General features: G+C 40.4%; 1 protein-coding gene across 2 annotated transcripts; it reads right to left on the reverse strand.

The window, feature by feature from the left end:
* Window positions 1-3,602: 3,602 nt before the first annotated feature.
* On the reverse strand, window positions 3,603-74,115 carry LOC125895517 (BMP/retinoic acid-inducible neural-specific protein 3-like). Of its 2 annotated transcripts, none has more exons than XM_049587417.1 (8): window positions 73,544-74,115; window positions 72,923-73,230; window positions 47,974-48,164; window positions 42,850-43,034; window positions 21,342-21,447; window positions 20,669-20,905; window positions 13,992-14,214; window positions 3,603-5,407 (listed from the first exon to the last, which is right to left on the reverse strand). In XM_049587417.1, exons 2-8 carry the CDS (start codon window positions 73,174-73,176, stop codon window positions 4,291-4,293), a joined length of 2,313 nt encoding a protein of 770 aa, XP_049443374.1. In that variant the 5' UTR covers window positions 73,177-73,230; window positions 73,544-74,115; the 3' UTR covers window positions 3,603-4,290. The 2 variants fall into 2 exon arrangements, with proteins under 2 accessions (XP_049443374.1, XP_049443375.1); XM_049587418.1 differs by having other exon boundaries at window positions 72,923-73,233.
* Between the last annotated feature and the right edge of the window lie 70,064 nt (window positions 74,116-144,179).

The following is a 144,179-nucleotide window of genomic DNA, read 5'->3' on the forward strand; positions in this document are numbered from 1 at the left end:
TTTTGTTTGACCTCATGGCTTCGTTTTTGCTCTGATATGCATGTATGCGTCAGCTGTGAGACCCTACATAGACTGTGCCCTTTCTAATTTTAATGTCCTATAAATTAAGTTTACCATGGGTGGACTCCAGTCAAGGTTGAGTTACATCTCAGAGGTGATCATGAGAAATGGGGGACACCAGAGGTAATTATCATGGGAAAGAATCTGATGCTTATACTTGATACTTCAATTATTTCCTTTTCAATAAATTTGCAGAAATGTCTAAACTCCTGTTTTGACTTTGTCATTTTGGGGAACTTTCCTTGTTACTCTGTGCTGACAGTAATTAGCCACAATACTTGTTATTGCTGTTCCATTACACACCACAAAATTGGTAATTACATAGCTCCTCAAAATTCAGACTTATCATGTATCTTATCATGTCTTTAACCTGGGGTCCCCTGTTGTCTGTGACCACTATTTTCCCAAGGCTCTGCCTGAAACACGGAGAATCACTCATGCAGCAACATTTCACCTTTCACATATCCGGCCACAAGCTTCATTTGTTCTTTGTAGCCTGCAGCTGTCCACCATTAAAATCCAGTTTTGGCTGTTTAGCCAGTGTAAGGCTACAGCCAACCTCTGCAGCTGAGGAGGGGTGTATTTCCTGGAGCTGTTGTTGTAGGTGTTTCAGACCGGATGTTTGAGGACATGTTTTATTTGGAAAGAGTTAAGAACCACCACCTGGAGCAACAGTGTTCTTGTCATCTTTCCTCTCAACAAAATCAAAGTAATAGGAATATCTCCAGCTGCTCAAGGTAAGTGTTTCTGTCCTCCAAACTAACTTAGCTTGCTGCTTTGTGATGTGCACAACACAAGGATTACGAACATGAATCCACTGATGTGATTGTTGTATTTCAAGTCAGTAGTGGGGTGATGACAAAATTAATGTTGGAATGAGTTGTTAGGTTTTGAGTACCAGTAATATCATTACTGAAATTTTATTGTGATTAGTTCTACTTCTCGTTACTGGAGAAAGTAATGTTACTGCCCAACACTGATACTGAGTATAGATTGATGAGGGGAAAATATGAATTTAATCAATTTTAGTATAAGGCTGTAATATATTAAAATGTGCAAAAAGTGATGGTGTCTGAGTACTTTCTTAAAGGGAAATTTCGGTTTATTTCAACCTGTCTCCTATTGTCCTAAATTTGGTTCAAGTGACTAGTGACATAAAAATAATAGTTAGCATGTTAGCCGTTAGCCTAGATACAGCCGGGGGTGCATTAGTAGCGTCAGACCTGTTAAAACGTAAGTGAACGGGCAACCTTCAAGTGCAAAGTTAGTCCACTAAACAAGCTTTTTCTCCACAAAGACCGCCTCATGTAGTTAGGATAAATGTCAAAGAACATATAGAAAACAACATGTAAACGTGTTGTCTTACCTTACCGGTGTGCTGCCATGTTTGTTTATCCCTCTAGCTCCGCTTTCCAAAGCGCGGCCGAAATATTGCAAGAACAAGCAGCGATCTCATAGCGTGCCTGAACAAGCAGCAACAGTTGGAAGTATACACTGACGAAGAGCTTTGTGAAATTGAAGAACGGAGGAGGAGAGAGAGAGAGAGGCGCAACAGGTAGAGGACGAGAGAGGAGGAATGGCTGCTGCAAGGCTGCGTAGCTCTGGAGATTGGTGGTGTACCTGTGAATGCTGTGCCCCAATGCCCACAGAAGAGGAATGCCTCTGTTGCAAGGAATGGGACCGGTTGAAGCCTTATTTTCAAGGTCTGGATGTGACCGAGGACGAGACACCTCCACCTGGAGTAACATTAGTATCTAGCTGGGCTGTATCTAGAGCTGGCGAGATATATTTCAGCTGCGCTTTGGAAAGCAGAGTGAGAGGGATAAACAAACATGGCAGCACACCGGAAAGGTAAGACAACACATTTACATGTCGTTTTCTGTATGTTCTCTGACATTTATCCTAACGATATGAGGCGGTCTTTGTGGAAAAAGCTTGTTTAGTGGACTAACTTTGCACTTGAAGGGATGCCCATTCACTTACGTTTTAACAGGTCTGACGCTACTATTCGCCCCGGCTGTATCTAGGCTAACGGCTAACATGTTAACTATTATTTTTCGTCACTAGTCACTTGAAACAACTATTATTTTTCGTCACTAGTCACTTGAAACAAATTTAGGACGATAGGAGACAGGCTGAAATAAACCAAATTTCCCTTTAAGTATCAGATACAGCATCTTAATATTATTATATTAATACTTGTACTCAGTACTCAGATTGGGATCAGGACCAAAAAAAACTTGATTGGGGAGCCCAGTCTCACCCTGAAGTTGTCGAAATCTGGTCAGAAACAGATAAAAAAGTGTCCTATAACGTTGGCATGATAGGCAGCTGGTTGCTGTTATAGTTTAACAACACTCAGCTGTGTTGGGGGAAATGCGATGGGACAAGGATGAAAGTTAAGGCAGCGAAAGTCCAACTGAGGTGGGCGCAAGGGGTGGCGGATGTCCAACAAACACATGAGAGAGTGATGTTCTAAAGCCAAACCTTGTTCTTTTTTCCTAAACCTAACCATGTGCTTTTGTTGCCTAAACGCAACCATGTGTGTTTGTTGTTGCCGATGTAATGTGTTTATTTTGAAACAGACTGTATGTAAACGTTTTCCTGTGAAAACGGGAGTGTATTTTGAAAGAAAACAATGCATGTACCATGGCAGAACTTGACCCGGTGCCGCAGAACATCAACAACCAACGCACCCAGGGTACCTTGCATGTCGCATGTCGACGTGCAAAGTCCATGACCAAACGTCAAGATGCGACAAGATTGGAGTGAGAATGTGTTGGATTGGCAAGTCATTACTAATTCATTTTGCCAATATGAAGTACGTTTTTAAAGTTGAATTATTTCCTTTTCTTGTACACTTTATCACACGCAGGGGTTTGATTCTTTATTGTGAGGGAAATAAAAACATCAAAACTATTATTACATTAACATATATCATCATAATTCTGGAAAGGCAGTCATTTGTACTGGACAATGACTTCATAGGATTTACCTTGAAACTGTGTTAAGCTCGCAGCTAACAGTGAATCAACCTGTGCTGTTGCAGGTGTATCCTCGTGGAGTTAGTGCTCCGACAACAGATCCAGATAAATCTGAAATCAGCTTCGAATAACTGAAAATCCCAGGCTTGTGACAAATCCTGTTATCCACGAACAGGCCCCAGGGATTTTCACGGCAGACATTTGACATGCCACAGCAGGAAGAGCGCAGGTGTTATTAATAACCCTAATAAAGGGCAGCAATCAAGCTCCAGGGCCTCTCTGTATTCTGCATGCTGTCTCACTGTAACGCCCAAATGTAATGGACTCTCTTTATTAATGGCATTATCTACACCCGCTGTGAAAATTCTGTGTGTCATAAGTATCTCCTGCATGAAAAATACACCGTCTAATAGACCACACATAAAAATGTTTTTATTTAGTGTATTAACAAATTGTATTATACATTTTATAGACAGTGTTTTTTTTCTTTACTTTTGTTTCACAAACAACAGCATTATAAAAATAAAAGCACATATAACATATATTGTGATCATGGTGTCATTTTTTCTCGGCAAATCTGAAGTAATACAGCGTCTATTTACTCAATTTGTTTATTCAGTTTTTTTTGTTCTTTTCCTACAAAAATGTGTAGTACAGTTTAAAAAAAGGAGTGAGCTTACTGTTCAATGGAGAGCTAAAAACAATGAAGTGCCCATCATGTGCCAGGTTAAAAAGGAAGGCCATGATTATAAAACAAATGTTTATTTTTGCACCCGTGAAATAAATGTGATGAGAAAAATACAAACGAAAAGTCATGCTGGTGTTGAAATGGTTATATCTGTGAGATGATTACATTGCTTGGGTAATACTTCATCAGCAAAAGCTTTTGTTTACGTATGTGAGCGATTTCAAATTTGTGCAACCTACAAATGTCAGCACACTGGCAACATATCAGTGGTGGTAGAGTTTTAAATTTATATTATTAACTGTCAAAGTTATTATTTTCATCAGGAGAGAAAAAAAGAGCTATGAGGCAAGTTTGGTGAAATCCTCCATAATTCTACAATGTTGTACAAATTTATACGAAAAGCTGACATGAGAATCTCAAATGCACTCTTGAGATCCATGACGACAATGGAAATGTCCCCCAAATGTCCCTTGCTCGGCTCCAGAATTGCTCTTAACCATCATCAGGCCTGTGTGATAACTGCTGTGCCATCTGTGCACCTGGCCGCCCGCCCACTTATTAGCTACATAATTTGGTTGTTTCATATTCCATCGAGTTGGGCTGCTTGGCACTGAAAGTCTGCAGCGCTGCCTGGATCCTGGCAACGTCCGTGGTGGACAGTTTGAGCCGGTGCCGCAGCAGACAGGAGAAGAGGTCCAGAGGCTGAGCTCCAGGCGGGGAGAGCCTGTTGACCCGATCCCGGATCTCCAGCAGCTGCAGCAGGGCAGAGTCCTGCGATCCCTGAGTATATGGGTAGTCAAGCTGTAAAATCAAGTCCTGGATCGCTTCCGGGTCAAAGTGCATACTGTAGCCATACACCTGGATGCTGTTTATCTTCATGTAGCCTAGGTTTCGCCCCGGTTCCAGGTACTCCAAGGGTTCATAATATACAGTTCCATTCCCATTAGTTGAGGGCCCTCTGATTCGGCTCCTTAGGTAAAAGTGGACTGTCTCAAAAAATGTTTTCCACTTGTTGCCCAAAGTTAAAGTCCAGTTATAACAATCATAAGGAAGGTCTAATTTAGTCCTTTCCCAGTCAGGGTAGTTGTTCTGATCAATGGGCATGATCCAGCTCTCTGAGTGGCTGCCCCCAAACGGATTGATATAGACAGATAGCAGGGGGTCCAGAGTGCTGTTCTTGGTAAGGCAGATCTGAAGAGACATCCCCAGGAGCATGTGGACATGGTTTGACTTGTATTTATTACTTTTCAGCGTCAGCAGCATCCTCTTCCTCCACGATGGGTCGAACCAATTATTCAGCCTGACGTCGTTGCTGACAAAGATCCCGTGGATGCTGATGCGGTTGTCACGTTTCTGCAGGAGGTAGCGCAGCTCCAGGTCCTGCAGGTCTGTCTCGAAGCCAATATAGTGGTCAGTGGAGTCCGGCACTTCGTTGCGGCACACACCCTGGCTCAGCATGTAACCCTGGTTACAGGTGGCACAGCGGGAGCGGTTCTCGTAAGAGCAGGAGGCGCAGGAGGTGCCCTCGCCCACCGTGCAGGGGATCACGCCCTGGCAAGGGGGGTGCTCGTAGGGGCACGAGCAGCTCTTGGTCTCCTCCAAGTAGGAGCCGATGTGGTTGTTTTCACTGCAGTACATGATGGAGAGGATGTAGTTCAGCCAGTAGCTGAGGGGCCTGCAACAGAAACAGAGCAGCATGTAAGATTTACTGTAGATATGAATAATAAATTTAAGTATTTATGAAAAAAGAATCCGTCTTCCTCAGAAACCTGTAAGCTAAAGAAATGACTGTCATGTGGACATGGGCGGATTATGAGACAGTGGGCCCCTGGAAACAGATATGCAAATGGCCCCACCACCTTTCCTTCAGAGCAAGACACAGACTTTGAGGTTTTGCATCTCTTTGCTGCATCTTGTGTGCATCTTTGTGCAATTACATCTTTTTGAGGTTAGTGTCTCTGTGATAATTTTGTTTCTCCTTGTGGTAATTTTGCATCTCTTTATGGGTCTTTTTTTTGTCCTTTCATGGTTATTTTGAGTCTCTTCCTAATTGGTACATCTTAATGTAAGTGACATTTTGCAGGTGAAGGCCAGGGGTGCCCTGACACTTTGGGTCCCTGGGCCTGTGCCTGGTGGGCCTGTTCAGGATACCATCCATGCATGAAGGGAATGACCGCACTAAAGTTATTTTGAGTTATGTGACAAAGTCTGTAGGTGCCTGAAAATTGTAGACAAAAAACATTTGTATATTCGGGAACAAAATAACAAATATAGTGCAGTAGTTTTATCCGGTCTTTAAAGATGAAGTTAAATTTCCAATGAAATAAAGTGTTGTGTTATAATAATAGAAAAACATTTTTGAGTATTCCTGTCACTATTTCTCTTTTCTCCCGTATGATATGAACATGCAGTGTTGTTAATGACACTTCCTGCCCTCAGTTGACCAACTAAACCCTCCCATTATATTAAACCACACTTGATTGTTAGCTTGTGGCTTGTAACGACTTGCAAAGTAATATCATGGGTTTGTGGTGCATGTTTCAATGTTAATGGCAAAAAAAACATGGCTGAGGTCTAACATCTCCATTGTCAGCTTTCTGATCTAACAACGTGGGCGAGGGAAGGATAGGTGAAGGCCAACAGTCCTTCGGTGTTCTGTATTGCTTCATATTCTCAAGAGACTCATGCCCAGTGAGCAAGGCCCACGTTTAAGTGTTACATTCAAATCCTATTGGTAAAATATTTCTAGAAATGATACTATCCATACACTGTATTTGGTTTTAGTCTGAAATAACTCCCACATTGGCAGAATATAATGTAGTGTTTTATGTAAAACCCCCGCTGATGAAGTTTAACATTATGAATACCTGCACAGACTATCTGATATTAAAACATTAGGGTATGTATGTATTTTTGATAGACAATTCACTCTAAAGTAATGTTTTAGAGTCAGCGACTAGGACTATATGAGTAACAACCAGCATTACTCTATCTCTAAGACACAAGCTGTAATGGTAAATCAAAATTCCTGAGATTGTTTATGAAAAAAAGGAGCAGATGGACGCACAACAAGAATATAATGTCCTAAATCAGTCTTTCGCTTTCTTTGTTCCACATCTGTCACATTTCTGAATCCCTTTTCGTTCTCTAGCAGAGTTAGCAGTTTTGTTATTGTCGTCATGTGCAGCTTCTAAATTAATTTATGACCAAACAGTGGTGCATGTATAAGTCATTTACATTCCAAAAACATATCTTGGAGGCAAAATTCAACACTTGTCCCAACAGTGTTTTGACTAAATAATAGCTGGGCTGCAAAGTGTGTGCTGCACTGTGAATTTTAACTTTAAGGATGAACATCTGATCAATGTCATTGAAAGCCAACCAAGTTTCTCTCCACAACTTTACCGACCAAGTTTAGAGCAAATATACGATGTGTATTTCAGCATTTCAAAGTAAAGGTCGACCTCTGTTCATTCCCTGGAGAAACATTTCTCATTTCTACACAGCTGGAAATAGCAGTGTTTGGTGCTGACTTTTCCTTACCCAGTGTTTGATGAGACAAATGATGATGATAAATGTTGAATGCATGTGGGCACACACAGCACTGTTACCAAAGTAGAACAGATGAAAGTAATCTGCAGTAATTTTAAAACAAAGCCCTCTCTCCAACTTTATTAATAAACATTTTGATACTTTGGACATGGAGCTGTCTTATTTGAAGACTGCTTCATATTAAGTGCAGGATAGATATTTTTGATAATGTCACCTAATAGAAGTATGTCAGACTTAACATATTAAAATGCAATTTAGTTTGACGAAACATTGTAAACTTACATAGTTTTAGAGTCTAAGTGAAGCTCCTGGGAGTATTGCACAGAAATGGCAAAATTAGCATGATAATGTCATAGTACTGTATGCTATATGATGATGAAGGTAAAATTGTGAACATGCAGGTACCATTTTCATCCTCAACAAGTCCCCCAACCAACAACATAGGTTGTTTGTTTCTACTCTTTAATACAGTGGTTCTCAGATTGTGAGACCCCTCTGGTGAAATAAAGGTAAATAACTATAATTTATTTGGGCAAAACAAACAAGAGTTTGCTGATGCTATCATGCTTACCTTTATTTCACTAAAAATAAACAATTCATGATGATTTTTTATTGGTTTATCCCCCAATTATTGTCAAACATTAATTCAAATTGTGGGGTTGGGGGACATGAACTATTTTCAGCTTCTGAAGGTGGCCATGACAGAGAAAGAAGCTCTAGTACTACCCACGGGAGCATTTCATATTAGCACCCTTACCGGTGGCAGGTGGCAGGTGACAGGTGGCAGGAGAACAACCCCATGCCTAAATGTAAGGGTTAAACAGTTTGTGAAACTGTCTTGGTTTGTATCAGTTTAGCCACCAAAACTACTTGGTTAGGTTTAGGAAAAGATGATGATAAGATAATAACGTGTATTTGTTTGGGGGTTGACATACGTAAGTCACATTATGTACATCATGTTACATACATCACATTACTTAATGACATCACATAACTTAAATGCATTACTATATATAAGTACTCCATGTTATGCAAGTATGTCACATTCCACAAGTGTGTCACATATGTCACATCATGCCACATCACGTGCATCATGTTTTGTACATCACATTATGTATGTCATGTTGTGTATGTCACATTACTTAAGTACTTCATGTTTCACGTTACGTACATTATGTTAGGTATGTTGTGTTGCATACGTCACATTACTTAAGTACTTCACCTTATATACTTCACGTTACGTACATCACATGACGTATGACATGTGATGTATGTCACATTACATAAGTACTTCACGTTTTATACTTCACATTATATACTTAAGTTAAACCAACTTAATGCTGAGTCTTTTTACACAGGACACGTACAGGGTCAAAGTTCTGCATTTGTTTGACCAATTCGTACGCCAAAACCCCTTCCCTATATGGACTTTGCCCTCTGTCAAACTACATCACACTACTTCTATTTATTTCCCATCATAATTACATACAACATATGGTGTCCTTCACTGGGGGAGGCAAATTTCCATTTTCAGTGCAGTTGCATGTTCTTAAATAATAAAGTATTGTCTTTATTGTCAGGAATGTATGCTGCATGTATAAAGGGGAACTGCCCATTGGTTCAACAGCCCATTGGTCAGACATCCCATTGTTCCGACCATATTAAACTCATTGTTCCGAAGTCCGTTCCAAAATCATCATGATGCCCTGTGGTTAAGGTCTGGTTAGGTTTAGGCACAAAAACCACTTGGTTAGGGTCAGGAAAAGATCATGGTGTGGGTTAAAATGAAAAAGAAAGTGACAAACACATAAGCTGTGAGCCTGCTCCGCCTCAAGCCTTTCCCAGCTGACCCAGAGCCGGTCGCGGTGCACCATATGCCCACCGCGAGCCGTTCAGCACCGCGGACAGTCAGACTAATGGGATGTCGAACCAATGGGCCGTCGAACCAATGACATGGACCCGTATAAAGCTGTGTGAAAATAGAAGAAAATGCTAGATATACATTTGTTACACATAATTGAGTATACATACTATATTTGTGTGTGTGTATGTGTGTGTGTGTGTGGCAAGTACAAGTACAGGGCTAATTACACTATCCAAATGTGATGAAGAAATAGAGCCAACTATGACAGGTTTATTTTGGGGTTTTCTTTTATGATGAGCATCATGTGGCGCCAAAGTCTGTAGAAACACAGGCGCTTTGAACCAGCAGGCTACTTTAATACAATATTCCAGCATCACAGTCAGTGTAGTCATTGTGTGTAGCAGAGTGTGATGCGCAGGAAAAATGGAAGGAGCAAAAGACATTTTCCCAAATCATCAATTTAAAATCTGACGACATATTTTCAGAAGACAGCTGATACAACGTGTTAACAGTCTTTACAGTATCAAGCTTCTCATCAGTTAGAGTCAGTTGTGCATATCTCACCTCCAGAGCGGAGGCTGTGCACAGCAAGAGAGAGGAAGCTGTCCCGCCATCATAAAGCGCATTGTGTCAGCAGGACATGTAAACTGTCATGGAGACGCAGTGTGCAGCGCGGGCCAAAGAGAAGCTGGGTGTTCACTCTGCAATCTGTTCACTGTCTGTCAGCTCATTTCACACTGATCAATGCCACACACAAACTTTCTCCTTCTGCCACAGATTCACTTTTCACTCGTGCACAAAACTTTTCCTCCACAGAAGATGCACTACATTTTTTCCATTAAAAGTGATATTTATTTACTTGGCGAACCACAAAAAACAACAGTTGTTTTGTGCAGCTCTGTCGCTGATATTCTGACACCTTGTATTCGCAGCTCAAAACCAAAAAAAGCACACTGTCCTTATCTTCAAAGACTGTACTAGAGAGCTGCAATAGGCACTCTAAAATGGATTTGTGACGTAAGTTACAAAGCATATCATATTTTTATGTTTGCTTTTTCTCCATCTGACAAAGACCATGATGCGTTAGTACATGAATAATGGCTGCAGAGATAGATGAATATATCTTTTATAAAAAGGAAAAAACAAATCCTCCATGAATTAGGTCATTACACACAAGGCAATATGAAGAGCAGCTGTGGAATAGAGGAAATCATTGTATTTTTTGGAAAATTATGCATTTTTATGCAGCTTAACAAAGTATGACGTGTATTTACTGTCTTTTTTTGCATATCTTTCATGCTCATTTACAAAATATATCCCACAATTAAAAGACTTTAATATAGAGGAAAATGTGACATTTCAATTGAGGAGGGGACTGCATCTTTTTTCCACTAACTGCTTGGCTTTGAACTCTGTTAATATGAAATGCCAGACTTCCTTAGATCTTTTAAGAGCACCAGGTTAAATCACAGCAGGGTCCAAAATATCCAGTTTAAGTATTTACTTTTAACACTCACACGCTATATCTCATTACTGCATTTACTGCTCTCCAAAAATTTGCCCCAGATACTGTCCAGCTGAAGTGTTGAGAAATACTGAATATTAGATTCAGTGCAGATGGTGCTGCACATGTGGAAGAGACTTATTTATGGACTCATCTCCATATGTCCTACAAGTCACTAACTACTTCATCCTCTGATTTCATCATCATCAGTTAGTCTGTAGGTAAGCAACCCAAACACCAGAACAAATGTTGGCATTGTACATTTCTTCAAACCATGGATATATTAAATTAGTGTATTTTATATGTAATGGATATGCTGAGGCTTTATATCTTTTTACATTTCTATTTTCAAGTTTTTGGTCACAACGTGTCCTGGAGTATATGAAAAATACCCGCTTTGGTTGCTACGAACACAGCAGCCGTCTGGCCGAGGTGTCACATCATCCATCATCTCCTCGTCCTGATAAGAAACTCAGCTTGTATGTACATGTAATCTAAACTACATTATACGTACGAAACATACAATTGGAACATATTGGTGCATTGCAGAAATCTAGCCTTCTAAGCCAACTTCTTCCTTTGGCAACTGGGCTGAATTAAGTATATGTGCCGACGCTCCTGCCATTCTGCCATTTGTCTTTTTGCCTCCTACTGGCATAACTCCTTCAAAATAAAAGCACTAGCCTTTATAAAGCCCTTTTTTTTTCAGCATTGGCAGTATGAAAACAAGATCTACTTTTGTTTATACAGAATGCGCCTTTTTCGGGGCAATGGGGGCGTGAGCAAGTAACAAAACATGTACCACAGCGTGTGACGTAACCAGTGACGTGGGAGGGAAGCCGCGGCTGGTCAGTCCTTCGGCAATTCTCTCGTAAGTCGACCCATCCTTCACAGTTCCTGTCATCTGCCAGTTAATGGCCTCTTCATTTGCGAGAGCAAGGAAGGCGCGCAATTCCTTGTCTCCCCAGTTGCTCATCTTTACAGTGTCTGTCAGGTTTGTGTTTCCCTCTTGCTACTAGCTGCTCGCTAATTCCTGCTATCAGCTGTTTCCTGTTTATCCACCGCAAGCTCCTCCCACAAGTCTTCAACAGACCCTCCCATTGCGGAAACCAGCTTAAAGGGTTCCGCCAATATGACTACCCTACGAGGCGGAAAATTGGGCGCCTCGGATCAACTCGCCTTTCCACCTCTGTGTATAAACGCTCGCAGCTGGCCAGCAAATCGGCCCAACATTCGCGGAAAATCTGGCAGTGTAAAAGGGGCTTAATATAAGTGGGACAAATAATAACACAGCCTTAAGAAAATACTTTTCTCAACAAATAAGGAACACAACAGATTATTAAAGTATGCCGAACCATACCAAAAGTCACTTACGATATGTTAGGACAGTGGTCACAGGTCAGTTCTGAATGGACCGCAACTAATTTGAGAATGTGTCAAGTTTGTAAAAAAAAAAAAAACACTTTATTTTGAAGTACAGTGAATTTTTGGGGCAAAGCTTTTATTTCAAAGCTCCATTGCACCAGAGTGCTGTAGAGTGAATGACTAACAGACAGCTACTTGACAGAGACAGCAAATTAATTTGACGACATGGCCAAATACAAGTATGATGCTGAAGATATTAAACTGTATGGACCTTGAACTAATGACTGTGGTGAAACTGGTTGAACTAAGTTGGGAACCACTGTGTTGGGAAATGTCAGTTAAATGGCCTGATGTAAGCTCAACAAAGAGATCTGCAACTGAGTTGAGTTATGGATATCTGGGAGATTAGTAAATCTTTTAAAACCCCTTTGACTAGATTCATTCTGTAAACAGACAATATCACAGCCTACTAAATGACTATTACTGTCTCATTCAATCATATTGTGCTGGACTGGAGCTGCTGAGAGCCATTAAGAGTCGGGAGAAAAAGGCAGGGGGCACCTGCAGGAAACCAAAAGGTAAAGCTGTGTGAAAGATGACAGGGTGTTGCATTGCTGCATAAAAAGCCTCGTGTTGCAATGCTGAGAGGAGAGCTCGACTAAAGTAACGCTGTAATGCTTCTTTTCATTTGCATTTCTCTCTCTGTCTCTCACTGCGCCTGGTTACATTCTCACACTGTGTGTGTCCGATACAACAGTGGCACAGATTTTACACCTGCTTTTCCCAGACATTAAATTTCAGCTGCAGTTTCATCTGTAGCAGTGGTCAGGCTACGATGATAAATCAGGTGCAACCGCTATGTGTATTACCATTCCTGTATCCTATTTGCACCTTTAAATACATATTGCATGACATCACACTCACAATTTTAAACTCTGCTGCTTTCTGTGTTTTTAGTGGTGGTAAAAAACCTTGGTGCAGTCTATTAGTAAATAAGAACAAATGTAATTTGGCTCTTTAGAGCCTAAAAAAGGGGCTTTAAAAATCCCATAAAATTGTGGAGCAACTCACTGCCTTTTGTGCTCTATGTTAAAACTTTAGCATCGGCTATAAAGGCAATGCAAAAGCAGGAAATGAGACGATGTAGCAGTTCTGAGGCAGTAATACATTTTCAGCATGTGTGTACGGTCTGATAACATTTTGTAATCAGTAAAATGTTGAAAATGGATCATGTTCCCTTAGTTAACAGCAGGTGAAGGTGGTGGGCGATGAGAGACTGTATAGCTGCTGCTAAAAATCACATTGCAGGGGATGATTATTTCGTCTCTCACCTGAAATAGCTCCTGAAATAAAGCTGGCTGCATTAGCTATACTGACTAAATCACATTTCTTTCTCATAAGCCTTGAGTCTGTGGACTATATCTTATTTTTTTTCTTTTGGATAAAAAAAAAAAAAAAAATACAAATATAGATTGGATGATCTACTGAGGAGACACAGAAAACTTTTTTGTCTATGATTTATTCACAGGTTAGTTAACCAAAAGGAAAATCTCCTAAAGTTAGCATATTCCTTTAAAACACTGCAAACTTTAATTTCACAGGAGGATGACTTTGATTTCCTGGATGTAAAGGAGACCTTGGCTGGGAGTACAGCCAAGTCATCAGGTGTAACACTATAGCTCACTTCAGTAGGACCTCAGTTGAATATCAAAGTGCTAATATGTTGTGTGTATGATTAGCATAATGCCTAGTTGAGGGGATAACAAAGCGCTGCGCACGGAGTGGGCTGCAGAAAATAAATGAGCACTGCCGTTCCCAGCTTGCTTGAAAGGACTTGTGATGTGGCTGCAGGCTTTGGAATTTTTGCTTATTTTCACACATGCACAGCCACACACACACACACACACACACACACACACGCATCCACATCCGTATTAACAAAAAAGTCAGCAGGAATACTTATCAGCTTCTCACCTCTCCCTCAGCATAATAATTTTGGGCTGACTTCGACACCTCTTGCTGAGGGTGAAGAGCTTGTTGACGATGCGCCGTGCTTTGCTCAGGAACTGTTGGGTGCTGAGCTCCAGCTGTTTGTAGCGCTGGTGAACGCTCGGCTCCATCTTCCAAAAGTATTGGATGGCCGACGTGTTCAGGGCGTAGAACGTGGGAAGCCTTCGAACGAAGTTCTGAAATTCATCTGGAGGGCATGGAGAGAGGCAAGACGACAGTTGAACACTTTTCTAACACAGGCCAAACTAACTCTCTCACTTCCTTCCAACTATGTTTGACTAATTTAGTCAGACCAAACGAGAGAATCACTTTGCAGAGGCCACACAGACTCTATAGAGCTGCAGGGCAGACTGGAAGTGATATTGTTTGACGCATATGCTAATGGAAAAAGGCAGAGCTAAATACAAGGTTGGGGTAGTTTTTTTTTTTTATCCCATTAATGAACAGCCAACAGCTTTTCCAGGGCCAACACTGCAGGTCTGTCTGTGAAAAAATTATATGGACAGGGAGCACAGATGATAATTTACGATGTCAGCCCCTTTGAGCTGCTGTCTGCTGCACACACAGTACACAGCAAACACATTACATTTACTAGGCATTCAATACCAATATCATCCTCATTGTAATCATGATTGGTTGTATGGAAAATTGATGCAGAGCACAACACTGATGAGAAAATGACTTCACTGTTTGCAATTAGTTACCGTTATCTTGATAATACAGCATCTGATTAGAAAACCAATTAAGTGTCAATGGCTTCCCTGGTGATTATGCAAGGTGTATTACATGTTCCTGTGAAATTAATAAGTTGATTAAACAGCTTGTAATAAAATATATTAAAAGGGTATTTGGGGGTGCTTTCTATGGCCTACATTTTAAAATGAGAGACATTCTCCTGAGGAGGAAAGAAACCAAATGGTGCAGCTTGAATGTTTGTTCATTTGTTTCCAAGTGCTCAGTTAAGACGTTGCGTTTTGACATATGCATTTGTATTACAATTATATAGGGAGTTTAATGGCTAATATTTTTCCTATTGTCAACACATCACCCCCCAAAAGACCCAAACGAAAAATGCACTGGCACTTCTCTGGAAATGTTTCATCCACTGTCTGTTGCACTCAGCCTCCTGAGCCCATTAGTTTCTACTACAGATGTAAATCATTTAAAAAAAATGAATATGTGATGTATGTATGTGCGTTGACTTCTATTTAAATAAGCTTCCATAACAGGGCCATCGCCAAGGGGGGGCATTGGGGTGCAATGCCAAGTCATGGCACATCACAAGCCCCATTTATTCTGTGCTCCATAAAACTTTTTTTTTTTTTTTTTTTAAATATATATAAATCAAATGGTTTCTTGCAAAAAACCCCAGCAGTGTGTGTTTTTTGCTAATTCATAAAATACCTAAAATAGCCTATCTGAAAAATCAAAAACATATTTACATTGATGCAAAAATTAACACCACCACCATTACAAAAGAAAGATAACAAAAAAGCTAATTACTTGTGAGTAGTGTGTCACCAGATATTCAGGAATCATGGTGTTAAAAAATTAAAGATTTGTCTAAATATTGCTTTCACAAAGTGCCTCATCAGGAAGATAATTATTTTGAATAGATAAGACTAACGTTGTTAAATGTAGGTGTTAAATATGTGATAATCGCAAATGGACTTGGTGTGTGTGCACAGTATGCTGAGGCAAAAATATTGATTCATTAAGTACAGTGCAGGAAACAGTAACTAAACCTGTTCACAGTCTTGAGTTTCACAGGGAAGCTGGGACATTCAAGTTACTGCTGAGCCAAACCATTATTTTATCACCAAGACAACGATAGCTCATCCCTAGAAACCCACTCTCTGCCCACCATTATTATCTTGTCAGCCACTGAACCCAGGAAGGTAGCAGTGCTCCTCCCTTTGTATGATTTTAAAAATAGAAGACGCTGTCAGATTGTGAGGAGCACGATTACAGACACATTCCAGGCAGTATTACAAATAAATTGGGGTTGGAGGGTAATGATGTGTATCAAGAGAATTATCTGGCAGATTCTTCTTAAATTGCTAAATTATGAGGTTACAATTAGGAAATGGTGTGTTGTAGTTTTAAGATTAATTTTAAGCAAATTCATGTTACAACAAATGCAAAATATTGAAATGTATTTCAACAAAGACCTCGTGGATCCTTAGGGCAGAACAGGCTTGGTAGTCACACTTTTTTACCTTCATTTGAACCATTAAAATTGATTCTCTTTCAGTGTGTAATGGAAGCCTAAAATGTCAGATAGGAATGGGGTGACCTTCCTCTCCTAGGCGCATTCTGTTCAAAAGATATGGACTATCAAATTTGTCTTGTGTACTTGTTACATCCATCCCCATCATGGTTTGGTTGTCACACACAATGGGGTTTGTTGTCCCTATTTTAATGGGGGAAAATAAAAAGTGGAGGCAATCTTAAAGTTTTAATCGAGATGCAACAACCTAACCAGGGGTATATTCCAGACAGCCTGTTTTGTGATAACTCTGAGATGAGGGTTACTGTGGTAACTGACTCTGTGAACCTAACCAGCTCACTGGCAGGTTTTCTTCATCAAACCATGAGTTTCTCTCTGTCTCCTCCTTCTGATAAAGCCCGACACACTGTTTCATTTCCTCATTGATTCAGTCTCTATCAAACTGTGTAACGAAGCACATTAATTGGCGGAGGTTTACTGTGTGTCGCGATCTAAATCCTGGTTGGACATTTTCTTTTGGACAGCGATTCTTGGCCTCATTCAAATATTACGCAGCATCAAGTCACCCTCAGCTCGGAATCAAACCTCTGCATGTCCTTTTTTCTTACACTGAGGTCAGCTGTCAGTTTGTTAAAGCAGTATCATTAAAATGTTTGTTACACATAATGTGTCCCTGTAGTTTAAACTGTGAAAATCAGTATGAAGCTTTAGACACGTAGGATCAATCAATAACTATCCCCATAATTTATGATACGATCGTTTGCACAAATGGAACATTATTCAGGTAATATTTGAGATTATTTGTTAATATTTCTGAGTGAGCAGGATCATGCTGCCGCTGTAGAATGTGGGGCTTTTTTTTTTAGTAACAGACTGTGTATAAATTCTGAACCTTGTTTGTCTAATTTAACATGTTTAAATTTAATACCTTTGTTGCCATGTAGCTTAAATACACTGAATGCTCTACTGCTGCCTATTACTGTGCTCAAGTGTAAATCGCTAACCACATTATCCAGTCCAATTACAGCTATGTCTCTGGGCCTATGTCCTTGAATTATATTTTTTAAAATACAGATTTTTAAATTGAAATGTAGACTGCGACTGAAATGATGAATGAACTGAAACACCATATGACACCTTATTGTGCCAATTTATTGACACTTCTTACTGCTCTGACTGTAATTGTGCACAGTCTGCATATTGGCCAACAAATTTATCGTAACACCAGCAGAGCTCGTGATTCCAGTTGTTAATATCTCTATGTCCGCTGGTTCAAAATGGAGGCTGTGCCTTTTATGTAACTGTTGCCATGGTGAATCATAGTATTAGAGCTCCATTTACCGCACACAAGCTTAATTCAGACTGAACTCAGAGTTGATTGATCAGCTGTTCTGGAATCAAAATCTCAGAGTTCAGGGTTAGGCTCAGAGTGACAAGCATCTGCAACTGTGATTTTTTTGCTAGCATCTAAGCTAACAGCCATACATTGTAGCCTAGCTAAGGAAAAAAACATCTACGCTACACCTCTCCCTTCATACTTCTTAATGGTAATAATTGTTTTTTTATAAACCCATTGTATAAATGTTTAGAAGACATACACAAAGGAGTTGGATATTTACATTTTGTGTCTTACTCATGAAATGACCCTGTAGGTGACCTCTGACCCCAATTATGAAAATTTCAGTATTGACATTTTCAACAGTGCCCTTTAGGGAGTGAGCTGTAATGATTGTGACAACCAACCCATGTGACAACCAACCCCGTTCTCCCCTTCCTATTGAACCCCCCTGGCTTTATTGCACCCTGCAGTTAATGGATCATAGTCCTTTGTCTGTTTCAATATACTATTATGCATATGAATCTATTATTTGTCTCACTGAAACTCAGCATCCTCAAGCAACTGTTTAAAGCAGTGAATAAACTTACTGCATCCTTTAAGAATTAAAATACTGATCCAGCCTCAGAATATTTAGTTTCCTAATTAAAGCATCACTCAGTGGAAAGTCGAAACAAGTCATGTCTGCAATCAGCTGACTGTAGAACAGTCCAAGACATGATTATCAATCTCCCCGCTGCTGATGTTAGTTGTTCTCCATTACATCAAATATACAAGTGGATCCCTGGGGGTTTCAAGGGAACTTACTTATTTTTCATTATTTAATACAACGCTGCAAGAGCAGTTCTCAGGGCACCTTGCTGCTAAAGTTATTGCCAGCTGTGTGCTAATCAAGTTGCCTTTAGTACAGAAGCATGTAGCTGGTAATAACACATTCAGCCAGCAAGGTGCACAAAGAACAGCTTAAGGCAGGGTTGGGAATGACTGAAACAGCTAGATGCCCTCAGGGCCTGTGGATGCAGCTCACGGTTTCAATCATGACGGGAGCACAGAAACAGAGCTATGGTGGAGTAAAATACATGATACACCGGGAGAGTGCAACACTTAAAGCATGCACCAGACAGCATGCATATTCATTAAGAAAATCAGCCTGTGAGGAGCTTGCACGAATGCTTTTTTCACACCCATTTAAGAGAAGGCTGCGATCACAATGGTTCACTGCCTGTTTCTGCCATGACACCAAGCTGACATTACATAAGGTTAACCGATTAAATGGCCACAACTGAGCTGTGAAGTATTACATCACAGGTTACATCACAGGCCGCACTTTACATCAACTGTAGTTTGTTTCTGGGGACTGACAGCTTCCCCTACGGTACTGCAAAACCTTCATTTGACTGAATCCCTGCTGACCTCGACACATTACTGTAAATGCTACCCTTTCATTTTCTGGACATTTGGATTTGCACCATGCAATTTGTGAACACAGACCGCCTCAAAAGGCAGCAAAAGGTAGTTGTCTGAATGCCAGAAAGGAGGGTTAGGTATGTTGACAGTGTACACTGTGAGATGACAGATTTGTCAACTGGTAGAGATTTTTCAATGCTGTTCCTACTGAGTCAGCTATGCCTTTAATATCTCTGGCTGTATCAGGCCGCTGAGGGGAATGTTGCCAATCAATAGGAAGGACTGCTTTATGGCAGTATTGGATTTACAGGATCTGTTCATCAATGTGATGAAGTACCTTAATTTGCACATCATCATCAACATTTAATTTAGCAGATTGTCCATCAAACATTTTATCTACAAACAGTTACTCAAGTGAAACTGCAGAAATGTTACATTATCGCATTATTTATCCTCTTGAGACCTGCATTTTCTGTATGCATTTTTAATTTCTCCTAGCTATTTCAGATTAGTAGGACCTGATAAGTATATAAAAACAAAGAGTTGTCTTTGAACAGTAAGTAGTTTGGGGGAAAAAAATATTATGTCCTTGTATGTGAACAATGGGTTTATTTGTAATAGTCACAGATGTGTAAAAAAGTATAAAACAGTTTATTCCAGTGCCTTAACATGGGTGTGCAAAGCAAAATTGCAAACGATGCAACATATTTAAAAGCCTTGTGATTTTTTTGTTTCCAACTAGGAATGTCCTTTTTGTCTGTCACACTTAATTGACCTGTGTGAAATGTTGCGAAAAAACTATTATAAATTCCCAGTGTCCTCAAACAAGATAATAATAAAGTCCCAGTGTCCTCAGATGAGTGCTCCCTAATTAACAGCGTCTTAGCTTGTAAGAATAATCAAAATTGGTTTGTGTGCCATATCAAACCACAAATTTTACTAAGCATAAATTAGAAAGTTTCAACCATACAATTTGATCCAGTTTTGCACCTTGTCCACTTTTGTGACAGGATCAGCTGTAGACCGACTTGGCAGAGTTGCCTGCCATCTTGTTTTTACATGGATTAGTGTTTTGTGCTTTTGCTACCACTAAATGGCACAAGAATTGTCCACGGATGAAGACAATGGGGCTATATTATGCAAAATTAAATATAAGGTGCACCGAACCCAAAATGAAATGTCCTCATATGAGGATGCAGAGTCGCTGCAGGATAAATATATTACCTTACTATGTTGTGTAACATCAGCTGCAACATAGTCATAACTAATAATTGTTTTGCAACGGTGTTTCACTCACAACCTACCAAAGAGAGGTTTAAAATATGTAAAGGTGCTTTAACATTTCATTGTCTTCTTTTTTGTAAAAAAAATGATGGCTATCACTACACCTAACAGCGGGACTTTGGGAAAAGCCATCACATCTAAGTCATTCTGGTTAATAGGCATGAGATTCTCTTCACTGTTGTTTTCAGATAATTTTGTGAGATACTGCTTTAAAAATTGCTCCTCTGTGTGCTGTTGAAAATTCATCACATAGATTGGATGTAATTGCTCCTTGTTTTCATGGCCTTTCGGTCTTTATTTTCTTTGCCTATCGGCTCTTCTATCAATACGTTCTAATTTGCTGTCAGTGGGAGGGTCGCAGCCACTGAAAAGGAAGATACTGACCTGACTCCTCAAAGTCTTGATTGGCCATGTTCCAGGAATCTCGGATTTTCAGCAAACTAGCTTCCATAGCCTTGAGATCCACCTCGGGGCAATTACACTGTGGGTAGTCCACAGCACACTGGCACCAGCAGTCATTGTCCCGGCACACAAACTGGCCCTCCTCATTACACCCAATGTAGCTTAGAGCCGCCTGCACAAACCTGGCCCTTAGGTACTCTGGCAGTATGGCCTGAAGGCCTGAGGCAAGGACACAAACAGGACAAAAACATGGAAATGTCACATGGATGAATGAAGAGGAAGCTGTAAGTGCTTTCGGTTTTGCAGAAAATGTGTTTAGATGGCCGTTGTGCGTTAGATCTGTAAATCACTGAAGGCCAGCACTCATTTCCTCTGTTTCTTTGCCACGCTTGACATATGCTTGGAGTCACATGCAATATGCTGAGATTCACTTAAAGTTTTATTTTTACTGCACAGTTCTGCTACTTTTGTTCTGAATCATTACTGTCTGGGATTCACTTCAGAACTCTGCAAGCATGCATGGCAAGAAAAGCGAAAGAGTGATTGAAGCTAAATTCGTTCTGACACTCTCACGCTGCAGTTATAAGCTTGCCAGAGAACAGACACTGTGACAATTCCATCAGAAATTGGGGGAGTTCAATTATGGATGGCCAACCTTGCAAATGAATCTTGTTTTCAGGGCTCTGAACCAAAACGGAGCTGACAGAGTCGAGGTTGTCATAGTTACTGCATCCGAGAGGGCCCGTCCTTGTTTCGGTCACCTAAAGGGAGGAAAAGAGAGACACATAATAATAATAATCCAGAGGAGTCCAGGAGAGATAAAAGAAAAGAAAGGAAGAGTAAGAGAGAGCACACAAATTATTGTCATGCAGAATACCATTAACAACAACCTTTCCCCTTACAACCTCCTCCTCTAAGAAATAAAAAATTATATTACACATTATTTAGACCTCCATTGTGCAAATTATATCTAGGTGAATGACTTTGTGAGCTAGTGGGCTGGAAATTGAGTTGCGATAAGGAACCCTGGAGTAAAGCATAATGAGGAAGTTATGGTGTCATCTGTCAATTTCATCTCTACAGTGTGTTTCCCCATTACAATGCCCCTTGACATCCATAACATGTTAAAATCTATATTGTGATGCTACTGTAAGCATGTCCTATTCAATTATATACACACCTGAGGATTCATATAATTGCTCGGTGCACCAGGTAGGCTATGCAATATTGTTACAGGACTACACAGGCTGAAATGTGATGAGAGGATTGACAACAAAACCATCTGTCAGTTGTGGGCATCATTCTTCAACCTTGTCTCAACTGAGTAGTTCACACATTAAGGACTGCTCTCGCCTTTAACACTGCTAGATCCACAATGGCTTATTTTGTATCTGAGTATAATTTGTAGCTTCTTAAAATATAATTGAGGATAGTGATGGTGAGATACAGTTGCATTTATAGTGGTGATGAAACAGTGGAAAACAGAAACAAAACAAGCATCAGAACTGTATTCATAAAAAATATGCCACAATAATACAAATAACTAGCACCAATTAATCAGTTAATGAGAATGTGTGTGTGTGTGTTTGTGGAGAGCTTAGGCACATACAGCGAGCAGCAGCAGCGGCAACTCACCATCCAACACCAGCGCACCATGAGGATGAAAACAGAGGGCTCGGCAGGAACAAAGCATCTGCTGCAGCAAGCGAACAAACCAACTGCGGTCATTTTGACTTGACCGGTGGATTTAACAACAAGCCAACTGGCTGTAGAAACAGTTGACAAGTTTTACGGTCTAAAACCAGTTGCCAGGCAATTTAACCAGCAAAGTTGCAGGTGTCACCATCAGACAGCTCAAGTCAGGCTCAGACTGACCAGTTCACATCGCTGCAACTTGTCTCTGCAACTTTCGAAAATGGTGTCATCTCATTGCAAATCACTGGTCTGAACTGAGCTTCTCTTGGGGGTACTACATTACCCACAATACAGGTAATATCACTTAAGGGAATTTGGCAAATTTCATGCAGCTCACCCTGGAGCAACAAAAAGCTTTATACAATATTGCTCACATATTTAGTCGTACACCTCAAGACCAGTTAACAGACTTTGATGTGTCATTGGCAGACTTTCTCTTTAAACAGTCCAGGCTGCATGTAATACACGATAGCCAGATAATTTATTGGCATCAAGCTAACATGGCTCTCTTCATGTCCTGCCCTGCAAAGGACTGCATTTTTATTCATATAGTGTTTTAAGTCCCCTGCAGTTGTAGGATTGAGTTGTTATTCCCTAATGAGGTTATCTTGAATAAAAATGCTCTATGATTTAAACAAAACAAAAAGTCTAAAGCCATGCTAGCAAGGCTGTGAGACTGTACTTATGTACAGCAGTGCATTGAGCGAAATGCAAACGCCAGCATGCTAACATGCTCACAGTGGCAATGCTAACATGCTAGCAAGCATAATGCTTACCATGTTCATAACTAGTTTAGTGTGTTTGCATGATGAAGCTGATGGAAATTTTGGATGTATTTTGTCTTAAACTAGTCCATACCCATTGAGTGCACAGTTGCCCACGCACGCTTTCACATGGTGTGTGTTTGGGATACAGGTCATAGAAAATTACAGATTAAATAGTCAACTGAACCCATTAAGGAGAGCAATGTATTCAGACAGAGTTTTTGTGAATTTGATAGTACGATGGCTTTATTGAAAGTACAGTAGTACCATTGCCAATAGTGGGATAGTTAGTGGGCTAAACTGTACATTAGTAGTTGAGGTAGCACGTTGAAAGGCAGATAGTTAAAGTGTTTATATCTTGTATTGACTTAAAAGTGGGGCGCACTGGTAGAATGACTGACTGACAGTTTCCGTGATTATGTACAGCATACCATACCATGACATAGTCATACCAAAAATTAGGAAAAGAAACAAAACATTGGGCCACAGGGGGAGCCACAGCGATCGGTCGCATTTTAGCCATTTTAAAGCATTTTTCTGTTGTTATAGCGCCACCCAGTTGCCAATTCGAGTTAAATTTCTCCAGTCACCTTGAGGCGTCCTGTTCTACATATCTACCAAGTTTAGTAAAAATCGATATGGCGGTCAGGCCTAGATAAGAAATTAGCCCTCTAGCGCCCCCATTTTGTTTGATGGGGTCAATAATGGAGGGGTCCCCTCAGATTATGTGTGGTCATACGCCTACAAAGTTGCGTGGTGATCGGTGAAACCCTTGAGATGTTATACACCTTTATGTGATGAGCCACGCCCTCCGCAATATTCATTGCCTTATAGAAGCTCAGTTTTAGTAAGTTTTCCAACTTTTGCCAAGAGGGAACTTTAGATATTGGTCCCTAGATTATGTTCACCGAGTTTCATGCAGATTGGTCAAACTTCCTAGGAAGAGATCAATTTTAAGTGTTTTTCAAAAAATTCAAAATGGTGGAAAATCTATGTAACTGGAAGTTATGGGTTCTTCTTCTTGTTCCTCATGAGGAGAGGCAATTCTGTGCAAAGTTTCATGCCTCTACGACATACGGAGCATGAGATATGCCCATTCAAAGTTTGCAATTTCAGTCGGTTGCTCTAGCGCCCCCCTTTGGCCAATTGATGTAATATTGCTTCATTCGCATCCTCCCACACATGGATTGACCATGTCAGTGAGGAGAAAAACGTGGAACAGACACACAGACAGAGTTCTCGTCATTATATAGCAAGATATATAGATATATATCCAGCAAGAGATAGGGTCCAATAGCTTTTGAGAAATTTCACTCAAAACTACAAATGTGGACCTCATGGTGGCACTGAAGGAAACGTCAAGGTATCACCAAAGTCAATATGAATCATCCTCTTGGGACCATGAATTTCTGCACAACATTTCATGTGGATCCCTCCCAGAGTTGTTATAATATTCTAGTCTGTTGCCATCTTTGTTGCTAGGTTGGCTTAAAAAACCCACACTTATTCTAACTTGGAATAAAAATAAGTGTGAATAACTTTGACTAAACCTGCACTTTTGAAAGTTTGAGGTAAAATATCTTTTTTCCTGACATCTCTGTTTAATGTTAGGCCAACTTTGAGGACCTGTGCTGAAATGTTAGCTTTGTTCGTCGTAACTACAATTGTTATTTATGAAAATCTCCTGCAGAAACACAGCAACAAACAAAAACGTTTGAAAAAAAATCTAAGTTGATACAGCATTGTCAAGTATCTTTACTCTTTAGTGGTAGAAGAATTGGAATATCCTTTCACAAACATCCCTTGCTGCTATCTCTCATAATCAGTCGCTTTTGCTACATTTGAGGTTTATTGTGGTTCTAACTTCCTCACTTTAAACTGAACTAAAACTGGCTGGATTAGGTTAAAAAAGTGTTGCCGGTGGCTGCCAGATCATGATTATGGAACCTTCAAGATCATTTCTAACAAATGTGTCCCTTTATTTTCTAAATCAGAGGCACACATCACAAAGCTCTGTTAGAGGTGTATGATGGGAGCTCACATTGTGTAACAAGTGATTTTTGGCAATTTTGGTGCGCCTGTGGCGGAGTTGAAAACAGCACTACAAAAGGATTATTATTGTCAGTAGGTGTGATTACTTCAATCATGTCACCTTTTTTTTCATTCTCCTCATAATAGTGCAGCTTGCACAATGGCTGCTGACAATGTGATGACGGAGAGAACAGCGTCGTCCCAGAGGAAACTGATGGGAATGCGTGGGAGGTGTAAAGTCTCCATGTGAGAATAAATGACACCCAAAGTAAGCTACTGAGGGCTGGAGGATATCAAATTACTGCAGCTTGAGGGGGAAACCACATTTGGTTAGCATGAGTTTCTCATGTCCCCGGACGACTCTTGTATGAATGTAGGAAACGGTTCAGTGACATGAAGTGAGGCGCCAAACAAGTTGGCAGCAGTTGTTGGTTTGGCGCTGAGAGAGGGTTATCTACCAGCCAGTCTATAGAGGATATGGCCACCTTATTTATCCACACTTCATCCGTCATTATGGCGTCTCTGTACATCTGACAATCTGTCACACAACAGCTATGTGTACATTTATTAATCAGGATTTATATCACATAAGGCCACTTAAATCCACAAACTGCACCGGAAAGATAGTCTTCACGAGTGCTCTGTCACGAGTGGGTGTTTTGGAAGCACCAGCTGGAGGCGGAGAGGGGACTTGGTTTTACACACCTATTCTGAGTCAGGTTAATTACCTCAGAGCGGGTTCAAGCATGTAGGAGTAACAGAAGAAAAAAAAACATCAATTGGAGCACACACAGGCAACTACAGTACAGTATGTCCAGCCTTTTTCCCAGCTCATATTTGAGAGAGTTTATTTGTGGAATGATGTGTACATACAGAAGCCAGTGGACAGTTGCAGTGAGTTGTGTGTGCATGGGTTGTCCGGACTGTCAAAATGCCATTGTTTGTCTGAACAAACAGTCACAGTAAACATCACTGTGTCCTTGTATCTGTGCCGAGGAGCTGTGTGAAATAAATTTGCAATTTGCTTGGTAAATTTGTCAAATAGCACCTGAGCTTTTCACCTGGCCTGTGACAGAGGCTAACAGCACCGTAACTGTGAACACCAGTGTGGTGAAAAGTGAGAGCAAAGCAGTTTTTACAAGCACAAGCAAGTGTCAAATGCTAATGTAACAACAAAAATGACAGCAAAACTAACGGAGTGTAGAACACCAGATAATGTTACTTGTACAGCATCTGTTGCTTGCTTGTATTTACTTATGAACAAGCTGAACAAACCTGTCCCTTTCCTGTTTTTTAATAAAAGTACCTCCTGTGTGCCAGGAGGAAATAATTCTCTGGGACAAATGAAGCTTTTGAAGCTGTTTAGGCAGATAACTGATCCGCAGCTCCACTCAAGCTGAATGTGTTTATTTCTATTACCAGTTGGGCGATCTATTAAAGCTCACGGCTCATTCCTTGCTGGCTTGACTCCAAAACAAATTCTATATTTACATTTTATTCTAAATTAAAATGTTGTGATTCAGTAAGGGGGTTGACTGGATACAGTAATGCAAAGAATAGAAGCCAGAAAGCCAACTATTTTTATGGAGACTGCATCAATTTTCTACGGCCATTAGGCCACACTCTGCTGTCAAGAGGCTGATGCATTAAGATACATTGTAGACAAAGGGGTTTTAACACACAGTAAGTGTGAGCAAGCATGTGTAGCAGACAGATTATACTGATAGCGTTCCTCTTGAACACTGAAAAAGCTGGCCATGAGGCCAGACTCTGTTGTCTTTTAAAACATAGTCACTAGAGGTGTTTTTCTGGAGAAAAAGGCAGGATATTTTTTAAACCATGTTCATTTGAAGGGTCTTGCCTGGACATAGTAGTTTAAAAACTCTCCCGTGCATCGTCAAAATGGTCTGAGTTGTGCTTAAAAATAAGTTTCTGGGGTCCATTTCATACAAACACAACACTCCATGGTTGGAGAGTATTACATTTTAGGAGCTTATGTCTCACTATAATGAGTTGTGTGTGTGGTGGTTTTCATGCAGGCAGCCCCCTCACAATTGAGCCAACATGTTCTCATCTCAGGTTGTCAAATAGCAACAATTTTTTTTGTTCAGTAACAAGGCACTCTTTGGCGTCTTTATGAGATGCACAGCTGTCTCCTGAGTGATACACGTAAGACCTGGTTATAATGTTGTGAAACGATCATGGTCAGGATTAAGCAACAAAACTACTTGGTTAGGTTTAGGAGGAAGATCATGTTTTGGGTTAAATAAAGTATATTACGTGACATAAACTTGTCACTAACATCACGTTATGTGAGTGAAAGACGCACATGAGTTACTTTACATTAACAGTACTGACTTTTGGTTTCACACGGGACATGAACAGCAGTCTCCTGGAGGAAAGTCTGTGTTTGTTTGACCCATCCACCATCCTCCCTTCCCGAACTTTATACTTGCTCTGAGCGTCAAATATTGCTGCTGATGGGTTTACATTGGTGTTTACTTCATAGAAATGCCAAAGGGTGCCTTTGGCATGAATATCACATGCCGAGAGACTTGACAAAGCATCAGTATTTGACAACCTATGAATGAGAACAGGCTTATTGAGCATGAGTGCACTTAAGATCATACAATTTCAAATAAGAGCATGAAAACATTTGGAGAAACACCTCTTTTAACGTTGCTGCTGTAGCTGTATATACACCCAGGTCTAACGAATTGAATTTTTGTTAACAATGGTGACATAAATTGATAAAAACAGAACTCAGAGCAGAAAATGTCTGCTACTATTCATGGCAAAATTTAAAAAAAAAAAGTAATAATGAGAGGAGAGGCTTACATTCACACAAGCAAAGCCAAATTGCGAGTGAAAAAATCTGTAAAAACAGTCAGGCACGGACTCCAATAATTGCACTTCATGTGGAAAGGCAGTTCATTTAAACTGAAAACAGGCTGTCTTAAAATAAAGGTCAGAGACATACTGCATGAATACAATGAAAAATAATTGGTAAAAAGAAGTGAGAAACAAAAGTTATGTCAAAACAGAATACCTTCTGGGACAGGCATAAAAAGATCTCACAACTTTTGCCGCAAGTCTCACAAGGTGCTACCATATCCGAGGCTCAGAGACGTAACGCCAGATTTGTGCTGACAAAACACAGATGCACACACATTAAAAAGACTGTAGAATCGTTCCTCTGCTTTTAAGCTCATGGCTAGATTGTTCACAATCTCAGCTCAATCATCCTTGACAAAAGCCTGATCTGGAGCACGCGTATATATCCAGGCTCCACAGGCAGCAAAGATAAACTGCCAACCTGAAGGGAAATCCATCTCCTTCGCTGTCACTTGCGAATTATTGCCAAACACCATGACGGTGTCTTCTTTTAATATTTTCCCAAAGGTCCAATAAAAGTAGCAACATCTCCTTCCTAGATTAATGACAGCAACTACAGTATCTAGCCAGGAGGAAAAGGAAGACTTTTGCTGCTGTGGGCAGAAAAGTTGTCTCTCTTTTGACATCTACTTCTGACAGCTACAAGGTCAATGAGGAAACTAAATACGGAGAGACATGAGGATGAATAAAAGCTGGGAGCTCTTTATGTACTATATATACACTCTGTCTCTTTCAGTCTCCAACTACAAAACACTTTGCAGAGCTATTGTTTTTAAATTCATGACTGTGTACACTGCCTTTTTAATACAGAGATATCATCATTTCAGGCAGGACAGGCAGACAGAGCTGTGTCTTCTTTATTATTGACGCGTTAACACAATTAATTAAAATCCGAGCAGCCTCCGTGGGGATCCGCAGATTAATTTCTAACACAGACAGATGTCCAACTTAAACGGGAAAATTGACCAAATGCAAATCTAAAGATGGCTTTTCTATGCATAGCAATGAGACCATCTGCAAAAAGAACCCAGCGGAGCAGAGCATGTGTGCACAGTCAGCCTCCTCTATTAGAAATCGACCCCAATAGAGAAAAATCCTTTTTGTATATTTCACTACTTTCAAGACCCCATGAGGCTTTTTTTCTTCCTTTTTTTGCTAAAAGCGAGAAAACATACAAGTGATTCCAAAAATGCGATATGCAAATGACATGGATCAGTTGGTGGGGGAATTATTAATGTGCTATAAATGAGTACAAGATAATTGTGCTGACTGTGTTGGAATAACTAACAGCTGCATTTAATGGAACATTTAATTGCACTTAAAGGCTTTCCTAGAATAAGCAGTTTGTGATGCTTGCACATGCTGTGGACGTGACTTGTTTATTTTATCTCGATGAATTTCACTTTGCCCTCTAGGCTTGCCTTTTGATGTCTTCTCTCTGCCTAAATGCTGCTGTAGAATTAATTCATCCTGAAAATAGACCTTGTGTAACCTACCTGTAGTCTTTAGCTTTTTAGAATGTCTTTAGGGCTGACTGATTTGGCTGAAAATTAATATACCAGAGAAGCTGTGACAATTCAACATCATGGGTCACTGAGTGCTGCATTCTACTTATGCATTATATTAGAGAAACTTTGTGGGCTATTCTGCAGCAGTGCTGGATCCACCATGGTGGCATGGCTGCAAAACAAGAAATTGTTTCTAAAAAAGCAAATGATCATGATTGGCTTTCAATCATCCAAAAGCTAATGCCAATTTCAGTTTTCTATTAAGCTGCAATTTTTTTTGTCCTTTATTATAGTAATTTCCCTCCTGCATTGTATCTGTCTGTCTTCTGCCAATTACCACTGTTCACAGAATCCTTAAACCACCAAGCTTTTAAGGAAAAAAGCTCAGTTCCCATCAGATCAGTGCTGTAAGCTTTACAATCTGCATATAGGCCTCTAAAATATTGCCCTACAGCAAAGAAAAGGGAAAGGTAACAGTCAGCAAGTCAACTACTGATGGGTGACAAATGACTTTAAGAATCACAAAGTATCTTAAGCCTCATTTCCACCGCATGGTTCGGCTCAACTCGACTCACCTCCACTCCCTCTCGGTACCAGAAGCTTTTCATAATTTTCTTTTCCACTGCACATAGTACTCTGTAGATATAAGTGGGATTCTTAGCTGATCATCATAGTGATGCTGTGCAAAACTGCCATGACATTATCTCCAACGCAATCTTTTCATCGCGTTGGTAATGGTTCTAATGATTCTCTTTAACCAATCAGTGGTACTCTAGCTGTAAGTGGCAGCTCAACTAAGGTGATAACATAAAAAGCACCAGGGACTACCCAAACTTTTGCCGATAGAAAAACAAAATGAATGGTTCTAAGTGAGGCAAATCAAGCTGTATTATATCGCACAGTGGAAATGAGCCATAAGTACAGTGTTTGATTACCACAAGCTGCTGTAACATCTTCCGTGCTCCTTGGTTTAGATTCTCAGAGTCTCTAGAACTCTATAAGATGGATGAATACCATCCTGCTTTGGTGGAGAGTGTTGTTTAACACCTAGTTCAGACTAAAGATTAGTGACGAGACAAGTTGAAACCTGCAGCTACTTGCAATGCTCTGTGCTGCTCTGCAACATTGTGAAACTTGCCAGTTTACACCAATGACACTAGCTGAGACAGTGTATCGTCCCCATAGCAATGACTCTTTGTACTTCCATTCCAACTTCTGACTCCTCTGACACAGCGTGAAGACGGAGACAACCTTGTGTGTCAACAGCCGCGGTCATGTATATTAGACAGTCGGGCTCTGTTGTCAGAGAATGCTACAGCAAGCTATCACACCCTCTACTGACAGAACTTAGCCAGCTGACTTAGCTACAAGACAATTGGCTGTTGAAACAGATGAATTGCCGTTCGTTCTAAACCCAGCCACTGGCAACTTGACAAGAGGAGTCAAAGTCAACACCATCAGTCGGCTTGAGTCTATCTGAGACAAGACAGTTCACACTGCTGAAACTTTCCCCTGCAATGTTCTAAAACGGTTCTGTCTCCCCGCGAGACCAATTTACCCTTAAGTAAATTCATTAACATGGTCATTCCTAAAGTCTGCACCTCCTTTGGCCGTCACTTATTTTAGTTTGCCATTCCTAGTGACTAGAACAAGTTGCAAAAGATGCTAAAACACCACACCTTCATTCCTTTACCCTCCTCTTATACCTCAAATTGATAGCTTTTGATCACTCTACCCGTTTTTGAATTTGCTTTTCTGGAACACTACGCATACTGTTGTTGTCTGTGCTGTATATATTGGGATTTTTTCATTTTGCCCAATGTTGTTGTACTGCACCAGCTGTATCTATGTTTTAATTCTTGTATCGACTTGCCTCCTGTTGCTGCCTTTTGGTCCAGATGTCATTGTAAATGAGAATTGGTTCTCAATTTACTCAACTGGTTAAATAAGGGTAAAATGAATAAAAACTAGAGTTACTGCCTTGCAGTTGTATACCTCCACAAACCTGTCAAGTTGCAGTTACAGTTTACGTCCATGTCTGTGTACTTCACACACATCTTCCCCCCATCAGCACAGAAAATCGATACAATCATAACAGTTCCAAGTCAGACACCCAAGATTAGTGTTTCCAATTCAGTATCTGACCAAATGTCTTCCCTTGGGTTCCTGAGTCAGGATGTTGAGTAATCTCCAGAAAAGCACAGTTGAACTTTGGCTTTTTGGATATAACATAGAGATTTTTCATTTTATCCTATTGGATATTTGTGTAAAATATTTTCATAATTAGCTTATGAATTCTTGAGTTGTGGCCAAAAACAAGTTTTGTGAGGTCACAATGACATTGACCTTTGATCACCAAATTCTAATCAGTTCATCTTTGAGTCCAAGTGGACATTTATGCCAATTTTAAGAAATTCCCTCAAGGTGTTATTGAGATACAGTGTTCACAATAATGCAACATACAGGGCCACAGTGAACTTGATCTTTGACCACCAAAACCCACTCAGTTGACCCTGTGGACATTTGTGCCTAATCTGAAAAAAAAAATAAAATAAAATAAAATCCCTCAAGGTGTTTACGTGAATGAGACTGATGAGGTCACAATGACCTTGACCTTTGACCTATGACAAACAAAATCTTATCAGTTAATCATTACATCCAAGTGGAAATTTGTGCCAAATTTAAAGGAATTCCCTAACGGCGTTCTTGAGATATCATAGTCAAGAGAATGGGAGGAACAGACAACTCAAAAATACAATGCCTCCAGCCACAGCTATCCTCGCTGCAGAGCCATAGAAATAAATAAATAAATTATATGTGCATCTAAATTCTCCCATAGATGCTCAACTGAGGTGAGATCCAGTGACTGCAAATGTAATAGCATATAAAGCCATTCACTGAGCTCTCGTGCCCTCTATGGAAGCATCAGCATTTGTTATGTGTCTCCGCTCATATATTCAGGTTTTTCCTTTAATTTGTTACCAGTCTGTATATTCAAGCAGCAAGCAAACATTCCCAAGTGAGCCCTGAAGGCATCCTTTTTAGCTTCGTGTTACACTCTGCTGGTGAAAATTGAGCTCTGCCTGCTGCCAGACACATTGTTCAGTGAAACACTGCTGCTTGGAAAGTTGACATAGTTCCACTCTCAGACACAACAGCGACCCAGCGCACAAGTGTGGTGGCTCGGGACGTGTCGTTTCAACTTTTGGAGCAGGTGAGAGCCAGAGCCAGGATTTGGCATTGTAACTGGATTGCAAACTGCTCAGCTGCTAGTTTTACTCAGTTTCTACAGCAAAGGGAGAGATATTGCTGGCTCTGTTGTTCCCACTACAACACTATCAAGTTCAAATATGCTTTATTTGCTACAAGAACGGGGAATAACAGTGTTATTTGCGAAAAAGCAAGTAAACAACACAGCAAGTAAAGAAAGCAGGATAATGAAAAAAAAGAACACACAAAAATGTTCATTAATCAGTAACATAACATAAAATAATAAAGTGAATTATCTTCTCTCTTGTTTTCGACTAAAGAGGAAGACACCACTATACAATATCTGATTATACTGAGAAGCTGGAACCAAATTGAATAACATGAACATGATAAAAGGAAATGATGCTACAAGTTGGCAATTAAAACCAGTATTATCTAAATCAGATTATGGTTTGTTTTGCACTGTATATAGATGGATGATAGCCTCTGTGTTATTGGTGTGGGGCCTCTGCAGGGCAACGCGGCGCTTAGCCCCGTTAACATGGTCCACTGATGCAGACGGCTCTGAGGCTCATCCATTATTTAAAAATCTAAGGCTTTAATATTATTGCAAGCTAGGTGAGAGCATTTTACTGATGAAGATTCATCACTGCTGCAAATCCCTCATATGAATAATTCCACAAAAACAGCATAAAATGTCACTTAGTGAGCTTGTGTTGTCAGATTGAGCAACAATGGGCATTAAATGACTGCACTTTCTGCTTGCTAGGAGGGGGAAAAAAGTACAAGATAGCATTAATGTTTCATGAAAATCATCGTTCATTTCAAAATCGCCTCATTCCGCCGCACCTTCAAGAACTGTCTTTGGCTTAATCACCACGGCACAGTCAATGTGCAAATCCACATTTGCATCTGAGATAGGTTTCCGCCTGTTTATTCAGTCTTTGAGGATTTCAATGCATGTTTTAAGACCACTTTGTTGCACTGGCTTACACTCTAATGTCAACCAGCGAGGGATAAGCTTATAAACTATAAGCAAGAAATAGGGGGAAGAGGAGGAAAATAGCATCAGAATGAGATTATTGTGTGAGGGAAAAAAAAGCCACTCGAAGCCACAGGGGAGCAGAGGGGAACCTTTGGTAGAAGAAAGTGAAATTTAATACTGTATGTGGTGTTATGTTCACTGAGACTCTCTGAGGGAAGCTAAGCTATGCTGTTTTACAGGAAGTACCAGTCACTTGAAAAGAGGCCAAGAGAGCAAATGTGACTGTGTATTTATTTTTGCTCTCCAGGCTTCACTTCTTTGAACAGGCTGCAGATTAAAGAAAAATAGCTGGAAGAAGTGAAATTCTTAAAAATCTTGACATCGGAAAGTCAGATATGAGACTAAAGCCAGGAGCTATCATCTTTCTATTTATACCATACAATAATCAAGGCTTTCTCACCCTTCACACATCAAGGCAGAAAACCTATGGATGTTGTTAAAGGTTAAAAGGGTTTAAGACACGGTGAGAAGACAAAAAGAAGGACATTTATGTTCCTTTCTGAATAATAAAGATGCCAAAAAAGAGTCCCCATAATGAATTATTCATCCACGCTTGTGATAACGGAGTGCTTTGTTTTTTTTTTTTATTTGGCTTTGTTTATCCCGCCATCAAAACTGCCCCAAACTCAGGGAGCTGTGTTCTCTGCAACCGCTCCTCAGCAGCCATTATCTGATTTCTGAGGCTCCACTCTTACTTGTGTTCTCATCTGTGCCAACAAATGAAGCGTGACGCCGCATGACTGACTGAACACTCGAGGCTCGCACGGCGAATTGGGTCAAACATTCCTTATCACTTCTCCTCCCCGTCAATGATATTCTCCTCCCAACTTTAGTTTAATGAATCTTCAATACAGAGAGCCTGGGCTGCAAATCAAAGGTAAGCGCGTTGATTGATGCAGCGTTTCCTGTGCGATGGCTGCACCTCGATCCCGGGCTAAAAGGACTGCTAAATAAGGCCTGTCTGTCCTCGTCTCATCTCTTCTGTTCAGTCGCATATGACACCTTAACTCATACCACAAAATGTTTGACAAATGATGGAGCCTCTCGAAGGAAATTACTGAAATGGAGGGGGCTGATTTATCACACCATGTAACAGCAGAGACTTTTTTCCCTCACACTCCTATCTCATTTTTTCCCGTCTGTGATTATTTTCCAGTTCTGCTCCACTCAGTCCTCCAGGCCTTAAGGCCAGGCATTTGTACCATTTAAAATATGTTATCTCCTAAAACCAGGGGACCAGTGCTCTTCTTAAAGGCAGCTTTGTTTTGGCATCCGTCTTCATCTGAGTGAGGTAAAAACCCATGTTCTGAATTAGAGGCTGCTGACGTTGTGAATATTTTACATCAGTCACCTGAAAATGCCTCACAAACAAATGTACCCCAGAGGGCCCTTTCTCTATTCATCTCAATCAGAGAGGTTTTTAGCAGCACTTTGGTTCAGTGGCGGCTGCCAAATCAGCTCGACGTCCTCTTGCCAATTCACTTTAGAGAATGTACAGTTTTATCTCTGATGGACTCTATAGCGGGCCATCACTAAGGACAAGTCAATGAAAAATGGGCTGCAGCACAGAAGAAGGAAAGCAATTTAGTGTTTGAGCTGCAGCTACATGGTCAGAATGACGGAAATGGACCCTGGATTTCTGCTTTTTCAGTGGAGTTCTGTCTCAGAGCCTGCTCCTCATTGATGACTGCTTAATGTACTATGTAGGCACAATCTTGGCCTGTAAATGAATAGAAAATTGTGAGCTTGCATCACAGGTCATCACAGAATATTATACTGCACATATTGGAGAAAGACCAACACACTCTCACTCCAAACCAGCCAAATACAGCAGCTTGGTCAGTGGCCCTACGCTTCAAACTATGACACTCTAGATACCCCTCCAGCATCAGACATGTCAGTCTCTGCTTATTTTCAAAATAAATAATTTTTGGTTCACAAGTAATGTACAGTTTCCATTCAAAATAAACTTTTGTAAACTTTAACATAGGTTTCTAAACCAAATCTGCTTGATTAAGATTAGGAAAAGATCATGGTTTGGGTAAACTGACGTAGACTTTTGGTTTTACAAAGGACAGAAACAGCTATCTTCTAGGTCAAAGTCCTGTGTTTGTTTGACCCATCCATCCACCTGACCTCCTTTCCAGCTGAACTTTCTTGCTCTTTATACTGCGTCAGTTGTTCTGAGCATCTAATATTGCCATCAATACATTTACCTGTGTCTCATATATATGCTAAAAGGTGCGTTGTGCATCGTTGTCAGACACCGAGAGGCGTGACCAACCGTCAATATTCACAAGTTGGGAAAGAGAATGTGTTTTAATATGTATGGCCAGTTTTTCTTTCAATTTCACATTTTATTTATGATATAGAATCAAAGCTACCCAATTAATAACTTGACCAAATGTTGCTGATGCAATAGCCCATAGGCAGTATTCACAACTCTTAAGGTCTTTCACATCACATGTTTCAGCAACACGTGTGTTGGACCAAAAACTGCAATTTTTATTTGACCATTGACACACTGTCCAACACTTGTACTCACTATATATCATCAAGATTTCTTTAGTATTTGTTTTTAAAACAAATAATATCATAATAGCACAAAAACAATTAGTTTACAAATTGATTTGTTTTTGACAAAATCATTCAATAAATGATTTTGATTATTTTGTAATGTGGTATGGAGGTCTGAGAAACCAAGCAACTTGAATATATCACAATTAGCTTTTGAAAATTATAGGTGTTTTCACTGGTATCTGGCATATGATAGACCAAATGGTTAATAGAGAAAACTATATTGGGACTGTTTTTTTTTTTCCAGAGGAGGGAGTGGCTGGGGTGTGACTTTGTTTTTTTGTATTTTTTTTGACCCTCTAAGAGCCTCCCTGAATGACTGGTGAAAAACGAACCCTCCCTCTACCATAAATGAGTTATTAGATTTTTAAAACTCTTACCCTTTGGTGTTTAACAATTAAAGGTTAAAAGTTGAAGATTAAATCCTGGAGTTGAAAAAGCCTCATCCTTTCACTCTTGTTCATGCTGTTTAGTGTTTACAAATGGTTTAGTTTTAGTCAAATTCTAAATGAGATGTAAAATATGGTGATTTTGATGGAAGCGTTTGTCGAACATAATGTGTCCAAGCACTGTCAGAAATGTAAAAATATGATGATAATTGCTGTTTTTACAGTCTCTGGCTATGATGAATGGTGTAATTTTGGTGCCTTCAAGGCATGTTTTCTTTTTTAAAAAAAATCTGCAGTAAGAGTATGCTGAGAAAATTATTCTTTTTCTTAAGGTTAACAAACCACTTGAAACCTTATTTGATTTTCCCAAAAAATTAAGCTGAAAGCTTCCACCTCACCATTCTGTATAAAAAGCACAGCGGGGACATCATTGTTCCACCATTAAGCTGGTGGTGGAGGTGGTAATAGAGCCAAGTTGACATCAGTGTAAAATGGTGGAGCCATTAATCTAGATCTACATGGCAATCCACTTCTGCTTTTGGAATGCTGGCATGCTATATAAAATCACACACTGAGGGCAGCATTATGTCCGCAGTGTTTCAGTGTTTCTTTTTGGCAGTTTTGCAAATCTCTGTTTTAAAAGGGATTGAGATGCAGATGAAAGCTAAAAAAAAAAAAAGCATGGAACTTTGAGTTGAGATTATTTCATACATGTCAACATCGAGGTAGAACTTTCATGTTTAAAAGGTATTTTATGGTAAATGTGGCCGTACTCTGTAATATTCTCTGTCATGTCATATAATTTCAGTACTACATGTTGTGAATGCAGTTAATAAATACATACATACTCAAAGATAGGTAAGCAGTCTTTCAAACCAAACATCAGTTTTACCAAATGACACAGCAGTAAATACAAACAAAAGCTCATACTGAAACAATAAATGGCAATCTATTAGACAGGTCAGCTGTGTTTGGCTGTTGTCTATCCAGTCACAAAACTACCACAGCAGAGGCAGCTGAAATCACAGTATACAGCACAAACAGACTGAAAAAGCTGACAGTGTCTCAGATGGGTGTTTTTGCAGCTTGCTGATATTACCTACATTCTGTGACGTTAATCTGTTGTTTACCACAAGCGAGTGTAAACACATTAAAGCCACGTGAGGGAACAGAAAGCAAAGAGAATTCAGTCTGCGGTGCGAAGGGCAAACTCAGCCGATTCAATTCATTCTGCTTGATAACAACTGACAGAGTGATGAATGAACACACCCTGAAGGTATTAAGCAGTAAAAGATGCAGGGTGATATTTACATCATAAGCATATCTTGATATGCATAGCGTGCTGTTCCACATATGAGCTTGTACACACATGAAAGAGTGAGGGGGGAAGTAAGCGGTGTTGCTCATTGAGCATGCATATGTACATGTTTTCTCCAATGTCACATCAAAGCACTAAAAAATGCATACAATGCAAGATTAGCATGGGAAAAATGTATATTTTTAATCAACCAGCTGAATGCCAAGTAGATCATGCAGTAAGTGTGATTTATATTGTATGTTTTTTTAATTAAAAACAATATTTGACTTCAGTTTCTTCAGGTCTAACAGCTACATCTGTGGCTCATAAAGTATATATTTTTCCAGATTAAAGCTGTTCCGTCATAACGGTACATGGGACGCCAACGGCAGGACAGAGATTTCCAAAGTGTGTGACGTAGTAGCCTGGTCCCTTAAGGAAAGATTCAAATCACACTAAAATATTAAATACACTGTTCCACCTGCACAGCAGTCAAAAAAAGCAAGTTTCAGAGCATGCAATGGAAAGATTTGTCACTGTAAATATAGCTCAAAGAAATGCTGATACATCTCAGTACTCAACACAGTCTGAGCTGACCAAAGCAACTAAAATCAGACCGAAGAGTGGAAGCTGCTTGGTTTTCTTTGATAGGGAAAGCTATCTGCAGGGAAGAGATGCCCCAAAACAACATGTGTTTATGTTCAAGTGACAAAGCCCTCTATCAGTCATGTGAATTATGGCTCTTGTCTGTCCAGAACAAAGGATGAAGTAGTCCGCTGAGGGAGGTGGATGGATGGGTCATCGAAACATTGGACGTTAATACAGGAGACTCCTGTTTGTTTGCAGTCAGCTTGGGTTTCTTCAAGCCATAATGGCATTCATTCAATACCTTTAACAAGTGGCAATGTGTAAGCAGAATGATAAAAGTATAATTATTTTGATGAGGTGATTTTTACCCAAATCATGATCATTCCAGAAGCCTAACCAAGTAGATTTGTTCCTAAACCCAACCAAACCTTAACCATAGGGTCAGATGAAAAAAAAAAAAAAAAAAAAAAAGATTGGATTTTGGAAACAATGATTTGTAACAGTAATGCTGTCCTGTCAATAGTAATGAGAAAGAAAATGTATCTTTCTGGAGGGCACAGAGAAGCAACATATTTTGTTGTTTAATGAGGACTTGCTGGCAGGGAAAAACTGTCAAATGCAGCAGTGGTACCAAGTAAGCTCAAGAGACATTTTGAGACAAAACCATCTGTAGCCAACAAAGACAATGAGTGCTTCAGGCAACTGAGAAAGAGACATGAAATACAGAAACAGTGCATGATGTCATATTCTTTAACATTTGAAGTGACATAAAGAAATATTTAATGCTTTTTATCTAGTTAGCATACTGTCTGCGTGGTAAATATGAAGCTAACAGCAGCTGCTTAGCCAAGCTTAGCACACAGATAGAAAACAGGGGAAAGGAGTTAAAGAATGAAAGAAAGATTGTGAACTGCTGCTGTGGGACACGTTTTTGTGAAGTAAATCTATTTAATAATAAAAAAGGGTTTCCTCATGAATGGCATTCTCTTTGGTTAATTTTCCCTTATGGTACTTGGAAATATTTACTGTATGTGGAAGAGTTCTGCCTCTGAAGTACCCTGAGGTAACCTATGAAATGACTGCCCCTGGGTTTTTGGCTAGAACATTAGGTGAGGTCTTAAAGTGCATTCACTATGAAGGGTTCATTAATTAAAAATGGTAAGAGAAGTAGCTCAAGTTCATCATTCCATACAGAGGGTTCGGTCTGCTATACGTCGTTAAAATTATGTTTTAATAATCTGTAGCATGATGGTATTCTGCATATGAAGCAGGCCAGAGCAGCCCACCAAGGGCCTATTGATGGGTCGCCAACTGCATACAGTAATTGGTAGTAAGTGGTAAGTACTTGGCAAGTACTTACCACTGTAGAGGGTGATTTTCTTAATTTGCTCCAATACTTATGCCCAGAGGAGAGCATAAGCGTCATTATTATCTGAAATCATGAGCACATAAACAGCAAGAGGATATATTTTGTTTTTACTGTACAAAAGATTGTGCCACCTACTGTACTGGAAAAAAATATCTTTGTGTCTTGTCCAAGACACATCATGAGCTTCTCTCAGAACAATTAATAAAGCCAAACTAACTGTGTGGATGTTGTAGCATCCATTAAAAGGACAGTGCACCCAAAAATGAAAATTCAGCCATTATCTACTCACTCAAATGCCAAGGGAGGCTCAGGTGAAGTTTTAGAGTCCTCACAACACACTCGCTTGTGCGTGACCGTGAGACATGGGCACCGCCTTCATGTGTGTTCACGTGCTTTCGCTGGACTTGCGTGCAAGTGTGCACATGTGAGCATGGTTCACAGAGAAGCAGTTAGAGCTACAGGCTACAGTGAGGCTAAAAACAGAGTTCAAATGACGTTTTTTCTGTACAACTTTTTATGTCGGGGCTTCAGGACACTTGGATCAATACGGACGAGCAGTATGGAGATATTTTATGGTTTCAATGATGTGTTTTTGGACGTTTTAATCTGGGGCGCCATAAGCCTCTATTAGGTGGAGTTGTGTTGCTACCCCCTCTCCCTTTGGATCTCCACAAGTGTTGTGAGGACTCTAAAACTTCACCTGAGCCTCCCTCAGGCGAGTAGATAGAGAGGGTGAATAGATAATGGCTGAATTTTCATTTTTGGGTGCACTATCCCTTTAAGGCTGCTGGTTTCATGCACAGTCAAACAATGTAAATATCCCATCGTCTATCCCATGTTATCATCAAAGTGTTTTTATTTAAACTTCAGTGTCATATATATAGCTCCCGGGTCACCAGCAAAATGGGAATAGCTTATTTCCACTATTCAGTTCACTATAGAATCAAACTCAATGTGCCTAAGAGTCATATGAGTAACTACTGTCTATTTTACTTCCTCCATGGTTATCTCCTCAACTGTACTGTAGTTAACAGCTTTAGTGTTTTGATCCTAAAGGTCAAGGGTGTAAGATTTGAGATGATTTAGTGGCATCTAGCGGTGAGAATTGCCAATTGTAGCCAGCTGAAACTTCTCCTGGTTAGAATTCCTTTAGTGTTCATTGTTCAGGGGGTCTTCACTGCCAAAAGCCAAAAATGGCATGCACCAAAAAAAAAAAAGAAAAAAGAAAAAAAAAAAATAAGAAATTACACAATTTCTGCTATCAGGCTTCCACCTCACCATCTGTGTTGCCAATCTCTCGTCTGCAAAACGTGTGTAAGCATGGGTCAAAGTTTCTCTCATTAGGTCTGTTTTTGTAGATCACATCTTTTGCGTGGGAAGTGGCGAACCCCTCTCTCAGGCCTTTTTGTGCGTATGCAATGTTTATAAAGGAGACCTTTGGTGATTAAAACCGAAAACAGCACTTAATAAAGCAGTTTCATGTAACAAATCAGCATTTCTCTGATGCTGTTTGGCATGTTGGAGACGGGCTGCTAGCCTAGCTAACGTGTGCTCACATAATTTCTCTGATAACTTAAGATCCAAGTGTTCAGGAGCGGGGTTTTTTTTCCAGGAGCTGATTTATCCGCGGAGGTCTCTTCCTCTTCACAATAAATGAACCTAGTGATTCAAACCGGTAAAAGCACTGAATAAAGCAGCTTCACATTTAAAAAAAAAATCAATGTTTTTTCAATGCTCTCATGGCAGAGGGGGCACAAACTACAGTGGCTCACACAAAGAAGTAAACGGCCTTAGAGACAGTGTTTGGTTTGTCTATTGTAGGCTACTGTAGAAACATTCTGGTGCAACATGGCAATCTCTCCAGATGAGGACCTGCTCACTTTGTAAAAACTGACTGCTCTTTCTAAGGTAGCAAAAGCCCCAAAATTTTTATATTCAAGTGATTATGCACTAAAGAAAACATACCACCACTTTTGCCAATATTCCTCTAAACGAAAAAACGTCAATTTGTGGTGTTGCAACAACGTAGTGCGTTTATGTTTTAAGACACTGTATGCAGTCTGTACATTTCCTGAGAAAACAAAAGTGTAATTTAAAAACAGACGATGCATGTAACAGGCCTAAGGTGTCCCAGAATGTCAACAACTAATGCCCCCAGGGTTCTTTGCACGTCATATGTTGACATGGAAACTCCATAACCAAGTGTCGATATGTGACCTTTAATCATATTTTACAATATAAAAAAATTCAGACCGAGGTCCCTGACCTAATTAATGGGTGCCCGTGACCTAATGCTTATCAGTTTAGGGGTCTTGACACACTCAACAAGGTTGAGAACCATTGACATTTAGGCCAGTAACTCAATAACTCAATATTTGTAATGTTTGTAGTAAATATGTAGTGATTGAAAGGATGTGTACTGAATGAATTTGGAGACTAAATCCACAGAGACAGAAAAAAGGTGGACCTTGATTGGTTAGCAGTAAAAGCTCTTTTCATTAAAATGAGCTAAACCTGCTGATTGTAGGGTTTCCATTCAAATGCTCCATACTGGCCCTGATTTCATTAATTCTTTAGTGATTGAGCTAATCAAGACCACTTGCCATGTTTCTGAAAAATACAATAATTACGTTTAGCCACTGAAACAAAATGTAATTTGAATAATGTCCCAATGAAATGGCAGTGGAAAAAATCCTACAATGGGAGCAATCTAAAGCTGTGACAAATGAGCACCTGTTTTTTGTTGTTGTTTTTTAATCGGTTTTGTGTTTGACTCAGAGCAGCAAGCTTTTTACCTTGATGGCAGTGGAGGCAATCTGGATGTGGTGCAGCTTGTGCAGGGTGCTCTCCCTGTCGATGAAGTAGGAGGCAGCCAGCTGGTGCAGGGCCTCCAGAGTCACAGCTGTGCCGTTGGATTCACTCACTTCAGACGTCCGACTCAACTTCCGCTTGTCCACAAAGATCATTAATGACTCTTCCCCTGTGAACACACGCACACAGGCACGTACGCACACTCCATTAATGAATCATCCCCTGAACACATACACAGACATAATGTTCTCAGTGGTGTAGTGGTAAATATTAACCCATTAACACCTGCCAGTACTCATTATAGAGTCACATTCAGTAGGCTGATAAACAGTACTTCTGAAGGTGGACAGCTAATGAGAAATTTATCTGCCTCTGCTAATTTTGCACTGTGGTCTACATTGTGTCAATTGGGTGATAAGTCTGCAGCTACACCGTGCACAAATTGAGATGCCTTATGGAACAAATCTTTCAATAAAAACAGAGCCAAAGCTTTCAGAGGATGGTGTATTGACAAACGATGGAAAGAGTGAAAGATCGATGGAAAAATCCTTTCTAACGGCATTAAGTTTTATGTGGAATGTGGCTTTAATTTGGAGAGGCATTAAAACTAATATATAGTACATTACCACTGGGGATAGAGAAAGGTTAGCACTTGTCTCCAACGCAGCGTGAGAAGAAAAATCAGTTTTAATAACTCACTCTGTCTATTATTGAGTTCTGAAACCTTGTTAAGAACCATGTTTTTTAAATACAAATGAAGTTACAGGAATACTACAGCCTAATTATTAGGGTCTGGGCAGCTAAGCTGCCAGGACACTATTGTAATCCCAGGTATTCTTCTCCTTCTTTCTTCTTCTTCTTCCGAGGAAATCATACTTTCCATGGGTGAAAACTCACCAAACTTTGCACAAAGGTCCGGTCTCATGCCAGATATCCTCAGCTGTAAACTCAAGTCAATAGTCCTGATGGTGGCGCTACAGCAAGCGTCTGAAGTTCAAAACTTTGAAAATTCATAACAAATCAACCATACATGCTACAATTTCACAACTTTCATCATTTCTTATCTATCTCCTATCTCCTCCAACAATTTTTACTCAATTGACACCAAACTTGCTACAGAGCATCTTCAGACTGTCCTACAAAAGCTATGTTTCTCAGATTTTTGATTTATCAAAAATTGAGCCTACAGTGCATCAAAATGTTTGACTGTAAACGGTACTGTAAACATATACATGCAAATTCTTGCTAAATAAATCTTCAATGTTCATGAAAAAAATGACAAAATTCTAGAGTCATGATGAGTCAGATGATGTGTGGCAAATTTCAGCATTTTTATCTCAAAAACTGAATTTTTGACAGCATTTTGAATTTTGCTCTAATGTGAACAATTGGAGTCAATGTAAGAATGGCAATTTTAAACATCAGTTTTTCACTTATGGAGCAAATCAATCATTGTTACAAACAAATTACCAACATCTCCATGCTGTCTAGGTGCAATATGTGTATTTTCAGATTTTCAGAATAACTGAATTTTTTACAGTGGTTTCAAATCTGCCTTTCCATGCACGGATGGCTGCTTTCCTACACAACAGCAAGAGGCTTACTCAGTCTGTGAAGCCACTGTTGAGTTGCTACTTGCCAATTAGCTCAGAGCGGTAGATGACTGTCTTAGGTTCCAGAGGTTGCGGGTTTGAGCCTCAGCTGATGCAAAAGGCAGATTGTGTTGCTAAATTCCTAAATGTCTTCCAATTCTTCTGCTTGTTGCTCAGAATTGCCTAAAAATGCCCGGACCCGACCCATCGCTGCGCAGTAGCTATAATCTCAATTGTGTTGCAACAAGCATCTTTCTTTTATTTGGAGATATAGACACATTTTTATAGAGCAAATCATTAAAAGAGGGAAATCCTTTGGAAAAACAGATTATCTTGTAAAATATGAAAGATTTTTTCCTTTTTTTAGCTGCAATCAGCAGCTCAATAGCTCACACTGTCCGTTGGATGGTCAGCTGGTTAGAAGAAAAAAAAAAAAATCTATATATTTTTTGCCTTAAGTGGCTGAAATTTGGCATGGCATATGTTTGTGTTCATGCCAACTGGCTAAAAGTGTGGGGTGGGGGGATGGTAATGGGAGTCGCCTTTCACAAAAAGGCATATAACTTCCCAGTGGATTCATAGACTTGCCCAAGGCTTTGTAAAAACATTGATCATGCCTGAGGGCAGCTGATTAACGGTTCAGAAAGGGGCAATGTATGGATCAAGCATCAACCTCTGAGGCTGAAAAATGAAGCCAATGTTGAAGTGCCAAAAACTGCAATCCTCAAATGGCCCCTTGAGTCTGGCTTCAAAAGCATAGACACCCAAGTTAAAATATCCAGCTTTACAGCAGAAATACACATGTTTACAGACTGGTACAAAAGCGGTTTTGGTGTCTGTAGCAAATTTTCTTGTTCATGAAAAATGTGCAGGGGATGAGTTTTTATATAACTCAACTATTTACATTTTATTTAAGCTTAAAGTTATGCATAATAAAGGGTGTGGCCTCTTGAGTGACAGGCTGTCGGCAGTCAGTGTCCTTGGGTTCTCAGTCAGATCCACCCCTCGCCTGCCTTCCAAGTATGGTCACTTCTGGCTTTAAAAAACCAAGATGGCCAAAATGCCAAACACAAGGCTTCAAAACGGGCACACAAATGGGAGATGTTACAAATTCAAGCCTGTTTATGTTGTTATCATTATGAATTTTAACCAGGAATCACAGTGTTTTTCAAGATATACTGCATAAACTTTGCTGCTGTTGTTGGCAGAACATGATGTACAGGATTCATTCCAACCTATTTAAAATACTGTTGTTGGTATTCAACATGACTTTGAGAGTTTATGCACAAGAGACAAGAGATGAAAAGAGCCAGCAGAGGAGATGGAGGAGATTGTGCAGCAGATAGCCATGGGAGCTTTACTGCGCATTACAGTACTCTGGCTAACTTTCCTCTATTGTTATGGAAACACTGACAGGATCCGCTGACACTTTTGTCAAACAACTCTAAACAGAGGTTTTACATGTTGAATCAAAGAATATGAGCTCAAACAACCACAGACAATCCCACAGTCACAGCTGAGACAATAGTTAGTTAAATATTTGGTTGTTTGAGCATGCAAGAAGCTTTAGAGCTTCAAATGTGGTGTCGAAGATTACTCTTTTATGGTAATTACCCATTTTATTTGACAGCTGATGGTCTATAGCAACACAAGTGGAGAAAGATGTGGATGACAAGGTTCCAGCTTAGGACACAGTGGTTGTGTAATTAGGCTACTGGCCCAAAGGAACAGAAGCTGCAGGAACTACATTTAGAACGGGAAATTATAGTCCCTTTGGCCATTTCCTATTTGGGGTTTCCATTCCACCGCATGTGTAGAAATACTGATTAGGGGAAGCATCAGCTTTCTTGGTGCGTATCCATCACATAGTTCTTTGCAATTTACTGCTGCATTAATTCAACATTTGAATGGCTGTTGTAAAGGGGATGTTCACAGGTGTTCAAAGCAGTTAAGTTCTAGCATGTGTTTGAAACAATTAAGAAATGCAGAATAATTACAATTTGTTTCACTCACAACTAGGGCTAGGCAGTATATGTATATAAGGGTATGGTCACACATGAGTGAATGCAGGTGAGTGACCATCGCCTGCCAAAGTGATAATGTGGGCACTGCTGATTGTGACGCACAAAGAAGCTAGCGTGCTAGCTGTCATTAGCTAGCTTGCTGATAACTACTGTGAAATATAATGTTATTGGTCCATTTTCCATTTTCTTACGTTCCACGCTTGTGTCCAGACCCACTGCTAGCCAGGCAACATTGCTCATGTGTGGCAGTTTGTATTTTTCACACCCAGTATTATATAATATGCATGACAACAGAAAATGTCTCCTCCACACATACTTTTTCCTGTTGGTTGAGGCTGTGACTTCGCCTGTCAGAGTTCAGCAAAGTTGAACTCCACGCAATGTGATTATGCAAATTAGCTTTGCCAGTGGAGGCAAATGTTTTATTTTATTTTTTTATAAGTGAACGGCAAATTTTAATTTCCCTCACGTGTAATTGTACTCTTATAGCGTTATTGTAATAGGAGCAAGATATTGCCTTCGATTTTGGTTATCATAAGTGTTGTCTTTTCTGGGTTTTAAAGGCTGCATTACAGTAAAGTGATGTTATTTTCTGATCTTCTTGCTGTTTTATCATCTGCCTCTACCCACCTATGCCACGTTCACACTGGATGCAGACGTGCTGCAGTATGACAGTTATTGCTCAAGTCATGGCCTGGTCGTTCACATTAGAAGTGCATTTCTCCATGCTGATCAGCAAGCGCATCCTCTCCTCTGCTCTTCTCTGATCACACGCACTCTGTCTGCTTGTGTGTGTGTGTGTGTGTGTGTGTGTGTATGTGCTTAACGCTCTCGCTCTCTATTTAGACACAACTGACAAATCTGTGGAATAAGTAAGCATGGGATGCATATTTTATCATGTATAAGAATCAAATCATTTATATCATACATAATTTATCTTTAATGTTGCTCATAATTGATTATCAGATTGTTTTCTTGCCAGATTAGCTTGCTGAAAAAATAGACCACTGAAACTATCGCTGCAGAATGCAAGCCGGCAGCGGAGCTTGGCGCTGCAGAGCATCCAGTGTAAACAACTCAGTGACCTAATATGGGTGCTGAAAGGTGGCTTGCAGCGCTCTGTGGAAAGTCAGCATGCTCCATAGTGCTTCTACGTCCAGTGTGAACCCAAAACCAGCCGTTATATCCACATAACTGATTATTATTTATCAAAAAATTGTGTAAATATTTGGTGAAAGCACCAGAAGTTAACCACACAATACTATTACAATATCCATAGAGATATTTGGTTAAAATTATTATAATATTTGATTTCCTCCATATGACCCAGCTCTACCTAAAAGGTTTTCTGCTGTAGAAATGGGCCACATGTTTGTCCTGGACTTGGGCCACCTTGATGCCCCAAACCTCACCTTTTAACGCTTCCTTTCTCCCTGGTGTAAAGATAGGTCAATAAAAGCAAATAAAACCACAGCCCGTCTACTTTACTTACCTCCCAGTGTAGCGGAGAGCAGGAAGTGGGTTCCGTATTTCCTGATAATGTTGTCAGTGATGGCGCTGAGACTGGGCCTCCTGCCCAGCTGCCTAATGGTCTGGAGGAATTCGGGGTCCAGTGGCAAGGAAAAGCCATTGTTCTCTTGTCTCTCCAGGGCCAAGCTGTTCACCTTCCAGCGGCCAAACTCCCTGCAATGTCACAGAAACACATGCTAAGAGTAAGCAGAGGACACACAAGACACATGAATGCTGCATGCAGGTGAGATAAAGGACACGGGTCCAACAGAAGCCACACATTACGCGGACAATACAAAAAGTAAATGCACCGAGCCGTTCTAAACTGTTGTTTTTTTTACCGCTTCTTGAATAGGAGGGAAATTGTTTTGATTTTAAAGTGGACAGGACACAGCTTGTGTCCCTCACGAGGAGGCTCATTTCAGATCTGTTTCTTGCCGGGCGTAAAATATGATGTCTGCATGACCTCTAAGTGAATCTTGTGTGCCACTCTGTTGAACATGAATGGGTAACTGTCCAACCACAGCGCCTCAAAAAGTGACACGAGATGAGAAAAGATTGCACTGTTATTTAAAATCGCTAGAGAAACACAATGTTTCTCGCATGGTGCAAAGCAATTCTCTCAGCTGGAGGTAGAAATAGCATCAGACCACTCACTAGTAACGCTATTTTGAAACATTTAAACATAAAAGAAATGGTTTACAAAACCGTATAATGTAGTGGTAAGTCAAAATATAATTCCTGTGGGCACACATAAGTGGCGCCGTGTGTAAACAGATCATAAATCACAAAAAAAACACAGTTGAAATAGTATAAAATATGTCTTAATATGAGAGGGTATAATTGCTGATAGATACTGTAACGTATATGTCTTAACAGCTGCTCACAACTACATCATACTGTGTTAAAATATTACATTATGAAAGTTTGTATACTGTCTCTGAATGCTAAATATGGGGACTGAATGGTTTCATGCAATTTCTCCCTCCAGCTCTGCGAATTGCTTTGCAGCATAGTGAAAAACATTGTGTTTCTCCATCGATTTTGAATAATAGCGCAATCTTTACTCATCTCAAGTCAGTAATGGAGGCACTGTGGTTGGACAGGCTATAATCATGGAAGGAGTCTTGCGGCTCCCGCGCCTCTTTTGGAGGGAAACAGGCTTCATCTGAAGTTGTTTGATATTCAGCCTGGCCTTGGAGCATGCCAGCTGCCTTTATCTACCAATTGCAGACTGAGTGCTGCTGCTTGATGCATAGATTAACACTATTCAAATGCAGCTGGTAATAAACATGGTTCTACCCCCACCTAGCAGGGGAGAAATTGAAGACCTTTCTGTCACTGTTGGGTGGTGAGGTACTTTTGTGTTGAAGAAAGGACCACAGATACAATCTGACATGCATTTGAGTTTGAATGTTTTTGCTTTGTAAAGCTGCAATAGGTGAGATTTACAACACGTTGTATCAAAAAGTGGCTGCAACACAAAATCATTTTGACTTGATTGCAGTTATTTTGGAGAGAATCAACAAAGAATTGATTCCACAACCAACCATTCAATCATTTGTTATTATCTCAATTTGATCACGCTAAGATGCAGTCGCTGCTTGGGAGATGCTGTAACAAAACAGAATGGCCACCACCTCCAATCTAAATTTTCATTATTACAGTTTATTTGTCAGTATGACAATGACCTACAAACTAAGACAAAGTCAGTGGCTACAAAAACTAAGACGGCAACAGCTGAAAGGCCAAACTCCAGGCTCCAAAACGGCAGTTCACACACCAATGGGTAACATCAACCTACAATTTACACTTCATCTAAACTGCATTATTTTATTTTTCTTTTAAATTGTTGATAAAAAGATCTCTGACATGTTAAGCTAATATAAGCCCAACCTAATGCTATCACTGGAGGAGAGTCGCTGGCTGCAACTGAAGAAGCCTCTTGGATGAAAGGTCAAACGCCTTCATGAAACTCAAGCAAGTCCAGTTGCCTACAATATAGCACTTAGAATCACCATGGTCTGAAAGACTGAGAATCTTTACCAACATAGCAAACCCAATGCTGCAGACATGGAGCAACAGCAGTAATCATTTGGAGATGTGTTTCATGTCCTGTAGGAGAAAAAGTGCCTTTGGGCTCTGTTCTGGTCGCCACCAACCCCTGAGAAAAATACCTGGCTTATTAGCTGCTAGAGGTTCCACTTTCTTTCACCAGCTAGTTGTTAACTTTGTTTGCTGTGTGGTGATGGACAGGTAGTGTACAGTGGATTTATCACAGCTTGTTTGCTGAAAATAGCTTTCTGCTACTGCTGGATACATGATTGATGAGGGCACTGAGACGGAACCGAACAGTAAATGTGCAGTTAAATAGCAAAACTAGACTAAAAGGAGCTAAAAAGAGTTGGTTATGTTGGACTTGGTTACTTTAATTTATTTATATCGCCAACCCTTTGTAACATCCCATGCAAACAATTTGCTTTTGTGACAGGCAGACAGACACAATCTATTGTGAATGCAAGAGCACAGGTGCACAAAGTGATACTGTAGCTTCTACACTGGTTTATAGCATATTAACAACCACTGCATGCATAAAATGCCAGCTCATATTATTTCTAGGACGTGAAAATCCTCAAATCTTCAAAAATATGAACAGTTTTCTCTGAAAACTGTTTGCTCCTCCTCAACTGCAGAAAAGCAAATGGAATCTTTGGGTTTCCTGATGTCTTTCTCTCTCTTACATACATAAAAAACCCCAACACCCAACAGACACACACACCAACTCCCTCATGCAAAGACACTTGCTGAGACACATGCATTCACACACCCCGCAGCTGCAAACATCTAAACAAAGCTGCCCTTGCTGCAAAAACTTTGCTATCACCCAGAATATCGCAGAGCCCCTATGGGTGCAGAGCAGCTGCCAATCAATTTCTCACCAATAACAATGACCCCCTGAGAAAAACACAAAACAGAAAACAGCTCATTAAGGCCTGTTTCATGTCTCTGTTTCTCTATAACGAGCGGCCATTAGTGCTTCCCTCCGTCCACTGGGGCCGGCTGAAAAAGGGAGCAGCGGGGAGAGAAAGAGGGAGAACTTAACTGTGATCGACACAATGCCTCGCTTTGCTGCTCGCTGACGGACACTTATGAATGGTGCCACAGCTAGGCTGGAGGATACAGCACACACACACACACACACACACAGATCTGTTGTCGAAGACTTCACTTCAACCTCACTTTCTGCATGCCACGCACATACACACACAAAATGATCTCGCGCTTCATGGAAGACTGCAGGTTTATTTCACCTTAACTCCTCTCACCGAGATGCTGAGTGACTGAAATAGCCTATCACAGACACACACACACACACACACACACACACACACACACACACACATACGGGCGGCGGGTTTATTTCACCTGCAGCTCTGTGCAGCAGGGGGCTCGATGCACATCTATCTGTCAGCCCCCCCGCGGAGAGCCGAAGCACTGTGCACCAGGAGGTGAGGAGCAGCAGGAGCTACGGGGGCCACGATGGAGTCGTACCCTGCTATCTGTCCATCACAGCCCAGGTGTCTCAGATCTATCATGGCGTACAGGCAGCCTGAGGGCACAGCTCGGTGCCCAACATAACAAATCAGGGAATCAACCCAGCGTATAACCTGCTGATGCAGTCAAAACACGCCACTGAGCAGAGCAATGCAGATTGTCTCAGTTCAGTACAGTATGTGACTGAGGAGGATAGGTGAGTGTCTGCTACTAATGCTATCTCCTGAGGCACATTAATGTGGGAAATTATTGTAAGGAAATTAAATGGCACACACATTACACATCACCGCATTGTGATAACAACAAGGCACTCACGGAATCAATTTTACAGCAGCAATCTAAAACCTGAGCTTGAGGAGCCATTAGAAAGTTAGTTGAAAATCATTATTTCACTATTCTAATAAACAAAATGGCTAATACATTAATTAATTAATTTATTTTTTATCCCTCATCTTTTTTCCCTGATAAATTTCAAACACCAAGTAAAGTTCCATCACTGTTCATATTGTACCTATATTAAATGTGATCTTGTGTCATAGGTGGGACCAAGGCATCATCTTTTAAGTCATGAGTAAGTCTCAAGAGTGACTGACCTTAATCATAAACTAGAATTACTGCCTCACGGTTGTATGCCGCCACGAACCGTAGCAGTTAAAGTAGCCTATACATGTCTGTGAAAACATGGGTGCTTCAAGTTCATCCTTGAGTCCAAATTTGAAGAAATTCCCTAAAGGTGTTCTGGAGATATCTCATTCACAAGAATAAGACAGATGCAAGGTCACAGTGACCTCGACCTTTCAGCAACAAATTGTAGTCAGTTCATTTTAGAGTCCAAGGTGACACGTGTGCAGAATTTGAAGAAATTTTCTCAAGGTTTTCTTGAGATTTCGACCGCAATGCCAGACTGAAAAAAGTCACGGTGATCTTTGACCACCAAATTCGAATCACTTCATCCTGGACCAAAAGTGTACATCTGTGCCAAATTTGAGGAAATTCCCTCAAGGCGTTCTGGGAATATTGCTTACACAAGAATGAGACGGATGCAAGGTCACAGTGCGATGACCTTTGACCACCAAAATCAAATCAGTTCATCCTTGAGTCAAAGTGGATGTTTGCGCCACAATTGCAAAAATTCCCTTAAGGCATTCTTGAAATATCATGTTGATGAGAATGAGACAGACGGACATCATGAAACACCATGCCTCCTGCCACAGCTATTGCCAGCATGGAGGCATAAACAGTAGTGCTGACACTGTACATTCATAGCATAATTTACTTTTAGCCTGTACTGCAACAGAATGAATTTTATGTGTCTCTGGCCTGTCATTCTGTAAACTCTGCTTTAATTGGAATAATGTCTGTAACTTTCTCTCTCATGATTTGTAGGACATGTTCTGTAAGAAGTAATACTGTACATTGTTGCATGGTTTGTGTCTAAATGAAATAAAAAGATTAATATTAACATCGGTAGATTCAGGACAGTGTTCCGCTGGGATTTTTTCCAGCAGTGGTGCTGAAGTAGAGCAGAGCAAGTCAAAAGGCTCAAGTCCAGGAGTCACAAGTCATTGGTATTAAAGTCCAAGTCAAGCTGTAAGTCCTTTTTGATTTTCCTAAGTCTAAAGTGACTGAATTTGTGACTCGATTCTGAATCGATTCTGAAGACATGTGACTCGAGTCCACACCTCTGTGTTGTTTATCACTTGAACAATCACAGTGGCATTGGCCCACATACGCTATTGTTTAGATCTGCCTCTACGTCATTATTCTTTGTGAAAAATACCTCGGGGAGTGTCTATTTAAAGGCCCTCTGCAGGGTAAAAGCTTGACCCGCTGGTTAATAAAAAGCCCACAAGCTATGCTAAGACTGCTTTACGATTCTATTAAATGATTGCAAATCACACATGGGGCCGCACCACATCTTTCAATCTTCAGGCAAAAACCATGCTAAATTAGGTTACAGTAATGCATGGTCAGTTTGAGGCCTTTCACAGGGATTTGCACATGAATTCAGTTGTTTGTTCCTATTAGCCTGAACAACTCAGTGTGTACAGATCATAGATAGGCTACAAAGTGACATGTGACTGGCAACATGTGTGCACCTCGTGTAATTGATGCATGACCCAAACCTCTGTTACATAAAATGAATTTGCACAGAATAATGACACCCACTGAAATGTGTCCTCTCTGCACATGTTTTTCCAAACAGCCAGCACATTCCTTTTGTATAAGTTTTTTTAAATATAATTTATGGTCAAAATCCTTCTTCAGCTGTAAGCTAATTAGTCTAGCATGAATGAGCTCTACGATTCTTCTGTTGCCGCTGTCTCAATCATGTTAATGTTAATGTGGTGAGCCACAAAGCATTCTCATTTGAACTCATCATAAGAACATTTGAATGACACAGAGAAAGAAAAACAAGAAAAAAAAAGAGAAAGAAATGGAATTGTCTTTGCAGGTGTTCAGGATATTTGCATGTATACACGGTTTCCGACAGCGAGCCCATTTCCTCTAAACACAGTTTTCTTCTATCTCTCATCTCCTGGCAGTTTTACTCAGACACTGTATAATGACTTTACAGCAGTTAGGTCCAGATCATTGCTCTGCATATCAAAACTCTGGATTCAAACTGTGATTTATGAAGCAAATGCACAATATTTACACACTGGAGAACTGGAGGGATTGCAATACAACCTATTTTTCCCCCTTATATTCTTATGTAATAAATGCACATTTATTTCAAACCATATCAGTGGTACAAAGGGAAGGAAGCTAATTAAATTACTTAAGTGACTCAGAAAAGTCTAATTTCACCTCTGACTTTAAGCAGTATTGAGCCTTTGTTTAAATTCCATTTTTGTCTTTCATTTCACATATGAATTTTGTGACACATAAGGAGCTCTAAAAACAGACAACCCTGTCCCTTGGAAATTATACTTCTCATTTTACTAGTTAGTTTTTGATAGGCAACATAATTGCGGGTCAGATGCTCACTGGCAACTTCTTATCCTTGCGAATAAAGTGCTACGAGACTGGGTTTCTAATGATGGCAAAGTTAAGGTTGGGGGTTTGGTTACATGTAGAAGAGGAAAACTCATCCAGTCTCATACTATGTCCCTGTTGACTTTTTAAATATTTAACACGGACCACAGTCTTTCTCTAATTTTAACCAAGTGATGTGGGTGCAGGCCAGTTGCCAGAACAAAATGTTGGCATTGTGCGTTTCAGCAAACCACAAATTATATTTGCATATTTCACACATATCATATCAATGTTTTTGTGACAGAGTATAAGAGCTGACTTTGTCAGCAGGAGTTGGAGAGGATGGTGGATTGTGGATGGGTTAGGTAGGATGCCTACCAAGCTGCAGACCACAGCAGACTTCTGTTTGAGACCAACAAACAACAAAACCAGATGTTTTTTAACGGCCCATTGCTGTTTTTCCAGGGGCTTTTTAGACTCTAAACAAGGGTGGTTTTTGAGCAACCCATTCTTGTTTGTCTACCCAGGATAGTGCCATAAGAAGTGGCTTTTTTTTCCCACTGAGACATTGTTGCATTTCTGGGTAGAATCCTGCCCCCTAAACCAGGTGTTTTAAGCCAGAGCATGATCTTTTCCTAACCACAACCAAGTGTTTTTTGTTCCTACAACCTGGCCACACATTAACAACAGCACTGTTAAATCATAAAGTTTAAACGTATCCACAATCATACTGATGTAAAGTATCCATGGTTTGCAGAAACGTACAATGCCAATATTTTTCTCTAGCGCTTGGGTTGGTGGGTGCCCAAACATATCTATGAATATAAATATGTTGCTGACAAACAATGATCAGATACGTTTAGTATCAACATTTTGTATAAAGCTAGAACAGTGACAGCAAGTTTTGGCATCAGAATAAAATTTTGCATTTCTGCCATCAGCATAAAAGAAGTGACACTGAGAGGGAGTGACATCTTAAGATTTTCAATAAAAAAACACATCAGGTTGCAGAAATAATATCAAAATGAAAATTTTTAATGCCTGTGTTTTATTTTTCAGTGGAATGTTTCCACTGCCAATGTTTCCTTTTTCAAGCCCAAATTTTATTTTCAATGCCAAATCTTACTGTCACTGTTCTAGTGCCATACACTTTGCAACTTGTTTATTGCCAGTGTTTCCAAAAAAACATAAACCAGGCAGCATTCTGATTCTTTTAAAGTGAAGTAGTAATTACAGCGGTAGCTATAGTAGTAGTACTAGTGGTTTATAAATAGGACTCAGGGTTGATCTGGAAAGTCTATAACTGGCCACTACAAAATTGGTTTGCCATTTTCCACATTTAGACAGATACATGCTTTAAATAATCAAAGCTTTGGGAGGACTGCATTCAATAAATGAATCAGGGCAAGAGACAAAAAGCAAAAAAAAAGGCACTGAGTGAAAGAAAATAATAGGGTTTTTTTTGTAAATGATTGTGTTTTTCTAAGTGGATCCAAAATGACCGTGGAAGGGAAAACAACAATAATGAAAAAAACTACTCAAGCTACCCAACATTTACCTTACCATGATGAGAGACAAACATTTGCTTATCATCAAAAAGGCCTGTGTGAAAACATATGTGTGTGTTTGTAGCTGGGTTACCCTAGATACCAAAATAACCCGTTGTGCAAAACAGTTGGTTGATGTAGACTCAATGTTATTTCAAGGACCTCCCCAAAGAGAATTGTGCAAAATGGGAGAAAAGTCCTTCATGCTTCATTCAGGAAGATAAACCAAATTACTTTTATTTGAAAGACCTTGCGCATGCAAACTGCAACTGCTCTGCTGTTCAATATTGCATTTTTTTTTCTCCAGCGGTTTTTCTTCTGCTGGTTTAATCTGATGTGACATTGATCCTTCTCAATATGCACATGCCATTAGCAACAGAAAAATGATTTTAGAAATTAAGAATCACAAACAAAGAAGCTTTTCATTTGAGTGACATCAAAAGACATTCTACAAATGCCAGTTGCATATTGAGCATTTTCCTGAAAGGCACCTTCAGAGAGTCGTAGATCAGCTTTGTTAATTGAGCTTCTGATGATCCAGTCTTAACAAGAGGACAGCTGCAGAGTCAAACCAGAGTGGAGGGAAGATATGGGGAGAGAAGATGGAGACGCTCGTGTCTTTTGGTAATCCACCCACCGTGAAGACAAATGGGGAACGAAAGTGAGATGAAGACGTGAGAAGAGAGTGTAATGAGTTAGTTAATAGCTGCTGGTTGTGAACGCTTCACGGAATTGCCACCAACAGTTTTTCCAACAACATCAAACAAACATCAGACCATTAATTTGTGAAAATCCTATTAAACCAGCCGAGAGGCCCTATAAACAAGACAGCACACTGTTTCTTGCTCTTTTTGTGTCTTCATGCCTTTGATGCTACTAAGTGTTACTCAAGTACGCATTTCAAACACTCGAATACTACCTCAGACTGTGACCATTGCCACGGACATTCTCCTGTAGAGGATTAGGATTAATAATGTTGGGGATGTAAAATCGGGAAAAAACAAAAGCAACCAAGCATTTTCCTTTTTTCCTCCTTCACTGAAATAGACACACTCTAGATTTTACTGTTTGTTCTAAAATTATACTCAACAGATGGACTAAAGAGGAGACTAAAATTACTTATTACTAATTATTATTCAGGAAACTCCCCTTGTTGGGAAAGGAAACTATAAACGAAAGTCATTATGTCACTGTGAAGCATGTGACCAATCTCCTTTTGTCCTTGAAGCAGGTGATATTACATGTTTGATAATCAATAACTACTGTTAGGGAAGGCAAATATATTTACATAGCGCATTTCAGACCCCAAGGCAATCCAAAGTGCTTCACAGATTCGCAAGTAAAAGCACAAGAAACAAATGATAAAAACAATAAAAAGACGCAATCAAAAGATAAAAACAAAGGAGAACAGACAAAAGCACACAGAGTAAAGCAATAAAAAAAGCAATGGAGCAAACAATAAAAAGCGCAAAGAATAAATAAAACAATAAAACAAACACATAACAATGACTTAAAAGAGAATTAATTAAAAGCAATGGTGAAAACATAGGTCTTTAGCTTTGATCTGAAAGTGCTCAGCATTGTCTCGAGCCTTTGCTTTTCTGGCAAGCTGTTCCACATTTGAGCAGGATAGAAGCTAATCGCCATGTTTACAGTCTAGTTTGGGAATAACCATTGATCCAGAACCAGCCGACTTCAGAGGTCTGCAAGGTTCATACTGGGTCAGGAGATCTGACAAGTATCTTGGACCTAAACCATATAGTGATTTATGGACAAGCAATAGAATATGACTCTGTAAGAAAATGAGCGTGTTTGGTGATCTGAGCACCGGAGTTATATGCTGAACCTTTCTGGTCCTTGTTACAACCATGGCAGCTGCATTCTGGATCAGCTGAGGCTGTCTGATTGCTGTCTCAGACAGACCTCTGAACAATCCATTGCAGTAGTCCAGACTGTTAGAGATAAAAGCCTGAACATGTTTCCCAAGTTTCTTTACATTGCTTGGACAGACTTTTAAAGTGAGCACAGACTTTTTCATTGGTCACTGGTCCTGACAGTTTTCTTCTCATCTAACTGGAGAAACCAATCACTTCAAACGATTGATAATATTCAGTAATATTCTGGAGGGTTAATGTTAGCCAGCTCTCTCAATACTGTTTCCTATATTATTGTCAGAAAGTGCTAATTGCCAAATTCTATATGCATCATAATTTGGAACTTTATCACTTACCAATAGGCTACCTGTTATTTTGTTCAACAAACTGCTCCAGGGATTACTTTTTTCTGTAGGCTGACATAGAAGTTAGCGTCACCCTAGTTCCCTCATCAAACAGCCTACCAAATATTTCAATTGGATTTTGGATTATTGCAAAAAGTTAGCTCTGTTACAAACATTTATGATACTTACATGTTTTGATAGATAATTTCCACAAAACATTACTTTTATGGGGTTTGAAGCCTAAACACTATAAAGCTAATGTTAGGATATAAACTCACCAACTATGGTCTCTTAAATTAACATCCCATCGGGTTTCTACGCCAATCACGTTATTTTTACAAAATCGGAATTGGTAATAAAGCATCAGAAGAATCAAAACAACAACAATGGTCTGAACTGAACTGTGATGTGTTAATTGGAAATCCCAGAGTGGAGTTTTTTGTTTGAACTGACTGAACGGAACAGAACATTTCTCTTCTTTGGTGGAAAAAATATATACTTTCTTGAAAGTGATTACAGTTGTATTTTTGTATAGTATAGCATAATTCTTTTGTTCTACAGAAACCAGGTAAAAGCAATTTAATTTTGGTGTTGAGGAACCTGTTTTATGGGTTTTATGGTTTCTCTGTGGGGTTTGACTGAGTAAAAGAAAAAATATCTGTTTCATGTGTCAAACTGCTACAGAAGATATAGGCCTGTTTTGTTTGTTGAAGACAAGAAGAAGATGCTGAACCACTGCTAAGCTTTTTGGATACTATTTAAATAAAAAACAAACCTTATGGGACAACTTGGATGCATTCTTTTTTTTCTTTCTTAATGCTTTGCAAAGTATCAGATCAGACTTGGTATCAGACTCGATTTCAAAATAAAGGACTCGTATCAGCAAAAAAATGTGATCGGGACATTCCCACCACAACAAGGCTGTAAAGCCATGTTCAGTGTGATGAGATTCTGTAGTCTCATTTAGCCACTTGTTATCAATCGCCTTTTTTAAGATGCATGAAATCTTTAAAATTTACAAGTGAAGTATGTACAGACGTATTTTAATGTCGTCGAACAAAACGTGAGAGCCTCTTATGCTTATGTTAACCAAGAACATTACTTCAGGCCAAAACCCCATTGAATTTAAGACAAGAGGACCAGGAGTGCAAAAACGCTGACTCATTCCTGGGGCACTCTATAACCTAAATTAATATTTGCAAATTGTTTAGCTAACATTAGCCAGTGTCTCTGCTGACACGCCCTACATTTATTTGAATATAATCCATTAACATTTGTTATAAACAAGTGGCAACCTCCAAGGCTGAAAAATAAAGCCAACGTGGAAGTGCCAAAAACTGTAGTTCCTCTAATGGCCACTTGAGGCTGGCTCCAACAGCGAGTCAATTCCCATTGATCTCCATGATAAAAAACCTTACAGCAGAAACAAGCATGTTTACAGCCTGGTCTATAAAGCTAATCTCCTGTCCTGATTCATGACATCTGTGGTGAATTTTAATGCAGGCCTAACTCACCACATTTTATTAAGGCTTAAAGTTACGCGCAATTACAGATGTGGCCACTTTGAATGACAGACTGTGTGTGAGGCAGCAGCACTGTCTAGGAGTAGGCTCCACCCCTTGCACCTCCACAGTTCCACCCTCTGGTCCAAATAAAAAAATGCTGAACTCAAGACTTTAAAATGGCGGTCGACGAACCAATTGGTGACATCACAGTAGCTACATGTAATATTTCAAACAGTCTATGGTAAGAAATAATCCTCTTTCTTAGTTTTCCAGTCAGGTATCTGTGGTGGTGGTGAATGATACCAAATGTTACAGCCTTTTTACCCTAATTTATTGTTATTACTTATGTGTGTTATCTGATAATAGAGTGGACCTCCCCAGTTTGGTAACTTATTATGACTTAGCTTGTTTACCAAACAGGGGCTTGAGCTGAGAAATATGCAGCAGCTGGATAGAGCCATTTTGAGACCAATAACAATGGAAATGAACATGCACATTTAGATAAAAACCTCAGGCAACATCATGTCATGTGTTTTCTATTTTTATGTTGTGGAAGCATTTTTCAGTCAAAAGTGGGTAATGGTGGGACTTGCCATGCCTTGATTGGCATCAGCTGCTTCATTCATCATCAGTGGCTCATTCATCAGCTGCCTGGCTACCAGATGACTAGTAGTATCCAATCATATCTGTACAAGGGGTACTCAGTGGCCTTAATAACCTGACACTTCTAACTAATTACTCTGCTGATACACTCATGCTAAATCTGTTCCCTGTTGCAGTCCCCTCCACCACCTCAGCCTCTTCTGTATAGAATATGCTTTTGGTATTGTTGACTTTACTAATATAATGTCTCAGTGTGTGTGTGTGTGTGTGTGTGTGTTGAGAGAAGTCATCCTTGGTGCCCTGATTCTTTGAGAACTCCCTAAACGAGCGGAGCCTTTTCTGCCAAATGGAACAAATATTTGCTATAAATGGTCACTTCCTTGATGTAAATGTGTCCGACTGAACTGGTTACCAGCTTACATCTCCAAACCAGAAAGGTTAGCAAGGATTTTGACATTTAGTTATTTTAGCAAAGCTTTTTCTGTATGTTTCTTAGAATAAAGAGAAAACAGCAAACATGCATTTTCACCATTTTACTGTGGTTTACTGGGGCAATTCAAACTCAGGCCAGTTTTGTGGATCTGAACTCAAATACAGCGCAGTGTGAATAAAAGACAGCTAAAATGTTGCAGGGGGGTGAGTTTTGTTGAAAGGCAATTGCGTTATTGATTTGTAGCTCCCCTGAATATCACTACACCCCTGGTAACACAAAGCAAGGGCAAGTCAGAGAGTGAGAGAGCTTCATTTGCAGGAGGGTTTGCTGACATGAAGACTGCTGATCCCTTTTGTACTGCTATTTGTCATAACACTGTTGACAAGAGACTCCTCTTCACACAGAAAACAAGGAATGCCTGGAATCACATTGTGTACATAATGAGGCATGCACATACTGTTAATACACGCTGTGCACACACACCCCCACCTCAAACACACACGCACGCACACAAACAAATGGAACAGAAGATAGAAGAGCCACCGGCTACGCTAAAGCCTGCACCTCATGACACAGTGGCTTTCTGTCAATGACATGCCTGCGTGGGCTTTTTAAATTTTAATCACTGTAGCTGCATGCTGTGTCACCACATACGTGTATCAGCTCCATTTTTTTATTACACACTTTGTTGTTTAACACTTTAACGGTTGATATGCTCTGATATGGATTTTTTGAGGTCTTCATTCCTCTCAGTTATGATCACATTTTGCAGTGTTGTCACTGATAAGCCATGTAACCAACATCTCTGTATTTAGTGACATGAGTACAGCGGACACTCAAATCATCAGTGGGAGACTCCTAAGTTGACTGAGACTGCTTCAAGTTGAGCAGTCTTTTTTTTTCTGCAGAGTGAGCGCTCTTAACTTTCACTCTACACCTTGGAACAAAAGGCTGCGGGCACTCAGTAACTTAATACAATAAGTCTGCGGCTTTTGTTTGGTATCTAGTGTGAGCCAAAAGCATTTGAACATTCATAGTGGACTGCCAAATCTGAATCAACTGATAGAATTCTGAGTCGGTTACAGCCGTAGTGTTTATGATCTTTAAAATTGTAGAAAATTGTAAAATGCAATCTTAACACACAGAGGGGATGGTCAGAATTATTACAATTCAAATTCCTTTGAAACTACACAAGACAACTTCCCACTGCAGTGGCTCAAAACAGTGATAGTAAATCATTGTGTGAATTCTTGAAGGTTTATAGGACTTTACTGCCAAGACATCATGACATGTCTCCATCTTCATACCTGTGTGAAGACATACTGTGAAGAGCTGTAACTAGTGATAATTCAGTCTTACATTATTGATTCACGACTTTCTGTGCACCGAGGAGTTTTTCTGCCATCTACTACTCGTAACACCTGGTTTAAACTTGAGAATTCTCCATGTCATTTGGGAGTGGGCGGCATGTTTTTCTGTTTCAGGCTCAGTCTACAATGTAAGATGATATTGCAGATGCATTTTTTGGGTAAAAAATATTGATCCTTAGGGGACAAAACAAACCACTGAAGCTAGCATGCACAGCATACCCCAGTAACTACAGATCAGGACATCCATATAAAATATAGTCAAACTGGGGCTGTCACAATTTTGATTCTAAATCAAAATTCAATCTAATTTATAGGTTTTTATTAGTTGTATTTTTAATTTATCTGCATTCATATGCAGATATTTGTTCATTGAGATTAACCAAAATGACTGGCACACAGAAGAGGCAGTCTTGGCCTGGATGTCTGCCTGCTACACTGGAACCCCCAAAATATTGGCCGTTGCCAGATGCTCATCATTGTCAGACCAATAGCCAGTGGGCTCTGAGATTTTCAGGGCAGAAAACCCATGATCTGTTGATCTTTGACTGTAAATTTAGATGGACAACACCTCTCCACGCCCTCCCACCATACAAAAAAGAAGCTAATATGTCCTGGATCCAGGCAATGCCACCTTGTGCTGGTGAAGTTATTTGGAGCCAGAGTCTGCGCAGTAGCAATCGCAAAGGGGAGCCATTCAGTTCCTGCCCATTCACCTATCCGACCCAATTGCAAGCAGAGCCATTGATGGCAAGGTCACCTATTAACAAAGAGCTGTCAATCACGATGTCACAACCCCTTTTTATAGCATTTAATAACTAGTCTAATTAAAACTGAACTTGTCTTAGTCCAAACAAAATGACAAAAATCTTTAGGAAACAATGATTTGCTGTGTGCTCTGATGTTTTTATTTGCCGATGCACCATCTGCTAACACAGAGGGGGCAGGGTTCATGACCTATATTGCATCCAGCCACCAAAGGGCACTTAAGATTTCTTGGCTGCACTCCTGTCATGCAGTCCATCTTTATACACTGCCTATCATCTCCACAAATCAAAATTCAAAAACTGAATTCAATCGTGACCTGAAAAAAATGAAAATCTAATCGTATTGTGGATTTGGAGAATCGTGACATTCCTATCAAACACTGAAGTAGAGTCTCTTTCATAAAAGCTGCTTCCGTGGACCTCTGGCCCTGATAACTCCCCCATCACACACTTGTCAGAAACCATAAGCTCTGTGCTGGCTGAAGTCCTCGTCACTGCCATCACAGCTGGTGATCGAGAGGAGGAGGCTGCTCTGCTTCTGTCCTGGAGAAACATTCAACCTCAGAGTGAAGGACAATAGACTTGTCTCAACCACAACTCTGTCACTGAACAAAGCATTCATGCATGAGAGAAAACTGCAGTTCAATGAGAACTGTATCTCCGTAGCTCTTTCTGGGTCTGTTCTGCCATGTGTTTACAAAAAAATCTTTACCATAATAACTTCCAGACACTAATATATTGATTGTAAACAAACAAGACTATTGCACCGAGGATCAACAGCCTCCACTGCAACAGCATTCTGCATTGTGTGCAAGGTCAGATTTGATTTGGTTACGTAGGCCAGGAAAGTGGAGGAGCAGAGGGGAAGTGCTGGAATGTGTTCTGCATTTAAAGAAACATAGCACCAACACTAAATGAAGTGTGAAATGAACCAACTGCATCCATCGGCTGTTTATTGTAACTTTGCCGAGGCAGAATAGTCAAAGAGTTTTATTTTACTGACCTTTTTTCCTCGTCCAGATACAGTATCTCATTATCCTCAAATTGCCTAAAACTACCTGTTTGTGATTTCATGACGAGGAACATCTTACAGTCCTTACAATCCTATCACTTCCTTCAACTTATGCATTGCATTGTAAACCCTGTTTCCTTTTCTATTCTTAAATTATAGGCTGCTGCTTCCTAATTGTCAGTGTATTGTCAGCCTTAAATTAAAGGCTGCAGTGCATGTTTATGGTAATTCATGGTCGTTTAGGTATAAATGATTCTCATTTTACTCCTTAAATTCACTGATGTACTGGAATGTGTTCCAGACTGCGATATGTAGTGCAGACTGTACAGTGGCCTCTGATTGGTCTGACCATTTTGTCACCTCAGGCATCACTGGGGGTGTGTTCCGAGTACTTTTTCTTTTTCACTTTCAGTAGGTACTGCAGCTGCCCTTAAAAAGTATGTACTATTGCATGCAGAATGCACACAATCAGGACATACTACTTTCTCATAACATTACTGTCAAACAGCTGTCAATGAGCTGTCAAGCTGTCATCTGTTTGTGGCTCAGTCAATGTGACATATTGTCTGCTGCTTAGAGGACTGTGGGTCAGAATAGCCAGAAGAGCATGCTGGCTTGCATACTGCAAAATTAGGCCGTGTGTTGTAGAACACCCTGGTATTTCTGGCATATTGCATTTGACATATTATGTAATGGGACTTACTAAATATTGCTTTGGCATACTATATAGTAGTATGGTAGTATGGGTGTACACAGTGGCACAGTGGAACGCACAGTGGTTATTTTAATATATCTTGACCTCAGCAAGATGCTCGCATGATCATACCGGACGTGGACAACAACTCAACAACTCGCACTACAGCTGCCTCTGAATGGTGTAGAACAGAGATCCAGAGTGTCTATTCCCCTTGTGGCGCAGGGCGAGCAGCAATGGGACACCATTTCAATATTCTTACTGTCACACCAATCCTCATTCCTCATAAATCACATGCCTCTTCCTTTTTTTCTTGCCAGAGTCCTCTGTTCTTTCAGATCCTCATCGAAAACTAGAGTCACATAATTGAATGCTGTCTGGTATTCCAGGATTTAGCAGATTTAGCAAGTTTTGGTGAAAAAAAAGGACATCACACTTCCTAATATCCCATTGGAAACTGACACAGGCTCAAAGGTTGTTCAGTTTATTGTCCAACGCCTGTACAGTGGCTAGCAGTGTGCTTCGCCTGTCCATGTGATCAGGATTGCAGCTGGTGATCATCCGTTTATGTTTGAAAAGCTCACCCAGCCAGGTAGCAGAGTTGGCTAGATGAGAGTGGTGAGTGACCTGTGGCCATATGCCATCACAAATCACAAAAAGCGCAAGCAATAAATGAAAGTTCTAAATGAGATCTTTTCAGTGCCAAATGGACACAGCTGAAATGATGGCTGATATGTTGTCATTAAAAGAAAACTTAAAGGTATAACTAGAAAAGTGAGGTTTTGGTCTGTGCCAAAAGGGCACAAGTGAGCTTACACCCTTTTGGCACTGAACAAAGCACAATGGGTAGAGCTTTGTTCAGTGCCAAAAGGGTGTAAGCTCACCACAGCAGAGGAGATTTTAATGAAATTGATGGAAGATGAACCAGATGAAATAGATGGTCTCGATATCGACTTAGAGCCAGAGGGTAAATTGAAGAGGAAAAGAGTTACTGAGAACTGAAAAAAACTAAGCAAAAAGACAGAGAAGTTAAGGCCAAAGTTATGTTACCACGTTTAATGTCTGTCTGGATAAAAACTGTGCTTCTTATCGCTACAAATGTGATGAAAATTCCCCAGGGTTAAAAATGGGAGATTCAATCAGTCAAAAAGACTTAATCATTGACCATGTATTGAAAACATAAAGTGTAACTGCTCAGCCCCTTCTCATTTTGAAGTCAAATACAGCTGCTTTGTCAGTAATTTCCGCGTCAGACACCTGATGCAAAAAGCACCTTTTGCGATGTACGATACACCGCTGGGCAGTGCCATTTTATGCAGCCGTACGGCTCCTGTCAAGGTGGTATGATATTCCACTAGACGGCAACAGGTTGAAACAATGCCGGTAACGACGCAACATAAAGAGTTGCAAAGCCCCTGCAGGGTGGGCCGGATTGTTTGTGGATGGGTCCAACAAACCCTGCACTTTCACTTGCGAGCCCGGAGTTCGTTTCCCGTAAGATTTCCTTAACTATGGGCTTTTGTTGCCTTAACGCAACTAAGTGCTTTTGTTTACATCCAGGTATTGGTAGTGGTCCCAGAACGTCAACAGCAGATGCAGGAGGACATCTAGCATGTAATATGTAGAAAGGCCACTGACAAAATGTGATAAATTGGGAGGTGAATGTCTAGTATTGATACAATTTAACTGAAATTAATGTGATTTACTGACATGCTCCCATTTTTCAACTTGAACTGAAGCAATATTGTTTTTAAAACGATGCTCAATCTGATAACACAAAAAGAACAAACACTGTATTCTGTGTATGGCAATAGCAGCTGATTCAAGTTTGATCAAAATTTGCTTTGGCTCCTCTGTTTAACCCTTGTGTTCCCCTTCAAAAAAGTTACATCCATGACCCTTCAAGTGGACAAAAATGTCCACTTTCTAGAAACTTTTGTAGTGTCCTAGAAAAGGTCACAGGGGGGTGATTTTTTGCATGGGGGTGTCATTCTGGGTGAAATTTCAAAATCCCAACTTTCAGCATGAAAATCCATTATTTGACCCTGTAATGCATTTTTATCCCATCCATGACCCTTCAAGTGGACAAAAATGTCCATTTTCTAGAAAGTGTCCAACAAAAGGTCACAAGGGGGGTGATTTTTGGCAAGGGGGGGTAATTTTGGGTTAAATTTGAAAATCCCAACTTTCAGCATGAAAATCCATTATTTGACCCTGTAATGCATTTTTATCCCATCCATGACCCTTCAAGTGGACAAAAATGTCCATTTTCTAGGAAGTGTCCAACAAAAGGTCACAGAGGGTTGATTTTTGGCAAGGGGGGGTAATTTTGGGTTAAATTTGAAAATCCCAACTTTCAGCATGAAAATCCATTATTTGACCCTGTAATGCATTTTTATCCCATCCATGACCCTTCAAGTGGACAAAAATGTCCACCTGTCATTTGGCCATTTGTATTGTTGCCGGCATAAAAATGCGTTACAGGCTCAAATAATGGATTTTCACGCTGAAAGTTGGGATTTTGAAATTTAACCCAGAATGACACCCCCATGCAAAAAATCAACCCCCTGTGACCTTTTGTTGGACACTTCCTAGAAAGTGGACATTTTTGTCCACTTGAAGGGTCATGGATAGGATAAAAATGCGTTACAGGCTCAAATAATGGATTTTCACGCTGAAAGTTGGGATTTTGAAATTTAACCCAGAATGACACCCCCATGCAAAAAATCACCCCCCTGTGACCTTTTGTTGGACACTTCCTAGAAAGTGGACATTTTTGTCCACTTGAAGGGTCATGGATAGGATAAAAATGCATTACAGGGTCAAATAATGGATTTTCATGCTGAAAGTTGAGAATTTGAAATTTCACCCAGAATGACACCCCCATGCAAAAAATCACCCCCCTGTGACCTTTAATCTCTCTGTGAGGGAGTTTTGAATTTTGGAAATGGACAAAAATGTCCAGGGGTCACACGAGGGTTAATCTGATATGACGCCTCTTTGGCTCCGAGCCCTGGATTTGCAAAACAGACGTAAGAGCATATATTGGCATAAATTAACACAAATTTAAAGAAGGTGGAAGTGGTGCAGTGTTGTTATACCACCCTTCAATCTTTTAAGAAGACATTCTGGATGGTTTTGTGTAAAATTTTATGACGTTGAACTGAGAGACCATAGTTTATGTCTCTTTCCCTCACACCACAAACCATTCAGGCAATCCTCCCAACAAGTCCTAAACAAATTAACAGGTTTATCATTGGCTCTCAAAGTGTTATATTGATCCAGCATCCCTAGGACTTTGTCAGTGCATTCTAAAACCATTACAAAATGACTGATATGAAATTGCTTTGTCAAGGCACAGACCTTAATTAATTTAGGTTAGGGGAGGATTATTGTGATGGTGCAAGGAAACAATATTAACTTAAGGATAAAGGAAAGTGAACAGTCTGAGCATGTAAAAGTCACCCACTTTGCCGACTCCTCCCTGACATCCTTAATGAGAGGACTTGTGTTGCTATAACAGAATCAAGCCTTTCATCTGAGAGACAAAAGTCATTATTCACATGGAACCAAAGGCAACATAATGGCATTTGAACAAGCAACCAATGATTTCTTTTGGTAAAGGGAAGCCTCTTGATTGCTAACTGGAGCAGAGCTAATGAGTATAAGTCTAACACTTTAAGTAAACAGCAACAGATAGGCACTATTTTGGAATATGTTTGAATCCTGCATTGCCTACAATCATGTTTACATTGCCACTGCCACTGACAGCAAACCATTTGCACTGAATGCAGAGATATCAAAGTGTATCCATGAAGTCACCCTGCTCTAGAAAAATTTGTCAAAGATATCGAGAGGTCCCTTTGATTCGATGAATTACACATTCATATTAAAAACGCCAGATGTTTATCCTTTAAGACTTTAAGAGTTTTGTATTTCAGTATTAAATATTCATTCCCTGTACACCTACTCTAATCTATGATATGGCTTACTGCAGTATTGTGTTTCGCTGCAGGTATTATATTCTTTAATGCTATTTTCTAATCTTTGTTGTATACCCCTTTATTCCATAGCATTTAGAATCTCTTTTAAATGTGCTATCTCAGCTAACATATTTAAAAGACAACACCAAAATCATATACACAAGACAGATGAATTACAATACTTCCACCGGATCTAAATGACATGATTCCACGGTGCAGCACAGGCATTTCAACACCATGCCTCTGCATCCTATTCTTTCTACAAACATGTTTGCATAATCATGAAACACTAATCACTCCATAATTACAAGAGATGACTCCTTACATCACATGGAGTCAACGCAATAGCCAGTGGGCTGATGGGACAAAGGAGAGGAGAAAACATGGGAGATGAGGCGTGATATAAAAGTTATGGCCCATGAAGAAGAAGAAAGGAGGAGCTGACATTCTGACTAATATGCTACTGTCTGTGGCTACAGCTCGACTACAGAAATCATGGAGCAAGAGCTACTCACGTTCGCAGGAGTGATTTCACAACACCACAAGCTTCTAAATTATTAAATGAAACATGCTTTTGTTCATTTTACACCCATTTCCACCTGTGATGCGCGCCTAACAGCAGGAGCGTCACAGAAATATCTCTAATGTGAACTCATGCTATCAGCGTGAACAAGAGGAGCAGTCAATATTGAAATGCTGTTAATTGCTTGTCTTTTGTGAACACACCCAAGTATATCTGGTGGACGAGGAGGCATGCAACCTGCTAACTGCTGTCAGTGTGAAATAATGCCAAAAAGCTTTTAGGAAATTTGCGACCCTCGACAGAAGAAGACAAAAAATGACGGAATGAATGGATGTTTTAAAACCTGCCATTATGACTGGCATTACAGGTGCATTTTTCTGCAGTCACAGTAGGAGTAATATTGTAAAGTGCCTGTTTCTCGCTTTCTTTTGAACCCGCTGAATCCATTAATTCATTGCTTGAATTATTGCATTTGATCAGACCTTGAGAAGAGAAAACCTCTTTCACTTAGAGGGTTTGCAGTTTGAAAATCACTTTTTTTTTTTACAAAGCTTCATATTACACTGCTATGACAGAAAGCTGTAATTCTCTGAGCTTTTAAATCTGTCCTTTTAATGTGGACCAGACGGAAGATGAAAGGTTGTTAGTGTAAAAAAATTAAACACTCACACTAACTTCTACACTGAATAATACTCCATTAAAATTTCCATTTTTTTTAAATTATAATTAGAAATGGCTACAAGCTGTTCCGGTGCAGTGACCAGCCAGCAGGGGGGGATAAAGCTCCGGTTCCTCTCATGTCCCCTCTTCTGTAGTGATACTCCTCCAGTCCTCCCCCTCATCCCGACTCCCTCTCCCCTGCCCCCTGACGGGAAAGGCCAACCGAGCTCTGGAGAATATTTATGAGCGAGGGAGAGCAATTGGTTTGAGATCATTCGACAAGGGAGGGAGAATGGGGGATGGCGAGAGGGAGGGAGAGAAAAAAAAGGAGAAAATCGAGATAGACATGGAGATAAAGGCAGAAACAGAGGTTGCTTTTCATTATTATTATTTTTTTTAATTTAAACGTCTTTTAACCCAATGGTTAACCGAAAGTAATTACTCATTACAATTTCTCAGTCTTCATCTCAGTATTCATGTGTGGTTGCACACACGCAGTTATAATGAGCCTTTTCTACAGCTACAAGGACCAAAAATCTGCATACGCACTGAAGACGACTGTCCAAACTGAGGACATTTTGGCTGTTCCTCAGTTCCACAAGAGGCCAGTTTGGGTTTTGGATTACAACATGTCCCAGTGACAATTCAAGAGCCAATAACAAGACTTTTACAAACCCATAAATGGCCATAATGTGTCTACAAGAAGCAGAGCTGTGTTGCTGATCAATACGAATGACTCAAGGATTACTGTGCCTAGGATTTTCTGGCTTTCAAAAGTCATGAGTCTGTTTTGGAACAAATAAAACGGCAGAGCCCGTTGCATTTTGAAGGCACTTGTGATCTCTTCAGTTCTCAGCTAACTGGCATCCTTGACTGCTCGGCGTTGGATGACGGTCGGTGCTTCGGGTGCAAGATATTTAAAGCCTAAAAAGACTCGTTTTTCAAGGCAAGGAAAGCAAATGACAACGCAGAAACATTATTCCACTTTTTAACATGGTGCTATTCTTCCTCTTCATTGGGTTTCTATTGGATTTTTGCTCTAATTAGTCAGCTTCGTTCTCTTTGGAGGAAACCGAAAAGGCCACTGTAGCTCAAGGGGAAAGGAGGGTTATAGACTTGTCAAGTTTGCATTTCTGGATATTTGCTGATAGAGGTCAAGAGGAGTCATTCTGTAGTTAGAGAATGCTAAAGAGTGTTTAGTTTTGGAAACTAAAAGTGGTCAGAAGATTGTCCGTGGGAGTTTTAGTAATACTGTGGTTTTTATGTATGCAAATATCTGTTGGATATTCATGCCATGGGTGGGGTAGGAAGACAAAAACACAAGAAGGAAGAAAGGGAGGTATAGAGACATCCTGGGAGACAGAAAGAAGAGGCCAGCAGAGAGGCGGCAAGGGAGGAAGTGATGGATGTGAGGAAGCCAACAGCGCTACATTCTCTATCTTTGCCTGGCATTGTCACCCCTGTCAGCTGCTAAATGCCAGTGTCAGTCAAACCTCTGTTCAGCTGGCATCAGCCCCTCCACTTCACGGCTGTGGATGCTCTGCCAGCATCGCTCTCATCAGCGGGGTATCACAACACTTACCTGGCACGACACGCAGCCACAAACACAGACACTTGAGTATGCACGCCCACTCATGGTCAGCTTATTGTTGTTGTTGTCGGCTGAAAACGGCACATCAAGGTTTCATGAAATCAGAAAACTAACATTGTTTTTTTGGCGACTCTGGATGAAAAATACATTTTGAGACGATTTTATAATCCGTGAAATTTCTTCACCTCTAGAGGACCGCGACACCCTGAAGTCAAAACAGTATGCAAAATCCACTTATTATGGCAATTTTTAAAATAAACATGTATAAATACTATCATATATCCATTACATAAACACCCACACACAATGTTACCCCTACAGTTATACACCATGTGTGGGTCATGCCGCCTCAGACTGATAAAATTCTTTTAGGCGGTGGTTCAGTATCAGTCTGTTGATGTAGAGTTTTAAATGCTTCAGAGGCGTTTCTATCCTGAAGAGAATAAAACTCAGGGGGAAATACCAGCACAAACACACACCCACGCTTGCATACACACAGATGACTTACAAATGAAGAAAGCCCGCTGGGTATACAGTTGAGGTTTACAGCTGTTACACTCTGGTTTGCTAGCGTGCGTAGCTTAAATCATTCAGTTGACATGACTGGTGAACTTTGGTGGAATGTGTAAACTGACAATCGTCATTCTCTCTTTTGAGATGCAAGATTCAGAGCTGCATCTTAAATTTTATTAGAAAAACACTACTTTTAAAACAGCATACACACTTTCTCATGTCTTATATCTGATTGACAACAAACTAGACAGCTACCTAGTATCCTGTGATCTCATACGTGGGAGTTTGCATCATGGAATTCTGTCCTGTAATCCCATGATTCCACCCTGTTGTCTCAAAAAAAAACCCCCCTGCAAAAACGTCCTCGTCGCGAGCTTTCAAACGATACCCTGCTGCTTCTAAGCACACACCCACTATACTTCACATCACACACTTCTGAAGCCATCCTGTCTACCCACTGTCACACATCAACTGGCTCAGTCAGATATCTGTTACGTCCCGCTGCTTTGCCCAAACCCTCCTGCGGTATCTCCACTTTGAGTTTCCACTGATATGCAGCATTCAGGGGGTTTGTATCGTACTCGAACCATATGCCTCTGCTGCCCACAAAAAAAAAAGAGAGGAAGCAGCCAGTCACACCCCAAAGAGGCTTGCATCTGTGCAGAACACATGCAGAGCTTTCATTTGTATGCAAAACTCCACTAAGTAATCGTCTCAATGCTTCATCCCACAGTTTGCCACCTACTAAACCTGCATCTTTTGTAGTCTAAAGAAAAGTATGTGGTCTCTTGCCTATACTTTTCTAAAGATCCTGCAAAAAATATGCCTCTTTTCTTCTAAGCAAGGCCACAGGAAGGCTTTAAGTAATTACACAACACCCCAGCATTTGGTTCATTTCACAAACAACCTCCCTCGCAGGCATCAGCTTTGCAGACTGTGCAGGCAGTCATCCCTGACCCTGCTGCCGTCCGCGCTCTCTCACCTGTATATCTTGTACTTGGTGGTGAATCCTTGCTGGTAGCGCTCTGTGAAATCAACAAACTCCTGGGAGTGGTGAAAAGGACCCTTGTCCGACAGGAGCCAGCCCAGTGGCCCGCTGGAGCCGCTGAAGCCAGCCCCGGCAGGGTCCGCCGCCCCGGCCCCTACTGACACCCAGCTCTGGAGCAGGCTTAGTGTTAACCACTTCCATAGAAACATGAGGGCCGTCAGTCTAATGGAGATGCACGGGCCACTCATGCTGCTTCCCCCGGCCCCGGTGACTCCTCATTCTCCCTGCACTCTGGATGAGTCCTGCTGGGGGTGAGGAAGGAGAGGAAGAGGGTGAGGAATTGAAGCAGTTCACACACAGAGAACAATAAGATTGTAAGTGTGGTTTGGGCGTGAGTGGGATAGAGATGAACTGAGAGAGCTGCATTTTTCCAGTATTGCTGGGTCAGAAATGGTGACAAAGTGTCACTAATTTTAGAGGTTAGAGTATCTACATTAGGTTTAATGTACATAATATAGCAAATAATATTTTTTAAAAAATATATATTTTAAATTTAAATTGAATGTTAGAAAAGTCCCAATGCATAAATTTATTATTTATTATGATGATTTTTACCTTATTCTGTAAGGATTTTGGTCCGTGACTGGTCGGAATTAGTCTCCGCAAAATCCCCTGATAGGACCGTGAAGTTGGGTTCGGCTGGGCGCACAGACGCGGCGACATTGGCAAAGGACTTTTTACGGGGTGGATTATCGCCACAAATGCAAACAGAGGCACAATTAGGGGCAGCGGAACTTGAGTGAAACAGAAGATGACATCCAACCTCCTCAGAGCGCGCTCTTCTCCTCCTTTTCACAGTGGCATATTTCCAGCGGAGAGCATTCAGACGATGCGCAGTAGGTCCAATCCAACGGAATGAGTCGCAGCGGACACGATGCCTCTAGAGCGCACAGGGTCAAACCATCCAGGGTAGACTAATTATTTCAACACACCAATATTTTCTGGGTTCTGGACCAAATGACCACCTGCGTGTGAGAAGCGTCGCTGTAGCTGCCGCCCTCTAACTCATTTCTGCTCTTTATTGGAGAGACGCGCTCGGGGCGCATGCAGGGCGCACGGAGAGCCGCCGATGCTGCTGACGGTGCCTGGACTTCCAGCGCACTGAATGTGTGAATGGCATTCGCGGCGCTCTCTCTCTCCCTCCCCCTTTACCGTACCGCCGCAATTTAATTTATTCCAGCAGCGAGCACACTCCCGGTTGGCTGAGACGTAACTGGAGGAAGTGAGAGTAGGAGGTGTTCAGAAGAGGGGTGCAGGTTGGATGAGGCGATGGCCAGAGGATGCCGATGTGCTTGAGTCAGATCAGCCTTATTCTAGAGACCCGACAGAAGTTGCCTGCTGTTGGGATTGGCAGAGATTAAAAGCAGGATGGAGAGAAGAGAGGGAACAGTAGGAAAACAGAATTAAAGAGCAGCACACTAACTTAACTTTAACAAGTCTGCCGCCTTAATATTTAGTTTTATTTTTCTTTAATTTTGCTAATAGAATTAAAATGGCACGATCAATTTTCTAATAACAAAATAAGGCAAAATAAACAATCATTATCAAGAAAATTAACAAAATATATTTGGATAAAGTTGAATTATTCAAAGAACCAGAGAAACAGTCATCAGCAGAATTTGAATTTCATACATTAATATTCAAAGAGTCTACTGCGCGGAGCTATTCCAGTTTAATAATTGTAGATTGTTAAAATGGATATTATCTTAGTGTAAATTACTCTTAACAAAAGTTTGAATCATTTGAATAATGACTTTAATGATGGCAGTGGTGGTGATGATGATGACGATCATGAGGAGGAGGGAAGGGTGTATTCAGCCCCCTGCAGTTATTCTCGTTATCTTCTTTGCCCTCTTCCTCCTTCTCCTTTCTTCCTGCAGAATAATCATCACTTTCACCATCAGCAAACTTAATTAGATCTGCCTCTCTATCCCCGCTCCATGCGAGCGCCTGTGCGTCGGACACTGAGCGTGGATCAGAGAGGCAGAGAGCAGCCGAACGAGGGGAGGGATATATGTGCTGCCTTTCAGCTTTTTCAGCAGACGTTCAAAGGGAGGTTTTATACAGGGATTGGATTAGAGAAATGAACACCATTGAGTCGCGAGATTCACTGGCTCCCAAACTCAAAGAGAAAGTGAAAATCCCGTGGCATAGCGACTTGCAGATTCTGGAGTGAAAGAATGAGTTGATTTGTCACGGTTTCATCATCATGTCTCGGGATTGGGTGACTTTTCTTGTGACCCTGCCTCGCAGCCATGATGACTTGTGAAGGACAACTACCTAATAGGAACAGACAGTCTTTGGTCTCTAGTGTTGTTTCTGGATAAGGGTTTTTCTACTTGCCTGCTTTTAAGTTACACTGAAGCTGACCATTTAAAGTTTGTCTGCAAGCACAGGTTCAAGTTTTTTCTCGAAGTTTTGAATAAAAGATGATTCTTGGTGGAGAGCGTGTCACGGCTCATTACTTTCATGGATTCACATTGCATTTGAGGCAGTTTTTAGAGCACTGTTTTCAGGTTTCAGAGCCCCAAAACTCACACGAGCAGAGTGGAAACAAGTCCCTGCAGCTCATAGTTACAATTCAAAATAAATCATTCATCCATTCCTGTGCATTTGTGTGTACCAGATGAAAGATGTTTACATGTGTACTGTGATGTGTTCACAAGCAAGTGTGCTTGTTTATTTCTTTTTAGGAGAGCCAGTCAAGGCAACAGTATTGATTGCCAATTGGAACATAAGGATGTCCATGCAAAACCAGATGTAAACCGACACAGCACAGAGAATAAAAATCAAAGAGAATGTCACAGCAAAGGGCTCATTATGGCTCCAGAAAGGTACAGGAAATGTGTAGGTCACAGTGGCTGAGCGGTGACCTATAACAAGGAGTCACCCGTGTGCTCTTTGAGGCCGCAGTAACCAAAGATTATAGAAGCGGAACCTTGGCAACCACATTCACCAGAGGCTCTGAAATTTGTAAACCATGAAGAAATGTTAGTTGGAATTCTGCAGTGTTGCTACTTGTACTATCCAGGAATGCAGCATGTGTTCATTCTTATCATTTTGCTCCTATTCATGATTGCTCCTATCATATCCAGGATTTATTTTTAATTCAGTTTTAACTGTATTTTCCGCAAAAAGATTTTTTGTTGTTGTTGTTTTGTTTTGTTTTGCAGCCAGAAACAGTGCACATAAAATACATAAAATGTACACAAACTTAAACCTTCAATAACGTTTTTTTTGGCCACTTGGGGGCAGCAGAAACAAGTCATGAACATTACTGACATATCACCACTTTTGAATTATAAGATTCTATCTGCGTTCTGAGCGGTTTAGAGATATTGAGCTTCAAAGTTTTGTGTTCCAAATAGCAAAATGATGTCAACCTTTTGTTTCCAAATAAAAAAGTCTAAAAATGCATACAGCTTAAGAAAAAGATGAGTACCTGAACAACTCAATTTAGAAAATTGTCTGATAGAACCTTTGGTGACAATATCATCACCAAGTTGAATATAAGTCCAGTACTCTTCATTACCAAATCCTGAGGGAAATATCTGGCTCTTTGGCTACGAAACGCTCCACTATATCACCAGCTACTTACTAACTTGATCTGTCTGCTGTTTAGCACTGAGCAGATAATGTATAGAGGGTTTTTAAGAGCTTTTTTTTTTTTTTTGCTGAAAACAGCAGCCTGAACAATGAAAAAATAAAACAATATGTTGGGGGCCGGAGAGCTAAACAATGAGTTGAACCTCACTAAAAAGCTCTGTGAGCCCGAGGGGAGCTGTAGATTCTGGTTTTAATTGTCTGTAGTTTTATCACTAGCAGCCACACCTTGTCACATTGTTATATAAAAATAATGATTATAGCCACTTTAAGCCATAAATTACATAAAGTATACTAGAATGCCTTCAACAGGCAATGTGGTTGTATCAAATATATGCTGCAACCTGCCACTTACATTCCTTTGATACTATATTTGCACAAGTACTTAACTTACAGTAATGGATATTTTCACATGAACAACACATCAAATGACTGTGTGTAATGTCAGAGGGGTCACTTGTTGTGACAAACTCACAGACAATTTGTGGGAGCCAAAATTATTGGTTGCAAACTCTAACCCATTTCTGTTTTCTGAGTTGACTCCATCTAGTGGCTGTGGATGGCTGAGGATAAAGCAGAGGGAGGCTGTCTGGAGGGTGTGGCCAGAGGAGGAGGAAAAGTCTTTGAACTCAGATCTTCAAGGCCTGATGCAGACACTATGCTTTGTTTATCTTTAAAATCCTTATTCAGACTTAAATTTACACTTTCTATGCGTTGTATTATTATTTTTTGTTTATAATAAACACAGATTCATTTTTTTCAAAATGTTTTCATGGACATTGAATTTTTTGGATGTGTCGAGTCAGACGTATTTCTTCTCAGCCACCATAGTGGTTATACAGCACCAAGAATAACCACTGCATGATTGTTACCCATTTTTGCACTCTCCGTCCTCTCTATTGAGCTTTTTTTTTTGTACCTTTTTTGGCTCAATTGTTTGGTTTTACGGCCTGCAACTTTACTCTCAGCACTATAGGCTGATAGACAAACTTAGCTGGTGAACATAGTGGAGCATTTAGCAGCTAAAGAGGCAGATGTTTCCCTCAGGAGTTGGTGGAGACCAAAAACAAAGATAAAAGTAAAGTGAATACTGGAGTTATGTTTGACAGGTGACCTGAAACTGAATTCCAAATGTTCCAAATGTTCATGTGTGTGCTGGATATTTAAATAGGAAACCACGTACTAACGCTGTCATAACATATACTTAAAATAGTAATATGTCAGTGTTATTATTACTACACCTTGTTACACTGCTCCAAAGTTGCCAAACAAGAAAGAAAATCCAGGTTTAAAGGGGCTCAATGTCAAATTCTGAGTGTATGAGTTGTCTGGACACAGTTGTCAACATGAAGGTGGCTGTGGCGGCAGTTAGCTGTTAATGGTGCTAACTCCATAAACAGCAGGGTGGACTGGGGATGGGCGCTATTCCTCTGTAATGATGCCATCCCAATATCTGCAGTAACTGGCGTACGACCGCTGTGTGATGTGGTAGCCAGTGAGACACACACGTACTAACATGCAGATGTGGCCAGACCATCTTACCACATGGACCACAGAAAAGCACGGGCTACAACCAAGCGGCAACCTCCATGGCTGAAAATTAGGCCAACGTGGAAGTGCCAAACACTGTACTTCCTTGAATGGCCACTTGGGGCCGGCTCTAGAGGCGAGTCAATCCCCATAGCCCCCCATGCTGAAATGAACAACTTTTCAGTAGAAATATACATGTTTACAGCATTTACAACATTCATGACAACTGTATGGAGGGTACATTTTTATAGAACTGACTTTTTGTCAAGACTTAAAGTTATGCAAAATTAAGAGCAGGGCCGCTTCAGTGACTGGCTGCGTCTACGTATCCACGTACGTATTGGAGGTTTTCCATTTTTATCTACTTTACATTTACTTTCAGAAGGAAATGTATCTTTTACTAGACCACATTTAATCTTCACCGTCATGTTGAGGTCCTATTACACTGCAAATTATGGTTTTACGTACAAAATTATAACAGCATATAAAATATAATGCATTGTTTTTACTTAAATTACATTGTATATAATAGATATTAGCTCGAACTGCTACAGTATTAAGTGATCTTTGTCTTCTGTATAACTATAATTTTGTCTGCAGGACTTTTAATTGCAAGTTGTTGTTTTTTTGTAATTTCTTTAACTGTAGCATTATTACTTTTAGTTAAAAGTAAGGGAATATGTCTTCACATAGAATACAGTACAACATAACATCAAACCTGGAGTTCATTCAGCTACCAAATTTGCTTTATCTATATTCATTAACAAAAGCTCGCAATGTTTGGGTCTGTAGAGCCCATCCCAGCATGCACAGGGGCAGCAAGCAATGTAAAACTATGAGCAGGTCATTATTCCATCACAGGGGGAGCACATATAAAGAGACATTCACATTCATATTCACACATGCCAACAGTTCTCATTCTTCCAGCCACCTGACTTTCATTTTTCAAAGAAGCAGAAAGACCTGGCATGCAGCTCCAAGTATGCAGAGCACAGCCGTGGAATCAAACTCCTTAGTGTTAAGCAACACTGTGCACCACTGAGCCACCGTGCTGTCCAGCAATCATCACGCACAGCAAAATAATAACAAGCTGCAAATGGTCTTGTGTCGACAAACAGCTGGTGCACAGACCTCGGGCTGAGGTCTCCTCTCTGCGTGAGTGTGTGTAACCTTAACGAGTGGCGGAGAGGACCCAGGCAGTTGCATTTACTCAGCACCGAGACAGATAGTCATTAGGGGAGGTAAACATTCACTTAAGCCTGAGCGTGCTCATTGATGCCACTCAAGGGTCTTTGTGAGGAGTGATCAGGGAACAGAGTGAAGCTGAGGTTTTAATTAGCCTGAAAACCTGACAGCCTTTGTCAGTGCTTTGTCACAGCAGTGTTGTCTTTACTTGTTTTCTCCTCATGAGCTACGGGACGAAGAAAAAAGAATCATGTGTTTACTTGACATTTCTAGATGCTAGATGAAATGCGGGCCTCACTTACTGCACTGTACTCAATGCAGATGTCTTTATGCTCAAAAATAAATCTTCAAAGTTATCTCCGCCTGTGAGCTTCGAGGGATAAGACTCTGCGTCTTCTTTGTTTGTATAAGTAGCGCTAAGTGGCGCAGGATGCCTGGTAACTGCTTCTGTGTCTCTGTAAATGATAAATTGCTACCAGTCAATTGTGAAATAAAAATCATCCTCAGTTAATGTTGTCCACAGTACATATCTCAGCGTGGTCAAAGGCATACATAATGTGGTGATTAAAAGAGCCAATAGCCTGACAACGCTTTAATCAGAATCTGCATTACTTATAGCTCATCTGGGTCACCAGAGTCGCCATTAATCAACTAAAGAAAACGCTGAGCTTCTTTAATTCTCGAGCAGGACTGCACAAGTATTCAAGGTTTTTTTTTTTTTTACAACAAATATCCTGTTGCTAATTAACTGTCTGGTTCACTGCGACGTCTTGTGTTGTTCTCCGTTTGAGACACATCATTGTATAGCGCACATAGAGGAGAGTCAATAAGAAAGAGATCAGCGCTGCAAGGCTGCTTCAGGGCTTAACAGTAGATGGTCATGGCCTCAGTGCATGATTTTTCTCTTTCATATCATTCATGCCCTTTTGTTTTCTGGAGTGGTTAAAGATTTAGTGTTATTAGCGCCAAATTCTGTGATCATTTTTATTTGACTTTGACCTTTAAACGATCATTTTTCTACTTTTATTATATTCAGAAGTGTATTCTCCCTGTCTGTACACACAATACAGTCAGGTTAGTGTATGTACCTTCTCCACTAATTATTTATTCTTTAGATCTGTGAGTTGAGTTGCGAGGAGAAAGTCTGCTGTGTGAAAATGCATAACGGAAATATCTGCAGATTCCATCCTCACCTGCCATCAGCTCAGAGAGAAAACAGATGTTTGATGAGGCCCTGTAAACCCATTATACAGTGTATAAATATATACAATATGTGTGAACGTGACTGTATTCACAATATGCTATCTTCTGGCATCTAGTGTGATCCAGCATGCTGCAGTAAGATTGAATCTCTGTTGTTTTGTATTGTTATAATTAGGCTAGTTAACTTGTTGTTGTTGTTGTTGTTGTTTTGTTTTTTTAATTTATGGTATTGTTTCACATTGTCAAACTTGTTTTCAGCCCTGTCTCCGACAAAATACCTGATATACTTTGGAGAAAGAGTAATTGCCGTCTAGATAATGTTTGCTTTTATCTTTCAGGCAGTGTTACTTGTACAAAAGATAATTTCTAATGTAACTTAGCTGCAAGCAGGAGACAGAGTTGCTCAGAGACAAAACATTGCTGTGTCTCAAATCTGATACCGATGTAGTTATACATGATATTTTGAGTGCATCAGTGTGTTCACATTGACAAGTATGGCAAAATAAGAATGCTGTGTTGTGTTGTGTATCACTTTTCCCAGAAACAAGTAGTGTAATTCATTCATTCATCTTCTAACCGCTTCATCCTCTTGAGGGTCGCGGGGGGGGGCTTGAGCCTATCCCAGCTGACATCGGGCGAGAGGCAGGGTACACCCTGGACAGGTCACCAGACTATCGCAGGGCTGACACATAGAGACAAACAACCATTCACGCTCACATTCACACCTACGGACAATTTAGAGTTATCAATTAACCTAGTCCCCAATCTGCATGTCTTTGGACTGTGGGAGGAAGCCGGAGTGCCCGGAGAGAACCCACGCTGACACGGGGATAACATGCAAACTCCACACAGAAGGGCTCCGGGACCCGGGATCGAACCGGCAACCCTCTTGCTGTGAGGCGAGAGTGCTAACCACCACACCACTGTGCCGCCCCAAGTAGTGTAATGAATAACTAATTTAATTTGAGTATTAATATTACAGTTACCTCCGAAACAAATAACTCATTACAACCTTATCTTTGTTGTCACCCCTCTACTGATTGAAATCACATAATCAGTCACATCCTGGGATTCATTTTAGTAATGTTTCGCATGCAAGGCATAAAGCAGCAAGCTAGCTCAGAAGATGGAAGCACTTACCTTTAGAAGCTGGAAATATCCCCATTATTTTGAATTTGTTGGGAGGAAAGATGCTCCAGGTAGTGGTACTAGGACTCTGGAACACCTACTACAACTGATAGCACAGCAACATAAGGCTTTTGGAAATACACCCTTCTGCGGTTGTAGAAGTCAGCTGTAGCCTAACTATGGCTAAACAGCCAAAACTGGATTTAAATCATAGACAACTGCAGGCTACAAGAACAAGTAACTTATAAAGCTTGTGGCTGGATGTGTGGACAATGAAACATTGCCTGTCTCCATGACTGACTCTTTCAAAATGATTCTTGGGAAAATACCTAAATACCGGTCACAGGCAACAGAAGAACCCCAGGTTTAAAAAAATCCATTCTCAGAACCCATCGGCTGTATTCGGCATCTGACTTCTGGCAGACGGCGATACAGCCTCTGGGGGCAGACCGGAGGAGGCGAATTTCCAATTTTCGTTTATATATAAGTAAATATGCTGAAACATTGCGATGGATTCAGAGTTTGCAGTGACGCCAATTATGTTCTGCCTCGTTAGTTCACCGCACGGACCGTTTAACCTGGCAACAACTGCAGCCGGCTCAAACATGATGGGTCAATATCACGCAGACTACAAACAGCCTACAACTGGAAACCAGGGCTCTTCTGCTCTTCTTCCGGAGGCAAGATCTCCAGGGTTTGCCTACAGACTCTACATTCACTGAATGTGAATCTATCTAGCCTTAGCTGCACTTAGAGCCAACTGACTACCCTGACATTCACACAGAGGTGCACAAGCAAAGTCTGAATTTTGAGAAAGGACACAGTAACCAAATTTTTGGGATGTAACGGAAAAGTAATGAGTAGTGTGACAATGTACTGCTGGCAGGGAGTAACAAGTAGGCTAATGATATTACTTTAAAAAAAGAGAAATGAGAAATTAGTCATTACATTTTTCTGGGGATTATGAGCCCAACACTGACAGTTTTTACCTGGATGGCACACTTAAAACAGTCAGACAGTTGAGTGTGGAACAACATTTGTCACCCTTACTAGTCGCCATGTTGCCTACGTAGCAGAAGAGGTGGGACCTCAATCATGTTTAAAGCTAGAGAAATGGCAGCTGAGGAGGAGACTACCACGGTTAACACCGAAGAAATGTAAAAATGTAAGTTAATGCACATGTATGTGTTTGTTTATTGGGTTAATTCTGTAATAATTTGGTTTCACAAACAATAACAAGAATGCTAAAGTTACCTTGCTAGCTGGCTAGCTCGCTAACAACAGCACATTTTATCATCAGGCATTGACATTACACGTGTTGTGGTGTAAGTTATGTTTGGTGTTTATGAATGTTTGATTGCAAGCTGGCAATGCTGCGGTTGTCATTTCCATGTAAGCAAGCGACAGACATGTTTGATTTAAGACCTTAACCTGTTAAAATTAGCAAGCTAAGCAAATAAGTAGCCTAACAAGTGTATGCAGTGTACCACATATAAGAGTGCTAACTGAAGTATCCAATTTCAGACATAGCATTGGGCAGCTGTGGCTCAGAGGTACAGCAGGTCGTCCAATAATTGGAAGATTTGCAGATAAAAAACCCCCAGCAGTATCCATGGGTAAGACACTGAACCCCAAATTGCTCCCAGTGGCTGTTCCATTGGTGTGTGAGTGCGTGTGAATGGTTACTGAGTAGCAGGTGGCACCATGGATGGTAGCCTCGTCCAGTAGTGACTGTGTGTGTGAATGGATGAATGTGACAGGTAGTGCTTTGAGTGGTTGAAAAACAAGTATAGCGCTATACAAGTGAAGTTCATTTGGCATTTAATGTAAGCCCTGTGAAATATATAAAGCATGTAAGAATAATCTGCCTCTGTACAGTACATACATGTGTTTGTATGTATGTATATTACAACCTTTGCATTTAAAGTTTTATGTATGATAGATTTTCACATGGACCTATTTCTGCCATGTACAAATTTCATTTATGCTCCATAGATTCTCCTTATCCTTCACTGTTGTTCTCATTTACATGTTGTTTTATATCATATGCTTGCATCACAATTGCCATTACCCATTCATGCAAATTGCGTGTACTGGAAGCGAGAGAGCATGTGAGAGAGAAAGAAAGAGTGAGAGAGAGGAATAATAAAATGTGTCAGTCTACCCACAGAGGGAGAGGCTCATACCTCTCCTTACAGCCTCCCCAGATGCTCAGCCTCTCCCTGTTGTTGCCTCTCTTATTGAATGATTCTGACATTCGCATATTCAGTCAAGACTGCACTGACAGCCGGTGTGTTTGTGCGCACTCGTGCATGCGTGCCTGCCTGCATGCGTCTGTGTACATGATATGATAAGCAGGCCGTGCGAAATCATTCCCCGCTGTTAAGGCTGGTAGACTTTTCACCTCATCAGGGAGTTGAGTTCATTTGCAGGAGCAAAATTGTTTATCTGCAAATGTAGCCACTCCAGTTGAAAAACCATTAACTTCAGAGATTGAAATATATACCATGTTGCATAGTAAAGAGTAAACATTATTGTATTTTTATTGAGTGGAAAAACTGGGGACTAACACACAGACAGCAAACTCTGCCATGTCTGGCTTTCCAGAGGTGCTTCTCTCTGCTTCTCCACAACGTGCATAAACAGAACATGGGCATTATAACCATGGTAAATTATAAGCAAAAACATATAAAATGCATAAAGTAAAACACCAACAAGCATCACCTAATAGAATGAGTCAGGGAAAACATATTACATAAAACCCCATAGAGAAGTAAGACGTGTATCTGATTGCTAATGCAGCTTTGCAGGGATGTCGAAAAGTCTGACATCTCTCTTGTACACAGTCTTTCTCCTGCCATGGACTGCAGCATTAGTTAGCAACGAGTTCTGTACGCTGACTCATAAGGCTGTGTTATGTAATGTGTTGGCTGTTAATTCCCCCGTATCAAATTGTTATGTTTGATTTTTAAAGTGTGAGGTGCAGCTGTGCTTTTAACAACATTTGCACATGATGGAGCTCTGGATTTTATCATGACATAGTCCTGCTGGTGACTGATTGTGGAGGATTTTAACAGACATTTAATTTGGTGATCATTTAATTTGGGAATTCAAATGATCATCATTCAGAAATAAAACAAAAAAGAAAGCTTATGACATACATGTTTGAATAAAGCTTATATAAGCGCATAATGGTTCAAAAATCATCAAGATAATGTCGACTTATCCGATTTGCTCACCTGATTTAATCCTGATTCACGATTGTGTATATGGTTATTGGCTGAATGATTCATTTAATGTAGTGTGTATATAGGTAAATAAAAGAGAACAACACAAATGGCTACTTATCTCCCCGAGTAATACAATAGCTCACTTTTTTTAGCTTAGCAGCCATTTTCATTTTTGTCCAGCCCGGCTGAATGTTGTTAAGGGTCTCATAAAACATGGTAAGAATGCTTATCTGACCAAGCAGAATGCTTTGCTGGCACTACCCATTGTATAAACCTTGTTAGCGTTATGTTTTCCTCCCTCCTCTGTTTTTACCTTTTCAGAGTTATTCCCTCTTGATGCTGGTCTGCATTTGCAGTGGGGGCCAAGGACGATTCATTCCCTCTAGGGAAAGAAAAGCAAACAATTCACCGGTGATAGAGAGACTTTTCCCAGAAAAAAACCCAGTCTTAGTAGGACATTGTCTGGGTTTATAGAGAACATAGGTCAGGGATAGAATGTGCCCAGCCTCTGCCTGTGGTGGCTGGCTGCTGATAAATGACCTCAGCCAACAGCCTCCAGTCTTGTGCAGTGTCCAGCTGAAATGCCCAAGAGCTCTGCTCCAATCCTCTCCATGCGGCGCACATATTGTATACAAGCCTGATTGGATTGCAATTGCTCACCCATTGTGAGTGTAACTGTCATCAGAGTATGCAAATGGCCCAAAATGGCTTAGTACATTCAGTCTGTTATGCACTCCTGTGACAGTCGACACTGCATGTAAGACACACTTTGTTCCCTTTCTTTTTTGTTGAGGGAGTACACGCCAAAAAGCCAAATCTACTTTTTAATCAGATTTATGTTCGTGTGAACACTGAATAATGTTGTATCTCTATATAATTAGAGTCATTTTCTGGTAATTACTAATACTCCTACAGCATACACAAAGTTCTGTTAATCCAAACAATGGGGCTTTGGGTGTTAAAAGTTCACTATTTATTTCATTATTTTCTACATTTTCACCACTGCATGATTCATATTTTGCAGCTGTTTGCCATTGAAATAAAGCTGCAACTAACTAGTATTGTGTTATTGATACATCTGATTTGTTATATGAATCAATAAGTTGTTTAGTCTCCAAATTTCAGAAAATAGTAAAATGTCAATATCACAATTCCCCAAGGTGCTGCTTTGTAAAAAAAAAACCCCAAACAAACAAAAAAAAACCAAAACTACAGAGTCAATTAAACTCATAAAAGAAGCTATTCTTCAATTTCAGAGGCTATTCTTCAATTTCAGAGGCTGAGACCAGAGTCTGTTGGGAAACACAAGTGCAATTTTGCTTGTTAACGGAAAATGTTACCCACAAAGTGACCATCTGTATATCAGTGTCTGTGTCTGAGACCATGTTACCTGGAATTTGTTAAGAAACTGTTTATCTCACATGCCTCCATGGTGAATGAAGAATCCAAAAACAGCGGACATTTTCGATGACCTGAAGTAACGAGGTTCAACCACAGCAAAACAATATCAAAACATCCATTTACAAACTACATTTATCCAGTTGTGTGCTCAGTACTACCCAAACACATGCATAAAGAACATTGCTCATGCGTTTCTTTGACTTGCCCAGGCGTGCTACTCGTCCATGCATGAGATTGTTTATGCAATTTTAAATCATAATGTTTTAGTGAAAATGCTCATGTTTGGAAAGTACTGAGCGTATGACTGGATAAATGAGATTTAGGATTATTCTGCATGAGTTGTGTGAGAGTTTATAAACAGATGTTATGATATGTTAGTTTAGCTGTTGTTAAAAGTGGTCCCTTTTACTCCAACATGAAGAATTTTCTCTATTGTCGGATTCTTTGTTCAGCCTGGAGGCATGTGGAAAAATAATTGAGTTGAGTGACTGATATATAAATGGCCATTGTTTGGGTGAAGCATTCCTCTAAATGACTTAAATTAGCAATTGGATATCAACGTTTTTGTCAAAAAACTTTCTGTCAGTAAATCATTTCAGTGCTACAATAACGCAATAAAAATATCAAAGCTGCACTATAATATTTTTGTTAACAATGGGTCAAAGGACTACACACAATGTAAGGGATCTTGATGAACCCAGAGAAAATGATCACCAACTCTTCCCTTTAGCTCTGCTCTTTAGCCTATTTTAGGCTGACCAAACATCCTCTTTTGCCCGGACATGTCCACTTTTCACGTCCTGTCCAGGGCGTCCGGGGGGTTTTTATAAACTGATGATAATGTCCGGTTTTCCGTGTGTTTGTGTGCGTGTGTTAGAGTGCGGCACAGGCCGCATATTTCTGTCCGAACCCGAACTGAGCCCAACATTATTTAATGACCAAAGAACTGAGTTTGTGTCACACAGTTGTTACGGTTACAGGCTATTTAACAGGCCAGGCATGCTCAGCGGAGAGGGAGACCTCCGTGTTTGAGACGGGAGCAGGCGGCGGGAGGTCCGATGCTTCCAGCGAGAGGAGAGGGAGAAATAAAACAAAATAAGATAAAATAGGAAAAACCTGTCTCCCTCTTTTATTTTATTTTCAGCGTTTAATCAAGGCGGAGGTGGGCGGCTGGAGGTCCGAGACTTCCAGCGAGGAGAGAGGTAGAAACAAACAGCGAATGTGTGTGTGTGTGTGTGTGTGTGTGTGTTATGTTCAGGTGTTGTCACGTAAATAACAGTGCCCAAGCAATAAACAGGACAGACAAAAGGATTTTATTTATTTTTACAACACATTTTCACTGAAAGCTGACCGAATCCGACCCGAACCCGAATACAATTTATAGCTACATTTTTGACCAAACCCGGCCGACCCGTCGGGTACCGTCGGGCTCGGATCGCCACACTCTAGTGTGTGTATGTGTCCCCTATAGGGGCCCATCTGAATTTCTGTCTTTGAGAGATATTATTTTGTAATATAATTGAATTTTCTATCCATACATATACATTTTAAATATATTAAAATGATAAGGCATCTTTCAGTAAACTGCGAGTATCATTTAAGTAGGCTATGTCATGGCCAGCCGAGTGTCCTCTTTTTTGGAAATCAAAATATGGTCACCCGAGCCTATTTTCTGTTGTACATCTCTCAGTTTCAGTAGCCCTTTTTAGATAGGAATTGTGCAAATTTGCAGGAAAGCCCAATCAGTCTTTTTTCAGCATTGGCAGTATAAAAACAAAATCGGGGAGTGCGGCAAAATGCCACCTACCTACTTTTGTTTATACAGAATGCGCCTTTTTTGGGGCAATGGGGGGCATGAGCAAGTAACAAAATGTGTGGCTCAGCATGTGACGTAAACAGTGACGTGGGAGGGAAGCCGCGGCGAGTCAGGCGGCGATAGTCAGGTGCCGATTCTCTCGTAAATCAGCCCATTCTTCACCGTACCCATCATCTCACGGTTAATGGCCTCTTCGTTTGCGAGGGCAAGAAGGGCACGCAATTTCTTGTCTCCTCAGTTGCTCATCTTTACAGTGTCTGTCAGGTTTGCATTTCCCTCTTGCTACTAGCTGCTCGCTAATTCCTGCTATCAGCTGTTTCCTGTTTATCCTCCGCCAGTGGCTCGCATGTGCGGCGTCATCAACAGCTCCTCCCACAAGTCTTCAACAGCCCCCTCCGTAGTGGAAGGCCGCCTCGGTCTGTTTAAACTAAAAGGGTTCCGCCAATATGTCTACTCTACAAGGCGGAAAATTGGGCGCCAGATCAACTTGCCAATCCGCCTCTGTGTCTTTAAACGCTCGCAGCTGGCCGGCAAAACGGCCCAACATTCGCCAAAAATCTGGCAGTGTAAAAGGGGCTAATGTTTTGGTTAAGTCTCACAGCTCTCACCATCCTCATTTCCATCTGCAGCAGGAAGCTAGCTTGTGAAGAGAGAGGAATATAGCAGCTAAGGACCCAAGTATACATATTTTTTCCCGTGGGTGGTGTAAACCAAAAGAGAGCTAAAAAGACAGACTGTACTCATACAGTGTTTTTACATTTTCCTTCAAAAAGGAATGCACCAGAATTCTTCCATATCTTACATAAGATGAGCCAGTAATATGTGCAAAACCTACATATTTTAGAAGGCTGTGATCACTTGACCAATGTGCTGATGCAAGTAAAGAAGGAAGCAGTCCCGACTGGCCCAGTTAGGATGGAGGTTGGGGTGGTGGATGGGTCACATGATGGGTTACCCCGAGGACTTTCCACCGGGAGAAATATGTTCGGAAACATGTTAATTTTAATTGATTTTAAGGAATGACCTCACCATGTTTCTTTTTCTAGATATAACTTTACTTGCCTAAAGCTAATCTCTGTAATGTTACGTTAATTACCTAACCTTACGTTAAGTATGTAACATCATTTGTGAGGCACTAATTGCGAGGATATCATACCAATGGTTGTGGGTATATTTTCATAGGATATCATATGAACTGTTGCATGAGGATAGCTTTAAAAGGAGAGCGAATGTTGGGCTTGCATTCATTCATTTATGCTAACCTCAAAAATAATTAATAACTAATTAATTAACTAATGCTGATTTTTCGACTTCCTCTGAATCCTACCAATGCAGCAGCCTTCCCCCACTTGCTAGCCACCAAAACAAATGCCAAAGGAGCTACTTTCGTCTCAGGATTATATAATATCTGACTAATAAGTACTGCGTGTCATATTTATAGCTTTAAAATCTGGAAGATGGCACTTATAAAGTGGGCATGAAGACAGCACCAACACTCTTACGTGTGCAGCAGGGCCATGAGAGCATTGTGAGTGGGAAGAATCTAGGAGATAATGAGGTAAATATTGGACTTTTGAATACTTTGATTGTGCTGCACAAGATGTTTGCAGTAATTTTATGGTCAGTGTTTGCTCACATTAGATCTGAAATGACCTCGTTATGGGTCACCACTGTTTTGGGGGAGAAGCTGGAGCAGCTAACTCGTTAAGTTATAATGACATGCAAACTTCATCTATGGAGAGGAAATTTTCATTGTTGGGTAAACTAATAGCTGTCCTTGATAGCACTGGATTTAACCTTCTCTTCTCTTCTCTTCTCTTCTCTTCTCTTCTCTTCTCTTCTCTTCTCTTCTCTCACTAATTCCATACTGTAGTCATACCAGATAAATGAAATAATAATTTTAAAATTCCTGAGACTATTACCTTAACAAATTGTGGGTATTGCTCAGTCATTTGCTGCAGGCTATATTTGAGATAATATGGTGGCTGAGGTTGGAAATGTATCAGAATCTTAATAGAATGGAGACATGAAATTATTGAGTTTTTCTTATGCTGCTACATCCTAAGCTGTGGATATTGCAAAAATGTTATCACGTCTCATGTGTCCTGCTTCAATTTGTCTCATACAATGCTCATCATTCATAGATTTACATATTTTGCTGTTTTCGTGTCGCATGCATCAGTTAAGAAAGAGAAGTTCCTTCCTCCACCGTTTATGAATTGATTTTGATTGCGCTTCTCATATGGATCAACATAATATCATCATTTTACTAGAGACCATATGTCCCCACAATACTGAAATTACACAGCAGTGAGATTTAAACAGCAGACAACAGACTGCAGTGAGATTTAATGGAATGACTGCAGATGGACGAATGGTTAGAGCTAATGCAGCAGTGAGACGAACGGAACTGGTTAAATATAGTATATTCAGCGTGTGTGTGGCAGTTTGTGTGACAGACTGTGTGTCTGTATGTGTGTGTGTGTGTGTGTGTGTTTGGCTGTGAGGCATGGCCAGATGCTGTTTTGGGACATGCTCTCAGGAGAATAAAAGGCTTGGCTCTCTAAGACCTCATCAGCTGCCATCAACACTGGGACAGTGCAGAGAAAACCAAATTACATGTGATCACAAACACTTACCGAATAAATGGAATGTGGTGATTTGAGGGTGTTGCTGGAAAATGACTGACACCAGGGGAGGCTGCAGAGACCTGAGCTGTCACAACTCAAGCCAGGGAGACATAAAAAAAAAAAAAAAAGAGAGAGAGAAAGAAAATCATAAGAAGTGTGAGAAGATAAATGGTCTGGATTTATGCAGCGCTTTTCTGCCTTAACGGACAAAGCCCTTTACTATTTTGCCTCATTCAAACACAGATGGTAGCAGAGCTGTCATATAAGGTGCTGGCCTGCTTCATTGGGAGCAACCTGGGGTTTGGTGTCCTGCTCATGGACACTTTGACAGGAGGAGCCAGGGATCAAACTGCCAACCTTGTGATTAGTGGATGACCTGCTTTACTTCCTGAGCCACAGCCTAATACCTCAAACAACCTATTTGCAGGACTACACATACTGTGATGTGATTGCATCTTAAGGGATTTTGTGCAATAGAATCTAATTTTGAGGGTTAATTTAAATTATCCATCATTGCAAATTGTATCATGTTGATGTATATAATTGCAAAGGGTATTTTAGGAGGAGAAGCAAACACTTCTCTAAAAGTAGAATTGATTTTTTTTTTCTTACTGGAGGTTGTTTACCTCATAATATTCACTGACTGAAGGTCACTTTTTGTCCACCTTTTTATTTGATGCTGCATCATTACCCACAGGGCACACACTGGCTGTATTCTTACACCGGGTGATTAGACGTGTTTAAAAATGCATAAAAAATGTGCACTTTGAACAGTTTGTTTTTAACTGCACTCACCTTCCCTGCATTAGGCGTTATTTACTAAGTGCCCATATCTCTCTTTTATTACTATTTTGAAAACATTTTTTTCACTTTGGCTTTCATGGGAATGTCTGAAAAGCTGGACATGAAAATCCTGCATGTTTCATCCACAGTAATAATCCAAAAGAGCAATCCAGGCAAGCATCAAGATTCAGAATTTAAGATCTCATTTATTCTCCCTGAGGATGAAAAATGTTTTTGGCCATAGTGCTGCCAAATAAACTGATAAACAGTACAAAATGCATCACTACCACTAAGAGCCCATAAAGTAACATTTCCTGTTTTTTTTTTTTTTTTTTTGATTGTTAGTGGATGTGGCTCTGCAGAGCGACCAGCAGATGTTTTGACACCCTTCCAGCTCCTTCCCCTGCCTTAATATTCTCACAAGGGTCCTCTCCTGGTTTTATTTTTAACTGGCATGAATAAATTAATTACTTGAGAAGGAGCAACAAATGATGCTCCTCTGTGAAAATAATAGCATCACACACACCACACTGCTTTGCCCCAGTGCAGCAATTTCAAGATCACACGCGCAAACACGCATGCATACGAATATACACACAAACACATGCACCTGCTCATAAATCTCTCCCCCACAGGGACCCACTGTAGCTAATTGCGGTCATGTAACTTGTGTGTAGCTACGTTGTTTAGCCTGAAAATGATCAGTGTGTAATGTGCAGCAATGTCATCACTCCCAGATTTATATCCAAAGGCATCTACTACTTTAAAACCTACAAGCAAGTTTAGGGCCAAGGCTGTTGATACTGTTGAGTACATCACCTGGGCTAATAGACTTCATAGTATTGGCTTATCTAGGTAAGCTGTAAGCTGGTTTACTAATTCTCTGCCAGCTAAAACTCAGTCAGTTTGTTTAGTCTTCCTCTTCCTTTCTCCCTGTATTAGGGTATGGTCACATATGAGCCGATGCATGCGGGTAACTATTGCCTGCCGAGGTGATAATGTTAGCTGGCTTGCAAATAAATACAGCAAAATATGATGTTATTGGCACATTTTTCACTTTCTTATTTTACATGCCTTCTGTATCTCTCATGTGGGACACTTATATTATTGAGTGGTTAGATAGGCCAACAATTAATGTTTTCTATACACATACCCCTTTGCTATTGGTCAAGGCTGTGACTTCACCAAAGCTCGATGTAATGCAATGATGCAAATTTGCTTTGCCATTGGAAGTGAATGTTTTATTCATATCTCTGCTCACACTGAACCAAAATAAATGGGAGGCCAGTGTTAATTTTGCTCATGTGTGACCGTACCCCTTGAGGGCATGCCTCAGGGTTCTGCACTACAACCATTATTATTTTCTAGATAGTCTTTGTGATAACCAAATGCATTGTACCATTTGTATGCTCATGATAGTGTTATCTATTGCTCTTTACCAACGCTTGAATTCCTGCAGTCTGCCTATCGTATTCCTTTCAGATCAGCTCTTTTTTAACCACAATTAAGCTGGTGTTGCAGACACATTTACAAAGTTACCAACTAGCCTTCCAACCTGTCCACATTGCAAGGTTGTCCAATATCGATGCTTTGTCACACACCCTGACAGCTGATATTGACATGCAAGGCACTCTTTAGCATCTGTATGAGACGCACAGCTGTTTCCTACGTGAAGCAGTTGTGGTTACATTTAGACAACAAAACTAAGTTGTGAGATTAAGAAAAAGGATCATGGTTTGGGTTTAAGTTAGTACGTTTGTTCTGGGTGTAGGGCAAGATGTAATGTGACATGATGTATAGATGTGACTTATGTAATGTGAAAGTAACTCAACTCTGACTAAAGGTTTTACACTGGACAGGAACAGCAGTCTCCTGGGTGAAAGTCCTGTCTTTGTTTGACCCATCCACCAGCCCCAACTAGGGATGTAATGATATGGAAAATTTGATATCTCGATTATAGTGACCAAATTATCACGATAATATTGCAATATTTTTTTAAGCACTGTAAAATGTCAAAAAAACAGATACATTGAAATAACTTCACTAAATCTGGTAACTTCCTTATCATACCAAAATGTTAACAGCCAAAATCTTATATTAAAATGAAACTTTCACATTAAAAGGGGCAAGGGATTGGCACAGCAACAGAAAAATTTATTTTAAATTAACAAAATATGTAAACACATTACAGGAACAAAGCTTATTTGTCTGGTGCATTTTAACAGTCAGCAAAATATGTAAACAATTTATATATTAATTATTTATTAGCACGAGAGGAAAAATATATATAAAACAAAACAATGCAAGAGTAGAACAAAAAACATACAATATATAGAATAGATATCACAAATGTGCAGGAGAAACCAAAAAAACCCTAAGGGCAATGGCCATCATTACACAGAATAATTCACACCTTAGAAGTGTGCATGTGAGTCAGAGGATTACCTGTATGAGAAGAGTGCATGCTCTCGGTCAAAGGTTAACACGGCAGCGTTTTATGTTGTTTCCTTGAGCTTATGTCAAGAAAGCATAACTGGCCGTCTATATCGATTCTAGCTCGCCATACAATAACCATAATCATAGTGATTCAATCATAGTTGATCTCAATTAGCGTTATGTTACATCGGTTTATATTCTGTTGGCTCCGCTCAGTGTTTTCAGCTCCGTTTCGTTTTGAAACACTTAACGTTAGCAACATAGCTGCTAATACGGCTATTAGCTACTCAGCTAGTATTAGCTCCTAAGTGTCTCAAACGAAAACGGAAAACCTAGTCGCCGTTTAGGAGGACAGATATGGCTCAAATGCCCCGTATACGTCGAGAGTTACACATTATGACAATCTTAGTAAAACCGAAGTCCCTCACACAATAACGACGTTTGCATGGCATAACTTGCATTGGCTGTAAAGCTGTCGATGATGGTCACGGAGATGAGCCAGCAGATTTGTAGTGTTGCTACCCTTTGCAGCAACTTTCTTTCTGCATGTTCTGCACACAGGATAGTTGTCCTCCACCAGCTGTCCCTCGGCATTCTTCAGAAACCCAAGGTACGCCCATACCTCAGACTTTGTGCGTTTAGTTGGGGGGAAAATGTCCTGAGTGTCGCTATCACCACCTTCCACCATGTTTTCAGTCTTTGTGTTTACCCATGCTACGCATTCACGCAGCGCCTGCATCGCGAGACTTGAATGAGGCTGTTATTACATATCCTGATAATCCACCACGATAATGCAATTAATTTAAACATAAACGGTAATTCTTACCGTGTAAAAATTAACCGAGATTTACCGTAATATCGGTAATCGTTACATCCCTAGCCCCAACCCTATGTGGACTTTCTCACTCTTTATATTACTTCATTTGCTCTGAGCATTTAATATTGCTACACATGTTTACACTGGAGTTAGCTGAAAGCTTGGTGCATTTCATACCAGGTTAAAGATTGCTTTGTGTGTCTACACGGACGCTGAGGGGCCTGACAAAGCGTAGGTAATTGAGGACCTGGGAGTAAGATCATGCTGACCCTTTCTAGGCTATCAACTGCTCAAGAAGTTGGAATTGAAATGGTCTCAAATTATTACTATTCAGGTATTATTATGACTAAAAACACTGAATTTATTTTCACCTTTGTTGGATGATCTCTTTATGAATACACCTGCCAAGTGTCTAAACATGTTAGCTCCAGTATACCAGTGTGCTGCATTTTATTACAGGACTTGGTTGTCTTGCACACCACTGTACCTTGTATGCTATTGCTCACTGGGCATTACTGTATATGTGCAGTTGTTCCTACTGGTTGACTTTTACATATGAAATTTTCCTTGGGCTGTGTCATACATGATGTACATATTTGTATAAATCAAAACCAATATGGCCAGTGCTTTCTCGTAGTCCTACAGATGTCTAATGTTTCAGCCTGTTTGTCTTTTGTTGTAACAGTGTTTAAATGCTATCCTCTTAGCAAGGTCTCTCTTAAGAAAGGACTTCATAATCTCATTAATGTCACTGAGACTTTAATATGCTTAAATAAAAAAATAGAAAAAAAACAAAACTAGAGGCAGAAAGTGAATGCGCTATAAGTTGTGTCATTCAGGGCCATTACAGCAGATCTCAGGAAGTTTCAATATAATGTAGTATGAATTGGGAGACTTAGACTGCTGTTTTAAAGGATACAGAGCGAGGCATTGCTTCTCACAGTTTTTGTTTACACTTCAGCGCAGGATAAGATATGCTTCCGTCAGCACCAACTTTGCCATCTTTTACACTGCATAAACACTTTTAAAGCAGATTTGATTGAATCTGTGTTCCATTATTAAGGAGTGCATTATGAATTCATCCTCTACCACTCAGAGGCACTCAGTCACCCTTGACATAAAAATCTTCTAAGACACAGTCCATTCGCTGAAGGATTGTTCAGTAAATTAACCAAATCCCCAACTGCAGAAGTGTCAGGTAATGATTTTCCTAATTACACTTTAATTCAATTTTGTACTATATTGACACCCTTCAGTGCATCTCTGACTCTCAGCCTGTCTCCCGGCATTACGCTCTCCTCCCTAAAGAAGCAGGAAACAGCTCAGCACTGATGTCTTCCCTTCAAGGTCTGTTTGTGGCTGCTGCAGTCTGAAACTCTCTGAGCTTCTGTTTTAAATCAGGAGTCCCTTAAAAATAAGTATTTTGAGGATTGTTTGATTGTAAATGCATGAAGATCAGCTATGTACCAGCTTGATTTGTCTCTCCAGGGCTCCACCATGACACTATAAAAACTTTTATTACCAAGACTGATGCCTTTGGGTCATGCCAGGGGCTTGTATGTTTTTTTACTGCTTGCAAATGCTGAATAACAAAAAAAAAACATCACATTTGTTCCCATCCATCCCAAACAGAGTCACTTAATATGTTAATATTACATCTATTGAGGCTGAACATCTCTTTAATAACAAAAACATAACTAGTTTTCCTTTTGTTTCTGACAAGTATGACATCAAGCAAATGTGGCCACAGGTTTCTGTCATACAATAGTGAAAGCAATATCTGACAAAACTGTCTATGGTGTCTGGGGAGCACAGTGCCAGTTTGAAACTTTTGTGTCAGGCAAGGTTGATGCTCACAGTCAGGCTGATATCTTAACTTCACAAGCTACTTGCTGCTTTTCCGGCTGGACTTATGGTTTTGCGAAGATGCAGGTCTCTGCAGGTCCGCATGTGGGTGTGTAAGGATGTTATAGGTAACCGTAGGTCACAGAGGCACGCAGAGGGGCTTACATACACGCTCACTTCTCAAATCTCAACAACCTGTTGTGTTTATCCAGCTCCTGTTGTGGGGTGGGTTTGAAATGAAAAAGAAAAGGAAATGTCAAACTCAAAATCTATACAAGTATAAAAGAATCAGCCTTGCAAACCTTTACAAATAAGCTGCGTGAATGTTTGCTTAGGTCCAGTCCAGAGAGGCATGTTCCAGCCATTAGAGTTACAGTTAAGGTTAGTTGCTGTTCCATTCACTCAATCACTCACAAGGCAAAAGTGTCAGCTTCAAGGCACTGTTATAAATAGGCTTATTATTTTTCCAAAACATAGTGCCTATATTAAAAGGAAGCCAGACTGAAGATAGCACTGCTATATTATAGCTATACTTTGCAGGATTTTCCTAAAAACAAAACAAAACCACAAAACAATCAAAGTATAAACTCATACACTGCAATTCTTCTTAGTTATAACTTACAACCCACTACAACTGTGCGGTGGTGCATCTGCCTGTAATTTTGTCATTTTCTTCTTATTTTGCGGAGTTTGGTCATGGGCACAGTGTGCAAGTGAAGTCAGTCATCACTAAAAAGGTAGCGACCCGGTGCCCGACCATGAGCAGTATACATCTAAGAGGAAGCAACAAAAATCTCAGAAACAACACAGTAAAACATGAATATAGCATGGCAAAATGCTAATCTGGGATTAGCTTTCACTGATGATACTGTTTACAAACAGTAACTGACAATACTTGCCTAAAGGTAAGGTATATACCTTTAACTGTCCAGAGAGCATTTTACCTCGTGTCTCTGTAACTGCAAGGTGAAATATATTACACTGCTTATGTACAAAATATTCCACCATTAATTGAAAATATATGAATGGCTGGATGACCCTGCATTATCGCTAGAGTGTCCTGCATCAAACCTATGCATTGTCAGTACAGTCAACATAACCTCATACAACAGTTTGTCTGATAACGAAGGAAAAGAACCATGGTTAGGTGTCTTCTCATTATGTACTTCACGTAATGTGACAAAGTGACGTTACCAATCCAATCGGTAGACAAAATGTAGGCATTATATGTCACCGCAAACCCTGGGTACATTCCATTTATACTTTTTTTTATGTAGCTGATATGTTGATATGTTGAAGCTTTACATTTTAACAACACTGTGATTAATGTGTGGTTAGGCTAAGGTACAGAAAATAACATGCTTATGATAAGAAAATTGATGTTTGGGATTAAAATACCCAGTTATGGTGGCACAATCCCTACTGGAAATACAGCAATGTCTCACTAAAAAAGACAACTGCTATTCGTGGTACTGTATCATCCCTGGTGGAAATATGCAAAGGGGTAGCTAAAAGACAACCAGTTTTGTTTGTTGGTTGGTCTCAAACAGTGGCCTGCAGCTTGGCAAGCGTCTTCAACACATTCTCATCCCAAATCATCAAATCCCTCTGCTTTGTCAGTGGACCTAAACATCAAAATACGATGCGCTAGCTACTTGCCTATGTTTTTTTTTTTTTTTTACACTCTGGGACGACCTGTTAATTTACGCTTGTTACAAACATTGTGTCTTTTAAAAATACACTTCTGTTTTCACAGGAAATGTACACTTTCCTCCTCATTAAATGCATACAGTCTTTTTTTTAATTATAACATGTAAAACACCTCATTTTTACATTGATTCAATTAAGTTTAGACAACAAAACCACATGGCTAGGTTTAAAAAAAGAAATCATGGCTTAAAATAAGTATGGTTGTTACTAACGTCGTGTGACACCATCTGTTATATTTGAGTACTGAATAGGACCCACTAAGTAACAATTCAGACTCGGAAGCAAAAGTCAAAAGTTAACAAAAATTTAATGGAATGTTCCAAGTAAAAATATCACCAAAAAAAAAAACTGCAAAAATACAGGGGTAGAGAGTGGACAGGCAGAGAAGTCAGGGTTTCCGTCCAAACACACAATCTTCAGAGTCTTAGGGACAGACACAAAGCAGAATGAGGCTGGCTTACGACTGGAGATGAGACCTGAAGCACAGGAGACAGCAGTCAGGAAAAAAGAGCCAACAAAAAGGCAAAACAGTGAGAAGCCAGGGGGGTTGTTTACCATTTGCTGAGCCGAGAGGCTGCATGTAGGCTGCATGAAATGTTAAAGCATTTTCCACCTAAGTTATTACATATATTTGAGTTATCTACAAGTTTACTGTACTGTTTGTCATCTACTCACTTTCAAATATCCGCCACGGACATTTATACAATGTCACAGATAAACATGGGTAAATGCATGAAAAAAAATCATCACATATCACCTCTGATAATGGTTTATTCATTTAAAAACACATTGTTTAGCACACTTTTTCATGTAGTTTTTATCTGCTGGAGGGTCGCCTAGGGGAGCGTAGCGCGACAAAAATAGATGCGCCGCGTAAAATAGAGAGTTGTTGCGCGACAGACGGGGGTTGTCGCGCCGCTCCCTTTGCTGGTGCAGCCGCTGTAATTGATTAACAGGGGGGGCAAGCTGCTACAGGTATGTAACATGCAAATGTAACATATTTGTCCTTTGCAAAAACATGAGTTCATCAACGGTTACTTTTGGTTTTACACGGGACATGAACTTTGACCTCCTGGATCAAAGTCCTGTGTTTGTTTGACCCGTTCAGCACCTTGACCTTCCTTCTATATGGACTTTGTTGCTCTTTATACTAAATGACCTGACTTTCCATTTTGGTCCTATTATATGACATGACAGCCTGCAGTACATAGGTCATGTGATCATGGCCTCGTAGCTCCCGTTTATGTGGGTCATATAAAAATTATAGTGCATTGCTTTTCACATAATTAAATATGAACAGTGAATGAGAACAGCCTGATACAGTGATCTCATCTATTTTTTTGGACACATTCCTTATGAAGCTGGTTTGAACATGCCCCTGATGGCATGTAGCCAGAGCAGAGTCGGTTTAAATCAGACAATAATTTTCTATTTGGCTTTATATAATAATTTTCAATTTACTAAAATATATTTTGATCAGCTTCAATAACAGTGCCAATTGGACTTGGAGTCTGTTGTCATTAAGATGAAGTTGGTTTCAGACATGCAACTACACAACCATTAGGTGTTATTCAGTTTTCTGTAACCTTCACTTTTTGTTGACACAACCAAAGTAGTCCCACTAATTTGAAACCTTTTATTAGTGCTGTATTTTGTATGAATTTTATTGCCTTCTTACAGAAGACCGCCAGATTTGGTTGCATATCATTTTAGCTTTAGAATTTACATTTTCTTCAGCCTCATAAAACCTTGGTATATTTCTTTAACCTGCCTTGCTCCCTCCCCGTCTGCAAGCCTGTCGGCCAGCTTGCCCTCTGCAGTAGATTCCAATCTTTATTCTAACAAATCTCAGAAAAAGGGCCGCCGAGAGCACCACGTCTGGCACCACAGGCACTATGGGCTTCCCGTAAAGCTACATCATATGAGCCATAATAAACTCAAACTCAGCTGATCTCAGAGGAGCATGCACAACACATTAACATACAGACAGGGAAGAAGAGGAACACACTCTAACATATGGATGCCCACAAAAACGTAGGCATGGTGTTGTGTCTCCATGCACATTTTCTCCATAACAGGCAATATGTTTTCCTCACCCACACTATTGTCAGGGACATTAGCATAGCTCCCACAGTAAGTTTCCAGTAGATTTTCTCTGAGTCACACACAGAGAAGAATCAAAATGCCGTGGCAAAAAAAAAAAAAAAAAAAAAGAAAAGAAAAAAAACTGAAAAGAAAAGAAACGTGCTGGGTGGAGAGACAGATGGAACAGGTGCAAATATTGAACACAGAAAGGCCAAACAGAGAAGCCAGTGTCAAGCACATGGAGGCGTTTGTGCGAGAGCAGAAATATTTAGAAGGCTAAAAACAGTGGTGGCACTTAGACTGCACATCCATCACAGAGGAGACTGCTGTGTTTGTCCAAAGGAGAGGGCTGTGTGGGTGTGAGCAGACTGCAAAGTTAGCTAGCTAGGTGGCTGGCCAGGAGACGAAAATCTTGTGGATTACACACACACACACACACACACACACACACACACACACACACACCAGTCCAGTGTATGAGGCTTTCCAATACGATGGATAAACCTGTTGGGCAGTTAGGCAGCCAGAAATGACACAATCCCCTGACAGTTTTAGACATTTTAATCAGATTAGAGCAAAAGCAAAACACATAAAACAGCAGAGCAATAGTCTGGTAGTTTAATAGCTGCTGAAGGAAGCAGTGGCATATTAATGCCAGACGCTATTCTAAAAATGACATCTGTTTATTGAATTCACATTTATTTACTACCCATTTGCAATAGCAAATATTTTTTTGACAGAAATGAAGTGCTGATTGTATCATATTTAAAAAAATCAGTCAGTATTATGAGAAAACATTAGTATTTGCAAAGTTGCAAAATGTTTATCATGATTGTATCTGCAAAACAATCACATTCAACATGCTTCATTTGTCTCCCTATAATATAAAGTGAACATTTTTATGGTTCTGTTTGGTCGACCTAAAGCATTAAAAGGAAAGTTAATCCCACAATCCACTCAATATATGTTGACTTGTTGACTGCCATCGGCCTATTGGTAAATAAGATGACATTCACTGATGGCAGTGGCTGATGTGTTTCGATTGTATCAGTTTTAATGCAGGCTAAAAAATGGGCCTCAAGACTAATGGCCACAAACTTACAGGTACAAGACGGATACAATGACTGTTTAGCTAATGGGCTCTGTGATCTTACTGTTTGGTGATGAGATGGCTAGTAGCAGCAGGCATCCCGTCGTCCTGTTGTCTTGTCATTCTGGTGACAATAGAAAACATGTTGGGAACAGAGGTCCTCCCCAGGATGAAAGTACGCAGTAAACATGCTATCATCGCATTAGAAGATGCCCCTTATTGTTTTGCTAGTAATGCTCAATTTAAATAACAAATCCATGTAAAATCAGCTAGCTATCCAGTGTTAGCTCTAAGCAGCTGGTGGCTACTACTAACAGCTCACTGAGGTTGCACTGAATTACATTGTGATAGGTTCATTGTCTACTCTGTAAAAATGAGTATAGGGCAAAAATAAATTATAATGTTCCCACGATGTGTTCAGTGTAATCCCTAATGTTATTCTTCTCTCATGTAGTTCTATTTATCAGTCTAGATTGTTTTAGTGTGTGTTGCCGAGTGTTGGCAGAATTCCAGTATAATGGAATTAGATGGCACTTGGCTTGTGGTGTTCAAAGCAGCAAAAAATAAATAAATACATTTGGAAAAAGTCAACAGCAATGTCTCTTTCTGAGAATGTATCATCTATTTTCTGTCAAGCGAATCACAATCTCTTACTGTATCACCATGCAGAAGGAGCATACATCTACTTCAAGCTCACCCAGTACCACTGAGCTAGCTAACGTTACAGTTCAGTGCTTTCTACTGTGTGGTGATACATTTGTCAGGTGTAGTTCAGTACATGTTAGAAGAAGAAAGTTCTATCTCACACAGGCTCCTTCCTCGACTAAAATCTGTGAGTAATACTCTCCTCCAATCATGAGCATGCATTTGCCCACAAAAGAATTATGGGCCCACTGAAGAATTGGGTGCAAATGTGTGCTTCTAACTGGAGGAGAGTATTACCCATAGAGTCCAGTAGAGGGCAGAGCCTGTGCTAATAGTACTAGAGTTACAACATCGTAACCTTGGTTGTGATTTTTGTCCAGTGTATTTGTCAACTAAATGGGCTTGGCAGGATATCTCCAAACAAACCTCACAGATTTATATTTTCATCACGTTTGAACACTTCACAGACACGGTACAGTTTGTGGATATCAAAAAAGACATTATATTTGATGTCATAACGAACTGTATCATCTTGTGTCAAAGCCAGTAAAGCCTAAAATCTCTCTGATATTAGATTGTCTTGTGGCATGAGAATGAATTCTGTTTCACTTCCAGACTCAAGCTGTTGCTTCAGTTTCCAGAAGGTCTCTGAAATGTCACTGCCTTCAGTGCTGAATGTCTGAGCTCTGACTGGTACCATTACAAGACCATTTGTTAGGCCACAACAGCTCAGTGCCTGTAAAGGTTTCTGCTTCCCTGGATCTGTTCCAAAGTTGTCAGTGCTAAAATGCAAAGCCAAAAGCTTTGCAACCTGCCTGTTGGGACCCACGTGGGAGTCCCACCCTGCAGGACTGAGACAGTGAGTGAGATTTTTCATCCCTAAGTAATTTCTTCTCATATATGCATCTACCTGGAATGTCCTTGTACCAAGTTTCAATGGGAACTGCCCACTGGTCCGACAGCCGATTGGTCCGACATCCCATTGTTCCGACCATATTAAACCCATTGTTCCGAAATCACCATGATGCCCTGTGGTTAAGGTCTGGTTAGGTTTGGGCACAAAAACCCCTTGGTTAGGGTCAGGAAAAGATCATGGTGTGGGTTAAAATGAAAAAGAAAGTGACAAACACATAAGCTGTGAGCCTGCTTCACCTCAAGCCTTTCCCAGCTGACCCAGAGCCGGTCGCGGCGCACCATCAAGATAGAAATATGCCCGCCGGGAGCCGTTCAGCACCGCAGACCGTCGGACCAATGACGTGGACCTGTTTCAATGGCTGGAATAAATTATCATAATAATGTGAGTTGTCAGTTGTTACTTTTCTTGAACTAACTGACAGGGGTAGTTCAGCGACATAGTTTTTTTGAAAAGTATAGCTGTACCTTTTGCAGAAAAATGGTTCAATCTTCAAATAGGCCCTTTTAAAAGGTTATGCAACTCTTATCAGAGCTTTTTGATTTGACCCAGGACCTTTGGATGAGCTATATAGTGCTACTGCTTTTTCTTACTGTATGTTATAGGTATTGTTTTTGCTGTTTTGAAAATGCAGAGTGTTTTTGAAGTCCCTCACATACCCTTTGTCAGTACTTCTAATTTATTTTTAATCCAGTTTTCCCTGCATGGAGACATTTGAATCTGACAGTAATGCCATTAACTCCAAGTGTTACATTGCTAAAAAAAACTATGGAGGGAGAGTATGAATCATTGTCACTGAGCTTTCTGTATCCCTTAAGGAAGGAAGAGAGACAGTATGCCTCCTTGACATTCAGTGAATAATCTACTCTCCAAACAGGGCGTCCTTGCTAGATAACAAAATGCCACGCATGTCAAATTGGTGAGAAAATGACTGTCCAGCAGAGCACAACAGGCTAACAGCCAACACCACCATGAGGCTTCTATCACCATCCCCATCAAAAGATGCCTCCCCGCCTGGCTGCAGAGCCACGTGCCAACACTTCTGTCGCCTTCGAAGGCTCTTGGAGAGCGGGGGAAGGAGGAGGAACTGCGCGGCTCTCATTGTGATGGACCGAGTAGAAGTCTCAGCATAATGTTCAAGTCATTTTCACAGCATATGCCGTAGAAAATTACAGCTGCCTGGTGTGAAGACTGGAGCACTGTGCAAAACTAGATCTTATACAAGATTTGTGAATGTGTGGATGTGTGTGATGGAAATATGTAACCCTCGCTTGGTTTATGAAGTCTTTTTTCCTATTTGTGTTTCACATTGTACCTTATAGTTATATGTAGTATTCATACTGTATACACAAAGGCTACCCCTCGGGAAAAAAATATGTACCGGAAGCAGTGATTGGTTGATGATTGGAGACTTGAGCTGAGTTCCATCTGCCACTTCCAACTCTGTGCCAATGCCTCACCTCGGTTTGATTTATAAGGCAAAAGTAAAGCACCTTAGAGAGAGACAGAAAGAGAAAAGGGCCCTTTCCTCTGACAATAAATAAATAGGCTCCTGTTCTTGTCACCTCGATATATGTTTTGCTCAGGTATTTTTTGCCATTATTTTCGACATAGTGCATCGGAAGAACAACCATCGAGGGAAGGAACTTAATGAGCTCTTTGTCTTACTCAATTTTCAATGTCCTATATAATGCCTTTTTTCCCTACAAGTTTCTTATGTGTTGCATCGTGAAATGGTTTTGCCTTTTGGCTTGCTATTGCTACAAATAATCAAATAAGTACTGCACAATCCCCCAAAGGAAAATGAGCTGTGTTTGTTTTCTAAATGGAGCTTGCTCATTATTTATTCTGGTATTTATTTGTTCTATGCTGTTGTCACTTGATACCGGTGGTGACTAATTATGGCTACACTATGATCATCACAGGGCAAAACAGCCACAAGTATAAGAAAATATTAGTTCTTTTTTCCCCATAAAACTTTTTTTTCACAATGTAGAATAAAAACCCAAGACCTAATTCTCAAGTAACTTAAATATATTGAGTAGATAACTCATTTATTTGTTCCAAAACAACCCAAATTACCTCTAGAAAAACTGTTTACATTAGAATTCTCTAATCACTTTTATGGTTTATGTCTGGCTAATGCTGGCTTTTCATCAAACAGCTTTTCAAGGGATTTCACTGTTGTAGACAAATGTTCAGTGTTGGAATTAAATCATGACAGTTTTGCTAATGACCGTTTCAAGGCGTTTTTCTCTTGCAAGTAAATTACATTGTTGTTAAACTTACACTTGTGGTCGAGCAAATGAAAATAGATGAAAATAGCATATGAAACACTGAACTTCTGTCTTCCTTAAATGAAACGGCAAAATTAGTTTTAGAACCTTGTTGTTCAATGGTAGGTTGTTTCTTTTGTTTGACATGGTACAACTTTGTTGGCAGAAAAAACAAATCAGCGCAAAACATGGATTGCAGCGGTCAAACGTAGTGGAGCTGGAACTGTATGCTAGCGGTACTTGAGGGTCAGTAGCACTCATTTCATTACTTCTAGGTTTGGCAATTCTGTCTTCGTCTTGGATAGCAAGAGTTAACAATTGCTAGCCAATGGTCTGCAGAGGACGAGAGGAGCATTTCTATTTGTGTGTGCTGTGTATCTGTCTTGTCATTTTCATTCTCCAAAAAATAGCGAAATCTACCAGGTATGAAGTGCTACAGGGACCGGTTGCACCAACAGGGCTTACATCTGGTCGTAAACTTGACGTTTTAAGTCTGACCTCATAGTTACGCCAGTTGCACCATCTAGGCTTAAGTCCTCTTCTCACTAAGACCAGGCATAAGTCTTACATCTAGTCAGGAGCAGGAGTCAAGGCAGATGGTGTCAAGATGGTAATTGCTGTTTCTTATACATACCACAAGAGCCATGAATGTTGAACAGCAACCCACATCTGATTTCCCGCTATAGTCTCCTTTTAATCCAGCTAACATACTAACGTAAACACACGTCTTGTACTTTCCTCAGCTTGTTGAACGAGCGACTAAGGACACATTTACCTGTGAAAAGTGAATCGCTAATGTCCATAATTAAGCAATAGCCAGCTACATGTAATTAGTTAGTCAGCAGCAGTACATTAAGCAGCAGAATAAACTTACCAGCAAATGTCACTTCACCGGTCTGGTCCTTACTCTTTAATACCACTGCTATCACTCTACTCTCGGTCCATGAGTTGTAAGCTGCAGCCATGTTTGTTTTCCTTTTCTCTCCTTTCACGTGGAGCATCACCTACCAGCTGCGGTCAGTCAAACTCAAACATGGCTCCTCTGTACAACTCTATTAATCTCTGTGTCTCGATGTCCAAGGAATTTCCCTTTGTTTTTTCCCCAATGCTCCATTATGATTTTTATTTATTTAGTCTATTTAACCAGAAAAAAACTATTGACATTAAAAATCTCTTTTTTTAGGAGTGCCCTGGCCAAGACAAGCAGCAACATAAGTTACAGACAGACAACACAGAACAAAAATACAGAATAAAACATTACTACAAAGAAAAGCCAAAACATAGAAGTGATCCAAAAAAAGGCAAAACAGGCAACTACACATTACAAAGACTAGCTAAAATAGCCAAGAGGAACCAAAGAGTGCAACATTAAGTCCTTCTACAGAAGATTCCACAGATAAGGAGCTGCATACATAAATACCCACTTACCAAACTCTGCATGTACCCTTGGTACAAACAATAAAAATAAAAAAAAATATAACAATAAAAAAAAAAAAAATTGAACTGAGAGTATAGCCATTTTCAATTAAATTTCCAACTTTCAATTCAATTTCATACAAAATTTTGAATTTGAATTTTAAATGATAAAATGATTAGTAACACTATAACAGAAGGGGAATTTAACACTGTATGCACTGCTAGGCAATAGCTGTAATTCCTGGGCATTCACTTGAACGCACATAGCTAAGACTGGGCGTAGTTAAGACCAGGCTTAAGTTTAGTTGTGTTGAGAACACTGGGGGAACCCACACGCAGGACACAAACAGTTGGGGGAAAAAATAAGGATTTATTCCAACAAAAGGAAAAAATGGTGAATGGTGGTGAGCAGGGTCCAAGGGTCAAGTGAGAAGGGTGAGGGGGATGATGAGCAGGAGAACACTGGGAAATGCAGTCCAACAGCACACAGCTGCAACAAGTTGGTGCAACAGATGTTAACTTCATTTCAAAGGCTGATCTTAACAAAGACCTACTTAACAGTTAGGACCAGGCTTGGTTAGGACAAGTTGGAGCAATGTCTCCAGAGGCGTCCAGTTCTTTCACGTGAACGCGACAATGCATGCTTTGGTTCGTTACTTCAGGAAAGTGGTAGACCTGGACTTCTGACATCAAGTCTGTCAAAGTAGCAAGCAGCAAGGTCCTAAAACGTATTCTGCCATTTCCCACAGCGTTTATTTCAGTTCAAGAAGACAAAAGTTCAGCATTTCATATGCTGTTGTCATGCAGTAGTGGCAGGACCAAATTCAGATTCGAAGTCCCTGTATTGCCATTTTTTTATGATAAAGCATAAAAACAAATACTGTTTCATGTCTAAAACCCGGAAAATTAAAAGTTCTCACTGCAGTAAACATATTCAAAAATATTCACAAGTCTCAGTGGAACATCGTTATGTCCTATAGTAGCAAACAAAAGATGCCTTCAGATGGTCTCTAGTTATGTTGTGCTCCTATGATCTTAATCTTTTGATGTACAGTGGTCAAAAAACCCATTCCGAGCTGTCCTAAGTCAGTCTTTTTCATTGTCTTGAAGTTTCAACAAAATCAAATATGCTCAACATTATCTATTTTTTCAGTCTTGGCACATGCAAATATTGAAGTTAAACAACATGAACACTTTCAGCAACCAACAGGTGCGCTCTCTCCTGCACCAAGCAGCAAGCAGCAAATCAGGTAGGCAGTGAACATGGAGGGGACTCTAGGGAGGCACCTCTAGGGAGGTGAACAAGTCTCAACACTCTTGTATTGTGAAAAAGGAAAAGTGGCAGAGTTTTGGAGTGAACAAGGGTTGGTGTTTATTTTGGTGTCTATCTGATCCACCAACCAGCACTTATTTTAGTAAGTAAGTAAATGTATTTGTATATCCCTTTCCACAGACATGATTCACAAAGTGCTTTACAAGGGCATTACACAACATACAAGGAATCCTAGAAGATAAAACGACAACCTGAGCCATGTATTTAAAAAAGCAAAACTAACTGCATAATACATGATGAAAACACACAATAAAACAATGTGAATACACAATGTGTAAATAAAATACAGACCTAATGCATACAGGTTACCCAAACACCTGTCTGAACAGGTGTGTCTTACGATGGCTTTTAAAAAGAAAGTCAGTAGACCACAAGGGTTCAGATAGAGCACTCCATAATTTAGATGCTATGGCCTCAAAAACTCGATCACCACAGGTCTTAAGGTGGATGTGAGGGAAAGACAGCAAATTTAGCATATTTGACCTAAGAGGGCGAGCTGAAGAATACGGGTGAAGTAGTTCAGGCACTTAAGCAGAAGTCTGACTGTGAAATGCTCCACAAGTGAGAATGAGAATTTTGATCCGGTTCCAGTGAAGAGATTTAAGTACAGCGGTAATGTGGGACTGTCTTTTTGACCTACTGAGTAATCTCGCGGCAGCATTCTGGATTGCCTGCAGACAATCGAGAGCAGACAAACCAAGTGTGGGGAAAAAAGCTGTACAGTAGTCAATGTGAGATGAGCTAGAGGCATGTATTAGCATCTGCTGCTTACTGCTGACATCGCAATGTACCTGTGGGCAGACAAAGTACATACTGGTGGGAGTGCCACATGTAATAAAATATAATTTACTGTGGAACTAATTTACCCAACCTCCTACATCTTAACAGGGCCCAGTCCCTCCCTGCTAAGAGGACATAATGATTCAAACCTGTTTTCACTATCCCTGATTGAGCAGCAGAAGCAACCCTAAATTCCCAGGCTCTGGTAGCATTAGGCAGTGTTGCCTACTTCCCCCACAAACGACACAACTGTGAAACAATGCATATCTTTTGTGTTTTGAGCCTCACACACATGCCAAAATGGTTCTTTGTGTTATCAGAATACATTAGGGTCTAATAAAATGTAAGAAACCATAAAAAAAAAAAAATAAATAAATAAAAATACAAAAGAAACTACATTTTTCTCATGCCAGGCTCAGCCAGGCAAGGACTTTAATGCATGTGTACATGTGCGCTGTGGGCCCATAAAGTCTGAGGCATAGAAAAATGTGATCTCTGTATGTGCCTGGTGAGCAACTTTCATTGGAATGAATAGGCTCCATCTTGATACATGCATGCTTAGGTTTCTCCGTTCTCGTTCTGTTGACATGATGTGATTGCATCATGATTGCTTGGTCCCTCCAGAAGAGGCTTGGTGAAATACATTTGCACATCTTTGCAAAACAGTTGGTATTGGAGCTTGATGACATAGTGACTATTTATATATCATGCAGTGGCTGCCACTGGGTTGTGTGGTTGTATGAGGTGCTTATCCACAGTCAATGTATTAACTAAAGTAGATGGTGGTCAGCCCACCCCCAGTTTAGAGAAGCAGGCTAGAGTGCTGCCACAGAAGCTAAGCAATGTACTGCACTGGGATGGGGCTAGCACTAAAACATATTTTAGCCACCTGAAATAGTCCTACCTAAAACACTCAATATCAGTATAAGTGTATGCTATGTTGGGAGTATTTTCACTGCCTTACCCTTCTGTCAGCGATTTCCAAAGGGAAAATGAAGCTGCGATATTATTCTCTACAAAGCCAGACTCCACTGAGATCAACATAGGAGCTGCTGGTCTACCACTGCCTCGATCAGTATTTTGTGTTTGTCACTGTGTGACTTTGGCATTTAACGTGCTTAGATTGGATTCACCAAAGTCACACAATAACACAAACTCAACTAACTAGAAAATGCATCTCCTGTGGAATATGTGTGTGGATGTGGAATGCTGAAATGCATTGCTAAAAATGCAGAAATATTAAAAAGTAGCCTGAAGGAAGCTTGAGTGCATTGACTACACTACTGAAAAAAATGAAAGCCTGAGTATACAATGTGCAAAATTGGAAGCTAAACTGCTTTACCAAAAGATGCTAAGTGCTGAAATACATTGCTATAAAATGTGGACGCTAAACTGTAATACTGTCAAGGGTTAAAATAAACTGAAAAGGCTGAAATAAGAAATGCTGAAGCATTGCTGTAGCAGAGGTAGCAGTAGCTGTAGTAGCAGAAGTTGTAGTCATAGTGGGAACAGAGGTAGTAGCTGTAGTAGTACTATTGGTTTAGTAGTAGCAGTCACACAGTACACAAACTAACTAACTGAGGCGGCTGTAGACCAGCAGCTCCTGTGTTCAGCAAGCTAAAATGACTGTTTTTGTCAATGGACTTTGGTGCCTTTGAAGAGAGCATAAATGGGGAACTGAACAGCTTCCCCGTTGGAACAGGCTGTCTGACAAAAAGGTAAAGCAGTGAAAATACTCTCAATATAGCATACACTTAAACTGAAATTATTTAACTGGGACTTTTTTAGGTTGCTACGTTATGTTTTATTGCTGACTCTATCCACAGCAGTACATTGCTTAGCTTTGGTATGGCACTCCAAAGAATGACATCCACTGTATGTAATACACTGACTACGAAAAAGTATGTTATACCTCCCCATTTCAAAATATCTCAACTATCCCTTTAATTCATGGCAAAATGAATATGGAGAGAAAAGCTCCGTTGGCACTGCTTTCATTCAGCATAACATGGTTAAGGAAATGTGGATGGTGCTGCAGAGCAGATATGATAGCCTTTTTCATTTTGGACTTTGGTTCTCTGCTCCCTTAAAGATCCACACTATAAAGACGGTTTTCAAATTGCCAGTGGCACACATTAGTATCTCAAAGCTAACCAAATTTGAATTCTGCACTGCATTAGTTAGTTTTCCAAAAGTTATTCTACTCACTAGGGCAATTCCATTGACATGAATTGATTGTAGTTGCTGATTTACATGCTGGGGTGATGAAGCTCTTAAATTTGAAGATGGTGTAACAATGCAACACTATTTCTGCTTCTGCCACTGATGCCTATGTCTCTAAAGGTTAGGGGGAGGGCAACAACTGCACTCAGGCTGCCTGTAAGAGGTAGATTAAACTGAGAAAATCCCCAAACTTTATGCATTGCAGCGCAGTTTTGTTGGCAACTTCTTCACCACTATCAGCACGAGTTGCTCCAACACAAATGCTTTTCCTGACCTTGTATGCTTCCACCCCACAGGCGTGATCCTGCCTAACACATACCGCCTCTGACACACTATCCTCCAGGGGTTTGACTTCTTCTGCACTAGACCTATATAAAACTGCAGAAGTAGATGGGTCGGCAAACTTTGTCCTCCGTCTCAGCACGCACAGTCTCCACTTCCTCCATGATGCCTTGGTTTTATGAAATACAGATACTGTTTTTTTTTTTTTTACTATTATATATACCTCATGAAATGCAGCTTGATGAAACAGTAATCTTCTTTACAGAACATTCAATGAAATTATATACTGTTGTAGATGGAGCAAGGTGGTTTTTTCCCTTCTTTTTTATTGCATTGTTCTCCACCGCCAAACAATACATTTTATTTGGCTTCCTCGAGTGCTTCCCTTCGCTGTCGTTTCTCTTCATATTAAATGAAATCAAAACGTCGTGTCTTCTGCCGCAGTCATTACTTTGTAAACTTTTGGACTTCCAAAGTAAATAAAAGTACCTCTCAGCAGCATTTATACCTGTCGTATTTTCTTTTTCATTTTTCATTTTCACAAGCAGCCCTCTTGGATTCATGCCCTCGTGAAAATAACACCGCCTTTTCCTCAGCGACACATACTGTATTTTCCATTTGTTTGTAAGTGGTAGTTTCAACATCTGAAGGTGCATGGATTCAATCAGAATAACTCAAGGAAGTTATATTTCACTTAAAGACAGAAAACCGTTTGATGTCAAAATTCAAATCGTGCTTCACAGAACACACAGGCCGCGATGAGTATTGGAGAATTTCATGCCTAGGCATGTCTGCAGAAAATTTGTCAAAAGGGATGGAGAGCCCTGACACAGAGGTGATAAAGTGTTAGAGCAGACAGGTGATATCAAATGTGGCAGCACGGGAGGTCAAGTATGTTGCTTTTGGTGAACAGAATTTTCTTTTGCAAGGCAAACACATGCTGCATGAAAATTCTATGAATGACAGATGAAAAACTGAATTTGAAAACGCTAAATTGCTATACAACATTAATCTATTTGGCTTTTGTATATGCATGCTATGTTGTCATCCTTCACAGAGCTTCCTCTGTAGAAGGGCCATTGTCTTCATTCAGTTTTACATGATTGCTTTGGACACCTGTTACGAGCGGTCGCGCTCTGTATATCTGCTTTCCGACTCGAGTCGAGCAGAGATGTTTAAATGTTTCACCAGCCGCGCCCAGCCCGTTTCCAGCCAAATCCATTTCATCCTCTCTGCGAGCTCAGTTACAGACAGATAGATCCTTTCATCCCCCAAAGAGGTGCCCCGCGCTTCAGTGAAACAGCGTGACAGACAAAAGCTTGGGGGGACGCCCGTGGCCATCCCGCAGTCTCATCTCCTATCCATAATCTAGCCCGCCTCTGCCATTGCAGATTACCTCCATGGAAACCAGCGGTGCTTGGCTGTGCTGGCGAGCTGCTGGCAGTGATGGCAGCAGCATATGTAATGACACCGTCTGTCTCGTACTGACGGAACAAGATAAACATTCTCTTCTTTGCGGGGCCCATGCGGGCATGTCTGCGTGGTACCCAGAGCTGTTGTTGCCGGGTGATTCTGAAGGTGAGAGTAAAAGGTTATCAAGTTTCTGTATGGATGAAGACTTTAGAATACGTGGACGTAATCCGCACTTCCAAAGAGAAAGGGATTACTGGAGATGAAAGGATTCTGAACAAGAGATTTTAAAAGGGCTGGTAATGCCACCATATGCACAGAAATTCACAAAGTCTCACACACATACACACACACTCACACACTCACACAAATAGGTTTAGACTGGTTTAGTATTGCTGCCTTTATATTGATATTGAATTCCCCTTCCTATTCTTCTTCTCTTGTTTGTCCCACTTCCTCTTCTCCTGCTTATACATATCCTTATAATTTGCTTCCTTCTCTTTCTTCTTTTCCTGGTATTTCTCTCCATCTCATTCTCTCATTCCCCTCGCCTCTTTTAACGCCCCCTCATCTCTTCATTCTTTTTTCCTCTTCCTGCTTGTTCAGTCCATCTCCCCCTATTCAAATCTTCTGTCATGTTTTATTATTGTCTCCGTTTTCCTTCTTGTCTTCCTTCTCCTTTGTCTCTGTATCTTTCTCCTTCTCCCTCCGCTTCTCAGATTCTTCTGTCTCCTTTCCCTGCTTGTTTTCCTTTGTTTGCTTTTTCATTTCCTTCTCCTCCTTATCCCTTTTCTATGACTCTTTTTTCTTCTGTTTTCATTCTTCCCTCTCTGTCGCCTCTTCTCCCTCTATTTTCCTTTTTTTTTATCTTTGTTTCCTTCATCTCCTAATTTCCTTTTCTGTCTGCTCCTTCTCTTCTGGTTCCATTTCCTTTACTCCTTCCTCCTGCTTCTTTTTTCCCCCCTCTCCTCCTCCTCTTAATAGTTCCTAAATTTCCTTTTTCTCTCCTGTTTCCCTCATTTTCAACTTTGCCTGCTTCTTTTTCTTCCACATCTCTATCGTGTCTTTAATTTCCTCTTTCCCCTCATTCCCTTTCCTTTCCTCTCCCTCCCCTCTTCAATTTCCCATTTCCTTTTTCCGTTTTGCCTGCTTCTTTACATCTCTTCCTCCTCATTTTTCTTTTTCTTCATTTCCTTTCCAACTTCCTCTTCTTCCTTTTCCTTTTATATTTTGCCTCCTTTTTCCTTTCCTCCTCTTTTTCCTTCATCTCTCCCTTTTCATATTATTATTTTTACCAATATTGATATTATTTGTAAGCATTTTTGTTCCATTATCGTTGTATTTCACTGTTTTTATTTATTTATTCAATTATTTTTTGTTAGCTCCACAACAGATATATTTTTTATCAATGTCATTATTGTTATTGTGGAAAATGTAATGATCAAAAGCAGCAGATTGAACGGTGGCACAGCACATCAGCTATTCTTTTCATTTCTCCCTCCCTACCCGAGCAATTAGAGGTCAAAATAGCAAGTAATAAATGCCAGCAGCCAGTGTGTGTGTTCAGCTTGAAAGACATTAAAGTGCCAATCACATTTATATAGCAATGACAGAGACACTGACAAACAGTGAAACCTACAGTATTATAATGCAGGCATGCTGATTAAATAACCACCCAGCGACACTTCCTACAGTCTGCCTGCTCATTTATTTTTAGAGGTCCCCGCAGTGTTGAACACACTGAAGCAATAATTCTGGCAGAGCCTGTGCTTTATCCATCAGAGCACCAAAAAGCCATAATAGATATTGCAGTTTTTTTTATGTGTGGTTGTGCGCCTGTGCTTGAAAATTAATAATTCACAAAATTCATATGTGCTGGTGGTGCCTGTTTATTGTATATCTCTGTGCGAGAGGATAAATCCGGCTGATGTGTTGCTGTGATTCATGTACCCGTTGTGCTTTCTGCACTAGTTTGATTTAGTCTGGAGTTATGGGTCATTGAGGAGGGCACGAACTGTACTAAGGGTTTAGAATGATGGCGTATGAAAAAAGACTGGCGTGACAGGAATGACAAGCTACTTCCCGAGCCCTGTTTGTTATTAATGTTAGCCGTTATTAACAACTAACAAGACAAATGCACAGTGAGGGAGTAAACGTGCACCTTAATGATCAGGACTTCCCCACACATCTCCTCACTCTGTAAATCTTCCCAGCATTCCTCATTCACCTGGTAGTTTATTGACAGTGGGAAATATTTATTCTGCAGGCTGTAAACCGAGGCTGGCTATGGTAATGCACCATGCCTTATTGTGAAAAACATCCTTTAGCAACACCTATCCTTCAGTAAGAATGATCTCTGAAAGGTGTCAGAGAAGAGGCAGTGGTGTTATTCAGAGGGCCACTGAGAAATACAGAATCTGTTAGGAGGAGAATCCCTCAGTGAGAAGTAAATAGAGCAGCAATGTGCGGCAGCAACTGTGTGTGACCGCCATAAAATGTCTTCTGTGCACTTATCCTTCTTTAGTTGTGCATGTACCCAATTGCTTATTGCAGAACGCAAAATGGAACACACATTTTGTTTCAGACATTTTCCTTTCAAAGAATACCATAAACCTTCAGATAGATAATTCTTAAAATTTTTCAGACACATCCTCTCGGGGTTGGTACAGCAGTTCTGCAGGCTTTTCATGTGAAGGCTGTTTGAATGTAAACTAACTGTTACACTTCTGGTGGAAAAGCTGTGGACCCTAAAGCAGACACAAGGCAGGTAGTTTGAAAAGCGCTTTAATGGCAAGTCTTAAAGTGTAATTGTTGGCAGCAAAGAGGCAGGTACAAATAAAGCTGGAATAAATAGGTATATCAGCCACAGATTTAGGCCTAACTGCTCGATGCGGATGTTATCACCCCATTAAATGGTCACTATCTGTGGTTTTTAGCCTAACAGAGATGGGTTAGAAGGGGCCTACCAACCTCCAATTAGGTTCAAAGGCTACTGTATTACCAGCCTGTGAAAGGTTCTGTATTATTTAGACCTGTATTATTTGTTTTTATCTTATGTTTTTAATTTCTAGTATTTCATTCATTGTTTAATTGTTTTTTATATGTTTGTTTTTTGTTTTTGTTTTTTAGCCACTGGCTCAGAGAACTCCATGTGGAGAACCATGTCCAGACAACTCATATAACTTGTAACTTGTTGAATGATATGAATTAATTGCTGTTAATCCACATTAATTCAAACATTTACAGTTTAGTTAGGTTTCACTCTTACTTCTGTCAGATTTAAGCACAAAACTATGTGATTAGGTTTAGAATAAATAAAATAAGTCAACTTTGACTTATAGTCTCAAACAGGACACAAACCCCAATTTCTGGGGTTAAAGTCCTATATTTGATTGATCCATCTACCTCCCTTCAGCCTCCTGATGCAGACATTCTAGTTCTTCCTCCTTGGCTCCTGTCTTAAGTATTGCAGCCTTGAGTGGTTGCCATATGCCAAACATAAACAGATACTTCATAGGCCGATAATTGCCTTCTAAGCCTAATAATAGGTGCTGCAAGCCCCCATATCTTTTCTTCAAGTACACAGAAATGAAGCCAAAATATTTCTGTCTTGCATTAGTGACATCTTCTGGAGTTTGATAAAAACAACCTAAAATGACAAAAATGATCTTTAGAAAAAATGTATTTGATGTGTACTCTGACAGTTTGGCCCATGCCAGCCAGCCACCAGGGGGCGATTGAGATGTTTAGCTTCACGTTTGTGGAGCATTCATGTTGTCCATCTTTATCATGCAGTCTATGGTAAGACTCAAAGGCAATAGACTTTACCAAGATATTTGATTGTTAAACACCTTGACATGGGTTGCACTCCAGACACAAATGTCTAAACGGAGGGTCTGGCTGTTTGATGATTAGCAGTTAAACTGTCAGTGCTGAGAGCTCAGCTCAAGGCTGATTTACCATCATATTATTTACAAACAACTATCAATTATAAAATCATGCTCACAATGAGATCACTGGAGAGTCCCAGACAACCGTCCTTAAATTTCCTGTTCAGCTGTGCTATGAACTAAACATTCACAATAATAACAAATGTAAAATCTGAGCAGCATTCGATGCTTGAGGTAGTGCTGCAATTATGTTTAGCATTGCCCCTCTCTGTAGGAAAGCAGTGGTTTGTACTGTTGCAAAGTGATTCAGCTGGTGATCATGTACTATATAGACAGCCTGAGGCTGCCTGAGTATGTTTGTGTCCAAGGAGTAGTAGAATGGGTCACCATGACACACAGTAGTAGTAATATGTTAGCAGCTGTGCAGAAGTACAGACATTAACACATGAGTGAATATCAATTTGGACTGCAGCATGGGTAACTTCATCGAGATGAACAGGCTGTTCTCATAAACTGTAAAGACGTAATGTCATTTGTGGGGCACTGATTTATAGGATGTCATATTAACTGTTGTGTGTACATTTTTGTAAAATATCATATGAACCCCCATGAGAATATGTTGAGATGAAATGTAATTACTGAAGAGATTAGGATTTAACAAAAGAAACAACAACAATAATAACAAAAAGTTTTCTAATAACTTCATATTTAACACTTTGTTTTTTCAGATGGTCCTAGCATCACCTCATCACCATTCACAACACGACTATTGTAAGCATATGTACCTATTTGAGTATCTCTTTTTTAATTAATTTTCCAAAGCAAATGGAGAGTAGCGCAAAAGTAGAATTAGTATGTAGTATACAGCAGTGACATACCTGTTTCTCTCAGCCCTTGGGAGCCAATGGCACACACTACCAAGGGCAAAAACAAGATTATGCTTTAATAACATGACTTACTCCCACTTGACTCCGAAGCTTTACAAATGAACTGGTTTCGTTCACCTAACGCATACAGCAGCCGACACGTACCCGGGGCGAAAATCCACCTACAAATTTCATTCACACCTGGCCATTATCTAATGTCCTGGAGGGATGAAGAGCTAATTAGAAAGAGTACAGGGGTCCTTATGAAGTCCAGTAAGGTTGCAGCAGTTTGCTTTGTAATCACCCACATCCAGCGTGTACATGCTCTCAGGGATATGCCTTAATGTCAAACCAATTTTGAAATGATTTACCTGCAAGGGAAGTAAACAATTCTGCAGCGGCTTTTATCGACTGGGTAAAAATTGCTTATTGTGCAAGAAGAAATGTAACTTGAGCAAACTCCATTAAAAAGAATGTGCGGGCGGCGTTTTCCCTCGTATTCCTTCCCCCTCTATTGTTATCATTCTTACTCATTCTCCAGATCCTCTGTGCTTGATATTACCAATAATAATTCAGCCAAGAGTATTGCTGTGTAGCTGCTATTAAATAGCTGGACGACACTGTGGAATTCCACTGTAGTAATTTCTTTTTCTTTATTCATCTGTTTCTGTCTCTGAAATCAATCATCAGTAATCACAACAACAACAGAGATGGCTGTCTCATTTCTGACCCTGCTGGTGTTTGAAACACCTGCAGATAAACCTTCACATCTCTCTTGGGTCTCAGCAGTGAATGGAGAAATTGCAATGGGAGAGAATGACCTTTAAATCCAGGTGGCTCCATGTGTAGTGTGACACTGGCTTGCAGCGACAAACCTCTTTCATATGATCTAACAGAAAATGTTGTTGCCATCTGGAGGAACAAGCTCAACTGCAGGATGTACTTATATGGGGAAAATACCAACTTTATCGTCACCTTTTCGTACAAATATGCAGGCATTTTGGTGGCTATGCCAACAAAGTGTGATGGATAAGGAATCAAAATCACAAAACACCTAAGATGCATTTTATCTCCAGACATGTGGTGAGGTATTGACGCTTAAACACATAATCAATCAAAGAGACAACAGACACTGTTGCAATTACTGTAGTATTGGTTTCCTTTTTGAAAGGAAAGGAAAGGTATCACAAGTAGGGCAGTTTGAAGAAGTGAAACTCTGCTATTTGGATGTTTAAGGAATGCTCAATACCTGAGGGTGACCCAATGGTTTGTCTTCTTTAATAATATGTTAGCATACCAGTATGATAAAAATGACCACTAAGCAAATATTTTCTAAATGCCTAAATGTGTGTATGAGAGTTAGTCCTTTTAATTGTTCAGGTGATGTATACCATGATGGCATCAAGCCTATCAGCAGAAAATACCATTAGTATTGGGCAATCCAAAATGCTTTACAGTAATTCTTTCAAGGAATTTGCTCACAAAAAGCATCGAGTAAATTGCCAGAAATTACAAAGTTACTAACAATCTTAATAATTACAATATTACAATAACAGCCTGGGTCCTCAGCAGGGGGTCTGAAACCCTTAGGGGGTCTTCAGAGTTGCTGCAGGGGGCCGATAAAGTGTTGTTTGATTGACATGACAATTGGGCTGTTTATAAAAAGTCAATACAGTACACCCAGGAATCCTTGAGCAACCATGTTAGCAAGCTAAATCACTGTGCTGCATCTATCCATAATGGTGAGGTGAACTAGTTAGCTAACATTTCAACATATTGTCAGAGTAATTGTGTTGTTATTACCTCTGCCAAGGATGTTATGTTTTCGCCGACGTTTGTCTGTTTGTTTGTTTGTCTGCAAAATAACTCAAAAAGTTCTGAATGGATTTTGATGAAATTTTAATAAATAAAGTCTATCGTCTGACAGCCTCAACAGCAATTCCAATTTCTAAAGACAGTGAAAATAGCGTCATCTGGTGGCCGGAAAGCACGTCTTGTTCTTCTTCGTTGCTAAATAATGTTGTAATTCTAAAGTTGAAATTCATGTTCTGTGTTGGAAAAACAAGAAAGTGAAAAATACAAAAAACATATTATACTCTGTGTTGATACAAAATAAAAACGAAATAAATACACCACAGTGTCTCCATGGTGAAGGCATATATAACCTAATAATGATAGTGATGCAAATAACCTAATTGTGATGCAGGCTGCAGAATCTGATGCAGAGGGGGAGGGAATATCACCTAGTTGGTGGAGGACTGCACTCTCTGAGCGCTTTTCTAGTTCCAACTGTACAGACATTCTAGTTAGCCACAGTGGATCGTTTTCTAGGTTTTTGTCTCAGAGACTTTGACTTACTGTTCACCTCAGAGACCACCAGCAAAAGTGCAGTAGGCCAGACTAACCCCCGGCCCACACTGTCTGCGTGAGTAAGGCGTGTGTATCGCGTAACCTCTTATGTTTTTTTATGTTGGCACCCATGTTATCAGGTCACAGTGGCCACACTGCTTGTGTAAGCTGTGCTACTTAGGCATGGCTTGGCTACTACTCAACAGTGAAACATCAAGACAATAGGAATCTTGCCGATTTTTTCCATGTGACGCATGTGGTTTAGGCAAAAATAGTCAATGAAAATGGTCATTTGATAATCAAATTAAAGTAATATTAACTTTCACTACAGTTTTCATGTCTTTATCCATCATGTAAAAATATAAATATTTCTTTCAACTTAATGTCTCATTTCTAGTCAAAAAGTTTTGACTAGAAATGAGACATTTTGACTAGAAATAAGACAAATATTCTTGGTAAGATTTTGAGTTTTTGCAGTGTTGTTACTTGCTCACGCCCCCCATTGCCCCGAAAAAGGCGCATTCTGTATAAACAAAAGTAGGTAGGGGGCATTTTGCCACACTCCCCTGTGTTGTTTTTATACTGCCAGTGCTAAAAAAAGACTGATTGGGCTTTCCTGTAAATTTGCACAATTCCTATTTAAAAAGGACTAGTGGTTATAATAGTGCCGCAGCACTAACACTATCTGTGTCAACACTTAACGCATGCGAGCAGCAGCAGTTCAGCAAGGAAATCATCATGCAATGCTCACACAGGCAGTGTGGCCTGGGTGTACTGCACCTAGCCATGGTACAACTGCTTCTGACCTAGCCACTACAGGCAAGCACAAACGAGAGAAGACCAGGGACTACTCACAGAATATAATCATTAATGTAGTTTTCAACCAGCCTATTTACTTCAATATTATAACAGAATTCTTGATATTCAGTTCTGACTTTTAGTTTTGGCGTACCACCCCAAGATTTTCAGTGGCATCATATAGCCAGCCCTATGACAAATTTCTGTGGCCACCATTGCAGGAAGTTGGTGGTCTTTTTATTACTTTGTCTTACCCCTTGCTTCTCTGAATTGTATTTTAATTTCATATTTTGGGGAGGAAATTGCAATAAATGGCAAAAATGGTGAGAGTGATTCCCATTTGATAATGACCTCACATCTGTGGGAATTTTTGATACCCGTATCCTGAATTTAGAGAGACTGATTTATATTTATTGTTTCATCTTTAGGATTTTATAGATTCAATCCCTTTAGATTAATACTTTATAGACAGAGAATATTTCTTTTTTGATGGCCTGCAGCCACAACATTTGTATGTATTACCTGTTATTCACTTTGTCCTAACTTGAACTCCCTGTTGACACTTGCAGGAAGGTTATTCACACAGTAAAAAACATGTTTTATTTCCTCAGTTACATCGATTGTTTGTTCCCAAAGCTTGAGCAAAGAGGCCATGGCAATTGATTTGGAAATGATGCGAATACACACATAGTCACACAGCTGAACAATGTGGACAGCACAACTCAGAACTGCTCAATTCAGAACGGGGGTGCGCCTCAATGCCTCCTCCTTAATTCAAGCTGCATCATCAGAAACCTTTTTTTTTCCGATGGGGCCAGACAATAGCTCATCACACATAAGCAGTATTTGCACATAGGCTGAGTAGGGGAGCCAGATTTATCCTATACATTCACAATATGCAAATAATATTCTCATTTAAATTCAGGTTTGTTTTATGAGTCACCAGGACATATATAACTGCCAGTTTCCAACTTGCAGTGCATTTTTTACTGCATTCAGGCACAGTTATGGCTATCACACCCAATCATGATTCACTGTGTCCTTGTGTTGCACCATGAAAGGCATGTGATGATTTCAGTCCACTGGAAGTACTGAAGGTGTGAGAATCCAGTGACCCATGCAAGGGTCACAGCCATAATGTTCACACTGTTGAAGACCTGTTAGGATTCCTCCTGAATTAGCTCATAACTACACAGATAAAGCTCTATATGTAGAGCCGAGGTGCAGGACTTGTCAGCCAGGTTACACTATCTCTGTGCTGTGTAATGATGTGTGAGCATCTCCGGCTCCATGCCTGCTCTTTATACTGCAGAATGGAGATTCGCCCAATGCGAAGGAAAGTCATAAATTACTCTGGCAAGATTTGAGTTCTGCATAAGTCAGGAGGAGCCACCACGGGGGAAACAGATTGTAGATTGTTTTGTGTGCAGAGAGGGAATGGGGGAGGTTGGTTGTGGCGTTTAGATTAATGCATCTGCCCGCTTTACAAAATGCCTTTGAATCTGCAAGTGCACTGTAAGCTATAACGTAAATGTGAGATACATTATATCCAATACTGAATGTATGACTTTGGGATTAAGCAGTGATTTGCCTGTTTTGTCAGTTGGTTAAAATATTACTTACCGTGTGATATTAAGGGAGTAGAGTGGTGAGTTCTTTGACACTCATTCAGACGTGGTGCACGCAGGCAGCTGTTTATGATAAATGTCATTACCCTGCGCACTGGTGTAAGGAAGTGCCTTGTGGCTCCAACCAGCAGTAGCGAAACAGAGAGAACCACCATTTGCAAGAAGATTTAGTAGAGAAATAAAACAGTGACATCACTAAACAAAAGAGGAAACGTATTCTTATCCTGAATGCTACATCAATACATAATAATTATCAAGTTATATCATGAAAAAGGAAAAGCAAAATTGTGAAATTAATTAGAACCCACACCACACTAAATGTCAAAATACTGAATCCTGAATATTTATTAACAATCAATATTAATCAATCAGCTAGGACCTCTTTGCTCTAACTTACTGACATTCAGCAAATGCATCTGACAGTATTAGTTTTCATTGCTTTTTTGTCAGAGAGAAAATCAAATCAAACCGACACATTTGGAGATTTGTCTTGTAAATGCTCAGCTCAGCTGCAGAAAGCTTTATAGCCACACTATAAATTTACTGAGCTGTATCACTGCCTTCTACTATTTATTCTTTCAGAGCTATTAAAGCTGGTAGAACTAATACAACCTTCCTACATCTGCTTTTGTATTACATTGTATTGTCTTGTATTTTACTGTAAGGTGTTTTTATTTCTGTTCTATCTGAAAGTCGGGAACTTTAACTTAAGTGAACCCCCAATCCAAATGTCCCTGGTAAGACATTCAAAAAAACGTGCTAACTGGTCCAGTACAGTTGACCTTCTCATAATATTGTTATTCAGGATTTCAGCATCTGGTAAGACTCTCTGTTTTTTTGAGGAAAAAAGGAACTGTGCATGAAGATCTGAGGCCTGAGAGGATAATGATTGTGGACCACTTACAGCAGCCATCGAGGGTAAAAGTAATTGACTTTGGCTTAGCCTGTGAGGTTTCTGAAGCTCAGAGGGCTTCACACGTTGAGACCAGGTGGTGCAGGTAAGTATCTGGCAGCATGGCTTAGCCCTGGTAGCAACTTCAATAGACGTCTTCAGCAGAATATCTTTGCATACCTGTATGTCCAGGACTGAGTGGTGAGTCCAGTGATAAAGGATATCAAATACAGGACATAAAACACTGCTTGCATTTGCAGGTTTCAAATAAATGATATTTCACTCAGGCTTTAAAATGCTTAAATAGCTCTACCTGATCAAAGTTCAACATTTGTGCATCTTATAAATGGTATTCTTTTGCAAATAGATTAATACAATTAGGTTTAAAATGACTTTTTTTCTGCATAGAAAGCTGCCTAAGATTACTTCACTCTTACTAACACAAATGCTTTGAGGAACACAGATGGGCAAATACACAACGAATGGATTGTAGCTCCTGGTAGCACCATGAGTTGCGCATCACTTCCCGCTATCTGCTCCGTCTCAAGATAAAAGGTACTGTGCTGATGATATTACAGCGCAAACACCCCCATAAAGTGTTGCAGCTGAGTGCAATTTGCAATTTTTTTGTGTTTGACTGCAATTTAACATCTAACCATCTAACAAAGAACAAATGCTGCCTCTGCACCAAGAACACAGTAGGCAGAACAATGACAGAGAAGAAGAGACTGAAATTCTCAAACCATGGGCTACAGGTTCTGAGCAGCGAGGTGCAGAAGCATTCCTCAAAGTTTCAGGCAAGAAATTTAAACCTGACAGAGAGAAACCATATTTGTGATTGAATATCCTAGTCTGGCAGTGCACTTCAGTCACCACCAACTCTTTTTAAGACAAAGTTCATTGTAACTATGTAGGGTGTTTGATTGATGTTTTTTTTTTTACAATGGATGTCTCTGGAAGATATGCCGCATTTTTTGGCTAGAAATGAGCTCCAGTTAGGACCTGTACAATTACACAGTGGCTTGGACCTATCTTAAGGATAGACCAGGACTACATTCCTAAAGTAGCCTTGAGATGGACTCCACCCGAAGAGAAAAACAAAGGAGAAAAAAAACAACCTTGTGAGAACTTTGACTTTGGCACTAAAAACTGCTAGTCTAACTTGGGGCAAGGCACAACATGGTGCACAGGACAGGACCATATGTATACAGATAGTCACAGCCTTACATTCTACAGGGAATGAAGAGGACTTGGTAATTAAGACAAAGCCATCTAGTGGCCATATGAATCATGACTGTTGAAAGTTTAGAGCAATGGAGGAAGTTGGGCGACATTATCGTAAAGTTAGTCTGGCTCACCAGACCTTTCTCGAGAAAAGAAAGGTCTGGCTGGGTCGACTCTCACTTTAAGACTGAAGAAAAATACGCCCCGGCTGCTTGTATTTCTTTCAACCAATCACAATCGTTCTGGGCGGTGCCACAGCAATGGTGCGCTTGCAAAAATATTGCTGGGGGGAAACAGGTTTTGGTGTAACACAGCCACAAAAATATCGCCTACAGGACGCAAATCATGGCAGAAAAATGGCTCCATCCCCGCAAGATCAAACACCGCAAAAGTTAGTAACGGACGTGTTGAAAACGGTTGAAAACTGCTACACAACCGGAGGTGGTAGGGCGGGACTTCAGCGGGTGGCTCGATCCACCCACTGAGAGGCTGATCTATGCAGCGAACTTCCGCCAACTCAGACTATCGTAAAGTAGAGGAGGAGGAGACATATGCACATCACTGGTAGGTGCAAGGCTATCAACAAACGTCAAAGAAAAGGAAAAAAGCCTGCACACTGCTCCAAGTCACAACTGTGGTTTATTAGGACAACGTTTCGATCCCTTCTGGATCTTTGTCAGGTCAAAACCTGACCTGACCTGACCTGTTTTGACCTGATGAAGATCCAGAAGGGATCGAAACGCTGTCCTAATAAACCACAGTTGCGACATTATCATAAAGCCATGATTTCCACGAGTGGAGGCTGGAGAGGATGGTTAGGTCAACAAATTGTTAAGACTTTAACACAGACCAATGTTCATTTCCTGTTTCCAGGCAATGTTGTTTTTTTCAATGATAACCACATTTGTTCCTTCAAATTAATCAAAAGGTTACTGTTGTAGCCATGACTATGCTGGGTCTCCTAACCTTACCACAGCAGTCACTTTAACCCAAACCACCGTGTTTCCCTGACCTTTGCTATATACATTCTAATTTAATCTCAACCACTTGATCAACACAAGTGTGTAACTGGAAGTTGAGTTTAGATTGGTATGATTCAACCACAGACTGTAAAATAAAGGTGGACGACATCACCGCTCCCCAAAAGTAAAGCCAAAACATCACACGTTCTCACTTGCTCCCCGGTGGCTAACTGCAGTGTAGGTCATAAACCATGCCTCGTCCATGCCAGTGGATGAGACATGAGCCAAATTAGAAAAATTTGTATCAAATAGTTTCAATTTTTTTTTTTTTTTTTTTTTTTTTTTTTTTTCAAAGATGGTTTCTGTCATTTAAGGTAGCTCTTACCTGGCTAATGTACTGTATTTTCAAGTGTTCATTTTACAAAAAAGTTGGGTTTTACCTAGTTATTTGACACTTTAAAATGGAGGGATGACATCATGATTGACAGCTGTGTGTGTCAATCAATGTGCTTGCGATCCATGGTGCCGCTCGCCATTGAGTCTTTTGGGTGAATGGGTGTGACACTGATACCATGGTTCCACCAGCCAATCACAGCTGTGCAGACTCTGGCTCCAAATGACATCCCCAGCTCAAGGTGGGAGTGCCCCTTTCTGGGACATGTTGGCTTCACTTTTGTACAGTGGGAGAGGTGGAGACATGTACTTTATATACAGTCTGTGGACTCAAATTTTAAGACAACACGTAGAGGGAGTACTTTCATGAAACAGCATAAAATGCATCCAGTAATGAAGGCCATACAATATAGTAGAAAGCTCCAGAACAAGCCGTAGGTGAACCTTAAGTTAAGATTGCTTTGTAAACTTTAGACTACTTATTAAGCTTTGTCACTATAGCTGCTATGATATGTCTTAAAGCACTTAAAGTGGAACTGAATAAAGAGTGACAGTTATGGGGCAGTAATTCTCTGTTTCACCTGTCATAATGGTGTATGCTTAAATAGTGCTAAAAGTAAAGTATAATGTTTCTATGAGTTGTCAAAGTATTTTCTTCTGGCTGTATACAGTCTACAGTAGGGAATAAGAATTATTAATTCTAGCTAAGTAGCCTACAGACATGATTGATACATCATTTGGCATCCAATATTACTTATCATCAAAGCAGCGACCTGAGTTCACCTCAGGTCTATGTTTGCAGTACAGAAGCTCTCAAATGAAATGTGGGCCTAATTACATTTTATCTGATGCCCCGCAGCAGGCCCTGCCCTCTGAGAAATTAATATCTGAGTGTCCACTGCACCCAGTCTCAATTACATTTCTTTTCAAATGCATCAGCTGCCATCCCTCTTGTTAATGTGCAATGCGGGAATGAAAGTGTGTACAGTTCTGAGTTATTCGTCATGCCCCAAAGACCGAGCGAGGGGCTCCGCTGCCTGTGTATGCGTTTCAGAAAGCAGTAACAACACAGAAAGACAGGCTTCATCACTTACATTCATAAGCTGCCAAATGTTTTACTTTTGCTTAATGCCTTCCTAAACCTTTAGAGTGTTTGTGTTGTTTATGAGAATGGTATTCAGAAAACAGGCTGTCACAGTGTTCGAAGTCACCCGATATTTACTTGCCTTTTCCTGATGTGAGGGGTTGAAATGACGTTTGTCACTGCAGCCAGATTTATGAAATGAGAAGTGCCGTGCTGAGTGTTGTTGCCACCCTGCTGTTGTTGTGTTGCAAATGTGCTTCACTGGCTCCACCTCTTCAAGTCAAGCTGAGAACCGTTCCCCTGCTGAGGATATCTGTCTTGTTCTCGCAACATTCAGTACCTACACATAACAACTGCTGCTGCTGGTGGGGGGGACTTGTTGCCCAATGATGAGTCACAGGCCTGTCATTGATGACCTTGGGTCACTCCTGTGGAGATGAGTGTGTGGATAATGAGCAATACATCTCCATGGTCACCTGAAATAATGTTGGTGTGAATATTAGAACTAGCTGCTTATGCGTGTGGGCCAAAGCAAAGCAATTGCAGTAATACACAGCAAAGGAAATTAGAAATTTATGATATGCATGTGTATGAGCTTTCCATCTCTATAACTGTGTGTGCATGTAATAAAATGCAATGAATAGGAAGCAGTGGTGCACTCTGCAAGCTCATGTTTAAAAAGTTTGCTCTGCATCAGGAGGCTAACAACTGCCAAATTTATGCAATATGTGGAATTTAAATAGCAATTTAAGATACAGTAGCACATAACAAAGGACACATTTAATTTCACTCCATATGATCGTAACTGCATTAGTTAATAAAGGCTGATAAGGACACAGATACTGTATATACTGTTTGGCAGTGATAGTTGTGAAGTGCACACATCTGGAACCAACACATTCTCACTCCGACCTTGTCAAATATTGACATGTGGACATGGACTTTCCACATCCAGATACACCATGCTAAGTACCCTGGGTGCATTGGTTGCTGACGTTCTGCCTGTTAAAAGCACTGTCTTCTTTCAAAATACATTTACTGTTTTCACAGTAAATTTACCATTTACTTACAGTCTCTTTCAAAATAAATGCACTAGGTCAGTACAACAAAAGTACATGGTTAGGTTTAGGGAAAAAACAGTGTTTGGCTCTATAATTTTAAAGGACATCGCTCTCTCAGGTAAAAATCGTTGATTCTTGGACCCGTTCACCAACCCTGCCACCTGCCCTGCATGGACTGGCTGCCTTGACTTTTGTTCTTGTCCTATCGCTTTTTCTCCTGATGCCGCCGATTACCGTTAAACTGTAACAGCAACCAGCCACATATCATGCGGACTTTAAAGTATGGCTTTTTTGCCAGTATCTGATGCCACAGGTCGCTGCCTCAAGCATCAGATTTCTTACTTTGGAGTAAGACCGGATTGTTGGAAAAGCTCCTTATGGGCCCAGACACAGCAAACCGACATCAAAGAACTAGCGGCGACAAAGGCCGACTGTTGCATCGCCTCACACTGCCTGTGTCTCAGCCAAATAGTTGTACTTAAGCACAGCGCATAGAACATAGTCAATGGCCAATTAGCACGTTTGTCCCGCATCTGCATGAGAGGAAATAACTCTCCATATCAGCAGGCAGCAGTAATCTGCATTCGTCATTCAAAAAGGGAAACCAGAAGACCAACAGGACAGATTTAACACACTAGTTAGCTCATTAAAAACACAACCCAATATTGACAGACTAAAGAGTAGTTACCATATACTAGCAAACAATAGCCCCTTTTACACTGCCTCCTCAAGGTTGGTGTTTTACACTGTATGTTGCCATGATGTTCTTTAAGAAAGGTACAATCGCAAAATGGGGGGAACAGAGTTGTTTCGTCTATAAGCTTGCATCAGAGGTAGTAACCAAAAAGACCATCTGTATAAAAGGGATAGCTGGCAGGACGGGATCATGGGCAGCACAGGTGATGTGTTTAGTGTGCAACCCACCACAGAAGATTTAAGAAGTAGCTGGTTGCATTTAGCAGCTAACTTGAGGATGAACAGCAGCTCAAAATGTCTGCAAATTGGAAAATCAGTGAGATCCATCAGCTCCTTAGCCTCTGAGCAGAGGACGAGTTTAGCTGTCATATAACAGGGATGTTAAATTATTGTTTGGTTCTGGGTAAAAATGCAAAGGCAGCATAAAGAAAGGACTTTATAGTGTCCCTATAGCCTGAAGCTAAAGGCCTCAATGGCTAGAAAAATAATCTTACCTCATACACCAAGTTTGTTTTGATCTCACGCCCCTTTGACTTCTTGCTTCTGTTTCTCTTCTCATGTGTGAGAAAAAAAGAAGTTTTTCCTTTTACCTGAAGTGCTATTTTTCCATCTAGTTCAACTGCTAGCTCACCCAGCACCATTTAGCTAGCTAACGTTACAGCTTAGTTGATGAGTATGCCATTAATGTTTACGTCACACTGTCACAAGCACGAGCCTCTTGTCCATGAGTAGATGCATGCCTCCTTCTGCGCAGTGATATGGTTGGCAGGTGTGGTTCAGTCGAAAGAAAATAGTTCCTAAACGAAACTGCTCACAATAAGGTCTGTGGATTATCTTGAGCAACCAGTCATGATTTCTGGAAAGAGACATTGCAGTTGAGTTTTTCTTTCTTTCTTTTTTTTTTTTTTTTAGATTTATTTATTTATTGAGCTTTGAGCACCACAAGCCGAGTGCCATCTAGTTCCATTATGTTGAAGAGAAGGCAGACATTTCTATGGCTGATATCTCCAACACTCAGCAACTCACACCAAAATAATCTAGATTGATAAACAGCACTACAGGTAACAGAAATAATATGTATTTTTGTTTTAGGGGTGAACTGTCCCTTTAAACTTTGTATCAACTTGTCATTTTCACATGCACCCTATAGAATTTGGGGTGTACTTCTTCCTACTGCTCCATGCAGGGATTTATAATAATGTTTAATTAAGTGACTGATTGGAAAAGTCTGCACTGTATTATTAAACAACGATAATTTTACTTTGACAAATATTAATGTAGACTTGATGTTCACTGTGATTGATCACAAAACTCGAGCAGGTTTTCGGTCTGGTAATTGATTTTCATACAGCACCACATTAAAATATGTCTGCCTGAAACGCATAGTAAAATACATGCAAAAATCAAACAGATACCAGATGTGGTGTAACATATAACGTGGTTTGATCTTTCAGAGACTACGCTGACAAATCCATCAAATCTACTGTAAGCTGTTGATGTAAATAACACTCTTTGATGTGAAGAAAAATATTTTTTTAAGGATTAATGAGGTTGCACCCACACACTGTCGGTCAGCAGGACTGTCTGACAACTTTTAAATTATGAAACCACATCACTGTTCTGCCAGCCTCCACAGGCAAGAACACCCTCATGTACTGTATGACACTGCTGTCCTCCCTGTAGTCGTGATAACTTGCCAAGAAAAGAAAAAAAAAGTGGCTCAACATGCCAGGCTCGGTACTGCAGAGTGTACTGTACTCGCATGTAGTTGAAGAGAAATCTTTACAGTACCATCCAAACTGGGTACGGATTGCTATGGAATTTTTAAGGCTGATATTATTCTTCTTTCTAAAAGTGCAGATAGCAGCGCTGACATTCAGAATTTATAATATGATGACTAAGACAACTGCAGGATTCAGCTGAAACCTAGAAATTATTTTGGCGATAGCAGCATCCTAGAAAAAGTGGACAACAATAATTAACCTTGCGAATCCTGGGCTGTTACTGCTCAACTTTCACTCCCCTTATGTGCAAGCTTGTGGCACTTTGTGTCCAATCCCAGGAAGGGAAAAAAAAAAAAAAAAAAAAAAAGTACACGGCATGGCAAGTTCAGCAGCTTAGAAATGGACTCAATTTGAATGTGTTACTACACACCTTCAGTACTTTTAATTAAAAGTCTGAGGTCTACTCAGTTTGAAATGGCTAATATTAGCAACAATAATAATATCTCCTAAGGTTTTCATTACACAGAAAATGTGTTTGAATAGAGAATATTATCAGTGTTCTTTAGATAGTCATATTGATGTGATATACCTATGCCTTAGTAATGTAAAAGCTGCAGTTAAAATGCCAAATGAACCTTATCGCTGCCATGTTTTTCTTTGTCTTGTATCCATTTTGGATGAATATGTTTGGCGCTACAGTCCCAGACTTTTACCTTTTAGCACTTCCTGTTTGCATCTTAACCATGGATGTACAACAACAATCAACTGGACTACGTTTAATGCTAAAGAAAATGTCTGTGAAGCGAGATGAAACGAGTTAAGAGTGCCTTTTTGTCATGTGAGTTCCAAACAAACTTATAGATGTTGCTTCTATCACCGAAAATAGGTTACACCAGTTTCAGCAGTGTGTGTAAACTATCAGTGTGTTCTGATTTGTTTGACACAAAATGCATAAATCAGACGCTAAGCTTTAAAAATGTGCAGACCTTTAATTAAATACTGGTGATGAGTGTTTAATTAAATGTCAAATAACCCTGGCCCACAATTGCAGGTACATTATAGAGTTTACAATGTTTTGCCATTTCACAAATAGCACTGTGAAACAACATAATGGAGAGTTACAAGTGATAACATGTCTGGTCATAACTGCTGCAATGAAATGGAAAAACCACAATACAAAAAGTGTGTGGTCGTGTTTACATGGCAGTGAAGGACAGTAACACTGTAGCAGAATTGCGAGGATTAAAGAAATAACCCGTACAATCTTTGGGCCACTGCTTAATCCGCTCAAGTAAATACCTGACACTCAATTTCCAGCGAGGCCATCCAGAGCTGCTATGACGAGTGTTGTCAGTACTGGGGGTTAACTCCATCTGCTGAAGGACATGTGGGGGTGATGAGGTGGCCATGGCCTCTTCTGTGTCCCTCACCTTCACATCAGAGCCTAATGCTGCCTGTGGAAATGCTGCAGATTATAGATAGAGGCTGTAAATAGTGCTGATATGCATTGTAGCGAGAGTGACAATGGATGCAATATGGAAATACTGTATATCATAGTACATAATTTACCCTTTTGAAAACATACTGTGAATTCTTATTCATAAACGAAAAGAAACAAGCAGCAGTTGCTGCAAATATGGTAATTGTTCGAGAATGTCTTGTGCCTGAAATTGTTTATTTGTAATATTTGGCTACCATTCAGTGTCTGCTGTGGCACAGTTGCCCTTAATTACTTGTCAAAGCATGTGGCACCGCGAGTGTTTCTCTCTCTCTAATTTATTACGCAGCAATCACAACTTCACACTCCCTCTGTGCTATTTCAAAGCACAATTCGTATGCATTCAGAGATGGCAAAGTAGAAGGAATCTAAAAGGGTAGAAAATATCTTGAGTGGAAGCTTATAGCATGACATAAAAACACTTCTTACTCACCCACTGCGCTTCTCCAGAGACTTTTAAATCCTGCATTCAAACAGAGAAGCATAGCCACAAGCTCGGGGGGAGAGAGGGCTTTATAAACTCGGGGTGCAGGAGCAATGCAGGCTCGTATTACTCTTCACAGTTGCTGCATTTATCCCCTAATTCCTGATTATTCTGCAGTGAGCTGCTAGGTGTGCTCAATTTACAACAGAATAGAAGACAGATTTCATCCCTGGGGGCGCAGCGGCTGAATGCATTTCTTCTTCTTCTTTTCTATTTTTTAATTAGAGCTTAAAAGTTTAACGGTAACTGCTCAACCATTTGGGGCAGTGGTGGTGATTATCATGGGCAAAGTATTTTAATAACAGATCATTTAGCATTTTTAGTTGCAAGATCCCAGTAAAGGGAGTTGTTGAGCACTGGCCCTTTAGGCGCTGTTAAAACGTGCACGTTTAGAGGAATTCCTTTTGATGGAAGCAGCTATTTTAACTGTAAAACAATTATTCAGAAGCCGTGCACACTCCCAAATGGCTGAAAATGATAAAAAAAATGCATTTGTGCTATTTTTACATGAGCAAATACACCTAAAATTTTAATATGAATGATCTGCAATTTAGTATCTGCTTTGTCAGTGATCTTTTCGAACATCAGAGGCATTTTTGTGTGGCATTTTTCTCCACTTTATAAGTTTTGTCCTATCTTTGTAATTCCAATGATGGACTTTGTATCCGCTCTACAGTTAATGTAGGCTATTTGCAAGGTTAATGTACAGTTAATGTGATGCTTGTAGCAGCTGTAATCATGCTGCATTTATGTTTTGATCAGCTGCTCAATGAGTCCATTATCTTCCATGGATTTGTTATAATGAGAGTGTGAAATGACACATTGAAATTCAGTGTTGCCAAAGAGGTTAGAATGAAGCAAAAACGTCTCTTCTCACTTTGAACATCAGAAAAATAAAGCAGAGAAACAGAAGTTTCCTTTTTAAACTGTTTTGCCTCAAATACCTTCTATAAGGGCTATCAGGCTAAAGTTACACATGGAACCATCAAAGATACAGATGAAGCTGTCACAAAAGTTCCACATTTTAACTTGAGGTAGTCTACTAGAAGTCTACTGTTGAGGAACTGTTTTTCTTTTGAGGAGTTTTATCTCCAACAGCACAAAGCAGCATGCTCTTAAGCTCTCATTAGAACAGCGTCTGGTTTTGGGCCAGATAAACGGTGAAGAAGAGCGATGGATTGTGGGGATGGACAAGTGGGTTGGGCACCAGCGGTGAAGACAATAAGTTATGTTTCATTGGCAAGGACTAATTCTTCATTCCTCTAATTGAAGAAGTAAAGGTAGATCGATACGCTTCACCGGGGCTGCCCTGTTCTGGCATGCACTGACATTATAGCAAAAGACCAGGCGGCACAAATAGATCTTTTATCTGCGACAGGGCTTAGTGTGTTTACAACACATCCCTTATCTTTCAAACTCCTATCTGTCCTGGTGCAGGAATCCAATTATGTTCCCAATATTAACCCCTGTAAAGAATTAAACCCACACACCACTACTCTTTGAACAAATAAAAGTGGGTGAGGAACCTGCTGCCAGTGTTAAATGAGGAAATAAATAATGGATGCTGGCTTTGCCTCTCTCCCTCTGTGCGCCACTGATCCTACCCACCTGGAGGGCTTCTAAATAAGATCCTACGCTGGCTGAGCACAACACAGCAGTTCATTGATCCCCACCCTGTGGTAAGGCCTCTTCCCTCAGGTGGGCATATGAAGGTTGAGGAGAAAGGGCATAAAAAAAAATAAAACACGTAGACTGGAGCCAGACACAGAAATACACATACGTGCAGATGCTGGAAACCTGAATGACTCACCTGCCCTCTAGGAAGCGCAGTACAGATCAAAAGAGTCAGCAGCTTGGATGTACATGTGTGTGTGTGTGTGTGTTACGCTGGCGATGTACTCCAAAGGAAATCAAATGTGGCGTGCTCTCAAGAGCAGTCAAATTGCTGTTGAATCTATGTAGTTAATATGGTCTGTTTGTTTAATGGATCTACAGCAGATGGAGCAGCTTGTGAGTCACAGTGGAAGAAGACTGTGGTGGTAAAACTGGAAACACACAGCCCACTGAACACATGCACAGGAGACAGTATGCAGGCGATCACATGACATCGCCGACCAGTTCTGACTGAAAGTATATTCGGGGGAGCTAAATTAAGCTGTCGAAATATTTGACATGTTTGGCTGCTCATAATGAAGTGGAATTGCAGGTTAAGATCAAGTGAAGGAACTGTAGAGAGTGCCACGTCGGTTCAATGGCAAGAGCAAATGACTAAATGAACATCTGAAATAGAAAACATCAGCTGTCTGTGAACACCGGATCAAAATGGGACACAGCATTGACTGGGAAGAGGTCAGAGTCATCAACCAGGAGTCAATACACCACCAGAGAAAGGCTGAGAAGGCCATTCACATCTGATGCCAAAGACAATTTGTGACAGAGACAGGAGTTATGATCCTCCCATACACGACCACCTGTTCCAGTTCCACACTTAGCTCAGTTGATATCACATGACTTGTCTCCATGACGACTGAGCTGAAGCTGGGGGTTCTGGGGGAAGAGGAGGTTCAATAAAGCTAATAAGTGGGTGTTGACTCAAAGGGTAAGTTTGGTAGTTTTCAGTCTGGAACCTACTTTCCCATGTTTTAGTGTTTTAGTGATTAATGGGAAAAACCTTTTCTGATAGTGGTCCAGTACTGCAGCGGCAAAATAAGATGCAATGTAACGACTCAGGGTGCATTCGCGCCTTCAATTTACGTCTGTTACACCGTCAGTGCTTGTTTTTGCTACTGACAGGCTCAGATTGTTATTTCAAGTGTCTAACAAAAAGGTCTATCTCTATAGCGATCCATTCCGTAAGTTCTGAGAGTAAAAACCTTTTTGTTTCAGCAGAAACAGCCCCAAAATCCCCACCATCAATCCCACCAGACTCCATTTAAATAAACGGTAATTTTAGCATGCATAGAACCAGCATAATATCACATCTAAATTGGTCAATTAAAGGGATAGTGCACCCAAAAATGAAAATTCAGCCATTATCTACTCACCCTCATGTTGAGGGAGGCTCTGGTGAAGTTTTAGAGTCCTTGCATCACTTGTGGAGATCCGATGGGGGAGTGGGTAGCAGCACAACTCCACCTAATGGAGGCTGACAGCGCCCCAGATTAAAACGTCCAAAAAACACATAATTGAAACCACAAAATATCTCCATACTGCTTGTCTGTAGTGATCCAACTGTCCTGAAGCCCCGACATGGACACTTGGAGTTGGGCTGCTACCCACTCCCCCCTCGGATCTCCACAAGTGATGCAAGGGCTCTAAAACTTCACCAGAGCCTCCCTCGGCATGAAGGTGAGTAGATAATGGCTGAATTTTCATTTTTGGGTGCACTATCCCTTTAAGGGTGTATTCAACCAAACCAGAGTTGGTGATGTTTGGGACAATGGAAAGATGAAGCAAGACTGTTTCTACGGGTTTAATTTTGTTTCTGTCAACTTTGACTGAAGTGTGTTTAACAATGACAAAATTACTGCTGATTTAAATGGAGTCTGGTGGGTTTGGCAATAGTGATTTCTGGGCTGTTTCTGGTTCTTATTCTTTAATAAAAAGGTCTATCTCTGTGGGGATTTTTTCCATAAGTTGTCAGACACTTAGAATAACAATCTGAGCATGTCAGTGGAAGTATTGTCCTGAATGATTTCATTGCAGCCTGTTTCGTCACTGTCGGCTACAGTGCTCTCGCTCAGTGCTGGACCAATTTCAAAAATACTTGTTCCAACTAGTAATTTAGACACAAAAACACAGGAAAAATGTCCCTTACCCTAACTTACCCTTTATCATTACCAATTTCAATGTTATGTTGGTGAATGTATGCAGTATGTGTTGACCTTATGTAACTAATTAATGATTTAACCACAGCCTGTGCACTTTCTCAACTCCATTTTCATAAAATAATGAAGGAAGCTGGAAAGACCAGTTTCCTGATTACATTCAAATGTGTAAGGTCAATAATCTACAGTTCATTTCTTCTTCGGAGGAAATCTCAAAAGTGTGTGTGCTGGAGACACATTCAAAACCTTCCAGTGTAGATTCCATTACTGTCTCCAGTGGCTTTACGGCATGAAAAATTTAATCACACTGGCCGATCACAACCAGCCCATAGATTCTGCACCTGTAGCACTATTACTGAAAATACTGACACATACTGTACAAAGTATTCTGTACATGAGATTATGCATGCAAATGTACTGTGGCACACTTGCTTCATAGCAATTTAAGGAGCATAGAAAATCCTTTCAGAGAACCCCACTTACTTTTCCTTCTTATATGAAAGTCACGCATGGGCAGGCAGTTATGGCTCATACCTGACAGAAATTCCAGAGTCAGTATTTTAAAATCAGACTCTCTCATTCATAAATATGAAGCAACACACAGGCACTGCCCACAGACTATTTTGCATCTGCAGCTCATCAGCCATCCATCTTGATTAAGGAACTAGTGAACCAACTAAGACAAAAACAGCACAAATGGGGTTTCAACAAGCCTTTGTCAACAAAGAAATGACAAGAAGGAAATTCACAAATACTCTCTGAATCTTCACCAAATGGCTAAACACAAGCTTGAGAAACTGTTTAAATCTTCTACATTTTATTTTCTGTCAGAGTAACTCAAAAATACAACAAGTCCTTCAACCCATATGATCACACAGTCCATTTGTTTATCTTATAAAGTACAACCCACAAAACTGTTTCCTAAATTTGTGCCCCTACCAGTGGCAGGAGATCAACATGTCCTCTTACCTGGACGACGGAATAAGACAATAACCAATAACTTCAGCAACAACATTCATGACAATTAAAGTTGCAATTTTAAATGCGTGGTTAATGTTGTGAACCTATTGCAGTTTGGTTAGGTAGACACCAATACTACCTTGTTAGGTTCAAGAAAAGATCATGGTTTTAGTAAAAGGGATAGTTCTGATTATTTGAAGTGGAGTTGTAGAAGGTATTTATCCACAGTTACTGTATTACCTTCAGTAAATAGTGGTTGACACAGAGAAGCAGGCATGAGTGCTGACACAGAACCGTAGCCATGTATTGGTGTAGATGGAGTTTTTCAGCCACATCTATTTTAGCCACCTACCTAAAAAAAATCAAAGTGTGCATGATTTTTATAATATTTGCATTCTTTACTGACTTTCTCCTGTGGCACTTTACTTTCTCAACTGTAGAACTTCCATAGTCCTACGCATAAGCTAAACCGTGTTGCGCACTGTATTGTGCCGCTGGTCAGCTCTTTGGGTCAGACTCTGAGTGGAGGATACCTTTATGAACCAGAGTATACAGATGAAGAACTTTTGCAGAGTGAGACTGAATATGTTGGCTTGTTTTAGACAATAGAGGGCAATGATATGGGTGGTGCATTCAGAAATATTTACTCAGAGTGACGGAGCACACTCTCAGAGTGGCATAGTGCTCTTTCGGCACTCTGTCTGGGGAGACGGAGCAGCAGAGCACCAAGCGGAGTGAATGTGTGATTAACCTAAACGTTCATTAATTCATATCGAAACATAACGCTCAGTTTCTTCGCATAACAGGGTTATCATTTTAGTGTAGAGCATCAGATTGAATTTATGAGCACACCATATCATGTCACTCACTCTCTGGGATCACAAGTGTTACTTGAGTAAGTAAACCAGGGCCATCACAACGGACAGGCAAACTAGGCAATTGCCTAGGGCCCCGAGCTGGAAGGGGCCCCCCAGAGACGGCTGACATTGGTCCATATCAATGACAATATGAATGGAACCCCTATAGACACTGCAGCAACACATCGGAATCCCCCCTAATGGGGCCCCCCCTTCTTGCTGCTGCTTGCGAGTGGCTAGAAGGGGCCTCCAGGGACTGCTGACATTTGGTCTGTAATCAGTGACACAACTTGAAACCCCCTTAGAGACACTGCAACGACGACACATCGGAGACCTCCCTAATGGGGCCCCTACAGCTGACTGAGCTGACTTGCTGCTGCTGGTGCCGGTGCCGTGCGGGCTGCAGCAAAATGAAGCCAACGTATCCCTCAGGGCACGCTAAAAGAAAAAAAAGCAAGAGGAGGATGAAAAGAAAAACGGGACAGTGCCACTTTGTCCCAGTCCCACCAAGCATCAGAAAAGTTTAATGTTCAATGCACAACATGACAACAACAGCTAGCTAATATTAGACAGTGAGTGGACCAGCTTGAAGCTTCTAAACTCTTGAGACATATCTGTTTGTTTGTTTGTTTGAACAGAAGAGGTGTATTATATGACATTAGCTGTGTTGCCATGGTTGTGTACACAGAACACTGTACCTGTAATAAGTTAGTGCCAACGACAATGTTAATTTCTCCCATTAGTAATGCATTTGTTGTCAAATGCTAACATTAATGAAACCAACATCAATTCTACTGTCAGTAGAAGATCTTATTCCATCCAAACTGTAACTAATTTGTATTTAGAAGAGGAAGATATGTTTATGTTCAATGCTTTATGTTAACATGAAGCATTGAAGTTGTTACTGTTGTTCATTAATTATTTCATACAGATCTTAAATGTCATCTGTCATGAGATTATTTAATTTAAAATGACTACACAAATATTTGTCTTACACAATGAGTTATTGTGTTTTTTGTGTGTTTATTTTTGTAATTTGTTATTGTTTTCTTTGAAATGAAGCATGTTATGTTTTTTTGTTATTTAAATAATGTAAGGCAATTTTGCTTTGTTTTTACATTTTTCTATAAATAAAGGATTTCTTACAAACGCTTCATGTCTTCTCAGTGACGGAGACGGGGGGGGGGGGGGGGGCGCCAAGGTGCCTTTTGCCTAGGGCCCCCAGAGGGTCTTGAAACAGCCCTGAAGTAAACACTCACCAACTAGAGCAGACTGGCCAACCCAAATGCGCTCACTCAGTGGATGGATGACTTGATAGGATTGCTGAAGGTGGGATGGTGGCTTTATGGTTGATTACTATGCCAATCTTACAAAGGAGGACAACACTCCGGTTTGTTTTACTGTCAAAGCTAACGTTAGCAAATGCACTTAAAAGTAACATCACTGAGAAATCCAGTATTCCTTTGAATACCTCCCCAATGTCTGATTAGCTGGACATGAAAGCATTTTTGATCGTCTTTGTCCAGTCCTTATGGCATTGACTCTTGCTTTCCCGTTATTATTCCAGATATTCTGACTATCGGCACCAGCCTCCGACCTTTCGCATGGAGCACTGTAACCGTTTATAGGCAGAAAATTCTTGACCACATTAAAATTCCAGGGCACCGTTGTCTTTAGTAAACATCACACATATGCGCTATGATTCGAAACTCCCATGCACTCTTGAAGCTCTCTTTGGGGCTCTATCTGAAGCTGAGCTCACGAAGAGACAACTCCCCCACTTAGTCTGCCTCGCAGGAGCCCTCCTGTGTTCCTGCCTTTGACTCAACACGTTAATCATCGTGCTTGCCAGCTACCTGGAAACTCAGCCTTCATCCCTCAACCCTCAGTCTCCCATCCCTTCATCCCTCAAACCTCATACCTTCATTCCTTACTCTACATCCCTTTACATGGATGGGTGTATTGTGCTCATACACTTCCGCCAAATCCTGTCCAGATCCAGTATATCCCCATTGCTATACTTGGGGCATTCGTTTTGCATTGGAGCCGCCTCTTCCGCCTCAAGACAGGGAATCTCTGACCATCTCATTAAAATTCTCAGTTGTTGGTCATCTCATGCCTACCTCATGTACATCCGCAACAATCTGGGCAACCTCAGAAATGCCCATGCCAACCTTTGCTCTTGAAGTTCTCTTGGGGGCTCTGATCGTACCCTAGAGATCGAAGAGAGGGCTCCCCTACCCAGAGTCTCAACATCCTGGTTCCAACCACCAAGCATCCGTCCATCCATCCACCCATAACCTTCTTTCTTCCTCTTATACCTTCACGCCTTCTCCCCCTCATCCCTCCTTCACTCAACCCTCATCCCTTCATCCCTCATCCCCTCATCTCTTCATCCCTCAACCCTCATTCCTCATCCCTTCATCCCTCGACCCTCATCCCTTCATCCCTCAACCCCTCATCCCTTCATCCCTCACCCCTCCATCCCTCGACCCTCATCCCTCATCCCTTGACCCTCATCCCTTCATCCCTCAACCCTTTCCTCCTCAGTCATGACTACTCATCATCCATAACATGTTATAAATCATTCTGAAAACACTATTGGTGTGGTCTTGTTAGTGAAAATGTACATTTTGAGCCATGACTTCTATTCTGGCTCCAAAAACATGACAAGACAACATTTTAAGACTCCTGTGTAGCCTACAGCCCTGTGGTGGCAAGTCGTGTTTTGCCTCCAGCTAACACACTGACGTCATTGTGACGTCGGCCCTAAAAGGGTCAATAGGGAAGTTCTATGGTTGAAAAATGTACTGCCAAAGGAAGGGGCTCTCTGATGACAAATGGTGGAAATATTCTAAATACACCATCCACTTAGACCAACTGACATCTACAGTAGGTAATTAATTGATAAGTACAACCCCACTTCAAAAAAATCTAAATTACCCCTTTAAAATAATATGTTTGTTATGAAAGTTGAATTTCTTATGCAAGTTTTATATGTGGCATAAAGCAAGTATATTACGTAGGTCAACGGGACACAAATAGCGGTCTCCTGGGTCAAAGTCCTGTGTATGTTCATCCACCCTGGCCTGCGTAGACTTTGCTGTGCTACGTCGCCTGACCTCCTTTGCTCCCGTCCTAATTTCTATCGTCACTGGAGGTCGTTGCCTATCATCGAACATAAATATGGATCATAATAAGCTTCTTGTACAAACAACCTATGGGGTCTTTTTTTGTGGAAGGACAGTCTCCAAACACAAAGAAAAAAATGTTTACCATCAGCAACACAAGGCAACATCACAAGGCACTCCATGGGCCAATCAAATACGTGCAACCACACATTTCTAATAAATTACTTTAATGTAATAGCATGACTGGCATATTTCTAGTGTGTGCCTGCCGGTCATCCTGACAGAGATTAAAATGATTGCCACCATGATCAGCTTCATTTACATAAAGAAACATGGCTCATCAAGCATTTATGGTAAACAACTTCCCTTCAAAAGGTCCTGGTGGTACACTTATCACTGACAACATGGAGTGAGAAAGAAGGCCAAGAGGAGAAACATTACTGAAGAGGTGGAGGTGATAATTAACGAAGCAGCACAGAACCAAGCAGTTATTATTGGGCTTGTTTACAGGCAGATTGTGTAAAGAAAGGCTTGGGCATGTGGAAGTGCTGTGTGGCTGGAAATAAGAACTGTGGCAGAATTTAAAAAGACATTGATTTTAAATTGATTGCTGAAAAAAGAATTGCAGACCACAGGAAAAAGTGGCGCTAAAGGAGGGCAGTCCACCTCTTCAATTTCAGTTGTTGATGAACAAAATTGCCACAATAACAGGTGCTACACCCCTGAGTGGAATCATCCCTGATGACGGATAGGGGTCACAGGTCATCTCCACATACCACAGAGGAGGCTGAATTAATCCTTTGTTTTCATTATAACCTGTTGCTCCTGCTACAATGTTGTATATTAATAACAATCACAGCTGAGAAGTTCGTTTTTCTTCCATCACATTTGCCAGATTGCTCTCCACTGGTTCAGAAATCTGCAAAGTGTTAGCTGAGGGTCCTCTAAAGCTGAGATGGAGAGAAAGTAGGAGGCTATCAAAAGCTATCACTTGCATGAACCTCGGCATCTGCTGTAGTTATTTGCATGGCCAGGAGTGTTTCTAAATTTCACACAGAAGAAGAAACTGATAGATAACTGTGTGTACTTTATACTTTATGGCCCTAACCTGACTTCAACTCAAAATATATTCATGAAAATGTAATATGTCAGGCCTATCGAGTCTTTCTGAGCTCTAGTCAGTTCTGGTTTTCTTTACTTTATTGTGCTGTTTGTGTGTTCAGCTTGTAGCGATGTTCTTTTTAATGCACCACTCTGATGTAGGCCCTGTACCAAAATGCGTTGGTTGAAATAAGTGACTTTTTTGCTGAGTAATTGCTGCCAAGGTGTTTTTCACCTAAATGCAGCATAATGCTAATGTGTGACTTTGCTTATGCACAGCACAGTCATTGTCAGTTCAGTGTGTGAAAGACAGAATGTACTGAGTACAGTTGGCGGGGGCAGACAGACACCTCCACCATGATGCATTTACACACACCTGTATGGAGGCAGCCAGCCCGTCGAAAGCCGAATCAAACAGTATGGGATTTTTTCTAATCTTATCACTGTTGCTAGTCTTACAGGTTGACTGTCCCACAGGGAGAACTCCCGCTTCTCCAGATGGCAAGTCCACCCCCGACTGTCTCCATTTATTTGACAGGAGGAAGGTATAACAGCACATCGAAGAGGAAGAAAAAAAATGTACAGCTGAAGTCACAGAGTTTGATTCACACTTGATTGGTGCACCTGTTTTTGCTAAAATCTGATAGCTAAGTTGGAACTTATAGTTTACAGATAAGAGAACTGGCAGCTTTTGAAACGTTTAAAGTCGTACTTTGTGCAATTATTAGAAATCGCTGAACCCCTGCAGGCCCTTTTATACACCTGGATAGAGCCCATAGAATCGTTATGTTTCCGGGAGCAGGTCTCACCTTTGTGCCTGTGGTAAAGGTCTGTCAAGAAACCTATCATTTTCTCCTCCCTTAAAGGACAAAGTGCTGGCCTTTGCCTTGCCAGGGGAGAGTCAATGATGAGGAGTTGGCGATGTTCTGGAGCACATTCAGGCCTACAGCCACAGCTGGAGAGAGGCGTACATTCATCAAAACACACCCCCACACACATCCACTCACTCACACACACCATTACTTCTATACCCTCCAAGCAACGATTGGGTTGCATAGACTCGGACTCTAATTTAATGTAATTTCATTTATCACTCTGAATTAGATTTCATGTTGCTACTTAATAATTTAAATCCCCTGGAAAGCAATCTTGGCTTTCATCTCAGTATCAAGGAACACTGGAAGATGACCGGAGGTAATAGTCACTACAGTGGTCATGATTAACTTTGCAGTGTGGTGCAGGCAGTATGTGGAAACAAGAGCATTTGTGCACCACGTAAATGTCATAGTCGGGGATGATGGAAATGTTGAGTCTCCAGTTTGTGAAACTTTAGTATGAGCTCATTTTTCTCTCGCTGGTATGAATACATAATCCCCTACTCTACAAGGCAAATTAAGCTGCTCAGTGTATGTTATACAAAGACTTAGATAAGTCAAATTTAGTTATTTAGATTAAGTTGCGATTAAATTGTGATTGAGTTTCTTAGTTTGTTTAATCTTTATTGATTTGGTTTCACTGACAGCAGTGCTCTCCTTTTGAGGAACACTGATCACATTTATTTACACACATTCAAACCTGGAAGCTGCCCAGTACAACTACAGTCTGACCTACTGGCCATTGAGCAGTTGGGGGTTAAGGGCTTGGCTCAAGGGCACCACATTGGTAGGCAACATCCCTCGTTCTCTTTCTCCCTTCTGTCCTGTCAGGCACAAGATTGAACCAGTGACCTTATATTCTAACCTTGTACCACAATTGCCCATTTACCGTAGCTCATATTAAACTGTGTCTATTTGATTGAGACTACTGTGCACAATGATTCAGCATAACTTATTTAATGTCTATCCCATTTTCTGTTTGTTTAGTGTGTTTGACAGATTGATATGTATTTACAGAGTGAATGTCATTACATTTAAGTGAACCTCAGCCTTTCAAAAGATTTATGATGTAACGTAGGCAGTTGATTGATGGTCTACTGTGGGCTTGTCATCATAACACA

The sequence above is a fragment of the Epinephelus fuscoguttatus genome, linkage group LG10 (assembly GCF_011397635.1).
Source record: "Epinephelus fuscoguttatus linkage group LG10, E.fuscoguttatus.final_Chr_v1".
Classification (NCBI taxonomy): Eukaryota; Metazoa; Chordata; class Actinopteri; order Perciformes; family Serranidae; genus Epinephelus; species Epinephelus fuscoguttatus.

Excerpts from the sequence above, each read along its gene's own strand:
- LOC125895517 (XM_049587417.1), bottom strand. The coding sequence starts at position 73,176 with ATGAGTGGCCCGTGCATCTCCATTAGACTGACGGCCCTCATGTTTCTA. Across the intron at positions 21,448-42,849 it reads TTGCCTCCACTGCCATCAAG|GTGACCGAAACAAGGACGGG; the intron begins GTAAAAAGCTTG and ends TCCTCCCTTTAG. Across the intron at positions 5,408-13,991 it reads ATTATTATGCTGAGGGAGAG|GCCCCTCAGCTACTGGCTGA; the intron begins GTGAGAAGCTGA and ends TTTCTGTTGCAG.